The 144,179-nt window shown below is 40.4% G+C and overlaps 1 protein-coding gene across 1 annotated transcript; it reads right to left on the bottom strand.

Annotated features, from left to right (window-relative positions):
* Positions 1-74,033: 74,033 nt before the first annotated feature.
* BCAS1 (brain enriched myelin associated protein 1) lies at positions 74,034-123,826 on the bottom strand. Its single transcript, XM_059827341.1, has 12 exons — positions 123,749-123,826; positions 123,562-123,643; positions 113,213-113,796; positions 107,565-107,720; positions 106,968-107,012; positions 102,088-102,228; positions 98,925-98,960; positions 98,395-98,598; positions 90,267-90,434; positions 83,673-83,738; positions 79,640-79,906; positions 74,034-74,108 (listed from the first exon to the last, which is right to left on the bottom strand). Exons 1-12 carry the CDS (start codon positions 123,815-123,817, stop codon positions 74,034-74,036), a joined length of 1,893 nt encoding a protein of 630 aa, XP_059683324.1. The 5' UTR covers positions 123,818-123,826.
* Between the last annotated feature and the right edge of the window lie 20,353 nt (positions 123,827-144,179).

Raw genomic sequence — 144,179 nt, 5'->3', positions numbered from 1 at the left:
TTGTAGCAATACAGTTTCTTCTCATGAGCTAGAGTTACAGTTTTGGCCTCTTGGAACATACCTAAAACCTGAGTCTAGTTTATAACAAGCAGATAATTTAATCAGGAACTTTAAGACCTTCTGAATGCAATGTAAGATGCATCTACTTGACTGGAAGGATTTTTTAATTGGTTCTCCTGAATCAGCAAGGATACGCTCAAGGCTATTCAAAGTTTCCAGCTATCTCCACTGCATCTGCACTTAAACAGACCCAAAGATGCTCCAGTTTCTCGTGTGGATGAGCTGCACTTAACCCTATCACACACGCCATCCGTCCTTTCCACAGTCATTCCCTAAAACAGAAGCAGATGAAAACTACAGGCAGCCTGAACTTGGGTGGCTGTAGGTGACGTGGACAACCTTGAAGCTCAAGGCACATAAAGGAAATTATACAGGCTGTGGGTGAAGTGGGTGCTCTGTGCCTCCTTGAGCTCTAGGTTGGGCTTCTAGAAAAAGCACTGTCACATCCTTCAGATCAGGAGTTCTGAGGATAAAAATAGACACAAAATCCCAAATCATGGCTGCATGTCAGATAAAGTTGTATAAAGAGAGATGATATTGCTCTGATGGCCATACAGTCTATACAAAGCCAAATTTTAGCCTTTATTATAACTACTAGTGCCCTAGTCTGAAAGCAAACCTGCAACAATGAGAGTCTGTTATGGGCTGGCACATATAAGAATGGATCCTAGAGCGGAGACTGCAGTGGATATATATTTTAGCTAGCCCAAGTAAATAGCAAAGCTAAGGTGGCATGGAGTTCAGAGAATTTACCAGTCTGCATGTAGGAGCACTATGGACACTTACTTAGGAGCTCTTACATCACACCTCCCAGCTGCAGAGTAGAGAATATCCTTAAGTATAAGCATAAATTAATATTGAACTCTTTGTTTCTTGGCAAAACATCCATTTGAAGTCAAGTCTTCCTACAATGTTTTGATTTGCTAGTTGAACGTGATTTACTAAAGTGTTTTGGAAAACTCACATCAAAAAAAAAAAGATTTTTGCCAAATGATCATAATCTGCAGCATTTGCTATTTGAAATACAGTTAGCAGTTATTTTGCTAAATCACCAACATTTTATTAAAAATGATGTGGCAGTTAGTGACTTTGGTAAGCCCCAGGCTTCAGTAGCCATGTAATCCCCTGAGACTTTCAGTTTCCCTGTATAATATAAAGCAAGTCTCTAGCCCTCATAGCAGGGCATCTGGAAAATATGAACCACATAGGTTCAAGATACAAAAAGTCAATAAAAAGATCCTGAATTTATAGTTTTAAATATAATTTTCCACAATTCTGCAGGGTCTGACTTAAGAATTTTGAATCCTTGAGTTTGCAGTACTAGAACAAAGTCACATAAAACCTTTTCTGTTTGCTTTCTGGGAGCCTCATCCAAAGTCCATTAAAATCCAAAGGGACTGATTTCATTGACTTTTCTAGACTTTGGGGGAGGATTAAAACCCCAAATACGCACAAAAGTTTCAGGGCTGTGGGAGAAGTCCTGTCCCCATCCAAATACCTTTCGGCTTTGGTGCAGACAGGATTTTACCTGGAGTGTTAGTGCTATCCTGAACAGGAATGTTTTTTCTGAGTTGGGGTTAAAGTGCACAAATCTCTCTGACACAAATACTAATGTGTGCCAGTTTTAGAAACTTTGAACTTTTTCTCCAAACATTTGTTCCCTAACTCAATCACACATATGTTCTCAGAAAGCAAAAGAGCGACGGGATACAAGTAGAGCCAAAAGGAATGTGTTCAAAAATTTCAGCAAATATTAACAGAACGTATTTATTTATTTGCAGTTCCTGTCTGTCTCGAGCATTAGCAGCAATAATCAAGAGAAATTTCAAGCACAGCCAGCTCCTGATATCATATCTACTTATCGTAGTGTTTATTTTTTCCCATCCTTTCCAGCTTAGATTAATCACTCTAGTATATAGATTTAAAATGGTCTTTAAATTATGCTTTGCCAACAAAGTAACTATTTAAGGCAGTTCTATTACCTGTGCTCCATTTTGTTGTGGTTTGAGTGAAAAGAAACTATGAAAATAAGCAAACCTTTTAAAAATCACCTTGCATAATAACAAGAATGAGACATTATCTCAGCAGTTCTAGTGTGCTGTTTTCATAATTGGATGTTTTGCATACTCCCAGCATTTCAAATATGTTTCTAAGTATGAAGAGTTTTGCTTTTTTTAATCTTCCTCCCATGTTTGGTGCATAATCGCCTGCTAAACACAGCTTTATATTGATTGGTCATATTGCTGCTTGCAAACTTATTGTTTAGCCACATCTGTTATTTTTCATATAGGTCGTTAATCCCCCATAATTAACTCAGGGGAGGCCTGATTTTCTTGGACTTTGGGATTTAAGGGACTGTTCCCTGTCTCACCAGAGGTGCTCAGCACCATGCAAGTCTGCATCCTAAGAGGGGTACGTTGAGTTCAAAGAGGTCTTATTAGTTATGAAATACTGTAATTGGGTTTATTGGAACTGATCCTAAAATTGTACATAATCAGATGTGATTAATCTTCTTTTGATACACCCATGTGTGCAGTATCTGAAGACTAATGATAACCTAGCCAATGTTATTACAGATAACAAAGTATTGATCACTTGGAAGAGGCTTCCTTCTCCCCAGCCTGTGAAAATTAACCTTTTTCATATAAAATAGATCAGACTTTTATGGAGTTGAAGATTGACAGTCTCACCCAACAGCTGCATCTACCCATAAAAATAGGTGTTTTGTCTAAGGAGTGCTTGCTGTGGCTTTGTGAGTAGAATTTTCCACTGAATGATGCCCTAAAGAATTCCTTCTGGGTTGATCTTCTTAAGAATCATTCTTTCCTCACATTAAAACTCACAAGAGTCTTTGGATCTCACAAACCACAGAACTCGAGAGATGCAGGGGTGCTCAGGAGCCCTGAACTGCTTCCCAAGCCCTCTGTGATCACCTTGCAAGGTGCTAAAATTTTGAAGACAGACCAAATTGCTGATTTCCTTATGGCTAGACCTGATCAGCTACCATGGCTTGCCACTATAATGTGAGTCTGTGCTATGCACAATAAACATCGTTCTGATTGTACGCCAGAATGATACAATTATAACTAAAACTTCACACATCGTGCAGTAGTAGTCTTCATATCAACGCAGCACTTCACTTTGACAGACACCGAGTCTATGCTTTTGCAAAAGGAATTGGTCAGACTTGCTATATAGTGTCAAGTACTAACATTTAATTAGTATTACGAATGAGTTAGATTAAAAATAATGGAGAAGATACTCTACAGGCATAAATATTCATGGCTTCACTGAGAACCAACAAGTTATACTTGTTTACACCAGCCCAGGGAATTAAACAGTTCAATGTAATAAAATATTTCCTACAAAACAGCTTGATGCGAGTACTGTACAGCACAGCAGAAACCAGGGAGAAAGCATGTACAGCAAAACCTCCAACAGATTCTAGTGTGACCTCCATCAGGAATAAAGCCAGCCCTTTCCTCCACTGCCAAGAAAGTCTGCTTTTTGGTAAGACTGGTGTTTCAACAAGCTAGAACAGACATTTTACGCAGAAAGAAATTTCTTCTCTTTCGGGAATCCTCTTCTCAGCATTGAGTGAGCAAGCAAACTCCCAAAGGGACATGGACCTGGACAATTACAAGTCAAATGTTTTTACCCTGAGAGTAAGAAGCTGACAAAGACAGTAAAGGGAAGAATAGGAGCCAGGAGGGTCACCTGGGCGTACAGAGTGAACCAACAAGAAATGGCACATTCATCTTGTACCCCCCCCACCTCCTCTGTCTCCAGTGCATCTCTGCCCCCATGCTTCAGCACAGGCCAGATCACAAAGACCTATCGTATCTCTTATTTTAACCCACAAACAATTGTCCAAGCAAAGGCATATGTGCAAACGAGCTTTCATTTTGACGCAATACCTGCTTTCATTTTGGGAAGTTAGGAAATGATGCAGTATGTCGCAACAGCTGGAGCAGGAAGAGAGGACGGTGAATCCTGTTTCCCAGCGTACTAAGCAAGTAATGCATCCCAGTGACGTACGCTATTTGCAGATGTAAGACTGCCAGGTATTCGAATGTGGCTTTCTACAGTACTGACTGGTAGATACCAGCCGATTTATTCATGAAAATCTAGATTTTTGCTAAAGACTCTGTTCTGTCTAATGATAGCATGGGTTTACTGTAATGATTAAGGCTCAAGTTTTCTCACATCTGTGAGGAATGCTTAGACATTCAAGTTTAAAAATAAAAATATCACTCTGGGCAGGATTCTAACATTTTTTGAGGGAGTGTGGGATGATGGGTGGGTGGATTAGATAGTAATCAGTTGAATAAACTCAGCTGAGCTTTGAAAGTTAAACTTCAAGCTATACAGGAAGATTTGCATGGTGGGACATAAAAAAAGAGTTTAATTGTGCCTGGCACGATCTGTTTTTATTAAGGTGTACTAATATAAATGCACTTTTATGCAATCATTTTTATGAGATATCCAAGCACTTTAAAAACGTATAAATGACTTAATAATATGCTTGAGAATTCAACAAGTGTAATTGATAGACAGGAAACTAAGGCACAGAAGGGCTCAGTTAAGCAGGACTATACATGAGCAAATGCCACTTTTGGGAATTAAGTTAATGAAATTTGTCCTATTGGTTACTGCCAAAGGAGGAGGAAGCATTTCCTTCCCAATATAAATGCCATTACAAGAACAGAAATACACACTAACAAAACATAATATTTTGATGTGATAAGGCATGTTTCCCTTTGTTACACATTTTGCATATAAGTATGCCCTGCATTTGTGCATTCAGATGCTTATGCTATATTTAGCAGACTCTTTTATCATACACTCTTTTCTGCCTCTTTCCACCCATAAAGATTCAAAGAAACATCTTTCCATAGCATGTAAAGGAGTAACTAATGATATGCTATCGAGGAAGAAGTGTTCTAGAGGAGACAGTTTCCTTTCAGAGACACTAAAACAAAACCTCTATTGAATTCTTGCTCATAGCTTCATATCATTGCTTTTTCTTTTTACCATGCTTAAAATTGCACATGCTGACATGAGATTATACAATGATGTGCTTTAGTATTTTCACATTAAGTCTGACACTTATTCCTGAAAACTGGGAAGATACAATTTCTAACCAAAGTGTTTAGAACACAATTTTGTACGCCACTTCTTACTAAGAATTTCTTTGTTTCAAAGGTTTTTGGTTTTGGAACTCCACATATGCTACAGTTCATTTCACCACATGCATATGAATTTATTATTGAGGATGTGTCCCTGCCACTGACGCATAATCAGGCTGGTTAAATGTTCTAGTGGAAACAAAATATTCCAGGAATCTTAAACATTCAGTAGAAAGATAGGGTAAAAGAGCATTTCTAATACCAGTGAAAGAGTGTGGTACACTGAGCATTTCCAGTAAAATAAAAAATATGTTTATACTAACTGCAAACTATGCATTTCCCTCAATAGCACAGGCTTTCCTAAGCCCTGTGGAAAACGAGGTAATGTTTTAAGTTTGCCAGATGTGGCAGGTCTTTACTAAATGTTGCATTGCGCTGTTACAAGCCCTTGCTTGTGTTAACTTGTTGTGTTTGAAAGCAAATTTGCAAGCAAGTGGAACTTGTATCCCTATCTGTCAATAATTCCTCATCACACTCAACAAAAAGTCACTGCTTTCCTTTTTCCCCGCCCCCGAATGTGAAATTGCAGTAAATCAGTCAACAGCACTGTTTAGCATATAAAGCAGAAAACTTCAAAGCAAAGCAGCCTTTTCTCTCCACCTATGAAATTCCAGACCATGCTCCTAAATTCAGGGAAATCTACTCTCCTTTCTACTTACAATTCAGAAAGCCTTGGTGATGCATATTAAAGGACTGCTGTCAGCTTACATTGTTTAAAAATGGACTGATTAAAAAAACATTTGGGTAAAGCACCCTTTATATACTGTGTGAGAAACACACTCATCTGGTAACGCTGCTCTCTCACAGCCCGCAGAGGACTGAATTATACCAGCTGACAATCCGTTCCGAATCTTAAATGTATTTTTATTGTTTGACTTTGTGAATTCCATTTCAATATTTTTTCCTCTTTTGCTAGAACTTCCCTTAAGATTTACTCAAAGGAAGCATGCCCATGTGTGCTCTCTCCCACTTCTCTTCTTTCTCGCGTACCCGCCTATTACCAAATCTTCAGCTTTGTAGATATTGAATCACCAATAAAATTATTTTTCCTCCAAAGTGCACGGGAAAGGTTGCCCGTGTTCTTACACTATATTGTGTTAATCTTTATCTTATGTAAGATAACATAGCATTACATTAAAATTCTCTTTCTGTCCAAATTAAAAAAAAAAAAAAAAAAACAACTTGCCCAGGTTAAGTGATACTTCCATATCAGTATAATTGATATAGAGGGTTATGCTGTATGTTTTCTTCAGCAGTGGCATTGGCAAGACATTCCTACCCCTTTTCCACCCCCTCCCCTCCACCCTTTCCTGCCATGGCCAGACTTCACCACTGTAATTTATATAGATTAAAATGTCTATAAGATTGTGTTGTAACCCAGATGATCCAAATTACCCTTTAAAGTAAATTTCTTCCCTGAAGCAAACATATCATCAAACTATGCCCTGAGAATTCCCTGCAACGTTGCTAACCATCCATCTATATAAGGAGGACCCAGTCCATACTGAATTAGAAGATGGCTATTTTCTGCAGCTGAAATTAATTTCTTTACATAGAATCAGCATGAGGTCTATGCACTATTCAATAACTGCTGAACCCTGATGATATTAGATTTCTTCACTTTTATTTTAACCAGTTAATTATCATGAACAATTTCCCTCCTGCTTCGTTGTGTGTTTAAGAGGCGCAGGAAGTAAAGGTATCAAGAATTCCTGCAGCTACGCCACAGGCTTCTGCTAGTGAACTGCTTAACTCTGGGCTTTATGTCTACATTACATTAGCAAACCTCTCATTTGGATACATTGCCCTTTCCCAGGATCTCATGTGCAGCTTTCCTGTATGCCTGATCCACATTCACTGAAATCAAAAGAAAAACTCCCATTGGCCTCAGTGATTTTGAGGCTGTGCCCTGTGTAGACTGAGAGATGCTGAAAAAATGGAATAAGCATTACACTAGAGACCTAAAAGGAATACGCTGCAATACGTCTTCTTTTGACAAAAAACATTTTCTTTTATTAAAAATGATAGTCTCAAAAATCAGAAGTTTAACAGGGACTGTGCTCTTTCACTAACATGCCTAATAAACTCAGCATAGTTCAACCTTCACACATACTTATTCATAGCAAAGAGTACAATATTAATCATGGTTATCAATGTAAACAATTCCTACCTGCTACTCAGAGGCTACACACAAATCAGCTTTCTGAACAGGATCTAAATTGGCTGGACCCTGAAAGCCATAAATAGGAGTTTCAGAAGTATTACAGTCAAGCAACGTAGCGATGTTTGCACATTTGTTTGTGACAGTGAGCTTCAGAAAGTGTAAATGAAGCTGGGTTTACAAAACTGGGGACATTTAAACCAAATGGTTAAACGTGCAGTCTGATGTAGCAGTTAGACCAGTCTAACAGACTATTCTTTTTCACGCCAGTTAGCCATTAGGCTGGCTTAAGTGTAATGTTAAATTGCATTTTACTTGCTGCATACTTTAGTCTATGCAACACAATGGGAAATCAAGATAGCAGATAACAAGTAGCTATAGCAGCGCTGCTTCAAGCTCAGACTGTACAAGTGCCTGAAGTCCATGTTTCAGAGCTTTACAGTTATCAGTACCTAAATTAGCTAATTTAAGTGAGGGTTAGATATGTCAACACAGCCTGCAATCATGCCTTCAACTGCAATATAGACATAGGCTGTGGGCTGATGTTCAAGGCAGATACAGCTGTAGCAGCCTAAGAAGTTACTGCCTCCAGCTGTTTGTTACCGCCCGGTGTACCACGTTCCCCCCACCCAGCAAGGCAGGGGAGAAAGGGTGCCGGTACCTCAGCAGCATCAGCTCAAAGTGGGGTGGCTTTCATGGGACATTATTGCCCCACAGCTGGAAGGATGTATGTCCATGCTTAGTGTGTCCAGTTTGAGATAGGGCAAGGCCTTATCTCAGAATACCAGTTGAGGTGGGCTTAAGTTAAGCCACTGAAAAGCTGTGAAAGATGCATATATTTCAGTATACGAATTTCAGCCGCTGGAGCATATTCTTAAACGATTGCAGCAATATTTGTTAGATGTTGCCTAGCCATTGCGTTAGTACCAACAGAGACTGAGAGAATACCTTGTTTATTGAGATTTGCAGGAATTCAGCTATTACACAAAACACATTAAAGGAGTCCATTTTCAAAATGCACCAGACCAAATAATAAGTCTAAGGGTCCAGAAACTTATTTCTGATGAAACCAAGCTGTCTAATGATTCACTTTTTTGTCATTCTACAAAATGTTGCTATTGGTACATTGTCTGTGTGGAGGAAGACACAAACTGCTCTGTGACTCATCGTGTCTGTAAGGAAAAGTGAGTACAGCTCTTGTGTGTCTGTCTGTGTGCCTGTGACTGTATGTGGAATACAGATTTCAACAATACTCACTGACAAAGGCATCTTAACCAAAACACGTATTTTAAATACACTACATCCTGTTGTCTACCAAGTTGTATCATTTCATCATAAACCAAAATCTGTTTGTAATCAAGGAGATGCGCTCTATCCATTGATCTTCTTCCTCAGCTAATCCTGGGTTTGCTTTGAAAGAGCTCTGAATTATTTTTTCTTCCATCATGTTAAACAGGTACATGAAGATTTTATTCTCTATCCTACTATCCTAAGTTGATGGATTTTTTGTAAGTTATAAATGTTTGCATTAGCAGATGGTGATGTTTTATCCTTCCTCATAGGTCCTTAAATAGATTAAGTCAATGTTGTCAAACCCAGGGGAATTAAAGAAAAACTCAGGCACACAGGAAACCTTATGGCCTGTGACAAATCAATACCTTTCTTAATCTCCATAAACATTGGGATTTCTGCTCTAAGAAGCTAATAGTGAGAATTCCTGGTCTCCCTTCTGATTTTGATGCTGAATTACAAAGACAGGGTCTTGATTACCTTTCATTGTGGTGGTTCCTCATTTTTAGGAGGAAATTGGATACGAAATAGCTCCTGTCCACTAAGCTAACTGGATGCTACCATTCTACACATATGTCTAATACTGACTTGACAAGTGGGTCCAGCCCCCTGCCTGCTTCTGAGCAATGTTCCATCCCAGAGAAATCCAAATCAGAGGCTCAAAATTTGCTGCTCCCCCATCCTGAGAAGGAACCTTAGCAACAAAGTTGTCGGCTATTCCACGAGGTACCTTCTCATTAAACAGTGTATGTTCACCAAACATCGTCCAGGTCAGAAATTCTAGCTCTTTGGTTAGTTCACAAAGTTCCCACATGCAGTGCAAGTATTTTGTCACCAGTATCTCACCGTCTTTTTAGCTGAATTGAGACAGATCCACAGCTTGTGCAAGCTTGTGCTTTTTTTCTATGTCAACATCAAATTGAAACATTTACTCTGTATTGTGGTTAATTGCAGTGGCCACTATTAACTATTACCATCTGGATTAAATGCAGAAGCCAAATCTGCATTAATAACTCTTTCCACCTGGGATAAACCATCTGTATTACCCAAGCAGGCAGCTTCAGTAGCATCAGTTCCATTTTTCTCGAGCCACAGGGCCACACACTGCTACTGCTTTTTTAAACATCAAGAAGGCAGCAGTTCACAAAGCTGTTGCCAAATGAAACAAAGCAAACCTTCCCCATGAGTGCAAACGAAAGGTAGAACACGAAAAAAAATAGAAGATATATCCAAAGTTTATTTTAACTTTCACCAGGTTTGGACTTCTTTCCCCCCAAGGTTAGGTGTTCCCAGGATTAAGAAAAGCTGAAAATCGTTGCTCAATACTTTAAAGAGAGAGAAAACTATGCCTAAGGACTCTAAATCAAAGACAGATTCCTGTTCCCCTCACCTAATCATTCTCAGGAGCAGGAGAGAAAAATGTAATGGTGGGTGGGCATTAAGGACCAAAACAGAAACATATTTTCCTACTTTGCCGGATAAATGCCAAAAACGTTTGATTGAGCAGCTCCATGCTTTGCAAGACCTTCAGTCAAACGCTTCCTCACCCACCATCCAATAAAGTTCCAACAATTTCAAACTGTTGCGCCCCATCGGGTTAACCCAGCCTGGCAAACCCAGCCCTCCCGGATGCTAAGTACAGGTGAAAAAACCAAACCTCCCCTCGTCTTAGAAGTAAAGGCTTCTCATCTCAGAAGTCAATGCTTACCAGTCATTCAAAACTGAACAACAATATACACTTTGATTTAATAATCAAGTGAAAATAGCCCAAATAAATCTGATCGTCTCAGAATAGCAACAATGGGGCAGCCAAAATTGAGGTGCAGTTTGGAAATAATTAATGTTGGTAGGGCTGAAAGACAGTACAGACATCTTTTATGACGCCAAGATGTAACGCAAGTTCTCACCTAGAGAAACCTGACCCACGTGGTTAATTTTCCACCCACAATCCGTCAGGCGTTAAGGAAGCGGCAGCAGGGCAGATCCATGCCCACGTAGCTGTCCCTGGTGTGGGGCCACGAGCATCCAAAGGGGAGATGGATGCCCACAGGTAGGTGCGAGTGCCTCGGCTGTCCTGCTTAAACGCATATGCAGCTATGAATTACAGCCCTAAATCTTGGGGAAGCAGGATTCTCAGTTCAATGTATACTTCTGACACTGGCCATCATCAGTGACACACCAAATCAACCAGCTTATTTCTTAGACTTTTTTTTTTTTTCCTTAAGCAAGGGGAATTTGAAATCATTTGCTCACGGGCAGTGTAATCTTTAAAGCTTGCTCTGAACTCAGCTCATTCAAGTCCTGTTCCTATGTGAACACTTTAAATACAGCACATAGGTCTTTCTCTCCCCTCCCCAAAGTGACAAACAGTAATGATGGCTTGTGAAATCCAATTTTGCATTTTACTTCAAAGTATTTCATTTCATAAGCTCCTGAAGCTTTTTGTATTGATCCCGGTTAAGGTCATCTATCTGCCAGTTTCTACTAGTCTTTTCCTCAGTGCTGACAGTGGCACGTCTGCCACCAAGGAAAATATGAAACCTGACAAATGGATACAGCCAGAGAACTTCTGAAGCAGCGTATATGTCTTCCTGCATCTTTGCAGAGAAAGACATAAATCCAGTCTTATATAGTTATATATTTTGTGTACATAGAGACAGTTAAAATGTACCTAGTATAGACAGGACAGAAATGAAGGTACATTTTAATATCCGTTTCTCACAAAACAAGTTCATACACATTTTACAGATGACACAGTTTAGACATATGAAAATATAAATAGGTATCAAACAAAAAAAACCCTATTTGAGTTCAAGCAAGCACAATTTAAAGTCTTCTTAGACATGCACTCCCCCAAAATCTGCCAGGACGTAGAGAAAAAAATCTTTATATAAATTATTACTATGGTCATAAGAGCTAGTGAAGGACCATACGAAATTGTTCTGACTTCCCAACAAACCAGAATAAAATGCCTTTTGAACTAGGCGGCAATCCATTGAATTGGAATTATACATTAGGGCTACAACTACCATGTTTGGCAGAGATTCAAACCCTGTAAAGTCACCTTCAGAAGCTGGGCATGACCTCTGTTTTCAAGAGTAAAGGGTGCAATAATTTGGGCTGCTTCTTTTGCTTTGTTCTCATGTGTCCTGAGAGCTCCAAAGGGAAACTGCAAAGGCAGCAGGACTTCCACCGTGCTGATTTGCTGACGTCCTACTGCTGATAGGAAATTAGCTCGTTGTAAACCAGCCACAGATGGGCCTCCAAGCCAAGCCTCTGCGCGGTGGGCAGGCAACACCGCCGCGGCCCTCAGAGAGGGGCTGAGCGGCAAAGATCAATCCAAATCTGGTTCTTCCCAAAGCTCTAGGCTGCTGGTTCAGATCTTGTTCTGGTGACTGTATGGCCACACCAGCGCCTGTTAGAGCTTTCTCTCTTTTTATCTTTCCATTGGGAAGACAGGAAATGAGAAAGACGAGCAGCAAAATTCATGCACACAAAAGAGCATATTTCAGCCCCCTCCCACACTGGCTCCTCAGCTTTTTATAACACTACTGCCAAGTTAGTTTTACAATGTTTATGCTACCTCAGTTTCCTCATAAATACTGTTGAACTGGCACGAGCAAGACCAAACCACCGCAGTTCAGACCAACGATCCGATTTTCAGTTTGTCTAGACACAATGCATGTTACAACCATTTGCAACTGCTTGGTGCAAATCACATTACTAGGTGTATTCATGAGCTAGGGGCTTTCTCTAATGCTGGCAGTAGCTGAGATTATGCGGGGGTTTCATAGTGGGGGTCCCGAAAGAAGGAAGTTCATCTTAAACCTGAAAGGTAAGTCTTGGTCTAATTGCTATATTGTGGCTGAAAAACCCATAAAGAAGAGATACTGGTAGGATCCTAAGAGAGAAGCCAGGTAATTAGAGAATGAGGTGCAGCAGGTGGAAGAAAGCGTTACAGTCTTTGTAAACTGGTGATGGGAAGCTCACACGCAGGAGGCAATTGGACAAGAAAGAAGTTTTACCTTCTGCATGAAGATAAAGTAATGCCAAAGAATAATGTGAGATTAAGTGCTCACTTTTTAGGGGGGAGCTCTTTGAGTTCTGGCCCTAGTACTGTAACACCTTCTAAATATCTTGTTTTCAACTCAGCCTCTGTGGGATATGGCAAATGTAAATAAAATTACCTCAGAAATGAAAGAGTCTATTTGTGTAGTATTTGTAGCTGTTGAAAATACTTTTTATGTCTGTGTTTATTTGATTCCAACTTGACATGGCAATTACTAAGAGTAGCATTTAAATGACTAAAGCATTTGCAAAAGAGACTGCATGCATCTCCATTTCTTTAGGCAAAACAACAGTACAATCTTCATAAGTGTTGGAACTTCTAAACTTGAATTTCTCTCTTAAAATGTCCAATTACTTCCTGCTAATTTGTAAGAAGGTTTTCTAAGGAAAAGTCCATTGCAAAAGATTCTTAAATAACAAAAAGCCCCATAGCTCTGTCAGATCGTTCTGTTTGCTGCAGCTTGTTACACCAAACACACACTCCCAGACAGGTTATGCAGCTCTAGGGGCTCCCATATTTAAATATTCCCTGCCCGTAGTTGATATTTCTCTGCTTTTAAAGTGTTGTAATGCTGCATTCTTTCAAGATCGCTCAGAGTTGAATCATACACTCTATCACTTTAGCAAAAGAATAGACTAATTAAAAAGTAAAAGGTGTTTTTTGCCATTTCATCCTAGATGAACAACTGAAATAGAAGGATGAGAAGTTCGGAACAGTAAGATAATGTAATGCCAAAAAAAATTTTTAAGAAGTCCAACTTACTCCTCTACATCATGTTTCACAAAGGAAAATAATCTATTGTCTTTCAAAGACAGTGGCCCTGACTGTACATCTCTTGTACAACTGAAAGAATAGCAAACCTGAAATTATTCTAAATGTTTCACATGCCTATCGATTCCTTCAAGTTACAGGAGCTAAACAAAGACAGAGAATCACACTCTGACCCCTTTAAAAACATCAAAGTGCCACACTATCACTCCTGAGTCTTCCTCACAAGCCAACCTTCGGCGATTATGTTACAGTGCAACTGATTATGAATAATCTGTCCTGAAACTACAAATTATTTATTGATTTTTCTCTAATATTATCAAGTTCTAAAGAATAATTACTGGTGTAATAGTTAGCCAAGTTGTTATGAGAATTGTAAGCCCTTTTGGTTAATGCATGGCATATGTCTGAGGCATTCAGCTAATTCACATATCTGTCTGCACTATTAATAGAGAAGGTTACATGCCAATTATCCAGGGTTCAATCAGCCTGTTAGGATACAATAGCTGCAGTGTTCACACACTTGATGTGCCACATTCCTCACAGACATTATAAGCAGCTGGTCCAGATAAGACCACTGGGGCTTTAATATTTAGGAATCACTCCTTCGTCCAACCTGGATTGTGATTTTTTTATTGTTACGTTAACTGTGGTTCTTTTGTTACCTCTAATCTCTTTTTTAAAAATTATTTTTAGATTCAGCAGTATTGAAGTCAACTGACATTTCCCTCCTGTTAGGAGGGAAAATAGACCATTGTAAATGGCTGTAGCAAACCCGTAGACACAATAGATTCAGGAGTTCTCCAAATTCCCCCAAACTAACAGCATTCTTCTGTCGTGGGGAGGCATGTTAATACCTCCCGTATCACCCAAATGTGCAAAAAGGAGCACGTTGAAAAGACTGTTCCATACTAAATGCTTAATCTCATTTAATTATTTTGCCTGCTTTACTTAAAAACAAAATAAAATTAAAAAAAAAAACCTAAACCCATTAATTTAGGTTGTTATTTGTCCTGCATTTTTATTTCGTTATTATATTTTGAGGGATAGTAACTTTGGAAGAAGTATTCTTATTTAGTTTAGCGAAAGGTAAGAAACAGCATGCAAACAACCAATTTAGAGTGCCATGTTAGTGAAGCCACTGTGAGCTCGATTGGGGATTTCACCACATGAAAACCAGACATTCATCTGTTCCCATGGAGATATTCCTTCTCCCAGTCAATCAGGGAGCTGTTCAGGTCAAACAATAGGCAGTGGTTCCTTTTCTCATCTTACAAATAGATACCCCCTCCCTCCTCCTCCTTCTATTTACGGGTATTCTCGATAACATTTAAACACCTACAAAACAAGAAATTATATTTTCAAATGATTAGGAAAAAGTGTTTGCCAAGATTTTTTTCAAGCTTACAGAAAAATTAACAGGGGCCTGAATGAAACAAAAATGAGACCATCCTGGACTCTGGCACCCTAACCTTACATGTATCCTGAACTTTTTTCCGCAATATTTACAATATTTATATAAAGATAAAATTAAGATTATCTTCACAGGACTTGAGCATCATTCGTTGCCAGGCCACCCTGAAAGTGTGTGAAACAGTCTGAGATAATTGCATGTAACTTTTTAATTGTCAGAACAGAGCTAAAAGAAAGGCAACATAAAATAATGCTGGGGAAAACACAAAGTGTGATTACTTACAGAGCCATTAGCTACTTCCTAAAAATAAAGAAGCACTTCGAAAACAGTTGTACAACACAGAACAGAAGACTGAAATGATGTTTTTAACAACGCTGCTCCTGCTCAGGTATTTAGGGCAGGCTAAGGGACACCATGCCAAAGCACGTGGGTGGGATGCTTCGTTACAAACTCAGTCAATTTAGAATTATGTTTTTTCCTCACTGTTGTCCGTTGGGTTCCACAAATCTGTGCATTTAAACATATTGTTATATAATTCTATGTGCATTTGTAAAGTTACATACTTTTATATGTTATTACTTAGGAAACTACAGGTGCACTTAAAAAATTCTTACCTTACATGTGATCAGGTATTAAATTTTCCTTTCTCAAAATGCCTCTGTATTATTAAGCTTTGCAAATGCCCTAACACTTGAGCATGCAGTCACTCCACCCAAGGAAGAGGGCTCATGAAACCAAACTGTTTAGCACCCTCCTTCCCCTTATTGAGAATTTCAGAACCTGCAGACCATTTTTGGCAGAGCTGCTGAACTCTCTTAATTAATTCCTTGATTAATTCATCACAGTGATGATTAATCCCTTGGTTTTTATGCAAATGGATGACTTGGCAGAGGGAAGAGAGCACCCAAACCAATGGAAAGGCAAGTAAAATTCCGTAGTTATTTAACCGTCAGGTAACTAATCAGCACATAACCTGCCGACAGCCTAATCCTGGTGCCCAGCCAGCAGGCAAAAGGATAGATGCAGAAAGAGCTGTATTGCAATTGGATGGGGAGAAGACTGACGTTTATTGCACAGAGTGGGAATCAGAATCGTGTCTGGCGTTATGTTGTCAGGATAGGGGGATATGAGAGTATGTAACACAAATGCATACAAAACAGGAGTTCATGAATTCTCCTCAGAAAAGAAATTCCTCAAAAGAGGGTTTGCACTGAAGCTTGTGCCTGAAGAGCAGTGTCACAGCTTTGCATGTACACGTGTAAAAGTTAAGTGTCAGATACTGACACCCTGATATCTGGCTCAGTGGCCATGCCTGTGTAATGGCAGTATTAGTACTTAATCACTTAATAAATATTAATGTATGAAGGGAACTTCCCGGATTAAAAAGAAACAGCAAAGATACTACACTACTCTCCTCCAAGTTCCTCCTTAAATACCATCTCTACCGGGAGGCACCGGCATCTGTTCGAGCGGGGTGCAGAAACACGCACCCTCATACTCTCTGCGCTTCCCCTTGTTTTATTCACTAATTGTCTCCTACACTTCGAGGCTAAACTCCTTAGGAAGGCTGTGTACACAATGCCTGCTTTGATGAGGGGTTCGTAGTGGGCCTCTTGGTGTTACTGTATTACAAATACTAAACAAAGGTAATCAGCTCCTGCCAAGGGTATGCTGAGACACAATCTAGCCCTTATAAAGTACGGCAGCATCGCCCATGCAAGCGGGTAGAATTTCAAAGCGGCGTTAACCGGACTAGAAATGCACTTAGAGCAAACCGTAAAGCATAATTTTCCAACATGGTCTCTTAAGAAAAGGATAGGAAGGCAAGCTTGCAGCGTAAGGAGAAGATTTTTGTTCAGATGAAATCTCAAGGAGAAGTTTAGAGGAGAATTCTGGTTCAGCTCACTGAGTCAGAATAGAACAGGAAACTGCAAATGACAGCAGCGGTTTGGATTGTACGATTAAGTAACTGCCCTCCTTTTTAATGAAGTCACTCAAGTACAACTAAACAGCAAAGCAAAGCAGTAAAGTCAATAGAGTTAAACTCTCTTAGCTTCAAACAAGCCTGGCCAGTTATACGGCTTCTCAGAAAACTGCAGTTCCATCCCCACACGGGGAGATTTCACTTCTCTGAGCGTTGGGCTCCAACAAAGAAATGCGAGAGCCCCGGCCTGTTCCTGACCCCACCCCGTAAACAACCGGGGCCGGGGGGGATCAATTATAAAGGCAAAGATAGGTAATAAACAAACAAAATCAAATTTCACACTGCAAACGTACCTTGGTATTAACTACCCTTTGTGCCATTTAGCAAGAGCCCGGTGACTACCTATTCTTGTCAGTGATTTCTCACCTATTGAAAGGGAACATTTGCAAGTGACTTGCCCTTTGAAACGCTCAGCACCGCTGAAAAGGGGCTGATGGGCTGGCACCTGCCCTTGAAACGCTTTTATCTCTTGAGTAAGGCTTGGCTGAATTAACCGTTTTAAAGAAGAGCGCTCTGCGCTCGCATACTGTAGTTAACCCCTTCAAGGAACAATATTATCACTCATGACTCTACCTTTGGTTTTTTTTTTCTCTTTCCTCCTCGTTTGGAAGAAACGGTCCTGTGCAAAACCGACCTGCTTCCCATAAAAGCTGAGGGCTCTGTGTGACATCCTACATCGGCTTATTCAAACCGAATACTTCGTACTGAGTAATTCTTGGTCACATATTCCTCTTGTGCCTTGATGCAAAGCTAAGAAATTAGATCATGACCTTTCATATCAGCAGCGTGGTAAAGAGATACTGCGCCTGGGCTCACTGTCTGCAACTCTAGGGATGTAAATGAAAACTCAGATGAATATGTGTGTGTAAATATATTCAATGATACTTTATTAAATGATATTTTATGATAAGGCTAACAGTTAAATAACATTATCAAGATGGAAAATACGGTCGTGGATTTTATTTCCTTTTACTTCTTCCACAGAGTATTTCAAATACTGTATAGTGTTACAGACAGCAGAAACTGTTTAACTTGCTATGGCAAAGCAGGAGGAGCTGACAAATGTAAAAAGGAAGTTGCATGTCCTATTAAAAATGAGCTAGAACTGTCTGTAGTATTAATAGACAAACAGAAAAAGGGAAAGTAGCAAACAAAACATTACCCGGAAAAAAACAAACGTTCTCAAACCAAAAGCAGAACTTTTGAAGAGGTGTATCCTCAATTTGTGGACATACCTAAGAAAAGGCAAGGCAAATCAGTAGACTAATTGATCCTAGAAGCAACCTGAATCCTCGTTAGGGGTTTTATGCTTGTTGCAAAAGAGGGTGGAGGGAAATCAGGCAAGAATAATTAGTAGCAAGAAACCCTTCCCCTCCCAGAAAAACCCGCATCAGGTCTGAGATAGAAAACGCAAGAGAAACCTGCTTCCACTTAAGTAAATAGGAACATGACGATTTCTTTCACTAAGATTAAGATCTAAGCCTAGGTGGTAGACTCATTTCTGTAGGTACTGAAGATTTACTGCCCCTAACATAGGAAAAAACCCTAGAATGACTAGTTTGCTTCAAGTTGAACTGGTGGAATTCTTAACAATCAACAGAAAATCATCTATTTGATGGAAGGAAACAGGCACTGCCATCAGAGGGACCAAGCTGGGGTTTTGCCAGGTACAGTATCTTAAAACTATCGACGATGTCCTGATCTAAAGTTACAACTGCACAGGAAATTCAGGCTCCCAGCCTGTCTTGTGCTCAGGGCATCCAGACCCCAAGAGAAATGAGCAACAATGAAGTCAGCAGCCGGCAGAACACATCTATCATTTTGAAATAATATTTGCATTTTTATTTGGCCCCAGTGCAGCAGAATAGTAGAGGGAGTGTGGGATGTACGCGTTTAGACTGGTGAAGTGGGGGGCTAAAGTGCAGAGGCCCCAAACCACACACCACCAGTGACTCATATGAATTAATTCTTATAGACAAATGTTCTGATTTTTACTGTTCCATTATCTGGGAAATTCTGGGGAAATCCTGAATCCTTGGGCATCAGTAGCAAAACTCATTAATTTCAAGAGGACAGAGCAAATATTTATACCAAAGACAGATCCCCACAGTTACCAGGTTCCATATTCAAGACTGTATTTCCAGGATGATGAAAATTAGGCTGAATTTAGATATCTTTATTCCTGTGTGATATTTATTCAAACCAGATGCCTCAAATTCCTTACGAATGCTTACAATAACTATTAATCAAGTATTCATATTGTACAGATTGTAATCGAGTGTTCAGATCTGCAGTCTGCTTCAGATATCAAGAAACAGTGATTTTTTTTAAACTTCCTTCGCCAAAAAGGGATCAAAGAAAAATATGGTAAACAACACGTAGCTTCCATGAGCTATGACACAGAATCAGCCTGGAAAATTCCTACAGAAAATAAAATATTAGTAGTAATATCTTATATGACTTGTGCTGGGTAGTACTCAGGAATCCCAGTGGTGAATCAGGACCTCATTAGAATCCTAATGCAGAATGAAGAGGTCCTGTCCCAGAGACCCCACAGTTCAGAGATTACAGGGCTCTAAATATTAAGCTGCTTACTGGGGTCCGTTTTTCTTCAGGAGCCAGTTAAGAAAATAGTACCTACAAGACAAATCATATGGTATGTGTTCTTTCCAGTGATATAGCACCCTACAGACCACAGCTTCTGCAGCGTGGGTGACCAAGCTGCTATGATGCTAAGGAGTCTTAAACTGAGTAACGTAAATATACCCTGAAATTAATAAAAGGGGCTGACACATACCTTATTCACACCCTGATGCATTGCTTGTGCAATCTTTAACTTTAGAAACAATTTGAACAATAATAGTAAGTGTAGAGGCATAGGGAAGAAGTATCCATGGACTGGAGACCATGGGCAAACAGCAGACCTGATGACTGTTCTTGGTTTAGAAGAATATGTAAACAAAATGGCCATAAAGACCTGAGTTTATGCGTGCTACATATTTACCTAAGTGTAACTGCTCTGTGGAACAACCAAATCCCAGTGTATGCAGGAAATAAAGCTGTCTAACAGGATGTTATCAGAAGGAAATAAAATAACTCAGTTTCTTAGCTATACTTACTGCTAGTTGCTATTAATTTTCCTGAATACATACAGCTGAGGCCTTCAACGTCTGACCTAAACAGAGTGCTCGGAGACACTCACAGATTTACTTTCAGGGAAAAAGGTAGTAAGTCTATTAGATGGCTAAATAGTAAGTTTAATTGTAAAGCAAGCTGTTTACAGTAAGAACACATTCACCCAAAATATAATGAATAATAATAAATGATATCCACCAATTCTTTAAACTCAGATAATAGCCTAAAGAAACTGAGGATATTACACAGTAACAAAAACCCAACAGTGAAAAAGCTCCTCATTTCCTCTCAGGCCTTGGCCCTCTCTTTGGAAATGTGGAAAAACATATTTCTAAGATGAATGTCTTTTGTTACTGCAGCATGATTACATGATTCTACTGGTACCACAAGCACAAGAAAAGATGCAGTGCTAACGTGCACTGACTTCCATCACATGCATGAAAGTAATTCTTGTAATATACTTTTGCGTGAAGAAATTAAGATACTTCAGATATGTCATTGATTGGAGTGTCATAGCTGAAGACCAACTGTTACACCGAGGGACTTTTTATTCTAATTCTTTTGTTGCCTCATAGTCATTGTTTTTGTATTAAAAACAAAATAAAAAAGATTAGTCTTCTGCTGAATTTTCTCATGCTGACTCTTCACCTTATGAGTGATAATTTGGAACGTTAACTTCTATTCAGCTGTTTTGGTTTTTTGTTTTCTTATTTGCACAACTGAAACTCAGTCAGTCAACAAGCTGGTACACCAGCCCTGACTCAGCTCGCAAGTATGTCAATGTATCTTGGGTGTGACTCCACTGAAGTCAATCCAGTATAAAATTAAACAGAAGTGAGTGTGAAGGGTACTCTGAGTGCCCAACACACAGCAGCCAGCGTAATGTAGCAGCGATCAAGCCCATTCCGGAGGGTGCCCTCCCTGATTGTCCGGTGGGTGCAGTGCCCCTCAGCCTGGCAGAAGTGCTTCCCACCTCCCGAAGACATAGAGCACGGTGAAGAAGAGCAAAGCTCTCAAACTCAGAGTACGTCACCAGTAAAACATCATGTGCATGCACATAAGAGAAACTAGCAGATAGCAACAAAGCCTACTGAGTTAAAAAAATAATAATCTGCAAAAGGTCAGGGACAGAGAAATCTGCCAAGTCCTGCCTGCCTGATGGCAGACACCCTCGTTTTTTGGTTTCATCTTTAGGCAGCTGTAAAAAACTAGCCCCCTCCCTCCCCCTTCCTGGCCATGCAGGCGTTTGCTGTGCGTTCTGCTGGGACATTAAAAATCTTCCTCATTCACAGTGCCGCAGCGGGACGCCCCGGAGAAGCGGGATCCAATTAAGGTGGGGCCCAGCCTTACCCAGAACATTGGATTCATGGGAGAGGCAATGACACTATCGAGCTCTTGCAAAATAATTAAGGAAACTGTTCTTCATATGAGAGGCCACTCCTGGCTATCAGAAAAGAAAAAAAAAGTTCATTTAACAGCACAAGAAAGTGAATGTTATTTTAGTTTAGGCATGCCAGTGTAAAACTGTTAGCATTTTAACTTAGACCTGCTTTGAAAGGCATAAAAACTAAATAGGATCACAACTTTTCATTAAATTTTTGCTTAAATTGTTCCTGTTTTCTGGTCTGCAGTTCCTCAGGCCCCTGAAAATCTGGCACCAGAAACTACTCTCAAGAATATAGCTTTCCACTTGTAGAAAGGCTATATATGTTCCCCACAGAGAGCCGAACCTAAAGCTGAGAGCATGCTCTATATTGTCATTAGATTGTCATCAGTGCTTGCACTGGGAACTGAAATGGGAAGAGTATGCCAGTTATTTTTTTTACTTTTTTATTTAATAAAACCCAGTGAACCATGTGCTTAAAGTTAAGCACATGTTTAAAGTGCTTAAGGAAATAGGAATGGCTTAACGTATGTCTTTGGAGGGACAGAGTTGATAAAACAGATTACAATTTTACCACAGAACTGACACAAAAATGGATTCAAAACCTCTTTTGAACTAAAAACAGCTATAAAACAATCTTTGTCTACACCAAAGACTTCTGGCTTCATAACCAGCAAACTGGATTTTTATTACATAAATTTCCCCCCAAAATGTTCACCGTGCTCTCATACCATTTTTGTTAGCTCTTCTGAAAACAAATCATGAAGTCTTATTCATATGGTTCTGACATCCTTGGTACAGATGAAGGGGTGACTTTAAACCACTCTAGTTATATTAATATAACTTCATTGAGGACTCTTCATCTTGGAAAACAGGCAGTCAGCTAAGTACAGTTGTGTAAGAGTAATTCAGTAAGCTAGAAAAATTGCCCATGTAGGCAAACCCACATGACTTTTAGTCCTGGCATATAATCCCATAGTGTTGGCAAACAGGGTTTCTGGGGGAAAGGACTTGTCTTTCTCTTTTAGCATTTTACAGTGTCTAGCTCAAAAGCTCCTGATCCATGACTGCATGGATTAATTAATATTAATTAATTATTTCATTATTAATAGCAGTATTAATTGGGAAGCTACAGCTAGTCCCAGCACATTCTCTGCACTGCAACCTACCAGTAGCTCTGCAGAGCTTCGTGCTGGCGAGCTCCTGAGGGACGGCGCAGTATGTGTGAATGGGAAAACACACACAAAGCGAGGGGACAACAGGGTACCCTAAAAGAGCAATATAAGGAGGACCCACCTATTCAGGCCAAACCTCCTGTCTCCCCTACTTGTCCTGCCAAAGCAATAGCGGAGTGAGAACTTAAAGCACGTGGTGGGGTCGCCTGGTGCGATGCCCAAGCTCATCAGGGCATTTTAGGGGTCTTCAAAAGACAGCAGGCACAAGCCCAGCTGCACATACAACTGTTCCCTAGCCCCAATATGCCAAAATGACCCCACATAAGTAAAGATTAAAGCAGCTCGGGAGTGACCACATGTGGGCAAGTAACAGCCTCAGGCAAGAAGTAAGGAGCCTCGTCCACCAGCTCAGCCACAGCCGGAGCAGCACGTTTGTCCACAACCTGAGTTCCTTTCCTTTTCTGCCACCCCTCTCTCCCCCCTACCAACACACACACAAAAAAGTTACTATTAAAATTAGAGGTTGTTAGGCAACTTAGCTAAATTTATATCCACACTCAGCACTCTACTGCTTCCTTAAGGGAACAGCTTTCCTATCGGAGGGCTGTTGGTTTACATCTATCATTCTCTTTTCCAGCCTGTACAATGGTAAACACCTGTTCATTTAGCAGCTGATGGAAGACATAATAGCTGTGTAACTGTAAATAGTCAGCAGCTGTAAACGTTGATGCAAATCATACCTAAATGATTGAAAGAGCTGACAGAGCCTATTATGCATCCTGCGAGCAACGCCGCTCTGCTCTCGTGGCATTTCATTTTTCCCTAGCAGTGACAAGCCTGGTTTTGCTCAAGTTAGGGGATGGAAATATATTCTTCATTAGATCTAAGAATCTGTAACACCTTACTCCTGTGGTTAAAGTTTTAAAGTGATCTTTTGATAAGAATTACTGCACTCTGGCTCCTGTCCCAGCTTTACTGAGGGCAGAGGCTGAAAGATATTTGAAGCTGCAATGCTAGAAAATTAGTTGCGGGTGGAGGAGAATGGCGAAACTGCCTGTTCTAACTGAAAATGACACTAGTTTGAAAATATCTATGGTAACACCGTTTAGCAAAACCATTTTTAAAAGCAGATCAATGCACGCAAACTACCTCTCCCAGGAGATTTTTTGGCTCAATACTTACTATGCCAAAGCAGGGAACAGCTTTAACTGAAACACACACACATGCACACACATCCCCCCCCCTTGCATATTGCTTTTCACAGCTAGTAGGAAGCAGTATGGTTTAACAGATAAATCACTGAAGCGGAGTTCAGGAAGCTTTATCTGTATCAGTGCTATTAACTCGAGTTGTGTCCGGCTCCTCAGGAAAGGGCCCTCGGGGTGCTTGTGGTGTGGGGGACACAGGCAGCACTCCCTGGGCACGCTCTGCTCTCCTGGCTGCCTGACATTTATCCTATCTATCTGCCTTGCCTCCTGAAGGCCATACTGGCAAGTTTTTTCTACAGAACAATGTTTTGCTGCTGAGGAGCAAACATGTTTTTCAAGCAGTTCTCCAGCTGTGGCCGGGGCATTTGTCCTTCCACGCCGGAGCCACTGGAGCTCACCTCTACCAAATTCTTCTGCAACAAGGGGAAAAGGTGATGCGGCATCGCCAAAACACACTGGGGAGTTCAGATGCAGGGAGCAGTGGAGGTGATGTGTGGCGTACTGCTGCAGTTGCTGCTCCCAGTGAAGCCAGCCAGGGTCTGGTCTGCCACTGGGAACGGTGGAACCACTTCTCCCTGTCCTTCCTTGCTCGTGCTTGCACAGAGGCCCGACCAGGGAACCGATGTGGCTGAGGATGAACACAGACACAGGGAGGATTTATGCCAGATTAAAGCTACTGTAAAGCCATAGCCTGAAGGTTTAAGGTTACATTAAAAATGCCACCCAAAAATGTCATAACCTGATTCAGCATGACTATATTGACAAATGTTTCTTCTGAAGACCTGCCCAATATCCTGTAAACACCTTATAGAAATTAACTAAATTCATCTAAATTCAGAGATACAGGTTGAATATGTTTCTGCATCATTCATTGCCTAGATAAAATATTTATGAGCAGGGATTTTATTATTGCATTATCTGTTTTTATAAAGTCTAATTTAAAGAAAGAAATCCATAAAATAGGAAATTACATTTTTAAGCACACTTCTTTAGCAATGACTGTTAAAATCTTGAGAATTTTACCTTTTAATCAATGATACATTATCTGTGACAACACAAAAACCTGTGAAACATAATTACTTGCAAAACATTGCTTGTAAATATTTTTACACTAAATATTGTTTATTTAAATACTGATTAATTAATTTAATGTCATAAAATAATGCCTCATGTTATAAATAACTGCATTGTCTAACATCTTTAAGCTGCATGTCTTCTTTCTTTCTGGCTCCCTCTTCCTCCTACTCCAGTAGTGTCAAATTGCATTGAAGTCAATTAAGAACTGCTCATTTATTATACACACCTTGTTAAAGCAAGAAGGATAATTGAATGCCAAGACTCCCTTTCCTTCATGTCCATGATTTAAAGTAACACGATAGGTAATAAGGATTTTTGAGATTAGATGGCTTATAAATAGATGTATAGGATTTTTTTTTAAAAGGCCCCATTGTAAGAAGGCCCATTTCTTTGATTTTAACTATTGAAGTGTGCATTAACCTGTGGGGCTGATGTTGCAGGGACAGGGGGATTAAGCCCTTTTTTGAATTTCTGTAAGTGAAAGGTTTTATTGGAGGACGAGAACGAGGAGGGTGGCAAAGGCAAAAAAGACAGCTGGGGAATGAATGATGAGCAGAGTCCTTTGTGCCACCATTTGGTTTTAACACTAGGATTGCTGTGAAATGGTGGCTGTTGCTAATGCAGTGGCAGCACAAAAATATCCCAGCTGTGATCCCTTCTGGTTAAGCAAGGTGATGTAAAAAGGAGAGAGAAAAAGAATCCCTAAAACATCTTTCTGATAATTCTGGCTTTTGACAATTATGAATACAGAATGAAAAATCAACTTCTGTCTCTTATGCATGCATGGTTCGGTCCACCTGTACTGTGTCAACGTTACCAAAAGGACTAAGGATGAACTATTAAAAAGTGCACTCTGTTGCCACGCCTCAACCTGGATTCCATCTAACAGCTTTGAGTTATTAAATACCAATATTTAAGAGATTCTGGAGAGGTACCATAGACCCAGACAGATAGCCGGACTCACGGAAACAAGTTTAGTTTTACTGGCCTGAAAGCAAATGGAGGACCCCAGTAGCCTTATCCACTGCGATGGAGAGAGCTGCATCTGGGCAGTGATGGTTTCTCTATGGGTATGCATGAGGAAGTCTCCCTTTTATGAAAATCTCCTATTTCATAAGTGTCTTTTGCCAGAAAAGGAGAAGGATTTTAAACATAAAATATAGGCACTTCCTCCCCCGCAGTGTCTCTTTTCATACTGCTTTCTTTTAGACCATTTTCCTGTACATGCAAAAATCTGAATAGTCACATTCCCCCCCCCCCCCCCCCCCGAGGAATGTACATACAGATCAGATAAAGCAAGGTTCAGACTACTGAAATTTGCACCCATAAATTACAGTTCAGACAAGAAAGCCTTGCCCAAGCCACGTTGAAAAACATCTCCTTAAATGTTCCTTCCTTCTAAGCAAGAGCAGTCTAGTTCATTCAAGGTGACTCATTTAAATACATATTTAAGGCCAAATGTCATTCCACTATTATTTATTAGCTGAACGCAAAGTCCCCAAACAGAATTGGAAAGCCACAATCCCAAACTAGAGGAGTTTGCAATGCACTCGCTGCAGATGTATTTTGCTGTTTCTGAGAGAGAAATTTACTCCAGAGGCTTTGAACTATTAATTCTCAGGTGTAAGAAAAAACCCCAAAACACAGCCCTCTTGAAGAACAGTTACCGGTTCCACATACCAGCTGTCTGGTAAAGTTAAATATGTTGGATGTTTTCTCAACCAATACCAAGCAATTAGGCTCGATTGTGGTTTAATGATTCTCCAAATGCCTTTTTTTGTTCTGTTCCTTTGTCCTGAGGGTTCTTCCTATCGCATCGGACCCAACCGAGGGCGGATGATAAAGTGCACGGGTTTGATTGGGAGGTTTGAATAAGAATTCATTCCTAACAGCTTTTTCCCCTCAAGGAAATAATGGTATGAAGTAAATAAATAAACAAGCGAACAATTAAGGAATTGCCTCTGTCCTATTTCCTTGAAGAAAGCAGAGCTGCTTTTTTTTTTTTTTTTTTCCTTCTTATTGAATTTTTATTTTCCTTCTTTTCCCGTGGGCCTCTTCCCCCAGACAGCCCCTCCTGGGCAGCGGGGCAGTTTAGTGTATTAAAGGTTTTGAACGCCGAGGTTTAAATGTTTTCAACGAATATGTTAATTACAATGGACAAGCCTTTAGTGCTCTGCTGAAACAGCAGCCTGAACACTGTGTATTTAGCAGATCCTATAAGGTGATGACAGCTCACAAGGAGTTGATAAACGCCATTCCTCAGGAAGATAAATGTAAACCAAACCTCAAACCTCTGACAATTTATTCACAAATCAAATTATTTTACAATAACGTTCTAAATTTAAGGGGTTGTGAATTTTAAAAAGCAACAATAGAACTTGGGCTTGGCTTTTACTTATAAGCCTTGAGAAAAACGTGAGATAAAATGCAAAAGTCAAAGAAAAGACGGTTAGGAGGAAGACATTAATATTCTTTACTTGTATGGGTCCTGCTCCCTGCTGCGATGACTTCACATGCTCGTCGTAATAACTGACACCAAGCAAGCCCAGAACCGCAGAGCAAGTCCCTATCTTTTTCAAAGTAGTAATAGCTTTAAAAGATTTGAAGGAGCAGATGGATTTCAGAGCTTATCTAGCTAGAAGGCTACAGCATAACTACCATGAGCACACTCACATGAATGCGGACTCCTAGCTTCGTTGGGACCCCCAACCCAGATGCCCCACAGCTGGCTGGAGGATTTGGGCAGCCATGTAGCTTACAGGTGTCAGACCTTGTTCATCAGCCTCTGACAAACACAGGAACCACGAGAGGAGCAACCGAGTGTTTTTTAAAGTACAAAAACTTCACTCAACGATCCCATGCTCCTGCAGAAGCAGCAGTTGCCCAAGGGTGTAAATATTCTCTCGCTTTCCAGGTGTATGGTCACTAGGGAGCTGGTGACAATACAGCATGGATCTGCGCATCACAGTGTCCCCACGCAAATATCTCTGGTCCTCAGAAACATTCCGTGGAGTTGGGGCAATACCTGAAGAGTTTAGTTCTACAAACCATTTTGGCATATTCGTACAGGACCATAATTCTGCTTAAAGATGTTTCAGGGGCATTATGCCCTTCTTACAGATAGATTCTCATAAAATATTATGGTTTATTTAGTTAAAAAATGAGACAACTTATATTTTACTAGCAGACTAAACCAAGCCTTTGTGATTTTAACTTTCTGTGGAAACCTCAGACTTTGGTCATGAGAACACTAGGTGCAGTTAGTTCTCTGTTAACTTTAGAAAATGACGTATGTGGGATCCATGAAATGGAAGTTGCTGACATGCACACCACAAAAAAACCCAAACAAACAAAAAAAAGAGGACCATAACCCCTGTTGCTTTCTTTTTGAACATAACTGCATGCAAACGCAGCAAGACAAAAGCCCAGCGAAGGCATTGGAAGATGTTGGGTCAGTTGTGCTGTGTAATACTATTGGCACATACAGATCTGCCTTTTTTTTTTCTTTTTTTTCTTTCTTCTCCAGTGTTCATGCACTAAAGTGATGATAGTTTTCTGCATACCTGAATCACATAAGCTAAATATTTGCTGTGCACATACAATGTGGGTCAGTGCAGGATCAAGAAGTTAAGGGCCTCAATTCAGAGCTCTGCTTTGTGAATCCTGAAGTTCAGTTAAGTGATATTTTTTGGCACTAGTTCTAAAAGAGTAATCCTTTGGATTTTGTATTTTCAGCAATAGCTCCCCTAGCAAAAAAGCCCGCTCCATAAACAAAATGGGCTGCTTCTTGAGAATGCTGTTCTCAATTGTAAGAAGGATAATTGTGTTTTGGGATAGGCAAAGAAACACTTCTGTGCTGGGTTATCAGAAACTGAAACCATGAATAAATAAGACATGTAATAGAGACCCAAGATATACATAAGTGTGCCTCAAGTCATAACAACACATTACTCTGTTATAGCTTTGATGAAATCAAAGAAATTGCACCGCTGATAAATCTGGCCCGCTGGAAGGACACATGCTCCACCTGCTTTGTAAACCCTTCAACTGGTACTGAAACACTGGCATGTTCCGCTTCTATATACAATACACAATCACATAGTTGCATGAAATATTCTCAAATTCATCCTGGGCTATTTTTTTACTATGAAAAAATCCATGGAGCTACAGCTTTCTGTCAGAGCCTGCTGGGAGGGGACGTGAAGGTGTATGAAGGTGTATGGCAGTCTGTGCTTTGAACAGGTTGTGCTTGCTGCTATCATCCCAGACAGGCAGCTCAGAGAGCACATAAAAGAAAACCTGCTCTAATCCAAGGATGAGGTCCGTGAATACTCTTGCTTCTGCAGTGCTATCCCAACCACCAGCTATACCTCGGTTAAAATACATTTTTTTATTGATTTCCCAAATTGGCCATTATCTATAACTGCATTTGTATCCTTACATAAGTATAGAAGGCTCATGCAACCGCCACGTGAGGCTCCTACAGTGAAAATTCTATCTTAATTGATAAATTTAATTTTTATATCCATTGACCAAGCAGAACCACATCTAAGGCAGAACTTTCTCATTCTGATTTCAAGAAGGAGCATGTGATGGGAAAATCACTCGCTCTACATAGTTCAAAATTAATTCATATCTATTGCTCCACTTGTTCAGCTATAGTGGAGGTTTTAAATAGGTGCCATGCTCATGGATTTGATTCATACAGATTTTGGACATACATTGTGTGAAACCATTTAGAGAGATTCAACACTTTTTTTTTTTTTAAATCAGCATCTCAGTGACTCATTTGGAGTGCTTGCACACAAACTCACACAAAAACCCCTCAAGCAATGACTTACAGTAAAAATGTTTAGGGTATGTGTCAATGACTGTAGAATGGGCAGCATTATAATTTGTTAAAAGCTATTTGGTGGCTGGGCAAGATTTCTGACTAAGAAATACTTCCTATTATCTAAAATATTTTGGGGTATTTTCATTGGGAAAATTTGAAACATATTGTCATCTACTGCATCTGCCTACAGAAGGGAAATTTCGTCATTCCCACTGCTGTTACAATTTGTTCAGCTGCATGCATGAAAGGTGGGAGTCTTTGTTTAGCCAAAGCTCTACTGAATTTCAGCATTTTTATTCTACGTCAGCTGCTTTGCCCACAGGCAGCAGAGGCCAGTTCCTCAAAAGGTGCTATGCAGTGTTTGTTAATAAAGCAGTTTTATCAAGGAAGTTACCAATGTCCACATGACTGAGGTAGAAACACTGAAGCACAGATTACATGATTTTCTCAAGATCACAAGTTAATTCAGTATCACAGAATAGAATAGAGACTTCCTAGCTCCAATTACAAACCCTATGGAGTAGTCTATTTCTAATGAATTTTTAGTTGGTATATTCCAAATGCAGTTTCTATATTCTGAACAGTGCAAGGTCTCCCAAATTCCGGCTAAATATTTTGTCCCACTCAGGGAACATAACTGCTTTCTAATTATCCACCCTATTTCTTGCTGTAATATAACACCCCAATTCTCTTCAGTTGTAAGCATCCTATTTTCTGATTGTTGATATTTTTCCATATATTAACACTTCAAATTTATGAGACTTACAGTAAAAGTTAACATTTATGCCCTGATTTATATTACATCTACTTTAATTGTAATGTTAGTAGGAATGACAATAGTCAAATAGCAACATGAGCATCACAGCTGTAAATAGTATATTACTTTGCATAAAAATGTGTTATTTATTTTTGTCCAAAACCTCACACACATTGAATTATTTCTTAGCCCAACTGTCCCTACAGAAAACATTTATAGAAAAAGCTTAGTTTTTAACTAAGAATGATATGTTACTTTTGTTTCATGCAAGTACTGTATCTAATACTATGGCTGTTTGTTTAGATCTTAGGTCATGGAAAGAAGAGAAAAGAAGATATTAACATATCAATGAAACACTCTCCTCAGGAGCCATGGAGTGGGAACAATATTTGCATCTACAGTTTGTTAACAGCACAGGCAAAACTGCTAGTGAAAATTCTTAAATTAGGGTTTAATGTGATGGTCTCTGTTTTCAAAAGAGAAACAAAAAGCCACCACAAAACCCATGTGCTCAGAAGCAACTTGTTCTGTGTAAATATCACCGTAAATCACCAGTGAAGACCTGAACCCCTTTTGGTTAGGTAGACAACAATCTCCTATAACAACAAATGAATCCAGAACTGCCTTGCTGCAGTCTTCTTGGGCTCCCAACTAGGAAAATTATGCAGCTAATCAAAAGTAGAATTGCTCAAGATGCAGTGAATTCATTATATTATTTATCTGAAGAAATTACTACTTCATGTAGGTACAGAAATCACCACACTGAATAAGACCTCACTAGATAAGCAACTTCTCCCTAATGTTGGCCAATCTAATGTCTGGGATATTCAAGGATCTTGCAGAAGATCCCATCAATAGCAGATTTGTTTTCTAACCCACATCTATTAATAGTCTCTTATGCCTTGGAGCCTGAGAAGCTATAATTTCTTTTCTTGCCCTATCTAATGTACCTATGGCTATTTCTGATACACATCTAACTTTTTTTGGCTTCAATAACATCTTATGATAATGAGTTCCATGGAATATTTGTGTTGGACTCAAAAAAATATTTCCTTTAGCCATTTTAAATATGTCACTCATCTCTTAGCCACCTTTATTTATGAACTACTTCTTGCTGAAATAAGATTGAACACAGTATTCCAGATGACATCACACCATTAACATTTTATATTTTATTTTCTATCACACTCCTTATACAGTCTAATATTTTAAAAAAGAAATTGAAATCCTGACTGAATGCTGAATAAAGATCCTATTAAACTCTCCTCAATAATGCTCAGGTCTTTTTTCACACTTGTAGAGCTCAGTGGAAAAAACAGGCCTTTTCTTTGGAACCATATGTCAATGGAATTGTTAGTGTATTCACTAATCTTAGTTGTATTTAAGGATGTTGTTAGAATGAAAACAAATATCAAGACATCAAGAGTTTTTCACAAAAGGGAACTGTTTTCTGGAGCACCCCATCGGCTTGCCTCCATCTTCCCAAACATTATCCTCTCCTTAGGACGAAAAAGGAGCAAAAGCTGAAGGGAATTCAGTATTTCTGAAGTTACGGCCCCATATTTAGGAAAATAAATACAGAATTAGGGGACTGTGCATTGCCAATCATTTCTGAAACCCCCTAAGTTGGTGATTTTATGTAGTGCCAAGAACTTAACTAAAATTTTAACTTTCAAACTATGAGTTCAGGGCCCAGTTTTCAAAGCGATGAGCACCCTTAGGTTCTACAAAAGCCACTGTGGACTATAGCACTTCATAAAAATCAGGCCCCATGTTGTTTATTTAATTTATTTTTAAAAGATTTTCTTTGCTTTAGTCCACTAACAACTAATTAAGCTGCCTCCAGATAAAGGGGCTGAGCCAAGAATTACAGGATATACCACATGCTTTCTCAAGGCAAATATTTACAGTTGTTTGTTGGGATTATGTCTTTGACATCTATCTTCTACACATAGGCCATTAAAAAATGCAACATCACAAAAATCACCACATGACATTATGTGAAAGATTTGCTTTTTGAAAAGCAAGATGTATTCAACGCCAGCTTGCAAATTGTTTTGCAGATGCTATTTCTACAATGCTGGCATGGCTCCTTTTAGCAAGGGGGGTTGGTGGTGGTGGGGAGAGAGAAACATAAAAGACTTAGATCAAAGATTCTTTTTTGGTAGGCAAAGGCTTCTGGCTTCTTTTTCCTAATAGAAAAAGTTTGTGATATCAGAGGAGACCGCACATCAAGCAGGGTTATGCAGCCCAGCTTTAGCATTCTCTTTATTCGTGCTTTGTGCTTGCTGCCGCTCCCTTGTCACTGTGTTGGTGTTTCATGGGGGCCTCTGTGGGATTTAGAGAACACAGGCAGAAAATGCTGTAGAAATAAAGACTTCTAGTAATTTGTTTATCATTCCTGTTAAACCAACCTTATGACTGACTGTCCTCTGCAAGACTAATCCAGTGAAAGGCTCCAATGTCTTCTTGATGCTTTCAGTTATCACAGAATGCCTGTGTGCCTAACGGTGGCATGGCAAATGCACCCCTGTGCAGGAGAAAGCAAGCTCCTCGGAGCACTGCCTGCCCTTTCTAAAATCACATGCATCTCTGATTTTGACAGAAGACAATAACGGCTTGCTCTTTTGGAAGAATCAGACAGTTGTGCAAACAGGAATTTGAGGTAAACAGACATGTATAGCATGAGACTGTCCAGCGCACTCCTCATTGCATCAGTTCTGCAGCCATTCAAGTTTAGGATAAAGCTCCCGTTTTCTCAGCGGGCAATGTCTAGTGCCCACGTGTCTGACTGAGGCGGTGACCAAATGCTTTCCCGGCAGGTTGCAGACATGCAGCGTGACCAGATTGGGCAGTTCCCAGTGTCTCTGCACTGACTCCCGCCGTGGGACTGCAGACTCGCTGAAGGCAGGCAGCTCCACTCACGCCGAGCATGGATAACACAGCAGTATGTGCCTCTTCCAGCCAGCTCAGCGAACGGAGTTTGTCAAGTTACTAAATATACTAGAGTATAGACTTCAAAAGCCCCTGTTCGGAAGATGGTGAGAATGAAGGACACCATGCAAACAAATAATCTAACACTGTAGACCTGTTTAAGAGCTGGAAGAAGTGTAGAGAAGATTTTTCTCTCCCTCACCCCCATGGTTTTCAGGAAAAGGTCTTTGAACTTCTTTATCTGAGCACTTATATTTTTTATTACAGGAAATTAAGAGGCTGAATGATGTGTGATTCAACTGTAGGTCCCTGGACATGAAATGAAGCTGTAATAAAACATTTTAATATGAAATCAAAACCATAAGCTTGACTCTCTCCTACTTCTGACCTCAGCTCTATGCAGGGGCAAGTACATAGTAGGAGTCAACACTTGCTCCTTCGTTGTATTTCACCAATAAGTCTTTAGACAGGTTATATGCTGCTTTAAATTATAATACTGGCCATGGAGTTTCTAAGAGCAGATCTCTGTTGCATAACAGACGGCAGCCCAGGGACGCCTGGCCAGTGTATGCCCATGACAAGGTAGGATACTAGTGTGGTTCTCCATTAGCACATACTGCATGTGCACTTGTATGCCTGACTGGTCTTGAAACTCAAGTTTGTGAGTCCCAGTCCATTAATTTACTTTGCCTCCTCCTACCACAGTAAGATGAGACACTAAGGAGGTCTGAAATACAGATTTTGGTCTTAGCTTCAGAAGGATAAAGTCAAGAAACAAGATTAGGCAAGAGAAGGTTGCTTCAAAGTTTTTTGTTTTGTTTTTTTTTTTTTTCTTTGAATGCTGCTACTTAGGAAGAACAAATACAGACACTCGGTGTCATGCTGCTGCTAGCTGAGCTGGCAGAGAAAAACATGTGAGAACTGTAAGCATTAGTCAAAGAAATCAAGCTAAATCTTAAACTAATGTAATCAAGTACAGCTAAAATCTGTAACGTCCAATAAAATACAATCAGCATAATTGGAAGAGTGCCAAACAACCGAACAATACAAATTTAGCTTTCCAGGGAGGGCCTCTCACATTAAACTAAAAAAATCAACAAAGACTTCAGTCTGACGTTACAGCTAAACCATTCCAATGGCTCATCCCACTGCAAGCTCCCTTGCCCTCCCCTGTGCCAGCTTCTCTGACCGCAGAGATCTGGTTCAGGGAGCTAAAGCAGCCAAATAAATACTAATAATTCTTTTTCTGATACTCAGGCTCCGTAACATGACAAATTGTCAGTGCCAACACAAGGGAAGTGGCAGGAATATATCTGTGCACAGATGAGGAAAACCTTATCATTAGATGGGGTACACTTTGATATTACCGGCAAGGCGAAGAGGAGAACTGAAGCATCCTGCCTGTACTCCGTCCGGGAAACCGAACTAGGATTTGCAACAGAACAGGCCACAGCATGTGTGCAACAGCACAACAAATTTACACTAACTGCTTTGAATTTATAATTGCACTGCAGTTGTAAATCTGAGTAACTGATGGTAGAAGTGAAACCTTACGTCTAGACTTCCAGAACAGTCCTCCAGTCATTTAGTTCTGGCTTACTGGGCTGCCTGACCTCCAAGGGTCACACTAATGTTTAAATAGCAATCTGCTTCCAGCAGCCAAATACAGTGTTTCTCTTGGTCTTTGGAAATCTGAACAAGCCACTCCAAGAGTTGTCTGGCAAATAAATCAGGTGTATGTCTGTAAACTGTGTCCCATTTATTCATTAAGACTGTAACAGAAACACAGGGGAACTCATGTGATGGCGGGAGGTTAGACTAGATGGCCTCCTCAGGTCCCTTCCAATCTGAATTATCCTACAGCCCTATGATCCTGTGAGAGTGATTTTTTTTCCTCCTTTTGTTCATAACAGCCACTTTGGATAGAAACTACTCACCTGCGATCCTGGAGAAAACAGCTCTTCCACTGTCCTCATGCAAGTCCATGAGGCATACAGTGGTCAGTCTGGGGGGGAAAAAAACCTGAAGATTTTCTTCAGATACTTTTTACCAGGCATGGCTAGCTAAATGGGACACCTTGCTCCTGCTCCTCACTCTTCATAGGGCATTCCTCATTCTGCCTTTCATACCAAATTTCTGCTCAGAGATCTGTTTCATTTTCCTGTACCAAACCTTTCAGGCAGTCCCTTCCTTATTTCTTTATTAAAATGGAAACAACAAGGGTAAACAGGGATACCAGTGTTATGCCAATTTTATGCCACCTATATTGAAGAGTCAGAAAGTAATAGTTCAAAACACCCTGGACAAAAGACACTGTCTGGCACTCTAAAATGAAATAGTCACCTGAGCACATTATACCAGAAATGTAAATACAGGTGACGCAATGACACGGGGTGGGACAACTATCCCTTACGCAAAAGTCCATACTTCAGCTCACGTGGTATCTAGAGAAAGCGTACATTACCAACACTACGAGCCTTGGTTACTCAGAGAAGCAACACCACCAGACTTGTCAAACATGGGTGACAAAGGCAGGCTGTACACTCAGCCTGTGCAGGAGGGACAGCAGGGTGTGAGAAAGCAACATGAGAGATTGATTAGCACTGAAAAATGATACCCAAAGAGGGCAGAAACAAGACATGGAGAAGTGAAGTGATACAGAAACAGAGACAAGGAAATAAAGGAAAATTAAAAAAAACCCCAAAGGTTGTTTTTCTGTTACTCAAACCTGAAGTGAAGGATTTGTTCCGATTCCATGTGGTCTTTGCCTTCTTTTACACTCCTGCCATCACATATGCTGTCCAGAGCGCTCAAATTTATGCTCAGAAGCTGAGAGGATGCAAAGGACAGGACAGGGACTGTTGTTTTTTGATGCAGCACCTGCAACAGTGTGTTCCTGGTTTGTGACCAACAATTAAAAAAGCAAAAAGAAAAAAGAAAAAAGACACATCTGTTGAAAGAGCTGATACTACAGCATCTTTGTCACTGCTTCAGAATCAGTTTATCCACCTGTAGTGTTTGGCTTTCCATGTACATTTAAAAGGATGTGAAATATACAGTAACAAAACAGTATTAGAACAAATAAGCCCAAGGAGACAACTAAAAGAGGAAGTGAGAGGCTTAAAAAAAAAAATAAGAATGAAACATTGTATTTGTCTCTGACAATATTTGCTGATATGTCCAAATTGAAATGTCATATCGAAATGGTGCAATTTTTGCCTTAGATATGAGTGAACTCATCTGTCAGATGCTTTCCTCTTATCCTCAGGAGTCCACACATGAATGAAACTGAGGATTTCTCTAAGGTGGGTAACCTGTTGTCAGCCTTCCAGGCATAATGCCATGAAGCCAAGGCTCTTCTACACTATTGGAATTCTTGGAGTAGTTTTTATTTCCATTCCAAATTAGAGGTAAAGGAAATTTCAGAACATCAGAATTTTGCCATGAATCGTAATAAATTCTCTATCAGCCAGCCGTGCTAGAAATGCTTTTCCCAACCACCTAACCAAGAAGTTCCCAAGTGTAGCTCGCTCGGTTATTTTCTCCAAAGGCCATAACTGTGTTGGACCACAAGAGCAGAAGCATGTGGTGCTGTGCTGCTTTGCATCACTGAAACATGCCTCCTTCCCAAACTTCTTCTCTCACATGGCAGAGGCATGTGAGTGGCAGCTACTGAGCCATGAGTACTGTGTAGCCAACTCCCACCTGCACTGGGGAGAAGATAGCAGGATACATTATTTCCTTGGTGTACCACTTCAAAATGGCTTGTGTATCACTAGCGGATTTGCGCTTGTGTTTAGAAATTCACAGTTTAGTTTACAACTTATGCTATGATAGCCCGTAGAAGCCCTGAACTTATCAGAGTCGTCAGGTATCCCAAATCTTTCACAATCCAGGTAAATGACTTGTAGAGAAAATACAGACACCAAATGCGGACACCAAACAGAAGGGGAAAGTCAGATAACAACCAGGAATAGGAACCAGTCTTCCCCAAATCCTGGACATCCCATGTTCACTAGATCATATTGCCTGTGCATCCACCTTGCATGGACCAATCACTACAGGACTCTTACTTCATAGTGGAGCATCTACAAGCTGTCATCAAGTATTTATAGCTTTACCCAGACTTTTGTGCAATGTGAGCAGATTGTCAGGTATTAGAGTGAGTTAATTTATTCAGGAGCTGAACTCTTCAAAGTCTGGGGAATGCTTCTCAATTCATCATCAAAACATCTCCTCAATTCACACAGCATATTTGAAGCCTCAGCCTGAGTTACTGGGGTTATCAGAAGCCCATTGACCTTTTCTAAGCACCTCTAAATCTATCAGCAAAACTCAAGAACAGAATGATGAAGATTATGACAGTTCTAATATAGAAGTTGTCTTTCCTTAATTTTCATGGATACATCCAAGATACATGACCTTTTTGTTAAAAAATATATTCTAAGAAGAGAGCTGAAAGAGGTCTTCTCCCACTCGCTAATTTTATTTAGAAATGCAACTCCTAAACCTGAACGCTTTCTGATAGATACAGGCTTAATGATGTAACAGTATCACAATTGCCAAGAAGACCAAAGTGTAACAGTCAAGGAGGGAAGGGATTTTTACCTAAATAGCATTCAACAAATGGTGTTAATTTTGTTAAACACTTTGAAAAAGTTATCAACTTACATGTTAATGAAGGGGCATTCTGGCAATGTCCAAACTGTCCTGCCACTTCAGGAAATTAGAAGAAATTACAATAAACTTTTTCATGCTTCTTCAGAGAGGACTAAAGCTTTGTTGCTCTTTAAAAAAAAAAAAAAAAAAAGCCAAACAAAAAACAACCCACAAAAGAGGAGAAATTAAAGGCAAAATAATTTTTAGAAGTGCCTAGTTCTTCTCAAAATAAACACAAACTAAAGCTCATTAACCGCCCTTTTGCCAACTGCCACTATGTAGGCCTTTATAATTAGAAAGAATAATTTTAAAAGCCATAAAAAATCCTTTGCTGATCTTTTCAGAGTCCTTTCAATTATACTGTATAAATCTCCTGAACAAATCTCCTACATTACCCACCATCTTTATTTAGGAAGCCTTTCTGAGGTTATTTCTAGGAAAAAGAAACTAGGAAATTACAATATTTGCTGTTGTTTCAGTACTGGGTTTTTTTTTCTTCTTCTAATGTGGTCATCCGTAGACAACTAGAATGTACAGGAGCAACCCAATACTCAGAAGAATAAAGTTCACAAATAATTTTATCACAGACGCCCAAAAAATGCAAGGCTGGTAATTTTTCCTAATTCCTTCTGCCAAGAAATAGAAATGCTTTCTGGTTCATTGAGCAAATTGGTGGGTCTGAATTCCAGAAATTCAGATATCCTCACAAAGGCAGCATTATGACTAAACAGGTTACGTGTTCAGAATTCTGGCTGGGTGCCACTTTGTTAATAAATACAAGTGTTGAATTCAGCTGGATTTAAAGATTGTGTTCTTTGCTTGAGCAAGTCTGAAAGTGCCAGAGTTGTAAAATTATCGTTGTAGCTTGTGCTTTGAAACTTGGAGACACCACCGCAGATAAAACTGTCTCTGATCCTGCAAAGAGAATCAGATGGGCAGGTCTCACACTGAGCCCAGCTGACTTCAGTGACCTAAACCAGTGGTTTGCTGCATGGAACTATAAAAACATTGCACAACCTGTAACAAATTAAACACTCAGATACACTACAAAACATATTTTATTTGGGTTTTAATTTTTTTAATTCTAATTTTAGAAATAGAAGACAAAGCAAAAAACACGATTACAGATCAGACCTAAAACTTTTTTTTGGGGGGGTTCTCTGTGCTCTGCTTCATTACCAAGAATTTATTTTTCTTTAATAAAATGGATTATATTCCATTATCAACAACAGCAATCAACTAGAACTTCAATAAAACCCTCCCAACAGTTGGTTTTCTGTTTTTTGGGGGGTTTTTTTTGTTGGTTTTTTTTTTTTTAGTTAAAATACAGTTAATTGACTGCTTTAAAAAATTCTTCTGTGTCTTAGTTACACAGGATAACATTTATATCTTATACTATACCATGGCAGTTATCAGAGCTGAACAATTCCAGACAAATGATTTATTTTCCTATCTGCTCCAGTTCATCAAAAAAATCTGAATTACTCAAAATATATTTGTTATTCAAAATTAGTCAGTAAGTACTATTTGCAATTAGTGGTTGATAACTAGACAGAATTTTTCTTCTGTGTGCAGAATTACCAGATCCATTTCACAGATTAAAACCTGAGGCACAGAAAGGCATCTAACCCTGCACAAAACCAGCAGCAAACACCATCTTCCTGTTGAAGCACTGGACCACAGCGGTAGAGAATGGCCAGATTCTTTGCAGGTACCTGCCTGTGCACATTTACTTAAGGATAGTCATCCTTGGATTTTATGCATGCAGGTACACATACATACATATGTATCTATGCCAACACTCAAATTTTATCAATACCAGTTTCTACATATGCAAGACTGTTAACAACTCAAGCTTTGTTTTTAATTTTTTGTTCTTAAACCAGTGAGTGCCAAGGAACTACCATCACTTAAGTAGCCTACAGGCAATTCCTCCTTCAGCGTACATCTTGGTTCTTCTAACTGCTTTATACTCCCTTTCATTCTTCCTAAAAATTTGAAACTGCACTGGTATTAGCAAGAAAGAGACATTTTTGCCCCTCCTCCCCCCAGTTCTGGTAGGGCTGTACTCAGGCTCGAGTGAAAGCCTTGTTTCATGAGAAGAACAATTATTTGATTTGAAATGACTCAAATAAGAATTCTGTTCTGAATGGCTTCAGGGAAAAGTGTTCATAAAATCGTCTTGTTATTAGCAAAGATAGTTTATTATTGGCATACTGTAACAAAAAAATACATCTGGACTGCCACTGTCTGCAAGAGAGACGCGGCTCTTCCGTCAGGTGCTGAATGCTCTGGCCTCTGCATTAAAGCACGTTCAACACAGCATAGCTCTCTGTAGAAAGCTGCACCGCATCTTTACAATCTGTAGTAGCAAGATGCAGACAGGCAGCTAGTGGGAAATTTAGAAAATTCCTACTCTTCCTTACCCTTGAGATGCTAAAGTATTACAAGGAAGAGATGCTGAGCATCTCCTAGAAGAGTATGGTGAAAACGCCTGTGCTGACTGGGCCCCAGTAGTAAGGAGGCAAGCTTAGCCTTATTTCTTTGCTTGAAAAGTGGCTGTAAATGTAGCAGTGCCCCATTCCTCGGACGCCGGAGCGGCTGTGCACCCGCACCCAGAAGCAGGCAGAGTTTGTCAGAGAATCGGAAGAAAGGTTTCCTCCTGTGCTGGAGCTGACTTTAGAGCAGGAGCGAAAGCACAGGTTGAATTCCGTGTTACAGGGACGGCTCAAGCCATTATGAACATCTGAGAGGTTCCCCACAGCCACTGAAGGGTTTAATTGCAGCAGCCTGATGAAACTCTGCCATGCCCCCTTGCTTCTTCCCGGGTCGGGACACATGGGGCTGGGGGAGGGGACGAGAGGAAGGGAAAAGGAGGAAAACAAAAAGATCAGAAGTACATTGCTTATCTGAACACTTTGCTAGGTGCTTTTCATTACGTTGTGGGAGCTAATCTGGTCAAAATAATCCAAAACATCTAGTGAAAGAGATCACTGTTTGCACAATGAAACCTTGCAAGACATTTGCTCTTCTTTCAGACACCACCCACGTACACGTTTGAAGATTTCCACACTTTTTCCCCAATTAAGCACATTTAAAGTCACAGATCCTCCAGCTGTACCTCATCATTTAGATTGCTACATAATAACACTTTCTTTGTAAATGGAAGTGCATGTAAATATACACATACACATACTTAAACACACAAAATGAAATACAACATTTGCAGAAGTGCATGCATGTATTTACTCAGCTGTATATGTTACTTCTGTATTTGCATAGCTCGGAAAAAGGAACAGTGCAGCTTTAACATGGTTATGCTTATGATTTTAATTCAAATACTTGGGAGATGTGTATATTACAACATCTCATGGCAGGCATTTTGTACTGTACTGTCTAAGAAGAGTGGGGAAGCATTTTTATCCATAAAAATGTCACTCACGAGAGCTGTCTCACCGAAATGTTTTGTGCTCCTCAGATGAGCATCAGTCACAAATAATAACTGGTTTGATATTTAATCAATGTCAAGATGCTGCTGGAAGTTAGTGTCTGTCCACATCAGGGTTCTAATGGTTCTATTTCAACATCAAAAATACATGGAGAAACTTCTCTTAATCTAAGCTAGAACAAAAAGCTTTCAATTGCTTTACAGATGACTTGACAGTGTATACCACATCAGTGGGCAGAAAAAAACCCCTGTAATGACAGCTCAGTGTCTAGTTTTCTTCCAAGATACACTTAAATCTACAGGGCAAAGTTCTCAGATACTGTTTTTTCCTTCCAAATTCACCTTGTACTGCTCTGTCTTTGCAGAAGGCAGTGGGAACTGAAAGGGGAATCTGATGTTCCACACAGCCTGGATGGAAGGATTTTGCCTTTAGATAGAGCTTTTATGGTTAACCTTCAAAAATCTCTCACTTTCTCCCCGCTTCTTATTCTTAATAACATTTTCAGTATAAGCACCCCTATATTTAGTTGCTATAGTCAAACCAGAACCCCAAGGATCTTAATACAAAGTTAAAAGAACGGTTGCTCCTCCTCTTACCTCATCATCTAAGTAATAAAAGGTCCTTAAACTAGTCAAAGATCATTTTCAGGTATGAAAAAATATTCTAAGGGAAAAGTAACTTTTGCCTTCTCTTGACTTTAGAAAGATCAAATCAATTTGATTCAATTCATTGTGAGAAAAAAAGATTTTGCAATGATTACACACATTGCAGACCTACGTGTCTTTCTCCAAAGTACTTCCTTAACATCAGACCAGTCTTCTAGCTGTCGCCTGCTTGCCTGACAATTTGTTATATTTACTTTTTGCTCTTTTCCTCCACTTTTCGCTGAAGTGCAGTCCAATAAACCCACATAAAAGGAATTAAGTTATTTAACTTTGAGAGTTTTACCAAATATAATGAGAGATTAACCGACCAAATATTCAGGCCCTTAGCTAGCTGAGCACCGAGCTTTTGGTTTCAGCTGTTCTGCTACTTTTTCTTCAGGAAGTGCAGATTTTTAAAGTTTGGCAGATACTAATACACAGACTCAGGTGCTTTTTTTACCCAATGATACAAAGGAAGTGGTTTTGTTGCTAGCAGGTACCTTGTTTGGGATATTAAGATAATGAAAGTTCATCACCACAGACAAATTGTGACTGCACCCCATCCAATCTGACCTCAAGCTTGAGTTACTGAATGAAGAGACATGCATTTATAACAAACCTCCCTAATCCTCCAATAAATCAAATTCACCTCCCTTAAGTTGTTGGAAGAAATTGAACTTTTACATACATAGATTTAAAGGAGGAAAGAATAAAATCTGTGAGAAAGAGCAGTTTCAATGGTGCTATATGCATGCAAATAAAAGGCCAGTTCAAACTTTAATCATATTTAGTTTTTCTTTCTTCCAGCAATTGCTCGGTTACTTATAACAATCATGTTTCCAAAAAGTATGCACAGGGAGGGATATCAAGAGTCAGGAGACATTACACATTGACCCCCAATTCTGCAAGGCCAGTCTCTCACTAAAAGATTAGCTGCTTCTGCAGAAATAGAAGGTTTTAAAGTAGTATAGGGAAACACAAAAACATCGGCACGTGTGTTAATCACAGCAACTGAATAACTGGGCTGAATAAATACCAATCAAAGCCACTCCTAGGTTTTGCAGGCACGCCTAGAAAAGGTCTTCTATACAGTCAGAACTTTTCTAGTTATTTAACAGTGTGTTTAGTGCCTTGCTGGAGTGGGTGTGGTAAACACATCGTTATCTCGCAGGATAACCTGGTAACCTTGCTAAAGACACTTTCTCTCTAACCTGAAATGTTCACTTTTTCTGATTAAAATGGGTAAAAAACAATTTGTGTTGGTGGTTACAGATTAAATAGCCTGGTATACTTCAAAAGCCTGTTTACCTGTGATTTAAAACCAGTACCTTTTGATCAAAGAGATAAGCTGTCTCCATGCTGTCTGGTGATCACTACTTTCCTAAGGCCTTTTCCCTGTTTAGTTAACAACTTCTAGTTTTACTGAAGTATGAAAGGATGCAAGTTTCAAATTTGTCCATGTAAGTTTACATACAATTTTGCTAGGCTCTGTCATACTGCATCGGAGATAACGTTTCAGCAGTTTAAGATTTAACAGCTGCTGCCAAGAGTTGCAGTTGGATAATCTCACGGCTGCTGTTACTTTGAAGTTGCCAAGTCACAATAAAACCCACAGCTTCTTGCGACTGCTGCGTTTGGGATTATTACCAGTTAATTGGAAGATCTTTTGAAAATACTGAAAAGAAAACACTAAAATGCAGTTGTATTTTTCTGCTAAATTCAGCTTGAAACCTGCAGTGAAACAAATCAAAACTTTATTCTTCTTACTGACAGCGTGGAGTAGAAAGGAAGAGATGAGAGTTTGACCTGACTTCCTTTGGTGCTTGTTTATACCATTGGAGCAGAAAGAATCTCAGTGCTTGGCAGCCCACTTCCTGAAGGCAGAAAAAAATAACCTGCATTTACTGCAAATTGTATTGAGATCGCGAAGCTCTGATATCACAAGTCATTGATCCGCTCAAGTGTTAAAAGGTAGATGTGAGACTCCCCCTTTTCAGTTACAAATTCCAGCATAGGAGACAAGAAAACAACTCTCTTCCTTGCCACCAGCACGCGTTAACTACTGAGGGAGGGAACCCTGGGATGACATTTTTCCTCCTTGCAAGAAATACCAGTGTGATTTTTCTTCTGATAGCAACAAACAATTTGTTAAATATAAAATGCTGTAACTGAGCTACTCAGAGGGCATCAGCACTGATAAATATTTACTTGAAAATATCGTCAGAGTTGAAACTTAATTGAAATGCTAAAGCTTTGTTTGCTTCCCCTGCTTCAGCACAGCTGAAACAACAAAACCAGTCAGGCAACTTTTTTTTTGTTCAGGTATGTGCTGAATTACTGACAAAAAGCTTTGGGGTTCTTAGAAGAGCTGCAACACCCGAGGGATTTCTCCCAGCTCCAGACAGAACGACTTAATTTAACTATCTTGGGTGCTCTTTTTGTGATTGCCTTTCCCTGCCTTGGACTGAATGTGTATCTATTTTGTGGGCAGACCTAGAATTTAGTGTGAAAACACTACTGGAACACCCTTTTCCAAAACATTAAAAGGTTTACAAATGAGAGTTTAAGGTTTCTGCATAAGCAATTTGTGAGTGTAAAGGGACGGAGTTCTGTTTTTGCTGTAAACCTCCCCCTTCACATAAATGAGGACTGTGGAGATAAAAACTGTGTTCTTTATACTCCACTCCCTATTTTGTTTGTTTTCTGGATAAAATGAAATTTCTGAAATTCCATGGTGGATTGTAACATTTTGTAGAATCCTTATGATCAGTAGCTTCATTTTTTTAAGCCTTTAAAACTTTTTTTTTTTTAAAAAAGCTTTTTAAAGAGATGGCTAGAGTAGCTGTAATTACACAAGTGCAGACCTCCATAAAGTACTTTTACACCTCATCTGCATTAGTGTGTTAATGTCAAATAAGTGTTACCGTCTCCATTTTACAGATGGAAAACTTCGACACAGATCCTCAAAAGCCACCTCGGCATTTATCTTTTGATCTACTTGCCAGGCTGTGACTGGTTAGGCAAGCCTCCACTGAGCCCATCCGGGCAGATCCCATGGTTGAGCACTTAACATCCTCCAGACCTTGCCTGACTCTTTCCTTGGGTCTGGGGGTTCCAGCTGGAAACAGAGCTTGATGGACACGGATGGAGGAAGAGGTTTCAGTGTGTAAAGGAGAAGGAGCAATGCCTTAGAGTATCCAGAACACAATTAGAGTACTTGTTCTTCCTGCTGATTCTTCACATTGCTATTGCTTACCTGTGGTAGCTGAATTAAAACCAGCAACAACTAGTATATACTATACTATTCTTTCACTCTGGCGTAAATGCAGACTTAGTTTCTACTGCTCCAATGCTTAAAAGACTTAGCTATCTTAGCCTAAAGTAATCCAAACTGGAGAAAGTGTATAGGTCAAGATTCAGGAAAATGAAGAACTCTAAATAAATGAAATATTCCCAGTATTCCTAGACAAACTGATCTTCCAACTGAGATGAGGGGGAGTAGACATCTAACCTGCTGAGATGCTTGAAAAAACCCAGAGCTGACCAAGTTCCACAGTGTGGGAAAAATATATCATGCTCTGAGTGTATTGTATATACTGGCTTCATGTTTTCAGGTTTTACTCTTACATTTGCAATACTAGAAACATACATAAACAACACACAGACACAAAAAAACCAAACCAAGACACAAAAAAGATGTCTCAGCCCCAGCTGGCTTGCTTTAAACTAAATACAAAGAGCTTCATGAAATGGTACAAAAGTCATGAAAACCATGACAACTTGAAAGATAGCAATCGTTTGCAACACTGATGTGGGGCATGGGGTGGGGAGGAATACAGCACAACAGAGGTTGTTTTGGCTTCTATAGCAGTCATAGTAGGTGAGAAAATAAAGACATTGGAGAAATACGACTTTTTTTTTAAAGAACAGTTGTATCTGAACAGCACACAAACTAAATGGACTGAAGAGCATGCCATGTTCCATAGACCATACTTTTTCAGAAAAGTTTTTGCGTAAGACTTTTCCAGTACAGGTATCTCACCCCCCCTTTTCAGAAGGAAAGAGGAGAAAAATACAAATTGTTACTCTGTGTGTGTCTCATAATACGTACAGATTCTCTTCTGTTTCACACAGAAAATGTGGTGATGCATACCAGGATGTGGGTGACTCAAAGGTTAATATTATGCAAAAAATACATGTAAGAGGTGGGGAAATAAAATCTACAGAAAAGTTGTATAAAAAAATTTCTGGAACCCTCATTAGAAATTCTCACCCACACAAAACCAGACAAATAGTCATGTTTTTGCCTATTTTTCAATAAGCTTTTTTTCTGTAAAGAGCTTTTTAAATGTCTGACAGTGTAATAACCACCATCATCAGAGTGTGTCTCTTTGATTGCTGTTCCATGAGCTCTCAGGTAAGGGTTTTCAAATAAAGCACAATGTAGGCATTCAGAGCTTCACAAGGCCATACTCAGTACAGTACAAGACAGACCAGTAGACTCTGACCCTACGATATGAAATCATAAATTGAGATCATTTAGGGACAAATGTAGCATCTTATTCCACACTTATTGCCACCAACTGCAATAAAGTAACTTAGCAAAATGATTAATGGCAGGGATAAAGGGCTTCTGTTGTGAAGCGCTGATCATATCAATGCCTAAGTGTCAAGCAGTGTCTAGAGAAAATGACAGCCACGAGACCTTGATAGCCAAAGGGCAGCAGAGGTGTGCGGAGGCAGGTAATGTGTCATCTGCCTTTTAGACAAAACTTTTGGTATATTAAGAACGCTTAGTATCCAAAAAAATTATCTTCAATTCTCCTTATGAGGCTTCCTCTTAGGGTTTTCACACCTCATTCTGCAGATTTACAATCTTCTGTATTTAAAAATGAAACTACAAGATTAATGCTACTTTTGCGGCAGTTTTTCAAGAACTAACAGGTTGTGCTGGGGCACATCAGAAACTCAATTTACAAATTTACAGACCTCTGAGTTTCTAAAGTTATGTTCATAGGAGACTGTGATACATTTAGAAAGTGGAATAAGTGCCTTGCCATTTTGGAGAATGGCTGTAGAAACCTGCTGGCATTTTGATATGCATAAATGTATTTGTTCTCTGTCTTGAAGCACTTAGGAGTTCTGAAATGGTAGTGTAATGGTGGAAACTGTAGCTTTATGTTGTATTTTTGGCCAAAGCAAAACTAAAACCCAAACTATTTTTTGGTGGGGGTTTTCCCCATCCACCCAATATACTGGGGAGATTATGGTGATATTGTATAACATGCTGGAAGATTCTCCACCTGCAAGTAAAAAACTAAAGGTAATGAGTGGGTGAAAAGAATCACCAATGTAAACACTAGACTGCAGAGGAAGATAGTCCATCTTGATAAGAAAAAGCAAATAAAAAAGGACAATTTCAGAGGGCTAAACTGTGCAATCTCAAGAAAAACCAGCATGTTGTGACACTCTCTGAACACTGGCCCCAGAACAGGTATTGCTGTACTGTCTACCTACATCCTTTTCCTACCTTCTTTTTTAAAGCTTTTCATTTGCCATTCTTAAGAGAGTGAAAGTCAACCTGTGAAGAGAGCCTGCAGATCAGTCCCCAAGCTAAATACCACTGACAGCCTCACGCACCCTGTAGCACAGGGGTGAATTTTACTCCCATTGCTGGGCTAATCAAGCAGTGCGGCGCGACTGGAGGCTGAAGACAAGTGTTAGCGCTCCTTTGAGTTATATATTTTGTCACCAGGGTCTCATGTGCTTTTGATGCCATGAAGACATAGCTAATAGAGGATGAGGGGGCAGCTAGGCCTTAATGATTTATTTTTCAGAATTTGAGAATGTCAGTTGTACCTTCTTTTCCCATGGTGGGAATCCATTATTAATATTTACAAGCAATTCTCTAGTAAGCAGGTAAAGGCTCATAATCAGAATCAAATTACTGTACTCCTGATGATACTTCATGAGATGAGCGCTTTATTAGGAAACAAAAGCTTCCAGAGAGACTATTTAATGATAAGTACATCAGTTTCTTTAATACTCTAATGGTAATTGCTAGTGAGACAATTATTTTTCTTGCCCAATGATTTTTCCCCCCCTAGTGAGAATTGTTGTACTCAATGCTTAGAGCATAATATAATTATTCATAGTTCGTTAATAGACAATATTGCTTGTCCTTTCATTAAACCAGATTTGTGCATCTGTTTGAATAAGAATGTATAAGTCATCAACCATGCAGTACATAGTTTTTAATTTTTTTTAACTGTTAAGGAAGGAACAATGTGAACCTGGCGTGTACTATTCAATGAACTGAGGAAACCTGACTCCTAGTTACAGCGTGCTGTTCATGGTAGCGTGAGCAAGTCTCTATCTCTCAGCACATCTGCTCCACTTCAGCTTCCCACATGTCAGACAAGGACAATTCTTCCCCAGCTTTGTAGGAAGCTTTGGGAATTTAGAGATGAATGATAGCAAATGACTTACACTCTTTTTAAACTTCTGTCAGGCAGTATTGAGGACAACAAGCAGTGACAAGGCATGATAATATGGCCAGAATGATGGGACCAGCCTGGTGGCTCTGTAGTCCCATTGGCCTTTTGGTACCAGGAGGAGAAGAGCTACGGCAGTGACCATCAATTTGGAGTGCCTTTTGCCAGTGGCATTCCTTTCCACCACAGGATTTCCTTATGAAATCTTCTTCAGCTGGATAAGCCCCTGTTACTGTCACAGTGGTTAGGCTCCTACATTGGATTTAGGTGAATGGTAGTAATAGTCAAACTTTTCTCCCTTGGCACACCAACTCCACTGTCAGCCATACTCACATGGGGTGATACTAAGAAGATGTAAGGGCTAAGTAAAGTGGTGTTCAAAAAGGCAATAGGCATATCAAGAAAACGGTCTCATGGATAATATCAGCACAGTGTGCCTCTCGCTGGGGCAGGAACAGAAAGAAACATCAGCTATATAGGTAATTTAAGGGACCTGCTGCCTGGAAATATCAAAACAGCATTCTCCCCTTGTTTGAGCTCTCCTTATGGCACTGCACATTAGCATTAACTCCACTGTATGATTAAAGAGAGCATGTACCAATTTTTCTAAAACCTTATAATTCTTCTTAAAATAAATGTATTAATTCTGAAGTCCTTTGCTCAGTTTGGCCTGTTTGCCCCATAAAGCCCTAGCCTTATTTCAAATCAGGTTAAGCAATCAGAGTAGTGGGAAAAGCAGTTCTGATGCCGAGCAAGCAGACCGAGGAGGCAAGTACTTTTACTGAATGTTCAATGTGGTGCCAGTAATTACTGCCAGTAACGAGGGAAAACAAGCTAACGCATCCATCTACAGTTGTATCATAGTACCGCAGCACATAAAATACTGTTTGAGTTTCCCTTCTGTATGTTTTTGCATGCTAGGTGCTGATAAAGATCTTTTCCTCTAGTTTCATGTTTGCATGGTATTCTTGTGTAATGGCTAAACTTGTTTGGTTACAGATTCCTCTGTCTGTCCTGATTAATGTCCTCCTCTTTGGACCCCATGAGGGAATCTGGGAAGCTTTTGGTGCTTTTTAGGCCATTTGTTGCATTATCCGGGCTGTCATTCTCTATTTCAGCTGTGGATTGCTCAAAACCCAGCGGTCTACTCCATGCATTGCTTGAGGTTTTACTTAGCTTCTCCATTCTCTAGAGCAACTTTTCTTTGAATTGGTACTGAAACCAACTTTAGGAGTAATCACTGTTACGAGAGTATAATGTAGATATCCTTATGTCTCTTCAATCAAGGATTTCAAGTCCTGTGTCCGCAGGGAACCAAGAAAAGCACAGCTATTAGACACCACGTATGATTCTGGGCTTCTGAATTCCCTATCAGCCAGTAGTAGTGAACAAGAAATCCTGGATGCTTGTCAGTTTTTCAAATGAAGAGACAACATCTAGTACGTGGTACCACAGCAATGAAAAGAGCATAATGTGCAGGCATTCCAGTCCCAGTGTGAGGCAAGGCAGTGGTAGCAAAGTCCTCTCCTGGGGGACAAACTAACTACCAGAGTGGTTAGATATTCATTAATTCCTATCAACCTTAAAAAATAAGCTCAGTACAAAATGAGTTACACCTGTCCTGTGGAGTACTATTACTTTAGCCTGAAAAACCTGGCTGTATGGGTACACTAGGCACGAAAAGGTGAATTAAATAAAGTTACTTTGATGTGACATCCCCATAGAGACTGTTGCTACAGCAACAAGACCTTTAGTTCCTCAAGTCATTTAAAAATAAATAACTCTAGTAAAAAGAGACTTTGCTTCCCAAGCCATTATGAAGTTTTCAAAAGAGAAAATTTCACCCGAGAAGAACTCAGGATGAGTGTTGTTATACTTGCTCATAACACATCCAGCAGGTGTACAGCGTGGCAGTACTGTAATCACAACTTTTTTCCTCATCCTTATTCTGGGGCAGTTCATCATCCTTTTAATTGACAGCATATATTACACACACACACACAAATACAAGAGGAAAAGAACACAATGCATTTGGCTACAATGTACTATTTTGAATGGCTAATAGAGAAATGGGGGAGGGTGTGTGTGTGAAAAATGAAAAGTATATTTATTACCGATGCTCGCTATTAAATTTGACAGATAGCATTTGCCTCCAACCTTTCAAGCCAGAAGTGGAACAGATGTTCATGAAAAGCCAGTTAATTTCCTGCCATTTGTGAACTGATTAGAAACCGAAACATTAGCACACTGACACTTCTTTATTTTTAATCTTGCTAATGTTTTGAAAGGAAAAGAAAAGAAAAGAACCACCGGGAGCTAAGGTCTGGTTTTCAGATAGGAATGGCTGCACATTTTTGTTTCCTCTTTTAACCCAAACCCTCCCTGTTGAGGAAATAGAAAAGAGCAAAACTGACGCCACACAGCTAGTAGCAACTTGGTGTTGCAAACCAACCGTCTTCTTCTGCATAGCTGATGCAGTGCTGCCAGCACAGCCAGTGGATGAGGAAGAGAGCGTAGTTGCTGCTTTCTCGCACACCTATCTATGGTTACAGCTGCTAAGTAAATGAACAAAGGGTCTAAAGCTGTTTTCCGACACTGCTATAAACAGGCAGTTACGCTTGTACAGGTCATTGTCAAAAACTAAGTGTTCTGCCCTGTAATGAGGAACAAGGAATGAGGAACTTTTCCAGTTTTAGTTTTCAGAAGTGTTGTTACTGAGCTGCATTCATGAGAGGCCAAACAGCCTCTGCTTTAATAGTTCCCAGAACACAAATTCAGGCCCAAATACAAATCTGGTATAAGCAGGCTCGATTCCATTCAAAACTGAATGGTGTCTCCAGATCTAATTCAAGGACAACTCACTTTTGTTATAAATATTTATGTACTATTATTAATCCCAGTGGGAGAACTTTGGACATGCATTATCAGTTATTTATACACTCCGTGCCCCAAGAAAGCTGAGGCTTTTACTCTCTTGGGTCAGATGTAGCAAGTTACCCAAAAGTAAAGCCGGTCGGAGACTTTCTGGCAAAGCGAGGCTTTGTTGGGTATTCACAATTTGCTAAGCCTGAAACATGTTACTCAAAGCATCCCGGGGCTTGATGAGCAGCCACCGAGGCTGGGGCCGGGCCGAGCCGGGCCGGGGCAGCTGCGGGGCCGGGCCGGGCCCGTGTCAGTTTCACCGCTGTCCTTGTCAATTTCCCCGGAGCCGGGGGGGCGGACGGCAGCGGGTGCGGAAAGCTCCATCGCCCCACTGCTCGGAGCAAGTTCAAAACGAGCAAGCAAACAAGAAAGGGAGAGAAATCCCTGCAAACTGGAAACCCCGCTTTTCAAGCCAGCTGTACTCAAGAGTAATGAAAACAAAACACGATCTCTGTATTTGAAACCAAGATTTAAAAGACGAGAATCGGTCAGGAAAGATTCTCCCCCCCGGGCAGCACGCTGGTCAATATTATATATCCTTTGCCTATGTCGTGCATACATCTACAACTGGAAAAGCACATGCTTTCGAGCATATAACGTATACTTTGCTTATCTTTGCTTATCTACACTCCGAACAGTGCAACTGCCATCAAACAGACGATTCATCAAGCAGTAGATTTTGTCCGAGTGTGTGCAAGCATGTGTGTGTGCGCACATGTGTGTGCATGAAGTCAGAGTACAAAAATCACAGAAATGCAAAGCTGGCATACAGTGAGAGCTGCTGGAAATGTTTCGTGTTGAAAGACAAAAGCTGATGTGTTCCCTATAAAAATTTCCTTGGCTCTGAAATTATTTCACCCAAGGTGCGCCTTTCTGTATGCATCTGGAAAGGTATGTAATTGCTTTTCTGACTGAGTTTCATGTTTTAGTAACAGGTGGTTGAACTAATCCTCAGAAAATAGCATGCAACACACAAAGCTTAACTCATTTTGAATACTGCTTTTACCACACTGAATCAGCACACACCCAGCTTAAAGGTTATGAAACCTCTTGAGTGAAACTATCCAAGTTACTTACCTCTCCCCTAATACATGAACAGTGAGGATGTTACACAAATAGTCTCATCTATGCTTTATCCTAAACCTTTAGGCCACACCTTCAGTTGGAATAAATCAGGGTAACTAAACTGATATCAGCAGGACAATATGTATGCTTAAAATTAAAGCAAATGGCTTGTGAAATCCAGAGTGTTCATTACCCCACAGAATTTAACCCTATTTCCAAAGATTTGCTAAAAAGTGTACAGTTCCCCTTTAAATTCCTTTCCTTACTCCACTTTCAAGTTTTCTTTACTTTTTAATTCCTTTCTTCTTCCTACTTCTACTACCACTCCTCTGCTTCCTCCCTCTACTGGGGGAGGGGAAAGGGAAGAATAAGTGCTTTGTTGTTACTCCCCTCCCCCAGCTTGTAAAGTTTTCTTCTCATATCCCACTGGAAAATAGCATTTCCCCAACCATTTGAAAAAATACTGCAATTTCTAATTGACAACTAGATGCTTGAAAAAGAGAAGAAAAAAATAAAAAGAAAGGCTTTGTGGGGAGAAAGAATGCATCACTTTTTTTGTTGTTGTTGTTGGACACGTGATGTGTAACTCTGCAGAGTGGGACTCTGCATCACGGTGTCTACATTCATGATCGTATCACTCCCACCAGTGAGAGTCGAGCAAACTGAACTAATTGAAAAGGGAGAGAAGCCACTCCCCTCCAGCTACTGCAGCTCCATCTTCCTCAATTGCTCGCTTTTGAGGCCTTTTAGGGTTTTACTTCTCTATTCTCTATTCTGCAGGAATTTCCTATTCCCAGCTATCTCAGTCACTTCCCCTGCCCTTCCACTTTATAAAGTGGTCAGCTGTTAAACAAGTCCCACTGACAGCAAGCACCATTACTACACTTGAATACTTAATGTTCCAGACACGGAGGAAATGCAGGGCTGCCTGCACCAGCCTCCCTGCCTACTCAAAGACCATCCTAATATCAGTTTAAAATTCCAAGCAGTCTCTTCGGTATCATCTGCTTACTCCTCTTTCAGCCTTAACTACACTCCAAAAGCCCGTCAATTGTTTGAAAGGGGCAATTTATTGTCTCACGTAAGGTCAAATGCATAATGAATAAGTTCAAATAAATCATAAATGTGCTAAATTAAAACACCATTGAAGATCCTGGAAAAAAAAAACATAAGTCACCAACTAATTTTAGAATCATACAAATCTAACCACTGAAAGGAGCTCTGAACTGTCAGGGAGGGGATTATTAAAAAAACCCAAACAACAACAAAAAACCAGAACTGTAATCTTTACAGAGAGCCTTCTATCTAAAAACCCCCTTAATCCTTTCAATTAAAAAAAAGTTTATTACATTGCTGAGTATATTTTAATATTTCTGTGTGAACTCACTTTGATTTTAAAGAATTCCTCCTTCTCCCCCCCCGCAATGTCCATCTGTTTATAGGGTTCTATTGCTAACTCAGGGAATAGAAAAATAACTAGGCCTCTGGGTAAATTAATTTATTATTAAAAAAAAAAAAGAAAAAAGACAACAGAAAGGTTGAATGCATGTAATTTGGTAAAATTATGACTAAGGGAGGATATGATAACAGCCTAAAATATTTGACGTGTGTAAACATTAAAGACTGGCATGAAATAGTGTGGGCTGAAATGAAATTAGGCTGACTAGCTACACAGTCTCCTAGACTATGGAATATTTTGCTAACAGGAGTGGTGTTTGAATCACTTAAAACTAGACTGGACAAGGAACTGGAGAACATACTACATGGTTAGAGACACAGCTACATCAAAGGGTGATTTTCAGTCTATGAGTCACCGTGACAGCTGTGCCCCGCTGGGAAAATGTAGATCACAAAGCTCAGGATGAAGTGTATGAGAGCCAGAGACAAAGCTTTCTCTGTCAAGGGGAGCTGGGTACCCAGCGGTCTTCAACGAAGAGCTCAGGCAAATCCAGAGGCTGAGCATCTTTAGGACACGCTGCAAAACTGTCTCCCTTAAAGTCTCTCCACTAGAAGACAAGCACAATATTCATAATCCCTTCTACTCTGAAAGTGCAACCAACGGACTAAAATGAAGTAAAGAAAAAAGAAAACAAACACCAAACATACCACCAACCCATCTTCTCTATAAACAAAGATCTTATCCCAGAAGAAACTTCATCCTGAAATGCAGAAATGACCAACACACTATGAAGTCCACTAAGACTCTCCTGTGCGCTGCAACCCCCATACTGACCTCTGAGTAAACCTCCTGAATTCAAAATAAGAGTTATTGCAGCAAAATTGTTAAATGCATGTTTTCTAACAGTTGACTTTCTCATATAAATAACCTCACAGGTCCAGAGCACAGAAGAATCCTGAAATGACAGGGAAGTGAGTGGACCATTTGCCCAAACTTCTTTAATTTTTTATTTTAAAATAGCAATTTAAAAAAATTGCACATACAGTCTGCCCAGTAGAAACTGCTGTTTAAAAATCAGTGTATTGAATGAAGATAAACTGAGGCATATACTGATTTACACTCAGAGTCTGCATATATGCCACAAAATCAAAGTTTGCTAGCATTGTTTTATTATATTTATGTTGTATAAATCCAACCTAGTCATCAAAGCCTCATATAATCAGTAAAGTTTGCTGTGATTTGTGATGTTTATACACCTCAGGTAACTCTCTCTGTTTAAATGACAAAAATAAAGCAACTGTTCCAAGCAAGCTCCATAAAACTAAATGCTCTAACAACAGAAATCCCCTTTCTTCATCCAAAATAACTGCAGCTGGAAATTACCCATAACCAATTTCATAATTATGAAATTCACTTTCATCTGAAAGCAAATGGGAATTTGGAAACAGACAGTGGTCGTTCTTATTGTCTTACTGAGACAGAGCCACTCCTGGTGCACTTCCAGGAAAGCCCACCCTGCTATAACAGTGATGTACATGGACACTTAACAGGCATGATTTTGTGCTAACAATAGTTCTCCTGTACTAGCAAATTCACCTAAAAATTAGAAATATTTATTTCATACACTGTAGTTTTAAGTGGTAGTATTCTGTTCTAACCTAATTATAATAAAATTCATTTAGCCCTTCCCCCCTTCCCAGATACACCTAAAACCAGAAAATAAAACTACAGTTCGGCAGAAATTTTCACTTGACTTTGGGTTGAGAGATACCGAATTACTGGATTTATTCTGAATGTTAAAAAAGTCTCACATTTTTAGACTTGAAAACTCTGTATTTTTCTTTTTAGAACAGATAGCACTGTAGTCTAAACTACAAAATAAATAGACAAAACCAAATATCATGCTTTTCTGCTAAAATTAGTTTACATGTAACCTTGTCAAACCTTTCCAGTTTTGACCTGAACAGAATTCTGGTTACATTGATGGGATTTCATAAACCACTTTAACTCCAAAAGTCCTGCATGTAATCAGGTCTTGATTTCCTATGGGTGAATTACCCAATTTGCAGATTAAACCAGACTGCCATTTCCAGGAACGCCCCTGGCTGCTGAGTAAGTGACACAGGGCACATGCGGTACTGCCTGGCCTTATTTACTCTTTGATAATTTATAGGTTTTTAAAACAGGAATTTAATGTATTTTATTGTTATAACCTGGCATCTATTCTATATGATGGGTTTTGCTTTATGTACGTGTCTCGTCCCTACCCGTTCATACGCCTTAATTTCTAAAGGTAACTGAAAGTGAACTACAATCAGCAATTACGATTTTGTCAAATGACTGAGTTTGCTGACAGTCACTGCTTGAACATTTGCTTTTTTTCTCTTACTAAACATACCTTTATAAAAAATGTCTTCTATTAGCAGACACAGAATTAGTTTAGCGACCTTTGGTTTTTGTATGATCTTATCTTGTGGTCTTTCATTTTCATTTAAACCAATGTTAAACGATGCAGCTGAGATTATTAAAAGAAGTGTTATGTAGGCTACAGGAAACAAATGTGGGATTGTTTTCAATCTCTTCCTCAACCATCATTAATTTGTACTACTTCTTTCTTTTTTGGTTCAATTACTAATAGACAATAACGCCAGGGTCATAACAGCATGCCCACTGCAACTGAAAGGTACTATTTTTGTATGGTCTGACAGCCCTGCAATGTTCCTGTGGCCTGTACACAAGCAGTTTCATGTCTAATTTAAATTATTTTAGTGTGTGCAATTAGTGCCAATGTGGCAATACATAGCCACTTGTGCATGTAACTGCACAGTCTTTATATGAAATCCTCAAACTGCCTTTCTACAGGGAGTTGAAGAAACTGGCCCGTGTCAATACATCAGATGAACAACTGTCCAGCTTCAAAGTTTTGATGTAGCTTTTAAACCAAATGTGCATAAAGCATTACCAAAGAAATAAAGCAAGGTGTATGAATGCAGAGAACAAAGACTTGTGCATCCTTGTTCCCCAGAATACTGAGGAAAAGCAGCTCCATCATTAAGTACTGATGCAAAACATACTGAGTTGAACAGTCAGAAGGAAAAGTGTTCTTGGGACAATTCTCAAAAGCTGGGGTTTTATTTGCATAATAGAGCAGATAATTTGCAAGACCTGCCATCTCTTATTTCTGTCATCAAACAGGAAACAGAAATAACAGAATGTGACTTGTGGCTGACCATGTGACAAAAAACTGAACAACATGAACCTCCTCCTGGACTGTCTACGGAAAAAATCACAGGACACAGTTTGTTTGCACAAGCTATTTGATGAATCATTGTGAACAAATAGCCTTGAATCAGGTGATTTAAAACCAAAAAAGGGTTAAATTAGATTATTCATGATGACTGTGATCAAATCTGTAAGTGGCTTATTTTATTTCATTGCACAAAATATTACTTTTTATCTAAACAGATAACCCAATGTCCAAGTGTAAGGCAATTAAGTATTGCATGATAAAGCGAGCCACACTGAGTAATATTTTGAGTGAAGAAGAAGAAAGTTTTGAGCCTCTTGCAGTTCAGATTTGGGTTCCTTATTTTATTCAGCCTAGTCTGCTAATTCCAAACCCAGACTTGACTCTCACTGACATTATAAATGCCTCTTGCCCTACTCCAGATACTGTGAGCCTTTTTTTCTTTTTAAGCATAATAATATTCAAACATCTTCTGTGTGGAAACAAAATCAGCAGTTTCTCTTTCTATAACTATCTCAGACATAGATACCACTAACGGCTTCTGGCACAAACAGGCAGGAACTTTCAGATAGGTTATCAGTCACTGCACACAGGCTCGGTATAGATCCCCAAATCTTCCTGGACATATCAGATTCCAGAATTAGGGTTTCTGGCTCAATTCCATTGTCACTTGGTAGGCTTTGAAGAAGGAACGGCTGTTCCTGCTTCACAGAATAAATCATTCTGCAAAATATTGATCGCTCGGTTCCAATAAACCACTCTGTACCTTGCAAACTATATTCTTAGCTGTACTTGGTAGATCATTATTCTTTCAGTAGTCTCTTTCTCCTGCTTTCTCTCTCCAGAGTTTTATAGACAAGGCTGAAATAAGTGATTTCTCAGAGCACAGACATGCTCTTTCTAAGAACACAAGTATCGCTTAAGAAAATCTGCACCAAGATGTTCAAAAAGCATTGCTGCACGTGGGAAGTTGCATTTCACAAGCCTCTCACGACACTGCCTCTGTTATGCATGCCAATAAAACCTGGGCATAGGCCCTTGGAGGTAAGCGCTGCATTTATTTGGTCTTTAAGCTTTGATAGGGTATTAGCTGCTGTGTGATCTTTATTAGAAGCAAGGAAACACTATGTAGTTTGTCAGGCAGTGGCAGATGTGAAATAATGTGTGTGGGGTTTTTGTTTTGTTTTTTTTACTCCTAGCAAGTTCTGACAGCCCTGCAAACAAACATTTGACCATATACTGTGTATCAGTGTGCAATGTGCATTTGATTGTGCTTTTTATTTCAAGCTTTCATTCACTATAGTAGGTTATGGTCAGAAAAGAACTATCTGAAAATATGCCCTTCCTCACTATACTTCTTACTGTCTTATTAACCACAACTTTTATTGTATCTGCTTGTACTTACTATGCAGGTACATGAACACTGAGAGGGAAGCATATAAACTGGATTTATGCTGGTTGCCCAGATTCACCCTGGTGACACTCCCCATTTTATGTAATAAATCAATACCTCCCTGTGGAGGAAGAGCTGGAAGTAGCTTATCACTGAATCTTAAACCACAGGCAGGTCTCCATCCTCAGTCAGCTGCTCATTGCTGCTATCTCAGAATTTGCTGGCAAGCTGCTTTTTATGGCTGCTTCTGGCTCATTTGACCTGAAATCAGTGAACTCGAACACAAAAGCAAGAAGATTTCTGCCAGCCTGCCTCCTTTTGCCCGTGGTGAGCTTAGGACCAACCCCATAAGCAACTTGGCCCCTAGACCGGGCAAGGGGCAGCGACTCTTCAGCCTCAGCTACCTGAACATGTGCATCCGTGGCCCTTATACATGGGTACACCTCATCCTGCAGTGGAAGCAGAAGCCTGCGTCCATCCTGGGCACTGCTGCAGACCCCCCAAGGACATCGAAAGCTCAGAGCTCCAGCCTGTGCCACCTTTTCCCTTCCAAGAGGATGACTGACTTACAGGAATGGCACTACTGATAATGTCTGCTTGACAAAAATGCAATAGGAACACCTATGCAAGTTATCCCACCCTTCCTTACACCAGGCAAAGCTACAGGGAAATGTAATACTCTTTACCAGGCCAACTGACAAATTATTTTTCTCTTTCTCCTTCCAGACTGTGCTAAAAAAATAAATAAAAATCTTTCTGGCTCTAGTGACTAGGTCTTTGTCCATCATAGGATTCAAATGCATGGAGAGTCAGAAATATATACCAAACTTTCCAGGGATGAAAACACAGCAGTTGTAAGCACAAGGACCTCAAATTAAATTTAGTTTTTTTTCCTGTTATCTAAGTATCTGCCCCCTTCCAATAATTTCTTTTTTAATCTGCGAGTTGTGATTAAAGGGTAAATTGCTAATTGCTTTAGCCAACAGGCTTAAATACTTATCACCAAAGAAATCTCAGTGCAGTGATATGCCTGTCAGAACCGACTAAAGAACCTGAACATTTGCCTCATTTACACAAAAATTTGATCTGGATCCGTGACTCATATCTGCCTGAACCAGAATGCTGACACCAAATACCAGGAACTTCAGACACCACGTTGAGTAGGAACCATCCTTTATCTTTAAAGACAGAGTTCAGAATACACTTTTTCCGTTATTAAACTGAAATATGTATTAGTCAGTTTTAGAAAAGTTTCACCATTTTCAGTCTCAAGAAATACCATAGTTCCTAAGAGCTGCAGCCACAAACTAGAACCCCATTGTGTGAACTATTGTACAAAAAGACCAAGATGCTTTACAAAGACAATGCCTTCTCTGATTTATAATGAAAGTAGGAAATTAAAAATTTTCCTTTATGCCGAAAGGACATAACTGATAATGCAAACTCTATACAGGTCGTGCTGACTGTGCTTTTTAACCCAGATGAATTTGCACTAGAAACAATACCGGAAATGCTGGCAACTTATTTCTCAGCTTCAGCTCAGGGCAGGGACCGTGAATACTTTGGACCTGTGCAGACTGCAGGATAAGAATACTTCCTTTTAAAAGTGACTGATTCTGCGACAGCTATTCTGCTGAGGTTACATAGATGACAAGTTAAGTATCCTAGTTGTCCCAGCATACACAAGGCTTTCTCATTAATAACCCAGCTGTCTGTCCAAGCGGAGCCTATTGTGACAGGTATGACTGCACTCCTACTTTACTCATGCAGTTACGATTGCATATGGTATTTAAATTAATTATGTACATAACTAGGCAATTATGTATCTCACAAAGCAGTTATACAGTTATCTGACTTACACGTGAACTGAGAGCACAGAGTTGACTGTACAACCGTATATACACTTATGACAGTTGTAAATCACAAATCAGTTGTCTTTGCTTATCTGCGTGCAATTGTCAGCCATCAACCCTATTTATATTTTGTACCAGACACGCTTCAGTTACTTCTGTTAGGTAACAGCTTTCCCAATTGGATGGCAGTGTTAGGCGGGAAAGGTTTACAGTAAGAGATTTCATAGGTCTCAAGCAGCAAATGCAAAGTTGCTTTCTGAGAAGGATATGGTGAGCGTAAACAGCGTAGTCTTTCTTCAAAGCAATGTGGTAAAGTACACAGGTAAGCATGCTTCCTCTCCAACAGCCATCTGGCCCAGCACAGGCTTTGTCCCTCTCTTGTCGTTAGCATTGTTTTTATTTAATTCTTAACATGAACAAGGCAGTAAGAGAAGAACAATAACACATCCACAATAGCACAAAAAGTGACTTCCATGTTACAGTGTCGACCAAAATCTCTCTTGACCTTTTTGTTTCTTCTGCATTTGAAAGACAAAGAGAGAATGGAGTGGGGAATATGTCTTTTCATATACATAAGGCACTTATTCTCATTTATCCTCTCTCTTTTTAATTTAAAAGCACTTCTGTGATGCTTGCTTAACATTCATGTCACACTGTGCATAGATACATTTTTAGGCACATTATTATTTTTTGCTGTCCTAAGTACATTAGTTTTTGCAAGGCAGCACATGAAGAAGCCAGAGCGCTCTCATTTCCCCTTTATCAACACTTCTCTCCCTTTCAGTGACACTCCTTCACTTTTGTCTGCCCCACTCCCATAGTCACACACCCCACATCACCTTTTAGTCAGTGGGATCCCAGAACAGGTACCAAATGAAACCCCATCTCCAGTGATACCCTGAACAGCGCTGAGCAGGAGCTCTCCTGTGCCAAATATTAAGAATTAAACCATACAGTGGCATTGCTTTATTCTTTGTGAAGGAGGGTAGGATTAACAGGAAACCTGAACAGAGATTACTGGACATAACATCCAGCTTGAGCTGTAAATCCTGGAAAAAAGATATCAAAGAGTAAACAGAGGAAGAAGCAGGGAGGTTTGGAGGTGTGCGCTGTTGTCCTGTGCTCAGTGCTAAGCTGTAGTTAGGATAAGCCACCATTTCGCTGAGGCTGCAGAAGTGTTATTTACCCAGAGCACCGCTGTGAAGAAATTGCTCTGAAAACATTTTGGAGGACCCTTTCATTAGCCTCCCTCCATGATCAGAAAGATCCTCCTAAAGAAACCAGATGACTTGGAGTTTACCGAAATGGTGTCCCCCAGTGTCTTCCCCATCCCTGGCACTTCTGCACCTACAGGGACCACTCTCCGCTCCCTGATTTCTGTGTAAATGTTGATCATGTAGGTTTGGGATTTTGGTTTGTTTGTTTTGTTGTGGTGTTTTTTTTTTTAATTTGTTTTGGGTTGTTTTTATTTTTTTGGTCTCCAGGTTTCTATGAATGGGACGACAGGAAAGAAAACCTGCAAGTGCAACTACTTGAATAGTTTCAGCGACTGAAACGTCCAAGATACTAAATCCAAGTGCCCTCTACTGGCATTGGAGAGAAAGATGTGGCTGGGTAACGGGGGGGGGGGGGGGGGGCGGGGGGCGCAGAAAGAGGAGGGAAGTGGTATTAAGCAATAGTAAAAGGAAACTGTGTCAATAAAGTGGGTATGGCCTGAAAACTATAATCACATAGCAGAGCTATTAAGTTGTTGGCAGGCTGGCTTGTTAGTGTAACGCACCGTACATGCCAAAAAGCATATTGCTGGTATGAAAGCAGTAACAAGGCAGGATGTTGAAACAACTTCTGTTTTGGGGGTGGGGAAGAAGGAGATAATGAAACTCTTTTTAATGTAAAGTAGTGTCTGTACTTCTGATACAGAAGATCACCCCCCCCCTTTTTTTTTTTTTTTGTTATTTTTGGCTTTTAGATTTCACATTGGAAAATTTTAGTAAGGGAGGTAAGGAGGAAAACTTTTCATTATTTAGTACTTAATGTCTTTATTTTAAAGCTGAGAAAGCAGTTGTGCAACAATGACATTACCACATGAATCTGGTCCTGGAAGAAATTATATCATGTGTGCTTATGGGAACTTAATCCATGAGGTCCCAGGAATGCCAGGATTGTATGTGTGTACATGCACGCACACACACTGACAAAACAGTTCATGGAAAATCTGTTTCAGACAGTCATTTTTGGACAGAACAACTCATTCTTGCCCTGTTAGAAAAGCAGTGTGTACGATTTTATTGGCACCACTGTACTGACATTTAGCGAATTTGCAAGATCAAGAAGTACTGTGTAATATACAATTGTAGGGCATACAGATTTTACTGAGTTCAGTAATCCACAGGATCTTATCAACTGCCTCAATAAAAGTTAAAACAAACCTAACATTATTATAGACAAACAGATTAAGTGCAGTAGAACAGCAGGGCTATGTAAGGAAAGATAATTTAACAGAAAATCAAGCAGCAAACTTTGATAAACTGGTGGTTAAAAATATATGTAATTCTGGGAAAGTACTTTTCAATTCCTGTAATAACAGCAGTGACTTTTTTCAGATTTACTGACGAGACCATGTCAAGAATGGAGAGTCACACAGCATTCACAAGACACAAAGGCGCTGGGGAAGTGAAGCTCAGAACAGGAGAGCTGGGCGGAGATGGGATTCAGCTGCCGCATGAGGAAGCAACTTGGGGAAGTGACAATTTTGTCTGTTTTTCTGCCAGGAAGGCAGGGGAGGAGACTGCTCTGTATAGTCTGAATAGAACTGGATGGGATTGCGATTACTCACTGGAAGACTGATGTGACGATTGCAAATCTGTGTACGGTGTGCTTTTTCCCCTGCTATGTCCAGATTCAGTTTCAGAAATGTCATATGCTAAGTAATTCACTAAATAGCTGCAATATTTATCATACTGGGAGAGGACGAGCGCCACTCAAGATTTGCAGCATTGCATCTGTTCTGCACTCTGATTCTACTAAATTCAGTTTAGGTAATCCTGATGTATATCCATTTAATTACAGTAAAACCAAGTCAATTTTTGACATCTAAATTATCCTAGCGCATGTTGAAACCTACCAGAAATGGTGAAAAGTCCTTGTGTGAAATCGGGTTCATGCATTACACTTTTTCTTAAAAGACATGCATTATGCATTTATTAGAGTGGAACTTGAGGTGAGGATCACATTGAGTTCCCAGTAACCACCACCGGATCAGCCACACAATGTGAGCCTAAAAAAAGCTTAAAATCTTAGTCGCCTTTCTAATATAAAAATAAATAAATACAAAAATTCTCCTGCTAGCCAGTTAGCTTAGGGTCTCTTTCTGTATGAAACACATGTTGATATTTGATTACTCCCTTTAATAGTGTCCATCTGTGGAAAGGGCTGCAGTACTAATACACATGCATGAAATCAGTAATCTTCTTTTCAATACCAAGGATTGTTTTATCTGCTTCATCTTTAATATTTCACTGCTGAGAACAGGTTGTGCATATGGTTCTGCAGCAGCTTATTTACAGTCCATTTCATTGTGAACACCTCCCTTTTCGCACCTTCCCTTTTCCACCTGAGCTGATTTTTTATACAGTGCAGCAACATTAGCTTTTATATAGTGTTCATCATCTGGCCCAAGCCTAAACCTCCTTCATGGCCGGATATTAAATCATAAACAGCTCAGGACTAGTTCTAAATATCCCACCAAACGCAACAGGAAAAAAAAAAAGAAAAAGAAAAAGCCTATCTTGCATAAGTGTGGACGTATCTCACTTGAACAACAACCACATGTGAATCAGGGCTATGGTGAGGCTAGAAATATTGTCCCCTGGAGACAGTTACCAAACCTGTCTTGTGGAGAAATGTCTCAGGTCTAATATACACTGGGAAAAGTGAAATTAAACACATATATGTAGCCATCTTTTTACATGTTCTTTGCATACTATTCTGGGAAGAGCCTGGCTTGTCCCTGCATGGTTCAGGGTCTTCCACTTGGCATGGAAGTCCCAGGTTCCACAAGTTCCTACAAGAAGCAGAGGATGAGCAAGCCCCACAGCCCCATTTTGGCCCCTTTGCAAGAGATGGTGTACAAGGCCTCCATCTGTCTCACATCGCACTTCGAAGAGGCTGTGAGGAAAACAGCCATCAACAGGGAAAGTCCCTAAGGATGACCTGTGCTGCTCTCACTGCACTGCAAACTCCCCCCTCGTCTGCTGGGCCATATTTCAGGGCTTTAATGTAAGGAAGCCCTATTACATGTGTAGTGTAGGAACAATAATGCATTACCTTACTGAAAGTGTCTATTTTGAAGGTAGACATTGCATTAACGTGCAAAACCTGATCTTTCCAGCCAGAGAATTTTTTTCCCCCTATAGACAGCTAACAGCAAGATCCAAATTCAGCCTAACTGGAATAAAGATCTCCCTTTAAATATCTGAGATGTTTGTTGGTGATAACAACTGGATTACTCACATTAGTTTTAATTCTTATCTCAGATTGCAAATTGAGATCTTTCAGAAGTATTTCAATACTCCATGTTCTCTTGTTGGTAGGGCAGAGATCAACTAAATGTATTAAGAGGAAGTCAGATATAAAAAAAGTACTTAGATAAATGCGATCAATGCATGGAGTCTGACAATAAATTTTTGATCCTGAAAACTTAACAGATAGTAAATTGTCCCCAAACTTACAAATCCAGTTCCAAACTAACATCATATTTTTCAACTTTTATAGGAACTAACACTACAGTCTCATGAAGAGTCGTCTTGGGGGAATAAATTTTTAAAATAAACGAGAAGGTTGAAAGCATGCTCATAATGTCAATTTGGGGTGACCTCTACAATCTCTCACTGTCAAAGAATCAGCATTCATAAAAGGTTAAGTTCTTTGAGAAGTTACAAGCCGAATACCCCAAAATTGAAGCACGCATAATCATTAGTTGCTTAGGAAATTCTTGGCAAATGCATGTACCTAGGAACAAAGATACATCTGTGAACAAAAAGCTTAAGGCATACTTTCTGCAAAACCCTAAATACTATTTCCATCCCAGAATATAGACATTTACAAGTAATTCTGCCAGTAACCAGTAGTAATTTTAGTACAATATTTGTTTCCAAGTACTTGAAAGCACCTACTCGTGTGTAACCGACTGAGAATAGTAACTACCATCTTTACCCTGTCTACAGCAATTTTTTTTCCTTGAAGCTAGAAAAATGAGGCACAGACTTGATGGAAAGAGAGTAAGTTTTTCTAAATTCTTCCCCTTTCAGCATATGGTTTAGTTTCAGTTTTCTCCAAGCTAGAACAATATGCTTTACAGGAGACAAGATGATGAATGCTTGATTTTGGGTTCAGTTAAAACAAACAACTTTCTCTAAAAGCACATGCTTTGTTTCAAAGCGACATTTGTTAAAAGCCTCAGTGTCCATATTATATTACATCACTGCAGGTCAGCTATCATGACTGACACGGTGACATGGGACAATGAAAGAAGGCAGATTTGCCTTAACCCTCGCCACGCCACATCTCCTGTACGCTCTGAACACACCATAGACTTCAGGTTCCTTTTGCACTGTTTCTAAACCTCTTTGCAACAATGGAGATAGACCACAAACTTAAGATACGTAGAGATTTTTGCTTGTTGAGAAAGAAAAAACAAACAGAACCACCCCAAGATGAACCCAATAAACATACACTAAATAAGTGTTTACTATAGAGCACACACCAAGAAACAATATTTCATGCTGTCTGGCACAGGCAGACTTTCTGATGCTGACGTGCTGAAATCCACCATCATTCTCTCACATCATGAGACTCAATACGAGCCCTGTTTGGGTCTCTCAGTGTGGCTTTAAAGTGACATATCCCCTACGTACAAAACACCAGCACATTTTACAGGGAAAGGCAACTTTAAAAAGTAAGCTTGTTATTTCTGTGATGAATGTTCTTATGTACTTCTGGGCTTCAGTAAATTTACATTTTGGCATTGCCAGTCACCTTTAAATAAATATTGATGGAGGTCAAAGTTGTTTATGTTTTCAGGGTTGAAGTTAGGCGGCTAAGTCCACATTTAGGCTTCTAACAAAAATGCGGGAAAGCGTGTTGCTTCCCTGGGTTACAGGTGTGCAACACTTCTGAAAGGTCAGTTTTTAATGAGGCCTTGAGCTAAGGCAGTGCCGCAGCACTTACAGACAAATCACACCACAAACTCCAGAGAAGGATAAACCCAGAAAAGTTCATTAAGGACTGGTGTCTCCTTGGGAGGCCATAAATGGACTGCATGTGAAAGGCTGAGCACATACTCCAGATTGAAAAGACAACAAAATAATCCCACACTGGCCTGTCTGCCTGAGGGATGGTTCGATAACATACAGCTCCTACCTGGTCCTGTTCGACCTGGCCTTTCTTCTAGCAGCTAATGTGCCAGCTCTGTCTTCCTTCCCAATCCCTTTCAAAGGAGCTTAAACCTTCTCAGCAACTCATATATGAAAACCAACTGGGCTGACTCACCCCACTGCAGTAATTAACCCTTGCTAGGTCTCTGTGGGACCTGCAGACCCCACCGCAACAGCGGATTGACGGAAACAAAACCCTAGTTTTTACTTTGTAATTTTACTGGCAGGATTGCGTGGAGGTGAGAGGGTGGGAGAAGAGAGCCAAAAATTATTTTCAAGTATAGTCACAATATCGATAAAAGGTTTAGTGTGGATTGAGTCACACTGGAATTAAATTTGTGTAGCTCATGCCTCTGGCAGGGGTGCTCTGCTTGACAGTTGCACAGTTGCAAGTACTTAGCCGCAATTACCAAAGTGCTTCTAGTGTGCCCCGCTAGTGGGTTCTCTGGCTACAGGGAATTGTTTCTATAACATCTAAGACCAGGTTCTGCTCCATGATTGGGGATTTGAATATAGATACAGCCATTTTGTATCAATAAATAGGTGCTAATGAAGTTATCTAGCCTTGATTACTGAGTTTGATGAAGGATGCCTGCTAATTTGTGCTGCAGACATTTAAGAAGTTACTGTCTCCACTTGCTTGCTCTCCTATTATTCTGGCAGCTGAGTGAGAGGACACTTTTCAGTGATCTCAGGTCACACCCAGGGATTTTAGTTTACAGAGAGAAATATCCAAGGCTGTGAAATGCTTTAGCTGAAGAGCTAGCACAGGTTTACTTCTGCAAGTCTATAGCACTTCCAGTGAGAATCACCAGGCTTTAGGAACTCACCAGGTATCTGTTTATCTAGATGTTTTTATGAACCTGATCTCCTCAGCAATGAAGCATGATGTGCATTCATACATGACATGGTATTGCCTCCAGAGTGGTGGCAACAAGCACTTATGTTCATATATTTACTAGAAATAGTGTAAACTATGTAAAGATAGGAATTTATGGTCTCCTATATAGAGGCTGAGTGAGAAGGCTTTGAGAAGGAACAGATACGGGATCAGAAGCAGGCAGCAGGACATCTGCAAATTAAACTCTTGCCGTTCCTATGAGCCTCACATTGTAGCAGTGATTACAGTGCTGCCCACTGCCCTGTTAAACCACACTCCTGTCCAGCCCTCACCGGTGGAGGCTGAAGCCAGCTGCTGGCAAAATCCTACGCTTTCTTCCAAACTCTCTGTTTGTGCCCCTGAAGGGAGATGCTCCCTGAAAGCTGCACTCTATGACAACCTGCCTGCAGAGGAATCGTGACAGCAGTGTTTTGATTTGAGCCTTCTAAAGTGAATGAGTGATAGGAAGATTTTCAGTTCTACCCGACAGACATATGTTCTTATTTCTATCAGTCTTTTGCTTATCAGGGGTTATATAATCTATTTGTGTAGGAACAGGGTATTTGATAATTGCATGCTTTTTCAATACTGTGAATCAGTGGTTAAAAAAAAACAACAAAAAAGAAAAAAAGAAAAAAGATTGCTTCAGAGACAAGCTCAATTTTACAAGAAAATTTTTCACAAGCAATTGTTTTCCTTCACTTATGACAGCCACTGCCAGTGCTCAAAAGATTCAAAGAGAAAGCTTCCTGTGATGACAGTGCCTCAACATACTGGGGAGCTTCAATCTCATTTACTCAAGTAATACAATTTCAGTTTATACCAACTAAGAATCTATTTCTCCAATTGACTAGAAACTGCTGACAGAAAAAAAATAGTGAAAACTCTGCAACTTAATCCTCACTTCCCTTATGTTTTCCAAACAACTCTAATGAAGAAATCACAAACATCCTTAAAAGTTGTGAAGTAGTGCAACAAAGATGAGTCTGCAAAATTCTAATCATGTTTTAAATGTCCTGAAGATTGTGTCCAGGGTCTGTCTTTATCATTCCCCATGCATTGCGATAGTCATAAAGGCCCTTAGTCCTACTCTGTGTAAAGGTAGGTGAAGGGGTAGTGTCAAATGCCGCATCACCTGCTTACAGTGGGATGTGATAAAGAAGGAATTTGGACTTTGTACCTTTCCGGTTTAAAGTCAAATCGCTAATGCTTCCTGTGCAGGAGGCTGTTTTCCCATGCAGTTTAGTAGGTGACAAATTTAATAGGAAATGATTTAGTAAAAGCAGAGAGTGTTGATAAGGGATTTATTCTTCTTCAAGGCTTTTGATAATTTGTTTTCAGAAAATAATACAATCTTTAAGGAATTCATACTCATCTTCAGCCTCCGTCAAGACTGCTGCAGAATTTCCTGTTTTTGTGTTCTCAGAACTGCTAAACTGCTGAAGTTGCCAGTAAAGACCTGGGTGTGTTATCCAGAAGAGGTGGAGTCTATAGCAAATCCAGATTCTTCACTGATATCCTCAAATGAGTATACAGAAATTAGAGCTATTCCATCTCTAACCTCACAAATGGAGTCACTTCCCGCAGCCACAACTCTGTGCATTAACCCTGTCTGTTTATCTCATTTTGTGCTATCTTTTCTGTGTATGGATTTTGTTGCAGAAGTTGCCTCAAAACCAGCTGTAATCATTTACATATAAAAAGGTATTAAGGTAATCTTAAAACACGTTCTATGCCCTGGGTGCAGAGCTAGCAGCTAGCAACGTAAAACACACATACCCTGGAAGCAGCTTTGTACTCCCTCAGATGTTAGATCCTGGTCTCAATGTGAGACCTCGTCTCCTAAAGCAAAGAATCTCGTACTTACAAGGGGCGAGATCCTAATCAAATTCCCAACTGGAAAGCTGCTCCAGCTTAACACCAGGCTGAGGGTAGATATATGTCTGGCACGGTCAACAGGGAGAAAGTCTGTACTTTCTAGATACTCTCAGAGGTGTTTATTGCTTTTCAAACCTCCCTGGGAATGCAAATACAGCGTGATTGATGGATGCACACAATTCAACAGAACAAATGCTTTCAGCAGACAGGTGGCCCAACAGGAACCTCCGAAGATCCTATTATACAGCAACAAGTGTGTAATAATAATACTTTCAGGCATATATTCTGCAGGAGCTGGGACTCGCAGAAGCTCCTTGGCAGTCCCCCCGCTTTGGCTGGGGCAGGAGCAGCAGGCGGAGGAGGCCGAGGGGACCTGAAAGCGTGTGGAGCGGGTCGTGGGTCGCCAAGGTGTGGTGCCTGCCCACACAAACAGCCAGCACTGCTCTGGCATCAGCCTTTAAAGCAACGCTTCAGCCCCCACAGGTTGCATGCAGTGAGGTCTCTTTCTTTCTGTGACCCACCAAGTGTTTCCTTACACTTCGTGGCCATTTTGCAGCCACCACCAGGCCCCGTCCCAGCACTCCTGCCAGAGAAAAGCCGGGTGGGGTCATGGCAGCCATCACAAACCTACTGTCCCTGAGCACAGCCACAGGCCAGGCCCGCCCCTCAGCACTGCCCCAGTTTCCCTCCGTCCCCTAAAATGTGGGAGGAAGTGTAACAACTCTGCCAGTCCCCCTCCCCACCCTGGGGACAGGTGACCTCAGGCTGGGTAGTCGTGGAGGCCTGGCCATGGAGATGGGCCTGGCCACAGAGATAGGCCTGGCCATGGAGACGGTCCTGGCCATGAGAGACAGGCCTGGCCATGGAAACAGGCGTGGCCATGGAGACAGGCCTGGCCATGGAGAGAGGCCTGGCCATGGAGATGGGCCTGGCCACAGAGATAGGCCTGGCCATGGAGACGGTCCTGGCCATGAGAGACAGGCCTGGCCATGGAAACAGGCCTGGCCATGGAGACAGGCCTGGCCATGGAGAGAGGCCTGGCCAGGCCTTGCTGCAGCCGCCCTGGCCGTGGCCTCCAACGGGGCCCCCTCAGAGACACCCGCTCCGAGACACGCACAAGCCAACCAGTGGGCAGGGCAGGCTGAAAAACCACAAAGGCTTTTGGGTTTTTTTTTAGGCAAGGGTCTGTAGACAATGCTTACACCAAATAAATACTAACTGCTAAAGTGCAATTACCTGTTTTGTGCGTGCTGGTAATTAGCTGCTGGTTACACGCAGAATTGATGGGCGGACTGTTTAATTCCGGAAATCACATTGTTCTACTCGGGCTGCACATTGTAAGAATCAGTGCAGGGCAGTTTTGCCAGGAGTTATCTATAAAAACCTTCTTGAAATGCAGCAGAGTTACACATCTGGACAGCTTCCAGAGAAGAAAAATTGAGCTCAGATATACTTCCATGGGAGATAATTTACTTTCAGGTTACAAAAACCTGCAGCACCCAACCTGCTGCGAAGCTGCTCGCTTCTCCCTGCGTCCATGGCTCGCTTGGCTCGCTGAGGGCTCATCCTGGAGACAGTGGGACACTGCGGCAGAGCCCTGAACCTCACCCAGGAACGCGCTCTTTTACAAAACGGGGGGAATAAACGTCTGTCCATTGGAGGGAAGCATTTCTTACACAAAAAGTAGCAATCTTAATCCATTCCCTGGGATTTTGATTTTTATGAGATGGCATTAGCATCTTAAAATTCTTCCAAAATGCCTGCATGAAACACACCTTAAGATCTGTTGAAGTTGCCTGATCTGCTTCAGTTCCCCTCAGAAGATCCTATGCATAAAACCAGAGTTTATTTGTTGACAACAGAGTCTAAATGCAATGTATTGCTTTGGCTGCTCTTTTCTTTTGTCTTGGATTGCAGCCTCTTCCAAAGCTTTGATTTCCAAATGACTTGTTAAGCTTTACCGGGCCTGAACATAAAAGCTGTACTTTTATGTTTCTTATATGGCATGTGGAATGCGGAAGCTCAACTTAACTGTGGATGCATCTCCTAAGACCTTTCTTCCTCTTGGGGCTCCATGTGTTGCTGCTTTATGAGAAGGCTGACTTGCTTCTTCAAAGCTTGTGTTGTTCCTGTTATCAGAGAGGAATCAAACAAAACGGGGAGTTTCTACATGGGAGGCAGTGCCAACACTAACCGTTATTTCATCTGCAATAATAGCTCAGTGGCATAAGGGGCATCCACAGCCAAACTTAGTGTTTTTCTTGTTTTTCTGCCAAGAGGATTTCCTGATTCCTGAAATTAGTCCCATTGCCAAGTGATACGGTCAAATCACGTGGTCAGCAGTCCTAATTGCCTCGGGAATACAGAATTCAATCAACACAGACCTGGTCCTAAAGCACGGACTAAGGACGAGTTGTTCTCTTCCACAGAAGGCCTGATCTATCCATAATATTATATGAATACACTGTCTATAATATAATAATTTATAGATGCAGTCTAGAATATAATTAATTAGCCAGAGCATATTTTTATTTGAAAATCACTTAAATACTATTCTAATACCGAGGCAATTACAGCAGTACGAAGTCAGCAAATAGCATGATAGCTTATTCCTCTTTTCTGATAGCACCCACTATGCTGACATCTGGCACTTTCATACCAGCATGTAACCATGGTGGTTGAATCACTGTATGTAGCTTTATATGCATTGACTTAATTAAAGCTGTATACTCTTGTAGTGTAGACAAAGCCTAAGACTTTTTTTGTGGAGCAAAGCTGGATATAACAAGCCCAATTCTTCTCTCATGCTACCATAAATGGGGATGCACAGAAGTTACTGGTCCTACACAGATGTAGAAGCAGGTCGTTACGAATCAGGTTTGAAATCTGTAAGCAGTCTTGATTGATATCACTTTATCTGGCATCAAAGGCCGATTGTGCTAGAGAGAACAGAAAGTACTATTACAACTAAAGAACCTTTTGTCTGTGCTAGAGAGCACAGATCGCATAGAACCAGTGGCAAGTTTTGGTCGTCCGCCGCAAGTCCACAGGTTTGCAGAGACCAGTGCAAATTTTTTTTTTCTGTAGATTTTACAAAATTCTCACTTGATTTCCAGTTATAATCTTTACACAAATAAAGAAAGAATGACAGCTATTCACTCTGCAGGCAGGGTTTTTATGTGTTGATTTATGCCTTAATGTCACATCACTCATCAGAAAACAGGGATGTAAATAACAAACATTGTTTTAAGATTAAAGCAGCAAATTATTTTTTTGAAAGTGTAAGTATTCGTTTATTTAATCACAAGGAGGTCAAAATATACAGTACCGTATCATTCAGATGCTAGTGTGAAAATATGTCAGGCCCACAGTTCCCTATCCAGGTTAGCCAAGGGTTGAATAAACCACAGAAATCTCGATTTTCTGTAAAATTTATTAACTACAGTTGTTACAGGAGTCTTGTGAAGCAGGGAGGTGCCTGGATAGCCTTGATTTTGGTTTTTATTAGGATTAATTACAAGTATGGATATAAACAAATATCTGGTGAAACAACTAAGTTTCCTATCATCTGCAAAACATTAATAACAGGATTGTAGGTACAGCCTGGGCGTTAGGACTGCGGTGGGGACGCGGGTGCCCCCTTGTGTCCCTATTAGAACCTTGAAGAGTTTTTAATTTGTTATCCCACCTCACCAGGACAAGAGTTGTCTCAATCAAGTAAAGCCTTTGCATTTTAGCGTTTTAATTTACATTAATAACCAATACGAAGCATAACTTTATAACCACTGATTCTATTATACTTGCTAATTTCAGCTCTATTGAAAACCACAAAAGGTACTTGGTTGTTTTTACATTTAGGTATAACATTTATCAAAGGAGATTTTTTTTTTTTCCTGGCTGCTTTAAAGCTCTCTAAAGCTGAGGATTTGTTGCTCATGCCTTGCTGCACAAACTGCATTCCTTTGTCACATGCATTTTTTTCTGCCATTTATTTAATTCACTGCCACTTTCTTACCTTACATACTCTACCCTCTATAGACTTAAAATCATCCACATGACCTTTCTTTAAATATACTACACATTGCTTGGTGATCTTTCGAGTTGCTTTCTAACATCTAATGAACAAACCCTGTAAATGATATACCTTAAATGATACACCAATGTTTGCTTTAGCCTCAGGCATTTGATGACAGCCTTGTAAAGGAAAATAATGAGTCATCTCTACTGCATGGGAGCTTACAGAGAGCTGCTGATCCTTCAGCAGCCAAGTGTATTCATTACTTGGATTTCCCAGCAGGTAGGATAGACACTGGATCTGTTTGCACTTCTGCATCAGACATCCTTTTGGAGCCCTGTGGAATAAGATACAGAAATTTATAAAAATTTTCAAATATTTCAGAACAGTTAAGTCTGGGGTTATGTGTCAGTTTTGCTAGCAGATATTTTCCATTCATTTCACCTCTCTGCTTTTCTTAATTTGCCTTTTATTTAATACACATAGGTATATGAGCACCATCTGTATCGTGACAACCCCAGAAAGCTGCTGCTTGCGACTTTGCCTAAATGTGTTGGTTTTTTTAAGGTAATTTTCCCAGTCAGCATGGAAAGAAATTGTCTTTAGAAACTGGACTAACATACCAGAGACATGTTGCTGTGTACTCTCAGTATTGTAGTTTTGGCATAACTTTCTTTAAAATTTCCCTGGCCTAAACGGTTCACTGAAACCGTGTTAAGAGTCCTTCAAGCATGATTAATAGTGTATTATAGCCAGCCTTGGTCTGCTCTAAGTTAAAGGAACATTAAATACTTTTATGCATGACAGGTATTTGACAACGTTAGAGTGATGAAGCTTTTTCACACTACAAATATAATTCTGGTTTTGGACCCAGTTCAAGACACTAGTCTGGCTTAGACGAAGGAAATGCATAGATCTAGCTATACCAACTAAATTTTTGACCAGTAGCTGATAAAAACTTGGCTTTAGTTTAAAATGCCTTGACCTAATTTTCTTGGCCTTGAAGCCATCGAAACTTCAGAACATAACAGCAATTGATCCACAAACACTGTTCCAGAGGTCACTGTTAACATTGTGTAAGATGCCAATCCTGTTTGTAGCCAGATGCCTAAATCATTACATGCTAAACAGAAAAAACAGCATGACAAAGCTAAAGGTGACTGCTATGTGCTTTCCCTACAATAGGAACTGTGCTAAATCATATGCGAATTGTCCTTTCACACAGTACGTTTCACACTGGAAACCTGACTCATCACTTCAGGTCACCATAGGACTATTCTGTGTCAGACCAGGAGAGCGAAAGATCTCAACTTCCCCATCCCTTTCAGGGAAGTAAAAACAGTGGGTTTTGTATACTGATTAGACACCACCTCACTGATATTCTTTTAACTTTTCACCTTTGAAAAATCTAAGTATAAAAAGAGCAGCCAAAAACCACAATGAACTAAAAGAAACCCCTGTCTTAAACTAACTGTAATATTGTGCAGCTTAGCTGGCTGCAATGGGTTTGCTTCTGCTTACTCCACTGTTGAGTTTGGAAGACGCTCTAGAACAGAATAAAATTTTTTGGCCACTTATATGTAGCAGCAAATGGAAGACACATAAAAAAATGTAGTAGGTTCCAATATTCATCAAACAATACCAAACAAGCTAGTCATTCCAAATTTATGCAGCAACCCTGAAAACCTACACATTGATTAAAAGATTTCCCACATTACAAGAGTAATGGAGTCTGTCAGCTGTAGCTGTTCCTCTGTGATGCATGAAGGTATTAAGCCATTTCTAGACTGATCTAGGAAACAAGATGATACTATTTGCCATTCTTCCTATAAATGGATGGAGGGAGGAGTAGGGGAGGGGGAGCTCATTTGACATAATCCCCATTTTGACTCATTTAGTACATTTGCAGAAGTGTCATGTTATTTGCCTATACTACAGTCTCCCGGCTGCACCCATTTTCAAGGTGGTTGCTGATTAAAGCAGGAAGCTTTGAGGGAGACTGGCTGATGATTCTTGTTAAACTGGAATTTCCAAACCTGATGTGAAATAAAGAACTTTGTTCCCGCCCTTTTAACAGACGAATTCCAGGTCTGCCTTCAGATTCGGAAGCACAGGTAGCACCAGCTCACGTCTTGCTCTCAGTTACTTTGCATAACCCCTTTCAGTGCAGTGGAAGTTGACTGCATTTGTGACAGCTAAGCTGGAACATATTATTTTGGGCAGAGCACTTTAAAGTGTACATGTAGGAATGTCATGGTATTGGAGTATACTTTTTTTTCCAGCTTGTGCTCAGGAGAAGTTTGTGTCAGTATACCAGATACTCTGATCAGAATAGGTCAGAATAGTTTCCGCATGCTAAGCACTCCCAGCTTCTGACAACTTCAGTATGAGTTATTCCAGCTCAGAAAACAATGTCATTAATCTTATTTTTTTTTCTTTTTCTTTCTAATCTAATCTTTCTAAGACTCACTAAATACCTTTGCATTTTATATAGCTTATAAATTCATCTCTTTTACCATAGGAACAACCACTGGACCTTATCGTCTGTGCTAAAACTACCCAGCCGAGCCATAACACTGTTTGCTTGCATAAGTGGCTCCATTTCTATCAAAAGTTTCAGTATTTGTAAGCCCAACTGGGAGCAGATGTTTGAACTGAAGTGTTCTCATCAGCTGCATTCCTGCACTCTGACATCCTCTTACTCTGTGCCCTCTCCCAGAGGAATCGATGGATTCAGGAGAGAGTGGTGTTAAAGTAGCTGCTATTGAAATAGCTCACCAGAATTTAGGAGGAGCTTGGTGGGCACAGATTATGGGAACAAGTAAGGCCTGCTGGATCCCATCTTAAATATCTCCTGCTTCCATTTTATCAGCATAAAGCTTATTATTTCTGCTGAGTTGTTACCAGATATTTGAGCTGGTATCTTGAAAGAAAAAATCTGGCATTGGTTTGTGTGTGATCTAATACTTTTAGATTAATGATTACACCTTCCTGGGGCTTAGTATGGTCACCTAGGAGATGTGTAGATTATTTTTTAGAAGCATTGCAGAACTAGGTTTCTTAGGTGTGGGTAATCTTCTTGAGGATATTCAAAAAGAGGTAGTCATTTTCTGTGAGATATTTTCCATGCACAGACCTCATTGTTGTGGGTTTGGTTGTTTGGGTTTTTTTTCCCCCAGTTCAAAAGCACAATAAACTGACCAAATCAGCTATACTGTTATAAAAAAACGTCACTTTTTTTTTTTTTTTAAGTGCCATCTTTTGTTAACAGGAGAGGGATGCTGTAGGAATACTATTGACCTCTATAATTGCAACAGAAGATAAGGAACTATACAGCCAAACTGTTTGGCATACTACTCGAGCAAGTAAAAATATCTCCTAGAACATCCCTACTTCCTCCACCTTTCTTATGCATTTTTTCCCCAAATGGTCTTTTTACCTCTTCACAATCTTCTCTCTTGATCAAAAAGCTTTTTCTTGCCCTTTGAATCAGAGACACCTTTCCTGCCTCTCTCTGTATCTTTCATGAACTTGCAGTTGAAAGTGTTTCCTCACTAGGTTGCACTTCCTCATATCTCCCTTTCTGGAATAATTCTAAATTTGTATCTATTGTTAAATGCTATGAAACATTTTTGGATACAGCTTGGATGAATGACACCATACAAAATAAAGTGCAATTACCAACAGGCAAACCCTTTCTCACACAGTGGCTACAGTGAGAATTTTGACAAATGAGGGCTGTCAGTGCTTAATTTCAACAAATCTCCAGACCAGAAAACCAAATCTCAATTATCTCCAGGAATAGTAGAGGTAGTTAACATTTGCCCCATTTCTAGATAGCCTCCAGGAATAGTAGAGGTAGTTAACATTTGCCCCATTTCTAGATAGCCTATGCCAGAAAAATGTGGCTGTCTTCCTCCCCTCCAGTTGACGTAAGAGATCTGTTACCATCATCTAAGTGGTTTAAGTAACAGAACTCCTGATTTCACTGCTAGGGAGAGGTTGCCAATACCCGGAGCAGGATATGACACCGACACACTGTGCTTGTGAGCGGGGATCAGATGTTACACACATGCACCGATGTTGTGCACAATGGAAATTTCATACAGAATTTGGAGGCAAAGGGGTTGAGGAAAGTAAAGTGCACATGAGCATGCATGTGTTTGGTAACTTCAGTCAGCTAATATAGTTCACAGATACACGTAAAACAATACCCTGGCTTTTTCACACTGTGCTAAGCAAAAAGATTTCTCCTCTTGATTTCACTGGGAGCAAAGATGAGTGGAAGCCAATGCAAGTTGGTAGTTACTCCAGGTGAACTCTGTGACTTCCTCACTCCGCTGAAACTACAGGAAAACCCCACTGATTCATGGTGGATCAGGATTTTACCCCAGAACAACAGGGTGAAACAGAAAGCAGAAGTGGCTGAACTGTTGCTAATCAATATTGCAAAAAGTTATTTTTCTTTTGTTCTTAATTCCCCTTCTAATATGTAATTATTTTGATAATGCAAATTGCCCTCTGTAGGATACATAGTAATTCTGTGAAACGTGTGCAAATTAAACACTTCTTATGATGTGGAAAAACATCTGCCTCTGAATGAGTCATACTGGTCTGCATGGCAGCCTAACTTTGTCACCCGGTGTCCTAACAGGGCTAATTTTCAAATCTGTGTTACCATTTCAATCTATATTGCTTGACTTTTCTTCTTGCAGACCTAGAGATTGCCTAGCTCTTTGTCTTTCCTGATAGCCTTACAAGTAAGGTAGGGAGGAAGGAAAAAAAGCTGTATGTCTCTTAGGGGAGCCAGATTCACTAGGAATCATTGCAGGTAACAGTAAAATCTGTTTAGGTTTTTTGCATCACTTGAAATCTGTGATGAAGCTCAGTGTACATACAAGGTTTCCAAAAGATGCTAAAAATGACCCCCCAGCTCTGTGGATTCATTGCTGTTGTGGCAATCTGAGGAAAGGGGAGCAAACTACATCCCTCCAATTTATTTATAAAAAGCAATGGAAATCTCCCTTCTTGCTGAGGCTTGAGAGGCAGTCCCAGATCTAACCTGTGCTTTTGTTTCTATGTTGGCCCCTGAATATGGACAAGGGGAAAAAAAGTTTCCATCGATTTAATGCTCTGAGGAAACACTAGTTACATCAGCAACACTAAGCCTTATAGAAACTCAGATTTTTAGTATGCTAAATTCTTTCATTTCTACATTTCAGGTTTCAGTGAAGGGGGTATAGCAAATTCAGGGTAAGATTTAACAAAATCTAACAAATTTAACAAAAAAAGCAGGAAGAAAAAATACCACGTGCATTTTTTTTGTCTGTTTTAACTAGTCTATAACTGAGCTAACACAAGGTGCTTATCTTGTGACCACTATGCTGGTTCCTACCCACTCAGCATCTACCTTGATTTTTTTTCCTTGCAGGGATTTCCTGCCTTGCAGGGATGTCCCAGCTGCTCTGAAGCAGCAGCTGAACCACCATCATAGCAGGCAGGTTACTCTGGTAAACCTGCACCACCTCCACTTTTCCTTAATAAACACACTGTAATTTGTAGGTGGTTCAGTACCTGCTGCAGAAACGGTTGAGTCAACCCAGTAGCCGAGGCATGAACCTCTAAAACAGGGGTGTGGGAACAATTATAGCTCTCCCATAGTAAACCATACCTGCCTGTGAATCAGTACCCTGAGGCCCAAGATTTCTTGCCTTTGCCCAAAAACTTACTGTTGTTTGGCCTTAGTCCTGCAAGCTGCTCGTGAATTTGCACTCCATCCAAGCACAAATCTCATATGGTTAACAGCTTGCAGGCTGGTGCTTAAATCAGCTGAAAAATGACTGAAAAGATAAGATCAAGTTGACTTACAAGGCCCTTAAAAAACCCTCCAAGTGACTGCCTCTTCTCTGTCTTCTTGAAGGGGGGTTCCTTTGAAGCGTCTCCTCCGTTCTGGATGGAGTCGGTCTCGGCTGCTTGCTGCTCCCTGGAGTCTGGCTGCTCCCTGGTTTCCTGTTTGCTGCCTTTCTGCTTGCTCAGCTCCACTGTAGACTTCTTGTCTTTTGAACTCTCTTTGCTCTTTTGGCTCACAGGTTCACTTTCAGCTGGGGCAACTGGCCTCTCTGTGGAGTTTAATGTCTAAAGCAGTTTCAAACAATGGTTATTTTTAGTGTGAAATGTAAACATTTTGGAAGGCGATCCATAAATATATTAAAAAATGAAAGGCCACCTGGCAGGGAGAAATCCTGCTGTCCAACAGGTTTTCATTTACTGTGTTTGCAACAGACTCCTACAGCCTTGACTTGGGGAAGGTCTCCCAGCGAGCTGATAGAATTACTTACATGAGCAAAGACTGCAAGATCAAACTATCCTTGCATAGACTTGATATATTTACATACACGTCTATGCTGAAGCTGTCTTAGGAAGCAGAGAACATGCATGGAAAGATGCACAGAGTCACAAGCATGCACTGCCAACGGAGACTCCCCCAGCTTTTGCATCCCAGGCTGTGAAAGCACCCAAAAGGTGCAAGGGAAAGATTTGGGGGAGAAAAGAAGTAAAAGACACCATAAAGCAAAGGATAGAAACAACTCCACTATAAAACTGCCACACTCCACCAAAAAATTAACAACATAGGGTTTGGCTATGGAAGGCCACAACATCATAGAAAATTTCACATACAAGTGCAAAAGAAGAGATAGCAAATATTTCAAAGACAAACACAATGACAGAGCACCTATTTACAGTAAAGGAAAAGATTCTGAAACTCAGAAGTACGGGATATGTTTGAAGTTCACAGGAGAAAAATCAGATCTGGCAAACAAAGGATAAGACAATGAAACTGTCAATGTTTGCAGAGTAGCAGATGACTAGATATGTTTTTGCTAGGAGATCTGTTTGAAAATGGGTTTTTTTCTGATGCAAAAAAATCATACTGCCTTCTTTATTAACATAATAATTAAAATAGCACACAAATTTGCCATGTTGGAAGGCTGGAAAGCTTACATCTGCCCTCAGGGAACAGCCCAGAGCTTAATGCTGTGCAATTTTTCCAACTTTAGGAATTTTACCATTAGTCTTGAAGTACTTGGTGTTCTTCTAAAGGCCTGGGATTATACACTTACATGAGAAGGTTGGCTTTCATTAAAAACAAATACATTTTTAGACATCATGATTTCAGAGAAAAACCTGAAAGCAGAAACTCTAAAGAAACAGAATGCAAATACACCTCCTCTCATATCTATTTAAAAAAACCCTCAAGGAACTCTAATTTTGGGGAAACAAGAATGAGAAGGGGTAGCAACATTACCACTGGCCTTTTTCACTTGATTCACCTTTCTTCCCCACCTAATCTTAAAAAAGCCCCACATTTAAATTATAGAACCTGCAACCATTTAATGCATTTAGTCCTGACCAGTTAGCTTAAGTCCTCAGCAAAATATGTGCTTGTATTTAACTATTTCCTTTTCCAAAGGACAGATGTATGCGGGTATATGTTTGCTTACATCTGGATTTGTTTGCTTTTAGACTTAAAAACCACAGTCATGTAGATAGTCTTTGCTCTAGTTGCAGGAGATACGTGAAGACAGCACATGAAACCTGGAGATGCAGGTGATCGGTAGCCCCATACACCACAGGCAGGCACCATCTGGGTGTCGATAATTTATTAAAGCAAATTCAATAACGTCAGCGAACAGGAGAGCTGTCGCCTGGGGCTGCATAGACACCACACACTACCTGCATCTTGTTCACCTCGCTTGAGGAGAGACACCTGCTTGGATGCACTTCTGAGTGCCCAAGTGATGCAGGAGCTCTCGAGCACAAGGACGAACAGAACTTCATAAACCCAGATTTAATTCTGTCTTTTTCTTTCTGACTCATTTTAACTATCAGACGGGAAGCTCTCAGTTGCTGAACCCATCGGTTAGTTTGACAAGATCCTTCTTACTCTCTTTGCTTTTGGTCGCTTTTGAAATGTTTCTCTTTGGTACAACTGCAAATGTGCACATTCAATTCAAAAATAACCACAGCACCCAAAATACAGCTATGAGACTGGATATGTCTGAGTTCAAAGGTGCCAGAACAACTTCTAACCTTTATTAACACTCTGTGAAATCTGTGGGTTTATTCTGAGGGTGCAAAATTAGAGTCGAGTCTTCCTCACCACACGTGTTTGATTGTGTAGGTGCCTCATAGTTACAGTATAGCAGCCAAATCTGAACTGGATGCAACAGGAGTATTTCTGTGAGCAGGTTTGGGCCTTTGATGTTAGTCAAACAAAACACTTTAAAAAAATATTCATAATACATTTTCCAGGCAAAATAAGAAAAAAAAAATCCAATCAGATAATCTCTTTGAGGTGTTTCATATTAACCTTGAAAGGCAGGAAATTGGCATATTTTATATTGATGGGAACAGCTCAGGAAATACCAAGTGAAGCCTATGAATAATGAAACATGTTAATGTTTCTTATTCTAAAGGGTGATCTGCACCTGACAGATTGCTTTTACTCTCTCAACATTAACAGTGCCACTGAAAAAGAAAAAAAAAAAATGATTAACAGGATAGTATTTTTCCCCATCACGTTACAGGAGACCTTAATCCAAGGCTGCTTTTTAAGTGCAAAAGACAGACCCCTAAATTTCTGCAGATTTTAGATCAGTGTTGTAATGCATTTCTGTAGCTTACAGAATGGCAGTGATGAAAAGCAAAGAAGAATCACAGCATTCCAGAGATGTGATAGCATGATTTAAGGAGATCATTTCACAGAAATTCCAAAAAAGTAAAAAGTAATCAGCAGATACAATCTTCCTTGAGCTCTTCCACGTAGTAAAACTGTGCTAATTTACACCCGTGCAAGTGAGAGAAAAAGGAAGACTAATAAGTTGATTTAAAAAAAATGGAAGGAAACTGGCTGCTAATTAAAATAATAAAAAAAGTAGATCCAGGACTGTGACTTTTACTCACTTACCCAGATCATTTCACAAAGCTGCTGTAAGAAATAAGGAATAAATGCCACAAAACAAGACCTTCCATATTTGGGATGCTTTTAGAGAAATAATTCATAAAGATTAACCTTAGTATCACAGGACATCATGAAGATAGGAAGAGTAAGAAAATAATTTTACTATTAATTAAAAAAAGGAAATAAAAAAGGAAATTCTGAAAGGTCAGTTTTCAATACAGCTTCAGATTTGTTCTCAGGTTAAAGGAAACCCTGTCTATACACAGAACCTGTGTTTTATCTCTCATTACTGAATGTAATTATTCTGGATATCTTGACTTGCAACAGATGAGGGTTTGACTCTCAGAAAAGGTAACAGTATTTGTATTTCTAATGAAATTGTAAAGGTCACATACAAAGTTTTGGTTTAGCTTTTATGAACATAGAAAGAAAGAAACAAAAACAGAATAAGAAAAAATATTTTCATGGCCTTTGTTAAATTGCACTGAATGGTTTTCATTCTCACTTTCATTTCTTTTCTACAGAGTTTCCACCTAAATGATCCTTTCCTTAGCAGACAAGTAAATCAACAAAGTAAAAATTATTCTAGCTGTGTGTATTTAGTTTCACTGCCTAAGCCAAGGTACATGCAGAAAGTAAAATAATAGCAAGAGAGATAGGAATAAAATTGAACATAAAACCACTAATTATTTTAAGAAAAGGAACACACCTGGAAAAAAGCATTTTCTTAATAAAATCTGATAGTGACCCTTTAAAATCTTCTTCAACAATATGAATAGGAAAAATAAATAGATAAGTACAGGAATATGTAAATATATGAATCTCAGGGAGCATGTACCACTTTTCTTCCAGTGATTTTTCACATTTCAAAAGCTAGAGTTGTATGGAAGTAGGTGACAGCAACCCATCACCAAAAGATGAAAAAATCCAGGCACTTACTTGGTGACTGGGGCTTGGGCCATTTACCTCTTCTGAACTGGTTGTCCCTTCATCACCCTTGACTGACTAAAATAACAAAGGATTATAGGACTTCTAACTGGGTTCCTGTTCGAGGCATTAATTCAATATGAAAACACACATGAATCAAAAAACGCAAGGTTTGATTTAAGGATACTCTTTACAACACTAAACCCAAACCAGACATTTCAGAAACGCTACCAACATTTTTGAAATACCCACATCTCCAAGGCAGGTTTTTGCTAGTTCTTTTCCACATGAAGTGATTGTCTCTTGCAAGTCAATTTTCCCATTAAGGCCTGAGAAATATGAATGAGGTCTCAGTGGACCAGAGAACACATCAGCCAGTAAACAAGACAGTGCTATCAGCCCTGCCACCGTAGTTTTCTAGGAAAGAGCTTTAGCTTGCCTTTCAGAGGCAAATCTGTCTCATAATATCTAGTGGGACTTCCTTTCTATTTAACGATCATACTAAGTGCATATCCTGTGAATAATTAAAACCCACTCAGCTTTATGGATATATTTTTATATTTTACCATCCGCATCCATTTTTCACAATTTTTGCTTTCCACTTTATGCCTTCTCTCTCTATACATCTAAGTACTGGCCCTTCTTGGTGCCCACTCTTCCCAGCCAGGACAATCAGAGCAGACCCTGAGGCTGCAGCACTGGCAGGTCATTCAGAGCAAACCTCAACTCTGAAATATCTTTTTAAGGTATGACCCCCTGTTTCTATCTAGATTTAAAAATGAGAAAAACCTAGTTGACAAAACTAGCTCAATGAGAAAAAAATGACAAGATTTGTGACAATTAAATTAAGGTTTAGTTACAATTAGTAATATAAAAGAAACAAAAGGAATAGTATGTACATGTTTAATTAAAAAGCGTGTTAGAGGGTTCAACATGGTATTCTCCTGAGTACCATATAAGCTACAGAGCTTAGCAGTAAAGCATAAAATAAACTCCAGAATTTCAAAGTGCCCAAATTTAAATGTCATTTTTCATTGCATAAGTTCAATGAAAACAATGAGAGGATGTGACTTTTGTTCTAAAGATAGATCAGGCGGATTTGTGGTTTTCTGCAGCTTGTAGATTTGTTACTTGAAGCACAGCAGTATCAGCTTGATCCTATGTATGGTGTTATTGCAAGGACCTATTTCAGTCTCTGATTTTCCTACAAAACCCCAGAAAATCAATTTATAGCAGCAGCATAATAGAAAACTAAACCACTCCATGACAACTCATTATTTGTCACAAATTGTGGGAAAAATTCTCTTTCTGGAACACGCTGCTGCTCAGTCTCTTGCATGTTTATGCTCGTGACTCTTTATCTGTGTAAGAGGTCGCAGAAACGGAGGGGAGGAAGCAGTGTGGTCTGTCTTAACATTACAGGATAGAAACTTAGTCCAGAGTGTATGAAGATGTACTGTGAGATAAGATCTATCTGCATTTCTATTTCAGTAAGTCTTTAAATGCCATCAGAAAAAAAATAAAATTATTCTATAACAGCAACCACTTTGTTACCTTTTTTCCTAAAAATAAATAAATAAATAACACCCCCCCAGCTTTAGCCAATCTTTAGTAATCCCTTTTTTTTTTTTTACCAGAACATAAATATCAGAGTAAAGACCTTGAGGTCTTTGCCTATTCAAAGCTTCCTCTTGCCCTCAGTAAAACATATACGTGATGATCACAAGGATTTCTCTCTAGAGCACTGCTGACCTTTTATCCTTGCCTTTGGTCATGTAGGATTGCTGCTGCTGCAGGCTTCCTGAAAGGGTTTTCTGCTTTCTGCGGCAATAAGGGTGGATCAGTGTATCTTTAAATGGAGGAGGGTGCGGACAGGTAATAGATTTGCTACATTTTTATGAATAATGAAGGAAAATTAAGGTGGGACAACATAAAATAGTTGTTCTTGATTACAAACACTATTACGTAAAAGTTTATTTTCGTGAGGAAGTGGGCCAACATAGACACTACAAACAATTTGGAAATAACCTTTTTTGTTATTCCAGAAAGATATGTTTTCCTTGGGAGCATCTTCATTAATCCAGAAATAGGACATTTTATTTGCAGAGACCCTACTCAATGCTATCTCAGACCAACCATGCTGCCAGGCAACTTCCCAGCTGAGGACAAAGGCTACAGCCTCAGTTTACAGTTGATAATTCTGCTTATTGTGATTAAAAATGCCATTTTACAGCCTTCTTATCCCCACAAAATATCTCAAAACAGACATTCTGAAAGAATTTATCTTACCTAGCTTTGCCTCTGTTTATATTCCATGGAGAAAAGCATGAACTTTCAAGGCTCTTGTCCTAGATCCTAAGGAGCTCTAAGACCTGCTCGCCTCTACTCAGTGCCTTTAAAGGGAACCTGGGATGACTAGCTCAGGTGTAGCCATTTCTATCAAGACATCTGCATTGGGTTTGATGCATCCCACCTTGTAAATAAGAAAGCTATTTGATTTTGATTAACGAGGCATGAGTGACTTTCAAATGGAAGCACAGGATTTCACATTCATGTGGGTGTAGCCTAGTTAGATAAAAGAGCAGTGGTATTTCTTCATCTCTTACTGAATTACAGGGCTTTAAACTGTTACTTTACATCTTTGTATAATTTCCCAATAGCTTTTCTAGCATTAGTTAACCCTCTCCCATTTTAACCACAGCAATTACTTTGGTGACCTTTGCAATTGCAAACGATTCATCACAAATAAGAAGGAACATTTGTACTGAGCAAGTCAGCAGGCAGTCTTTGAGATACACACTGCCTTTTCCTGAGTCAATTACTCCTAGTTCTCGCAATGGCTATCCTTGTGTCAATAGTGTTAACTACAGTGCTATGGATCTAAAGGTCTGCTTGCTATCAGCCTGTGCTTGTGCTCTCTGAGCAGAATATGTCAAAACTGAAGCACATGGACAATAACTGACCTGCCTGTCTGAGGCTCATGATAGACTGAAGTAGAATTAAAATTAATTTTGGAGTCCCAGTCTTGACTCCTAAGAAGATAAGCTATCTTTTCTTAGGCACTTGGGTCGTTAACCTGTGTAACATAACTGTGGATGTTATCAGAAGCAGAATACCTTGGGGATCATCTTCTACAGGCAGAAGAGAAACCCAGTAGACAATCCTATTAATAAAATTAAAAGTCACTCTCTTTCAGCAGCCAGAGCAATAATCCATCTGTTGCCAGAACGGAGACTAAACAATAAAGTCTATCAGTAAACAGGAGCCTAGGTTTTATCGAGGAAGTCCTGCCACGTTCCTTCTCACCAACAAGCACAGTTGGTTTGTTTCAGAGACCATAAGTACCTGTGCTTGTTAAGATCCCAATCTTAGAATTCATGGCTCGCTTCACCTGCAGCGAGGCAGGAGGAGTGCTCCAAGAGGACCTGCTGGATGAGTCAGTGACCTGCATCACGTGGATGGCACGGTTTGTACAGGCTCTGATGCCACTTCAAGGCATTTCTCACACCTCCAGGAGCCTCCTGCCCCAGTGTCACCTGTGGGAGGTCGAACACCACAAGGTATTTAGGCATTGGCTGAGGTTTGTCCAGGTTTGGGAGTGAAAGAGGTTGAACAGATGCAACCACGTGAAGCCATCATTTTATCCCTGGTGCTTCAGGTAAGAGGTACTAAGGATTGAGTTCCTCACACAGGTAGAAAGCACAAGGGGATGGTCTGATATCAGGCCTTTTACTGTGCTCCTTAAATGTGCATTCATGTTGTGGCCAGAGCTGCAGTGTAAACTCACGTATGTCTGAGTTAGTTTTAAATTAACTAACATTAGTATGAACAGCAGAGTAGTGACACTAGCATGAGGACTGGGGAGGCTGCAAATGGCAGCCCCCCAAAATGTGCAAATTACTCTGCTCTGAGCAACACGGTGCCAGAATTACACCTCTACCAGGACATGAGCTAGCTATTGCAAAGCTGGCTTGGGAATTCCTCCGCTTTATGGCTGTTACTGTAGGGTAGGGCTGGTACTGTAGGGTTCAAGAGAAAACTACAGTGGAAATGGACATTTTCTGAGTGGAAATTATACCTTCCAGTACCCAGGTTGCAAGCATAGCTATTCTGAGCAAAAGGGCCCTATTAGGCATCCCTACAGTACTCATCTCAGCTCTCAGCCCCACAGTGCTGGAGCTTCCCCTACTTTTCCTTGTGAGAGAATCAAGCCTATGTTGGAGTCTTAAACATTTCATGTATTTTCAGCACTCACCACTAGTTCAAAAGCTTTACAGAAGTTAGTTGTTTAGCAGTGGCTTAGGCAGATTCTTGTCTGCCTCAGGAATCAGAAATACTGATTGACCGGTTGGCACGAAGCTGTAGGGCTATAGCTCCAATCGTATGCAACAGCATGGCAGTGATCCAGTAATCCAAAAGTTATTCAGAGAAAACAGCCTGGGACATACTTCAAGGAAAATAAATGTATTAAAATAGTCCACAATCTGTTTGGAAATTGATAGCCAAAAGTAGAGCATATGAATACTAAAGGTTTCAAAAAGCTGCCAGACCACTTACACAGTTAATACAATTCTGCTTCCCACGTGGGGAGATGTTTGCCTATGTACTAGTTCTGTCTTTCTACACCAAAATCTGGATTAAACCCCTGCTCTGATTAGAGCTGCGTTACATCTACTGCTTTTAACACAGCTGTTTCTTCCATGGTGACTACGATGGGTGTGGAACAGCTTTATTTTTTTAATTAGTGCTATTTTTTTGGTAGGGTGACATGATTTGAAGTCATGGTTGCCACAGACGTCAGTGTTTTATATGCATTGCTCCTGAGTCACCTTCTGCATGCCCAGCATGTGCCACGGTGACCAGCCTCTATGCAGGATGACCACAAGTCTCCTTGGATTTAGGAATAAGGTTGAGTTTTTCCAAACTGACTAATTTTGTAAAGTGTTATTTGGAATTAAAGGCACGTTGGGTGCATGGTTCTTGGCTGATACTAAGAATTTTAGCTTAGATCCTCAAATGCACCAGAGTAGCTACATAGTAAAGTAACTCTGAAGAAAAAGTAAATGCACCCATCGTGGTTTGGGCTGAGGCTAATAAACAACTGAAAATAAAAGAAACACTGTAAACTTTTGGAAATAAAAAATAAATCAGGAAGGCTTGTACCTTCTAGGGTCTGACTCACGAATTCTACCCATTGACAATGTGACTGTTCACAGCTGTATGTACCAGCATGTACCTGAGAGCAGACAGATTGGACAACCTAGGCTATTTATTATATTGTGTTGTAAGAAACTATGTTTATCGCATTTTAATGTATAAGCTACTGACACCCACACCATGTAGCTGCCTGAAAATAAACCAGCATTGATTAAAATAAGAAATCTTTCATACACTTTTGCAGACCTTGCCAAAATAGATCAGTTGCTATATAAATCCTGCTACAATTTTAATCAGGGAAGTGTTAGTTCTAGACTTGGATTATTTTCCTGGCCACTTTTCTAGACTTTTTTAAGGAATAGCATCTGGCTGTTGTTTGTACATAAATCCAACAGGATAGCTCTTCCTACCTATAACCACAAGATGATACCAGCCACATCATCACCTCAGTGGTTTCCTTCTTTCCTCCAGTCTTCTTCCGGGAAGGAGGATTAGATTCTGCTTTGTGCCCTTATTTTTTCCATCTAACACATAACATCACAGAATCACTACGGTTGGAAAAGACCTGTAAGATCATCAAGTCCAACCATCAACCAACAAACACCACGATGCCCATTAAACCATGTCCCACAATGCCTTGTCCACACGCTCCTTGAACACCTCCAGGGATGGTGAGTCCACCACGTCCCTGGGCAGCTTATTCCAGTATCTCACCACTCTCTCAACTAAAGAATTTTTTCCTAATATCCAATCTAAACCTCCCCTGGCGCAACTTGAGGCCATTTCCTCTTGTCCTGTTGCTAGTCACTTGGGAGAAGAGACCCACACCCACCTCTCCGCAACCCCCTTTCAGGTAACTGCAGAGAGCGATCTCTGAAGCAATTGTATCCTTTTACGTGCCGGTCTGGCTAACCTGGCGTAAGCTGCCAAAAGAAGTTTTGCTACCAAAAACTTGACTCCCTGAAGCACGCACAGGACTTAACCGTGGTGCGGGGCAGGGAGGTTTGATACTGCCGTGACTGATAGTCGATGGTTTCCTCCAGGAGCATCTGCCCGGCTCTCGCATCACCCCGTGGTAGCGGTCTGTGAAGCTGAAGGCTTCCCCGGCGGCAACCACCCGTGCTGGATGAAGGCCCTTGAACCGCCCTGTGCCACCTCGGCAGGGGAAAAGGGCCGGGGCGGAGCCCCCGGAGCCGGGAGCGCGGGGAGCTGTGGCAGCCCCGGGGCTGTTCCCGGAGGAGCCACGAGAGGGAGATGCAGAACGCGAAATGCGCGGGGGCCGGGGCGGGGGGCAAGGTCCCAGATGTGCACACACCTCTGGAAACGGGCACAGCTGCACTCCCGCACTCTTCCAGACGTTTATTCTCAAAAGAGCTTTCAAGAATTACCACCCCCAGCCTTGCACTGAACACATCACTCTCAACTCTTGAAATTCAGTATTTTGCTTACCAGCTTAAAAAACTTCCTCAGGTTGGCTTTGGGGGTTTTACTTTCTTCTCTTCTAGGTTTCACCTCTGCGGTTTCTGGGCTCTTACTCTCGTCTTTGTCAGGAGCCACAGCTTCTAAAGATGTGTCTGCTTTTTCACTGCTTACGATCTCTGTTTCTTCTGATGCGTTCTGGGGTTATTTTGAACAAATATTGAGAAAGTGGAAAAAACATTGAGACTTAATCAGTGGGGTTTTGTGATTTGTTTAAAAGAGGTTACAATCAAAGTGTTTCAGCAGTACAGTAAATTAGTACATCATGAACAAACACGGCATGAAAGTGTTCTCAGCATCACTGTATCTGTACAGGTTTCTTCAGGAATTTGATTCATCCCAATTCAAAAGAGTATAAGCTGGAAGAATTTTAAGAGCTTGTTTACACTGAAGAAATAGCCTTTCTCGGATTGCAGTACCAGTTCCCAAAGACAATAATTTATCTTTGATTATGATTTAAGAAGAAAACTTAAACAAAATTACTTACACTTACAGCAGTATGTGCCATGAGTAGATGACACACAGGTAAAAATCAGTAAAAAAGAGAAAGATCATACCCAGAAGCTTGCACACAAAAGAAAGAATAGGATTAAACAAGTAAAACACACCATGGACTTTATTAATTGTTAAAACTCTGTTTAGCACCCTTCACAGTGAAACGGAAGTGCAACGTCCCAGCCACAGCATTCTCAGGCTGGTCACATTCGCAGCACTAGCTCCTCTTCCCAGTTGCAAAGATATAAATGACTTTTTGAGGTACAAGGTAGTTCAGTAGCTCATCTATTACTTTACCTAATCCCATGGGTCGCAGTCACCCTCTTTGATAGTGTTGACCCTCATTTGAGTTAAAGAAAAGCTGCTGGGTGCTCAGCAACGTTGCCTTTATAGAAGGATTTTGGGTCCCACTGAGCTTTTGTGAATTGCTGGGAAGTTCCTTCTATTGTAATAGCACTTCAACCAGAGGCATGCGGTTTGTAAATTCCTCCGAAATATGGATCCCCATAAGATTTATTGATTAATCTCCTGCATGTCTCATTCCACAGCCTTCTCAAGGCTATCCTGGGAAGGCTCAATGCGTTTAGCTGAACAACAAGACCTGTGCAGTGCAGAATACGTGAAGAGGAGGCACAGCTGGGCAGGAGGCTGAACATGCATTTCCTTAGCTGACTCTTCTGCCCTGGTAAATAACATTCTTCTGTGCCCTCAAGAACTACCAATTAATTCCCATCCCACTGTAATCGTATAAAGTAGTGTCTTCCTTTCTGCCATAAAAAGAAGCTATTATGCTAATAACCAGGTAATTTGACCTGACGCAAGCCCTTTATCATTCTGCAGCTTATTGCAGAAAGGTACAGAACCTTATAAAAGCGGGATAAGTTGCACCCTCAGCCTCCAATACTGAATCAAATGGAAGCAGTTACCCTGGGTGTTGGCATTTCAACACATGCTGCTGCTTAAAAAACCAGCATGGCTACAGCTGAAATGTATACTACAGTTACTATAGGAAAGAACCACTGTAAATAAGTCTCAATTATCTATATTTCACAATTGTTACATGTGCTTACAGGAACTCACATGTAATGCACACTCATATTTCAACCAAATTAATTTTAGCCACATGAAGATGAGAACAATTTAAAAGATAACACCAAAGTTTCTCTGCAACCCCAGATCCTGACTCAGAGCAGCAAAAAAGGATGCCTCCTCCAGCTGCAGCTTACAACACTACTGCCCCATATACTTTTCCAGTTGTCTTCAACTCAGTGATTTCCATGTAGCATCCTTAGTTTGATAGCCCTTGATGGATTTTTCCTACAGAAATTTAGCTAAACAATTTCTGAATTGATATAAATTCCTGACATCCAGCAGCATCCTGTGGCAAAGAATTCTACAGCTAAAGTATGCTTTTTCAAAAAGTACTTTCTTTTTGTTTGTCACTAAGTTTCATTTGATACTCTCTACTGCTTTTATTTTGAGCAACAACTGATCTTTCCTGTTCACCTTTTATGTTACAGTAGTCATTCTGTATGCTACTGTCATCTTCCTTCCTGCCAACTCCTTTCTAAGCAAAAAAAAATCCTAATTTATGTAGTTCTTGATACAGAAGCCATTCAATAAATATATGCATTTTCCTCTCAGTATTTTACCTTTTAATTCTATCATTCTTTTTGAGTTGGGGGGACCCCACATGCAAGATGGGGACTCACCATGGACTTCTACAGCAGCAGGAGAGATTTTACTTTATTCTTTACTCCTCTTTTTCTGGAAGAAACGAGCATTTTGGGGGTGGGGTAGGGGGAAAAGAATGATGAGGGAATAAATATTCCTTGTCCCCTGCTGCCAGAGATGACTGCAACACAACCTGTTTCCCTGTGGAATTGTAGATTTAATTTATAAACATTTTTGAGATAATCAATCTATAATAGTTTTAATCTATTATTTCTGCCTATTCACATATACATATAATCAATTCACCATCTATTTTTCTTGAAGGACGATTCACTGCATGAGTTGAAACAGTGGCTCAATAAAGCAGCAACCTAGCTTCTGGGAGCTCATCATTCAAAGATTACAGTTTGGGATCACGTTACTGCTCAGCTCCTCTTACAGCTGCAACCTGAAGGAGCTTTGTCTCTCAAGCTATGTCTATGCAATGGCGTTAGTGTCACTACCGATAACAAACGCATCCTGGGGAGAGATGCCAAATTCTGAAAAGCACTGTCTATTTAAACAAAGAAAAGAGCTAAGTGATAGTCACCTATTCAGAGAGATTGATTTCTTTTAAAGTAATCAGTGACTTTTTGTACATTTCTTGATGGATTCCATAGAAGGCTTTTAGAAAGTTTAAATCCTGTTTTAGAATTCCTTATTTTTTACTTTTTTTTTTTTTTAACTTAGATATCTAATGTCCTTATGCAGTTCCTTTGTTTGGTACTATTAGGCATATCAAAGTTGTTGCAGAAGTTACAGGTTCTCTTGTTTGAGATCTTAGGCTTGCTATTAAAAATTTTATGATAAATTTCCTGTAATTATCTCCAGGAATCATTCTTGTATACCCATTTCCCTCTGTAAGACTGAATTAACTGATGAAGATTTTCTTTTACAATTTTGTGATCTCAAAGATCTCTTTGGAGGCCTAGTCCAACCTCCTGTTCAAAGTTACTGAGGAACTTGTCAAGTTGAGCTTTTAGTATCTCTCAGGCTGGAGGTTCCACGACTTCCGTGCAATCAGACCAGGGTATTCAGATACGCTGGGACGAAAGGAAACTCTAGAGACATCACAAAATCCTCTCAAATAAGACTGGTCAAGGTGACAGAATCCTGGAGGCTGAAGACACATGACCACGGTGTATTGTGCACTTCAGAGATGCAGAGATTGCCTAAGCATGGTCTTTCAGAAGAAGGGAAAACCCCTTTCAGCTAAGAAGGTTTTCTGACATACTTTTAAGAACAGCGTTTTTAATTTTTGTTCCTGTTTCCCCTAAGAAACTGGAAGGAAAATGTCAAGTTGTGCATTGAAGAGAATTGCCAAGATGTTTCTGGCAGGAATGGAAAGTGTAATATGAAGAGCTTGAGAAAGATAAAAAGTCAATAAACTTTGAATGATGTTACATTAAACTAAACGGTTCTCTAGAGCAATAGGCTTAGTTACTTCTTTGTTTCACCTGGAAGAAAGACAAAAATTATACCAAGTTTTGTGACTAGTTTTAGGACAAAACTGCAGTTTGTATGTAATAATTTACAAACAGCCCAGCTTTATCAGCTTCATGAGTCTTTAATGCATAAGTGTTCTCATAAATGTAAGTTATCACCTTTTACCTATAAATTGCATCAACTGAGGTTGCTGGATTCATGGGTCCAAATTCTGCCTCCAGTTTCCTTAGACACACATTGTAATAAATTCAACTTAACTCAGCAGCTATTGTTATGCACCATGGAGACCATTTTACTTTTTACTAGGCTCTTTGTTTCACTACGTTTGGGAAGCGTTCTTCCATCTCTTAAATGTCAGTGTCCCTAGTTTTCTTCTAGTAATAAGCTTACTTAAAACAGTTATGGTGGAAAGTTTGTGTCTACTCTGAGTCATCTTCTGGTTCTTGCTTTGGGGAACTATTACTATACTATTTTCTTATCTAGGTTCCTAACCATACGAACTGTTGCCTTATGAGGGTGTAACTTATTTTGTGACCTGGATAACTTTGATAAGAGTTTTCCTTTTGCTTGCTGCCTCTTTCCTCAAAATTGAGATAAACACTATACCCTGCTTTGGTCTTGTGCTAGAGTCTGAACTGGCACACTCCACTGCATTTCATTAGACTCAAGGAACAGTTCTTCTGTTTCTTCTGGGTCATACCTTCTTTATGAAGCAGCTTTTCTTTTATCTTAAGAATATATATGAGAGGTGACCTTTTGCTCAAGAAATTTCCGCTTAAAAGAGCAGTCATGCTTGAGATCTGTTCCTGCCGCTCACAGACTCACAGGCAGGAAGCAGAGAGGGTTAGAGAGACTTTAATCCACCTTTCTGCCTTCCTTTGCCAACGCAAAGACAACAGGTTGCTGCAGTTAAGGTAGCTCAGCTTCGGCCACCAGCGTGCTCTCGGTCCTCCACGCTGAAGCCCCCTGTGACTTACAGCTGCTGCCTGAAGGCACCACTCAGCAGATCTTGAGCTGTAACAGGTCAGACTATTAACCGATTAGTATTAACCCCTGTCAGCTTACAGTTAAACCACACTGATCTGTAAACAGCCCAGGAGCATGGTTCTGGCTTACAAATCCTACTGGTTTTATTCACTGGGTTGAGGAGGTTAAGGACCCTCCCTGCTGTAAGGATGGCTCTTATGCCAGCAGTCAAGTTGTGAAATAGCCCCCAAACGCCCATTGCTTATAGTCCTCCTTACTCCCTCTACCAGGGGGAATTCTCATTAAAGTTTCTTCATCCATTTACCCAGCAAAAGATGGCCAGAATCTCCTTCCCTCCTGCCCCATATGCAGTATATTCCAGGATGGGAACAGGTAAACTGCTGCCATCAAGTTCCTGTATATTCCAGGATAAATGTTAAAATTACCGAGGACTTATCTCCCACAGTCCACCCAAATATTTATCTTTTATTTCCTGTGGCAGAGTATGGTTGCAGGCTCAGCAATAAAAGGTGTTATTCTGCTTTACTTAATAGCTAACCAGTTTGCTGTTCCTATTATCAGTGCATAAATACCCCTCAGCAGAAAGGGCATGATTTTTCTCTGTTTGTACGGCAACAGAATTGCAACAGCTTAAAATTCTGGTTTTTAAAAAAATATATCCGCTTTTAAAGATAATTCACAGAGCAGTCTAAATAATACTCCCTCAATCACTTTCCTCCACCCTTTACTGGCATGCTTTGATCAGATATAAACAAAGCGTCATGTTTTCTACCCTGATCAGTTATCTACAAGGTCTTGAACACTACGTTTCCAAAACAAATATGTGAAATTACTAACTGCAATTTTCTATTAATATTCCTTACTGTTTGCAAAAAAAATACGCTAGTATGACAAGCATTTGAGTAACAGTTATGAAAACTCTTGTGCAGACTGATCAGGAAATGGGGCAAATACAGTTGAAGTGGTTTCCATCTGAGGAGTTGAATAAGGATTTTTTTTTTTCTTTTACATATTTATTCATCTGTAGTCAGAGCAGCAGCAATAACTGCAACGTGTTGACAGGCACTTCATTAGCTTTACTTTGAAGTGAAAGCTCATCAGAAGATAGATATTTGAGAGACTGCCTGGAAAGAGAGAAGCTGGATCGGAATCCGGGATCTATTGAGTGTTGTGGTTGCTATTTGTTAGTTCAAAAGAAAAACTACATGACTAAATTATACACCTATTCGGAACAGTTGCTAGCTTCGATTCTCTATCCTAGGAAAAGGGCAGTACATTAAGGGTGCCAGAAAGAAAGATAAAATCACTGCAGAAAAAAAATACAGAATCCTCGAGCCAAGTTGAGTTTGAGGCTAACCTGTAGTCTAAGGACTTTTTTTTTTTACATCTATCCTCAGTTTTTTTTAGCTTCAAGCTGACTGGGTCACTGAGGTCTTTCATCAAAGGAAATATAATATTATTCTGTCAAGAAAATCCAGTAAAGCAACATCAGCTTTTTATAGGTAAGGATTCAATGCTCAAGCAGGCAGATTTTTTCCTTTTTTTAAATCCTTAGGACCAAATTCAGTTCTCTGCTGCAGAAATTTGCTCCAGAAAACTTGCAAAAACATTTGTCCACAGGATGATTCCAGACCCAAGAAGTTCTAACTAAGCAGAAATGGCCTCATTTTACAAAGTTAAAAGTCAGATTTCATGTACTATTGTAGTTCAGTGTCTTTGGGTAAATGATTTAACTAGTCCTTAGTATTTTTGGTAGCAACCAAAACCTGCTCGGATTTGTAGAGAGTTCTCTACACTTTCAATTTACTGATGTAAGCAGCTTAGTTTTAATGATGATGTAGGATAAATTAAACCCAACATTATAAACAGAAATGAAAGACAGAATTTTGGTGCAAGGTTTACACCCCTGAGTTGTTTGAGATCCTAGGACTTCAGTGAAGACTGTTGTAAGGTTAGAAAGACACAGAGTAGGTACCTAGACCTGGTTTAGCTTAGCTATGAGATACGGGGAGCTGGTGTTCACTGGGGGCAGAACCTGCATTATACAAAGCAGTAAAATACCTATAACTACATAAAGTTTTGGCAAGATTTCAAAATGTTATTTTGAAAGATTAACCCAAACTAATCAGATTTTTTTTAAACCAACCATCACCAATCACTCCTCCACAGGAGTGATTTTCACTATTTTTCTGCAAGAAAATGTTCCCTTCTTACATGCGTTTTCTTTTTCAAACACAAAAGGTCTTATTACTTCATTACTAAAATACTGAGCTTCAGACCAGATTTATTACTCAGTTTTACACTGAAACTGCATACAACCATTTGCCAGAAGGCCTCTTTATTCTTATTTTGTTGTGATGTTCAGCGTACATCCTGCTTCCCATCTCTATTTTCATATAAGCCAGACTACCCACATAGAAGAGGAGGCTTCCATAGCAATAAAGGTATTAAAAACCTCCCTTTCTCTCTTCTTCACAACTTTGCTCTCATTCTAAGTACCTGATTAGCCCAGTTCCACAGAAAATTAAGTCTCAGGTAACAAATGTTTCAAGCTTAGATTGTTTTCAAGCATGTTTACTCTGTAAATATCGAAACTTTTTTTCTTAATGTAAAATACCCAAATTTCATCTCCAGTATCACTGCCCAGTGGGGAAAATACAGCTAAAGCAGCTGCAGGGCTAGCCGCTCAGTCAGCATCTGTGTGTTTGGAAGCATTTAATTTCTGGGATTTGAACCTGAACAGAAGCCCAGGAAAGCAGTTAGTCAACATACAGTGATTCAGTAAAGTTTAATACAGCTCTTCTAAATGAAATGAGGAAAGAATAAGCCTTCAGCTTATAAACCACTGAGGATCATGGAAACAGGAACCATGTTTCCAAAGTTAACTATTTTAACTAAAATTAGGACTATCTAACCTGAGGAAAAATGTCTTCCCAAGCAATCAACCTCAATCCCCAAACTTAAAGACTAATTGACTCTGGTATGAAACTTTTTCTATTAAGTTAGAATAAACCCACCAGATTCCAGGTTTTCAGACATTTAGAACCAAATCAAACCGTTCTCAAAAATGAAATGTGTTTTTCTAGCTATATCTCTATTAATGATGGAATTTGGTAAAGAATACTACAATCTCTGTAGGATTATTAACAAGTGCGTTGAATTGACAGAATAATATTCCTTCTTCTATAAGATAATTCAAAAATAGTACAAACAGTGAAACGCCTACAGTTTTATAAGATTCTTCCACAGGAGTCTAACTGCCATTATTAGCCATGTGTATACGTGACCACCCAAAGCTCACGTATGCATTTGTAACTGCATATATCATTTATGCCCCTTGTACATTTAGCGTATAAGATACGCTGAAGTTTGCAGATTTGATTGCTTTACAGTAAACCTCTTGATGCTGTGCGAAGACGGAGCGGTGGGACAGACCAGCTCCCAGATCTATACATACCTTTTTCCAAAAGAGCTTGCTCAGTGGCATAGGAGTGGATGATGCTTTCTCCTTTGTCACCTCTTTGGGGGCTTCGGTGGCTGCTGCCTGCTGTTGGGCTGCAGGCTCGGGGGCTTTTGTATTCTGCTTAGTTGCCTGCGGCTCTTGAGAGGAAGGGACATTTTTGTCTGATTTTACAGAGGTAACAGGCTGCTGTTCAGTGCTCTGGAAAAAAGAACAAGCACACAGGCTATTGGAAATGTTCAAAGGACAAGATACACATACAGGCATCTCCCGGTACAAGAGATAAGCATGCAGTGGACCACCGCTGCACAGGACACACCAAGCAACAAGGTGCAGCTCATGAGCTGCATCCCCCTGTCCTTTCAAATAATGTCTTGAACAGAGGAAGCAAATTACATAGCAACCCACCCTTCATAACAGAGATGATTAAGAAATTAAAACAGTGTCTTTCAGACTGAAAATGACAGTGAGAATAATTACCCTTTGACTGCATTATTCATACAGATAACTTGAATCATCCTACTCACTTTGGTATTAGTTGTCTGTTGGGTCTCTTTTGCAGCCTGAAGGGAAACAAAACACAAAGACAAGTCTGTCTCTGGCAATGTCAGCACTCACAGTTACACAGTTCAGGAATTGTCTGTGTCACAAATTATTTTATTTTTAGTGAATGTTTGTGAAAGTCCTGGCTCCTGCAACCATGGAAACTGCTCTCTAGCAGAGGCAAAGCTGCCTGAAGGGACTGCCAGCTCACATCCTTCTACCTGCAGCAGCACACAGCCTTGTGTCAAATTGTTTTGTGCTCATGCTACTGTGCTTGCAGTCCTCAACTTGTTCTTTAAAAATATGTGTATTTATATACACATTCCAAGTTTCTTGAGGTAAGACATTACACAGGATTTTGAGATATTAGCAGAGATTTTTTTCTGAGCTGGGTCTGCATGTGCAACTTCCAGCGCACACATGCAAGCCAGAGTGGGTCTTCTCCACTGGAGGAATTGCGTACCAGTCAGGGATATGCTAACATCACCTTCAAAGTGGGCAGCTTTGCTTTCTGGGACACAAAACATAGGCAGATGACTGCCTGGAAATGAAGGGCACAGAACAGCTGTGGCTTTATAACTTGGAAGCAGGAGTTGCAGCCCTACAAAGAGAAGCTCTGCACAATTCTGTGCATTAGGTGGGATTTACTCTTTTGTAAAAAATCATTCACTGTTATGGGTCTCCTGCTTTCATCCAAATACATGAAGCCAGGACAGATCCAGTTTGTTAAACTCCTTTCTGGCCAGTGATACATATCAGTATTATGACTCTAACATCCAGCACAGCTTACACTGAAGATGTGTATTTAAGCTGTACAAAAAGAGGAGCAGCAAGCCACAAATTCAAGTAAATGTGAGCCCAGCACCCCTGGGTTTAGGCAGCCTGCCACACGCTTTGCAGATTTCTTGAGAGAATAGGTGAGAGTTATTTTGCAGTAGCCAAGAACTTCTTTTTGTAGTTAGCTCTGATGAACAAGATCCAGAGCAAGTGGTAAAAAGTAGTGTAATCCACAAGCTGGCTTCAGTACTAATGCTGAAAATAAGTGATTAACTCTTCCAAGTCAAAATTCCATAAATAAGTACAGTTGCACTGCAAAACTGGCATGCAACGCAAGGCAAATATACATGGATGGGAATAAAAGAAATGACAGGGACCCAACTGTCAAATGCCTTCCAAGCTCAGTCTGTGAGGTCAAATGGCCAAATCCCATTCCATCAGCTTATGTTATGGATTTATATTAGGATGCGCATTGCTGTTTGAAAACAACATTCACAAGTTGCTTTGAAGTTAGTATTTATGTAAACACAGGACACTGAAAAACAATGTTCCTTAACCTAATAGTAAGTCTTTTCTTAACTAAGGTACTGGGAAGTGCATTTTAGAAGACTTGCAGAGACAGAACTTTCAGAGGAGAAAGTGAAGTGCTTAAAATTAAATATGACTACATATATCAAAATTATCATTTCAAATAAAGGAATTCATTACCTATTCATCTAGTTGACACATCATGCTAAGCTGTTTCAAATGAAAAGAGATAAACAGAACTACTTTTTTTCCTACGAGAGGTGATAACTTCAGGGCTTGCCTGTCACATCACTGCTGTGATTTGAATTTCCACTTTCAATCAGCCTTACAAGCAAACTGTTGGCACCATTTTCATCCATCTCTTTTATACTTAATATGTCATAAATGATACCCCACTTATTGCTTCTGCATTTTGTATGTGGAAAGAAAGCTGTGAAAATAAACTTAGAAACAAGAAAAAAATATTTAAAAAGTGATGGCATTTTATAAGACAGATTTTATTACTGTAAAAATCTAGTACTGTTGCATTTCTTCAAGATAACTGCTTTCATTCCAGACCAAAAACCTTTAAAATTCTATCAACTAACTTAATGAAAACCAATCATCTCTCCTAACAACTCACTGTGAGATTTTGAACTATTGTAGAAGAGACTTAGCACCTTAAAAATGCTAGCCAGGTATATTTTTTTTTACCAGGAAGCCCTAATTCATTATGAACAATTGTATTAAATATCAAAACTATTAGCTATCAATGTAGTATATACAAGACGAGATCTTAACTTTAAACTGTTGGCAAGAACTGTAGACTTAAAACCATTGGGAAGATCATTATTCCTTCAGTAATATGCAGATAATGTTTTTATCTCAAAAATGAGACAGTTGAAAGACCATTTTTGTTTTGAAAATATCTTCAAGAACTCCCTTTGCCTTGTGCCCTTGATTATAAAGCCCCCTACTCACCAAAAATTCCATGTGGGTGTTTTGAGTGAGCATTACATATTAATTACTTTCCTCCCCCAGTGGAAGGGTCTCTGCTGCATTCTTTCGGCTAAAGAACTACAATTCTCTGCTTCCCTGCCACAGAACATCATGGCAGAGTCTCTTCTTCAGAGAATGCAGAAATGCCCAAATATGGACCTTGAGACCAAAGCTGATGAAAAGCCTTCAGTGAGTTTTTTTAAAGATAAAGCTAATGTCCTCTAAAGCAACCATTTGCATGAAAAGTGTGCATTTTGAACAACTTTAAAGTATCCTTAAAAACCAAACTTCTTCCATCCAAACTAAACTTAGAATTCAGTCAATTACTTTTCTTGTTTTGAATTAAAAGAAACTATTTCTGAAGGAAATTGTGTTCCAACCTTCTCTGTGCCATATCAGATGCCCCAGTTCACCAAATCACCAGTTTTGACCACATAGCAGTGCATGTTAAGGCGATGTGGACCATAAAGCCTTAATTGTAGTTGGACTGAGCTCTTCAACCTGTCCTGCAATTGCAGGCGCTGTTCATAATAAAATCATTGTTTGTCAGTACCCTTTATTTTATTTTTAAGTGGCCAGGGAAGTTTAGTCAGCATTAGTAAGTGTAACTGGGAAGTACATAGCAGGGAAGGTTAGAAGAATTGTTTCAGAATCCTGAATTCACAGATGGTATAGCAAGAGAAATGTTGCACATGAAGATTGTTTTCATAATGCTTGGCACAGAAGTGCTCACACCAGTAGTTTTCAGAGCACTGCACAGCTGGCCAGATGCTGATTTCAGTTACCAATTAAATAATTTAGCTCTGTGACAGGAGCCATCTGTTACTGCTCAGGGTTCTGCTCTTGCTAGAGCTTCATACAGACCTTATGCCTAAAGAGTTTACTAAATGTACTGTGTCCTAGCTTGGGACTCTCTGCCTTCTTTTTCTTGGCTCCTTTAGTTTGGGATTCTGCTGCTGTCTTCAGAGCGGGTTGCGCACCATGGCCTTTTTCCGCTTTCGATCCCTTTTGTACAACAGCATTTGAAGTTGAGTACTTATTGCAAAGTTCTCATTCGGTTCATGAAAAACATTTGAACACTCATACATATAGTATTAAACCCAAACATTTCCTTTTTGCCCTGGACAACAAATTATGTTTTATTCTAATTACTCAGTTCTCCTTAGGATTTCTTTCACATGAGTAGTGAAATAAATATTAAAGCTAGGGCAATCCAGTTGACTCAAACCACAACTTCCCCCCAAATTATTCATTAAATTGAGACCCAAATCCCACAAAGACTGAGACTTCTGTATTTAAATTCATGAGTAACCAACTGAATTTGGGATTTGTAAGTTTAAAATAGGCAGATATATAAAACTCTGAAAATACCTTAATTCTTTTTACTGCAGTATTATAGAGACTTAAAATGTCTTGCATAATGCATTATTTATGGAAAGGGCAGTATGAATATTCATGATATATGCTACATAAAATATTTCAAGTTTGCACTAATGTTCATTAAATTAGTTAGAAATGAAAGTATCAGAAAAACAGTAATGATAGACTGACACTAAAAGTGTTGAATGAGCACTGCTGCCTTTTCATTCCATTCTAAACATCTGCAGGAGGCACTTGTTTTGGGAATCATCGCCCACTGATGTTAGAGACCAGACCTCTAAAAAACATTAGCAGCACATTAAAAAATCCACTACAAAGGGCTATAAAATAAAGAAACATTGATAGATGGTCTATACGGGGAAAAAAGCAGTATCAGGCTATTTTTGAAGAGTGGTAGCAGACTACCTGCAGCTAAGCGCAGACTAAATTACCCTGCATAGGGTAAAGGTGGGCCTGTTCAAATACAAGACTTCTCTACAAGTCCTGGAAAAACTTGAGTAACACTTGCTAAAATGTTCCATTTAACTTTTCACAGCATTGGAAAAAATACATTTTTTTAATCATAATTCAAGTACTTCCTCAAAACTTTACTCTTCAAGTAGCTGTTTTTGTCCCCCACCAATCTTCAACACAGCCCCACAACCCTCTGGATATATCAGTGGAGGAAAAAAGCTTAGTTTTCATGTTATGAACAATAAAATTTTTCCCCTTCCTTCCTCACCATTTTCACCTTTCACTAATAAAAAAAAGACCAAGTTTCCAATGTTGCTTAACTAAGCTTCAAGATACAAACAAGTTAACACAAGAGTCTGTTCTATGGTAACTGCACCATACATATGCCCATAACATATGACTAATCACAAATAATATGGGGTAGGATTCTTTACTCTTCAGTGTCAGGTTTTAAAGCAGTAAGATGTCTTTGATTACCTAGTACAAAGGCAGATACAGTATTTTTTACTTGCTAGTATCCTGGACTTCATTCTGATCTCCCTTAGGGAATTTATTTCCCCATTTAATTAAGAATCAGACCAATATATAGTGAAGAAATACAAATTTTAAAAGTTATGTTTCAATGACCAGCGACTCAAGTGTTCACCCTCTGGGTAATTAGCTTGTCCCTTTGCAAGCTTCGCTCTGTTTTCTTTTACACTTGAACAAGGCAAAAATAAAAGCTTCCAACCAGTAAAAAGCTTTAAAATGAGTTGACAAAAATTTCCAGGAACTATAGAAACATGAAGAGACCCAAACTCCAAAGAAACAATCAGCCTACAGCATTTACAATGTGAAGTATCAAGTACTGTGGTTGAACCACAACTAACAGGGTCGGAGGAGAGGTCCAGAGTACAGAATGTTAACATGTACGAGCACATGAAGTTGAGATCTTGGTTTCAAGATTGATCCATTCAGTGCAATTACATGCTTCCGACAAAGTGCTTTGTACTATGAAGAGGCTGTGGCCTGTCACATCAAAATTGGCCATTTTTCCCTGCAATACTCTGTACCATTCTCAGTATTCCCAAACATACAGTGACACAGGAACAAGTCAGGATTTGCTACAGAAGGGTCACATAGGTGGTCTGGGGCAGCTCTGATCTGAATTCCATGTTGGTTGGCATAAACTTGCAAAGGATCAATTAATCCAAGGAAGTATGACTCAACTCATATTAAACTTCTGTGTTTACACGGATGAAATGACAATCATTAAGGGCACGCCCAGGCTGCTGAAAGCATACATGTCTCCCGCCAGCTGATTAAAGCCAGAGGCATCGCTGATGACAGCACGTTCTTCAAAAAACACCAAGTTCAGCTTCATTGATGCCGCACACCTCTGCATTTCAGCAGGAGGGAGTATGCTGCCATGCTTTGCAAAACTGGAGTGGGCTGTGGCTGTTTCTCAGACTTGTGAGAAAGCTTGTCTGTCCTCCTAAGCCATGGGAGAGCACTGCTGAGCAACACTGGGAACGTACCGGCCCTTGTGTGATAAAACCCAGCTCCTCCCGGCAAAGGGGGTGCATGCATGAGCAGCCAAAATGAAAGCACAACCAGGACTCAAAGGCACAGCTGTCCCTGTGCCAGCCAAACCACATAAAAGCCCTACGGCACTTGGGAGAGGCTCAGGCTGCATAAGGGGAAAGCCTCACTTAAGAGCACATCTTTACCATTAAGACAGAAGTTATTTCTCAGGGGAAAAATGACCATTATTTCATTATATGTATCAGCTGAAAAATCTGCAGCTTTTCTATATGAGAGTTGATAAATGAACCACCTTTTTAACATTTTTCCTTTAATATAGTGAAAATGTCATTCTTTGTATCAGGCAGACAGTGAAGATAAAGGAATACTTCATAAAAACCAACTCCCATTTAACCTCTATATAATGAGTTTGCATATCCTGCTAGTCATCTGGATTTGTTTACCCTCACAGGTGTGATAGCAAACCAAACCCAAACAGCATATTTGTTTCCAAATTACAGTACGCCTGCACCAACAGTCACCTGTTATCAAGCGCACCCATGTGCTTCTATAAAGTCAGGTATGCAAACGGAACTGAACAACTGGATTTTTCAGAGGTTGTTGAAAGAGCTACAAGTCTCACTGAAACAGTGCAATTTGATAACTACCTTTTCCGGATATCTTGGAAGATCTTAGCCCTGGTTGACAGTTTCCAGAATTATTGAGCTGTAATTGGGGAGTGATGTGTATCCCCCACATACTTGCCAAGCTTTCTGGAAAGACTGACTTCACCATTTTAGTACCAGGCTATATAAAAACCAGAATGGGACAAAAAGGATAAAAAATAGAATAGAAAACAAGAATGTTGATGCCTATAGTGATTTTTGGCTACTTAACTGTTGCATGGAAAGACTATTTCCTTTTTTATGGTTTTATTCTTTTGTGTTAAATAAATTTTATCACAGGCACTGCAAGAAAAACTTTAGTTATTATAGTCATAACTGTGTAAGGACATTTAGTCTGGAAGTTACCAGTTATGCAGTCAGTGATATGCCTATAAGCCTAGAAGATAGAAGGCAGCTTACTACAAATTGTCTCACTTCTGCTTCTGTTGAAACTATTGTAAGTTTTGGCACTAACAGAACAGGGGAAAAAAGGGGAAAGAAGAATTCTTTAAACACCTACATTTTTCCATTTTAGAAGAGTGTTTTCAACTTAATTTTTACAGTTTAGGTTTTTCCACTTTTTTTTTTTACAAGTTTGTTAAATACATTGGATCAATCTGATACTTTCAGTATCTCTAATAGCAAATGAAAGCTATAATAATGAAGCTTTTCTGATTTTACATATAGAGGACATCACTGTTCATGGACACTAAAAAGTTTCCTCTTGCCAGTGGAATCCAAGAACAAATGGTTTGTAAAGAGGAAAGCAAGAGGCCACACCTGCCTGTTACATGGAAGGGCATTTCTCAGACTGGTTCTGTAATGTCCAGCCAATACGGATTTCAGTTCCCAGGGGGAACATCGCATACACTTGTAGTCAGCCTCATGCATTGTATTAGAACAGCTTGAGTGTTCAATTCACCCCACTTAAAAACCTGATCCTCATCTCTGCATGTAAAGGGAAGAGTGGTCAGGGAAGGACAGCTCTCCCTGCAAGTCCCAGTCTTGCTCAGAGCAGCTCCATCGTCTTCCTGAGGTGTTGGCTGCTGCGTAGGGACAGCCCATCAGCCCTGACTGTAGCACCATCCATACAGGGGTGCTTCAGCCAGAAAAGTCCCAGAGAGGAAATGTTGGGATCTCCTGCTTTTTATTGATTTCGGTGGGAGGCTGATCCTTGTCCATCCTCCTGCACCCCAAGGGGGGACCCAGCAGTAGCTGTGGATGCACTGCGGGGCAGGCGGGTGGGAGCAGGCTCCTGCCCACACCCCCTGCCCAACTGGCCACAGAGCTGCCACAGGCAGTGGGACCTCATGTGTCCTCCCCACCAGGATGTGGCAGCTCCAGCAGGTGTGAAGAGAGACAAAGGAGACACACGTATACACAACTGGAAATTAAAAACCAGAAGTTTTGCGCAGCTCTATGAGCAAATGGAGTTTTCTGTGGACGTGGGAGGGTTTCACTGCAGGGACCTGTAGTTTTAGATCAAGGACAAGTCAGAATAGCAGCCAAAATCATTACCAGGTCATCAACCTTACAGAAAACGCTACAGTTCAGATCGATTGTAACATACACTATGAAGAACTGCAACGGCCATGCTCATCTTCCTTTCAAATTCATTCAGAGGAAAAATATTTTAAATTACTTCAAATGATAACATCAATTGGGAAAAAGCAACACAATGAAGAGGAAATACCTGTGTCAAAAACATCTAGTGGTCAGTGACAGAATGAGGAAATTGCCTACCTTGTCTTCAGAATCACTCTTGGCTTCAGCTTTGCTTGGGGAAACCTTAAATGTATTTGAGAAAAAAAAAAATCAGTCACACCCAACTCAGTCTTTCAAAAGATCTGAAAGATCATGTGTTTGAAACTAGCAGGTTCTTTTAGCACAAAGGCAAAAGAAGTACAAATATTGCTTTCCCCCATGTGGGAAAATTTGTAATACAAATGTTTCTCAAGAACAACTTGAAGTCAACAGCTAAAATGAAAAATATCTGGACCAAAGATATATTATTCAGGTTTATACATCCAATTAATCAATAAAAATGAACTTTCAGAGATAACACAAAATAAAGTTTCATAGTACAGAAAATCCTTAAGACAGTATCTATGCAGAAGAGAAAGTTTCCAGAGTAGGTCATCATCATTTGAAAATAATGGCACTGTACCTACACATCTCTCTATCACTCTCAAGCCATTCTCTAAGGCATCTCTTTGGCTTCATTACTTCTCAGTGCCCATGACAGCAAACATGTTGCGTTTAGTTCAACATGTCCACATAGGAATTTCATAAGTAATTTAAAGCATAGCCTAGAGATGAAAAGGAAAGGCAAAAGCTTACCAGTGTTTTAAGGAAACTCATGACGGAGTTATCTACCGCAGCAGCTGGTTGGGGGTTGTCTTGTTTTACCTCTGCCTTTTCAGGTTGCTCAGCAGTGAGACCGTTGACACCTGCCGAGTCCTGCTGTAGGTCTTTTTGGTTGCAGTCATCTATCTCCTAAAAAAAGGGGGCAGAGTTTCCTCAGTCAGCTTGCTTAATTTCCCGTGGAATGCAAAAGTAACATTTGTGACTTGCATTATGTTGCTCTGAGAGTCACAACCCTAATTCCAACCATATTTCTCCAGCCTACGCATTCAGAACAATCGAGCATTTATACATCTCTTCCCCCTCTTTTCTAATATATTCAGCATTTGCCGTTGGTTGGAGGAACATTGTTCTCAGCTACCAAGTATAACAAACACAAGTAAAGTTGCACACGGCATCGCAAACAACACTGCTTTTCTCTTTTCAAGGCTGAACTTGTGAATAGGAACAAGTGCTGAGATTTTGGCCTTTGACGGCTCAGTGTCTGATTGTACCATACAAAGATTGCTTCCGATACTCTGTATTCTATGATTCCAGAAATAATTTTTATCTAGCAAACACAAACATGGTACAGAGTAAAAGAAGGAAAAAAGCAACCACCCAAAGTAATTCTTCTGAGCCAGATGGAGCTGCCTCCTCTCTTCCTGGAATTACAGTTTCCAGAGCCCAAAAATAGTTTTCCAGTGCTCAAGCACTCACAAGTACATAATATTAAGTTTCTCAATTTCTGTTTAGACACCTAAAAAAGGGTATGGTTTTAAAAAAAACTCTTCTTGGACCAGTTTTGAAGAGCTTGGCACCCTTTTATGCTGAATTTGCCTGCCGTTCTGGTCACTTTTGCCTTGAGCCTGCACAGGTAAAGCCAACACAAATGTTGTGCAGGAGAGAGCAGCTTGAGACAAGTCCTTATGTCCCATTCAGCATTTCCTTTTTTTAATATCAAGAGTACTACATCTGGGTAGTAATGTCCAAGTGTTACCAATAATCCTCCTCTCTTTTGTTTGTCTGTCTGCATTGTAAGTGCAGGGCTGGATCTATCTATTATTAAATTAAATTGTGCCTAGCACAATGGTGGCCTCAACTTTGGTAGGGGATTTGAGACATTATTGAACAGACAATCATAGCAGTGCCATAATTCTTCAGCAGAAGTTATCATCCTCAACCATTTAGACAGCAGTGACATCTGGTCACTTGGGAAACAGTGACTAGAGAAGCAGTTGTTAGGATACTAGATGCCCAGATGACTCCAGAGGAAAAATCAGGACAAGAAATAGAACTGATGAGCCTGTCCAGGTGTCTCCAGCAAAGAGCATCTTTGAATCACTGCTCTCAAAGACTGCCTGGAGGTCTAAGTGTCACCAAGGGTTTTTCCTAACCTGCCAATTAGACATAGTTGTTCAGTGCCACTTCTACTGGGAAAAGTTAAATGGTACTCTTGAGAACCTTTCCCTGTACTGTGCAATTAAAAAACCCGCAGTATTTGTATAGGATTTGCAGAGGAAATACATTTCTGTAGGTCACTAAAGGAAGGAGTAGACTAAAGATGCATAAATGTTTTAAAACTTCAGAGGGCTAATTTGGCTTCAGGAAAGATGAGTATGGAGTGGCCAGTCTCCATGCAGCATTTAAGGAGTTAAATACACACCATTTTACTTGCAAGAACAGACTTCTGTCTAATTCTCCACCCACTGTTTTCCAAGTTTACCCAGGAAGAAACACAGCACAGTAGTTCAGAGTGCTTCAAAAGGCTATTTAGAAGTTTCTTAAGGGTCTAACACATCACTTTGTCCAGCTGCCAGCTACAGGCCAGAGTGGCTCCAAGAACAATATGTCCCATGCAGAACATGTGTGGCCACGCCAGCTTCGGCAGCCCTGCTTCCAAGGATGCCATCTATAGGGCTCTGGTCATATGAAAAATGCTGGCTCTATTTCAGATATTAACGGGGCAACAAAGGTGTGAGGCAAGAGACCAAAGGAGCAGGAGGCAGAAGATATGAAGCTAGTTTGGCTTAGCAACATAACTGAGGTACTTGATGTTATCAAACTCTTTACTACTTGATGTTATCAAACAAAAATAAGCAAACTTTTTTTAACACACACAAGCTCAAGCTCTGGTGTCAGGCTGCAATCTGTTTAGGAGGAAGAGATCTTTTTGCCAAGCACTGGAGTGAACCGCTGTTAGCAGCAGCAGCAACAATGCCCTGGGAGAAGTGCAGAGGTGACGGGTGCCACCCCACAGCAGTGACCATTCCAGGGTATCTCCCTGCTAAAGCCACACTTTGCCCTGCAGAAGTGAAAGCTGTTGCAGACTGTGCAGAGCTGGAGGCACAGCACCATCCAAAAATGCCTCAACTCCGACTTGCAGAGCACAAATGGGCCCCGTTAATGACCCACTACTGCACGAGGAACCCTACTCCAAGATTCCCAAGCCAAGGCTGCCATTAGCTACTGAGATACACAACTCTGAACTTCGATAGATGCTGTGATCCATCTTGTGCTTTCATGGGAATACTGCTGCAGGAAGGAGCGCAGACTCAGGCCGTCAGCATATAAATCAGGGAGAGATAATGTGGAGTCCTGCAACACCACATTTTCAGAGCCATACTCAAATAACCAGAAAAACCTCTGTAGCAGCTCACTGCATAATATGCTGCGCAAAGCCCCAGAGGCAAATAATGAAAGAAAACTCTAGAAATACCAGGAGAAAGTGAGTAGTAGAAGTTAACAGATACTATGTAAACCTTCAATTCATTTCTGAGGAGCCAAATTTGGGGGTAATAAACACCTTAAACACTTATACTGTAGTTCCCGTTCAGTCATCAGAAAAACATATCAAAAGAATGTATTCCTGCCAGCACTTTTGTTTGCATGAATCATGGCTCAGTGAAACATTTCAGGCATATAATTTATCTTTTCTTTGGCTTACATAGTAAATGCTTCATGAATTCATGAATTCTGTCCTTGTTTTAATTATGCTGTGTTCTGAATGTAGTTTTGTAGACCACAAAAATAAAAGAGTGGTTCACCAAACACAGAATGTTTGTGCAGCTCTTAAGCTACAACTGTGGAGCCTCTCTCTTACTTACCAGCAATGCTGTTTGTTTTGTGTTGGCACTCAATTCAGGGAAATTTTGCTTTGCTTTTAGCTTTTACAGATACTAAAAGTCATAATCCAAAAAAAGAAAAGAAACTGTTGGCAGCAATATCTGGATTTTTAGTACAACTATTTGGTAACAGTTTGTAGTTACTACAGTAACAGCAATTAAATTAGACTTGGTCATTCTCCCATCCTACATGAGAACCAGCAACTTTAGAGGGAACAGAAGGCAACTGTGCTGCAAGGCAGAGCCATAGCCTTTGTTTTAGAAATGGAGTTAAAGTTTGGCAACATATCAGAAGTGTTTAGTTGATCTATTTTTCCCAGAAAAGGTCCTTAACTCCTCTCTGCCCCCAACATATACTCTTTTTCATGTTTGAAGAAAGGAAAACTATAGCCCAGGAATTCAAGGATAAGGTTAAAATTTCACTCTCCCCTGTGATACAGTTCTGCCACACATTTACACTGAGCAACTTGAACCCCTATTTTGTGGGTCCTCAAAGATTTTCAGTGGTACAGCTTTAAGCACATGTGTAAAAAATGTCGAAGCACTTTTGTTAAACAGGAGACCTGTCCTCAAGCAGGTCCCCAGGGACCAAAAAGCTGTTGTGTGGGCTAGGATCCTGCAAACACACACATACCAAACATAACCTCCAGCTGATAGGTGCCTGGGATTTCCAGATTATTCCCATTAGCAAGGTTCAGGACGTGGATAGGTATAAGCTGAAGACTGAAACAGAATTAAAAATTACTAGGAAAGCTAGGCATTATTGATATAAAAAGTTTGATCGGAAGGAACAGTGGTTTTAGTATCTGTTTGAACTGGCAGAATAAGATTTAGATTATCTACAAACACTTGCTTACTTGAGCTTTCCGAACATGAATATTTGCTCCCAGCAAGTCTTTACCTCTGACTTCTGGTTAAAGCTACTTCATATTGTTATTTCATTACAGAGAGTTTCACACTGTACTACTTCAACAGCATGAACTGTGACCTTTCTTACTCTGTAGTTTACAATCACAGCAAAATAGGGAATTAGGACTTTTGCATTTGATTGTAAAAGTAACTATTCTGCGAGCCACAGGCAAAACTTATTCTTTGTGTGTATTAGTAAAAAATATCTGCAGGAATTTACAGTGTTGAAAAGTTTCAGTCTTTATAAGACTACGAGCAGAAGTGCCAGTATGCACTGAATAGATTATTCATTCTGAATTATTCACCCTGTTCTGTTTATGTAGTGAATAACTTGATATTCTGCTAGGTTGAGACTACGAATTCTTTATATATGCATATATAGCTGTCTGAAATACTAGAGCTAGGTGCTGCTTTTGAAGGGCAATGGTCAAAACCACAACTGTTTAGTCTTACAAATTAATCTTCAGAAAAATATTACATTTTATAAGTTTATACAAGAAATGTGATCTTCAAATCTGAGGAGACATAAGACAGAGAAGACAAGGTAGAAAAATAGAAATTGAAGAGACTTTTGGGGACAACCTGCAATGTCGTCAGTGCAAGCAGTGAGCATCTTGTGAACTATGTTCAACACTATTCAGAGCATTAGCAATCATACAAGCAGTCTTTTTTGTAAGCCTGAACTAGGCCAATAAAAGCAGTTACTATTAAAATGCCATTTACACAGATTCTGCTGAGGGGGCCATGGAGCTAGTTCCTCCCTCCTGTTCCTGATGTTGGACAGGATTTGACCTAGATCACCAATTAGTGTATACTGGCACCCCTCCAGCGGAACTAATAAGAGTTATGCCACTTATCCCCATATCCAGGGGATGGACTTTTTCAGTAGTTAATTACCTGAAAACTAATCCTATAGTATATTTGCTGATATCAAATGTTGCAGGAAGTGTAAAATCTAAACTCATGTCTGTTTTCAGCTCCTTTGATTAGTGTGCTCTCTCAGATAAGTTACTTAATTTCTTATATCACATTCTCATCCTGTAAAACCAATTCTAAGGGACCACGTTTCTTTGACTAAAAAAAGTCACAAAAATTGCTACTGCATAATATTCCTTATTCTGGTATGTAGGGTATGCAACAAGCAGCTATTGCTCAAGAAGAGTGACTATTTCAAGAATGGCACAAAACATGCTAAAGAACTTCTTTAAAACCATCCACTGTCAAACTCCAAGCTCCTAAAGCATAAGAAGCAATTTTACTTTCAGGTATTTCTGCTTTCATTTGTAGCTGGCTGCTGTTTATCATCCTGGCAATAGGAGCATGAACACAGCTATCTTGCCCAAACCTTTCAGAGAAATACAAACGAATTTAAACTCGAGGGCAGACGCCAGCATTTAGTCATGAGGCAGACATCAGAGCTATTACCACTCCGCCATAAGTTCTCCTCCCATACTTCTATGCAGCCACCCCTGTGAGGGGTTACCTGCAATAATTTTAAGAGCAACACCGCTTCATTCACACAGCCATCACGACATCAAGTTGTCATGCGCTATTAATATTCCTGAGAGGTTTCATTAAGAGTGAAATGGATATTCCTACTCAAGCACTTGCCTTCCCCTGTGGGACACTGTTTGATGTGCTCTGTAATCCAGCAGCCTCTTTCGCTGTGATGTGCCCGTCAGGAAGGTCTGAAGTCTGCCTTTCCTCCTGGGTATCAATTTGCGTTTTACTCCTTTCCTTTCCCTTCTCCAGTTTGAAGATCCTGTCAAAGAAGGTTACTTGTTTTGGCTTTGAGGCGGCCGCATCCTCTCCCTCAGGTGTCACTGAAGCTGTGAGATCGATGTCACGAAGCGATGCTGCCGGTGGGGCCCGGGTCAGGTTTTTATGTGTGCCTTCCTCCCGCGCAGCTGCTGCGGGAACCTCCACGCTGTCACTTGGTGCTTTGTTCACTCCGGGCGCCTCTGAGCTGACATCAAGTTTCGCCGATCCAACTGATGAATCCGTAGCTGGATCTTCAGTACGCCCTGGTACAGACCATGAAAACGCGAAGACAGAGCGGGATTTAGCAGATGGCAGGGCTCTCCTGGCAGCGCTCCCGAGACTCTGCCCGCCTGCATCGGGAACGGGGCTCTGCTCCATTGTCTTCGGGGAAGAAACGGCCACATTATCCCGTGCAACACTTGCCTTTGCATCCACTACAAACAGAGGCATAAAACAGTAATTATCCAGCACAGCAAAGAAGTTATACTGGTTGTACAATTAATCATGGTGACCTCGCTCTTTAATAAACTAATTCTGAAATGTGGAGCCTCAGGGAGGACCACACAGAGTGCAACTTGTTTAGAGACGCTGTTGTCCTGTGCTAAGTAAGAGCCGCCACTCATCTATCAGACCTGCCCTTCTGATTTTCTTCCCTGTTATTTCTCATTGAAGTCAGTGCAAATTTTATGTTCTCCACAACCCCCTCTCAGCTGCAGAACTCAGATAACAGCCCAGGTTTTTGAGTACTTAGCCCAGTGGACATGCTGAGGATATTTTACTTTCCAATTAAAATCAAAGAAATGGTATGCAAAAAAATAATCAATAAAACTCGAGACAAAGTTATATATTAATATACCACACTTCCCCCTGTCAAAGCTAAATAGGAAAAAAAAATGGAAACTGCAAGGACTGGTGGTGTTTCCTGGCTTGCCAAACTCCCCACAGGGCTTTGCAGTCATAACTTATTTAATTCGTTTTTCCAACGCTGTTCCTTGCCTTGCTGCCTACTCTCCACAGTGCAGTTTCTACTTGCACTTCTGTTGTCTGCAGGTTAGTTTCAGCCTGATTTGAATACTTATAAATCACATCTGAGCCAGGCTTCTTATCCTTATGTTTCCGACTCTTTTTATCCACAAAAAATATGTCTCTTAACCACATTTCCTTCCCCCCCAAATTCTCACAAATAATTCCCCTTGTGTACACACATGGCCATCACACTTTAGATGTGAAGAAATCTTTAATCTTAAAAGTGTATTTTATGTTTTTATATTACAATGGCACTTTGATAATACAGCTGAGGTGAAAATCCCCAATACTGTGTATGTGGACAGGAGGAATAGGCTCCTGCTTTACAGGAGACAAAAGAAGAAAATCTTTCTTGCATCTGTTTTGTGGATGAGAGACGAATCACAGATTGTGGTGTGAAACCCCAGTAAACAAGAGGAGACTTGTCAAGAGGTAAACCTTACAGATGACCCTCAGCTTGAGCTTCTCTTCTCTACTTTGACTGGAATATATATCTGATTTCCCTGTCAATCATTGCCAGAGATTTCAAGGATGAATTTAGATCTACTTAATTATAACTGTGCAAAACTGACAGTCTCAAACTGACTTGCTAAATTAGAATTTTAAAATTGTCAGTTTCAATGTAAAATTGAAATTATTTCAAATGATAATTGTAATAGTCAAGTCAATATTATGCCCATCACGTTTTACTTTAACAGAAATAAAACCCCAGATACCAACAAAACCCAACTAAAACGCCTGTCTTCCACAGTACAGATCTTCAGTGTTCAGTTTCATTGTTTAAATTCCTTTTTCAGAGAAGGAAAGCAGGACATTCTTAGATCATAGCTTTCAAAACTACCCCTTAGCTTTTCACAGCAAAATTACCCCAGCTTTCCACACACCCCCAATGATTTTGCATAGAAACACACAAGCATCAGCAGGCACTGGATAATGTGCCTGTATCCATTCGATACTGTCCTCCTGCGGCAGTGCCCAGTGACCCTGGGCAAATGCAGGAGAACAGAGCCCCAGCATCCCACTGCGACATCCCCTTCCCCACGGCCTTGACTCGGTGACTGAGAGTCCCCCCGGACCCTTGTTTCACAGTTCAGGGTTGGTCCTGAGCTCCCATAAACCTGAGAGATGAGAAGTGCCAGAGCATGCCGGCGTGCCAGCGTGAATCTCATCAACTTTACTGAAATCCTTCCCAGCAGTGGAGGCAACAGCCGACAAAGTAAGGGGCTGTGGTGGCAGGATTCACAACTGCAGCCAGCATTTTACCAGCTGCCAGGGAGCTGGCTCCTAACTTCTCTACTTTTCACATTTTTAATCTGACATTTGCTTTCTTATTGTGTTTTGGGCATATGCAAGCATGCAGAGGGACCAGAGCACCTCAGTACAACCTGTTCTGTCCAGGTAAATAGATTTTAACTTCTTTGTGTGCAGTCTATTAGAGAAAATTTCTTTCCCTGGATTCTCTCTGTTACTATTCATGTAAGAATAACTCATGCTGGCAAGAATCCTTTACCAGTAATATTCTTCTGCAATATTTCATGAGCACCTATTTCAGTATACTGACATGCAAAGAAAAGGTACAAATAACTAGCTACTCAAGCACCTATTCAGCTGTTCAGTCAGGGCCACTAAGTATCACTTACAGTTTCCTAAGCCTCCTGCAGTACTTTATGAAAAAGAACAGAAGCACTGACTTCTAATTATAGTTGGAAACTTGGGAAGGAAGCAAAAAGCAAACCCTTCCCCAGTTAAAGAAAGCAGAAACAATATCCATTGGAAAATAATTGTAATACATGCTGAACTTCTGCTTTATGTAACAGATAAAAAATGAAACACAGGAAAACTGTCTTTAATATAAAAATAGGAATATAAGCTCATCATTAAGAAAACCAACCAAACAAAAAAGTAGCTCATGAACCTATCAGGCTCCTTTTATCTCTAATTATCATGGAAGGAATGAAAGACCTGGAAAATATCACTGGCATGAGCTCTGCAGCATGTCTCTATGTCAAAACAGTTCAAACTGTTTCAGGGAAAGTCTGCTCAGACACCAGGCAAAGCAGATCCCACCAGCAGAAAGGAGACACTACTGTGGTGGGCTGAACAGAAGAGCTTGACTCATGCCACATTCACAGCAAACTGTGAAGGAGAAAGGCTTTGAAATTGCAGTATTCTGATGAAAAGTGCATGATATTTTTGTTTTTAGAGAGACACAGAAGTGCCATTCTTTCCAAAATTATTCCACAATCCAGAGGCAGAATTAAGAATAGAAGCAAAACCTCCCAAATTATAGGCCAGGTCTGCAAGTAGATCAAAGCTGCTCGCTCTGAATGAGATTAATAACTGCTCTGAAACTAAAATCAATATAAAATTTACAGCAGTGCTGCGAGATTGCATTTCATACTACTACACAGGCATTTTCCTTTCAAGTATTTAACAAAAGACAGTCACACTACAGAAGATTTGTCTTTCTTTTCCCTTCATTTCATCAGGCTATATTAAAAAGGCAATACTATAGCTGTACAAAGTCCCTCTTCTGTAAGAGCACACTCAAAATAAGGATATTTTTCCTGAATTTCACCAGATTAGACTGACTTTTTTTCCTTGACTTATAAGAAAAACTGTACAGAGAAGAGTAATAGTGCAATGCTGTATCGATACCATTTCCCTGCTCAGAAGTAATTGCTGACAGACTTTCTCCACCTTTCTTTTGTATCCTTGACTTTAGCATTTTAAGCACTTCCACAGGCTGAGGATGAAGAACAGCACTATGTTTGCTGACACAGAATGGGACCAAATCTTCAGAATTAGCACGGAATTTCAAAACCCAAATGCTTATGTATTAATAGACAGAGCCAGCAAATAAAATATTATAATGGACAAAGCCTGAAGGCGAGCACAGGCTTTAAGCTGACCATGTGAGCTGCAAAACTGACCATACAGGCGTGGAATTATTTCTGTTCAGCAGGGGACCTAATGTACCCAGAACGCCATGGGCAGGCAGCAGAGCTCAGAAAGCATCTGTGTGGGGTGCCCGTAGCCAAGCACCTATTCCACATGTGTTTGGGACTAAGGTGCAGCACCCGACCAGAGGGAACGGCAGATGTGGGCAGGAATCCTGAGGATGCGAGTGACATGAAGGAAGTTCAGAGTCACCACTCCAACATAACCGAAAAGGCTGCCTGAGCTTTTGTCAGCTGATTTGCTTTTGCTAATCAGTGGGAATATAACTAGGCTTCAGCCTGGTGCACATGACAGATGGCAGCCAAACTCCCTCAAGTGGGACCAAAAGCAATTCTGTCCAGCACTTCCAGATTGCCTTCCCCCCTCCTCCACTATAACCTGATTTTCTCTGAAGCTTAGTTTGCTCTTTTTATTCCTGGCAGCAGCCTAAGCTACATACTAGGTAGGCATCTGTTTTTGATGCTCAATTTGCCCAAGTTAAATCCTTCAGATGCTTTCTTAAAACATACTCCTTTTCCTTAGCCTTGTTTTGCTAGTCTGGTTTTAGCAGTTATATGCACCATCATGGCTAATACTTACATGTAGGGATCATATAAAATAAGGTCCTGTGATGTCTTACATTGGCAGCTCTCACCTCCTGCCATTTATCCTACTCACTCTTTCGTAATGCAAGTAATTCTTAGGTGTTGAATGAAGAACAACCTGAATTGGCAAGGTCTTCAGCACAGACATCTTCTCCTGTAGGCCACTAGCATGTGAACATGCCGTAAAAAAATGCTTGGAGAAAATGTTTTCTGATGTTGTTGCTTTCGACAATAGAAAAAATTTTCTTTTTTAAACTGAACTGAGCAAACCATTAGCTACAAATACCATTTTAGTATCTTTGACTATTTTGAATACAAGCCAGTTACAAACAGATATTTTGCTTAGCAATGTGATTACAGTACCACAGCATTATCTTGTTCCCTGGAGTTCAGATAATCATGGAGACAACAGATTTTAATGGCCATGAAGGAACCGTTAAGGGCTACAAGGCAACGTTTGGCACTAACAAGTCCATCAGTGTAGGCCAGCACAATGGAGTATAATAGCCCTGAATTAATTACTGCAGCAAATACTAGGCTTAAAAATCTAAATACCTAGCAACATAGAGTGAATTTTCTAGTTTACATTTCTGATATATTTTTATAGATATTGTATAGGTTAATTTTTCATAATAACTCATACATATCATAATGCTACAGTAGATGTAGAATTTTCAGATCTCCAAGTATACCTCATGTTTGTGTGGGAGACCCCCAAAAACTGTTGTGACAAGACTAAATGACTGAGTTTTCAGAAGCATTAGAGAATTTCTTAAAAAAGAAAAAACATACTAATATTCTTTTGCAATCTTGCTCAACTATTCCATGCAAATAAAGTGACTGTATATTTATGCTCTAAGAATAATTTTGTTTCACTAAGTTAACTAGCATTCTTATTTACCTAACAGATTTACTGAAATTAATGGAAATAGGGGAATACAAGCTAGCAGCAAGAATAGTAATGACCATTCTTTAAAAAAAAAAAACTAAAATGCATTGTGTTTCACACCTTACAGGCACACAGAGTTACTGCAATACATCCATTTCTGATAGATACTGGCTAGTAGCAGAATTTGCTGAATCAGTTTTATCATCTGGAACAAAGGGGTTGCATCTTAACTAAACTTTTCTTCCTTGCATTATCTTTCTTTTTATGAGTGGGTCATTGTTTTAATCTGCATGTAATTGCCACCCAAATACAAACAAAATTTTTCCCATTTTGTCCTCCTGATACATTTCTGCCCTATCTAGTGCAAATCTTGGAGATATAGAGCTTTTAGTTCTGGCCTTCTTCCCTTTACCTGTTGTCCACCAAGTACTTCTGTTACTTAAAGTTCAAAAAGCCAACAGAAAACATTAGAAAAAGTCAGGATCAAATTTGCTATCCTTTTGCTTGCAAAGCACCATGTCATGAAGTAGCAGTAAGGGCACCACTACTATTTAAATGGCGTTACAGGAGGAGAAGGTGGGTGCTAGCACTCTGTCCAGTGTCTGCAGCCCTGATAATCAATAGGAGCAGGAAAGGCAAGTCATGGAAAGAATCCTTAAGTCCACACATCTGTCAGCCTGTTTGAGCAGAAGCAGCAAATGTAGGGAACCAGTCACCAATCTGCTCACCCAGATGTGAAACAGATGGTGACAGGGCTCTTCCAAATAACATTACTTCCTCTGGTCATATTAAGTTAACTCTCTGGATTCTTTTTTCATTATATTAGCAGATATAGATTTCATAGACTCATTTATCAGCTATACCATTTAATGCACAGCACATGGAGAGATCACTGGCAATCACAGAAATGCAAACTAACAAGACAAAGACCACAGACATACATCTAACACTATTAATAAAATCCTCTTGCTTCACTTGCCTTTTTTGCAGCTTTTCTCTTCTACAGAATTGCCCAGTTTGTGACCATAAAATAGATTACAGTACTATTTCTTGCATTATTTAATTTTAGAAATACTGTCAACTACATTGTCTATAGGAATAACTTCTATCTCCAAACAGCACTTGCACTTTTATTTCACCAAGACCTTGATTACATTACACAAACCAGTGAGATTTCAGTGGTATTAAAGAGTTAATGATTTTAACTGCTTTTTTAAACATTAATAAAGTTAAAATACAAGTAATATCAACACAGGACAGTCCAATTTTTCAACTTGCTACTTAAACTGATTTAGTAATTACATTAATTAGGTAATCCTTTTAAATAAAACAATGCCATATGCTTCATTTTATATATTGAGTAAAATGTACACTTATTTTCTAGGTCTTCAGACAGTGTAAATCATCTGGCTTTTATTTACTTCCCAGAACTCTGCTGGTGTAAACCAGCAGAAACACACAGCTACAGGCTTTTATCTTTTAGTAGGCAACCATTTAAACTGACTTCTTACAGAGAGATGGCATTAGGAAATTAGCCATGGAACAGAGATTCTGAAGTGTAATCAGTACCATCTGCATATGCCACACCAGTCTTTGATTATTTTTGTCTAAGCTTAGATTTTTCAACTGGATGCAACAGGCCAAGAGGGTTCTCTTAACAGTGAATAATAAAATAATATTTTCTTTCCTTACAGAGATTGGAGAGAATCGTTGGGTTTTATTGTATTCTGAAAACAAGAAGAAATCCAATGCAAGGAAAACACTGGTAAAATTAACGTGGCTGAATCTGCGGAGAAGTGAACTGAAGCAACATTGCTCCAGATGAGTGCTGCCTGAATACTGCTCAAAAAGGCTCCAAAGCCAGCAAGAGGTGGAAGAAGAAATTAATGAGGTGCTGAAAGGCGAGGAGAGACGCATGTCTTTGGATGAAAGCAATTGCCCATGATTATGTGGAGATAACTTTTCAAAACTACTTGGAGCCAAATTTTTAATGCTCAGGCCATGTAGTTCACACCAGATTTTCACGACATCAACACTGGGAGTGGGGCTCAGCTGCTGACAGGCACCTTTCCATGGGGAGCCCAGGGTCCAGCCTGCCACGGGCATGACCACTCAAAAACCCGTTTGCTGTCCTGCTATGAACACCACCCAAACAAGTCTGAAATGGGATGCACTTACTGTGAGCAGTGATTTACCCATTCCCCCACCAACTATTCAACTTCTATACTAACAAACATCCACAGTTTATACATAATAGGGGCGTATCAATTTTATTTCACAGTGTACAGAGAAACAAATCATTGTCCACCCCCCACCATGCTCTTGTTGCCCTGGCAGTAGTTGAGTAATATCTAATACATCCTGTAACAGCAACAGGAGAGAAGTGGTCAGGGGTACAACATCAGTCTTGTTACACAGTTTGAATAAATTCTGGTAAATAGGACTGACCTCTTGGTAATAATGTTGTAAGCCATGCTGCATTCCCAGCTGTCACTTATCTAGCTCTATAAATTATGTGCTATACCCTAAATTCTCTAGAATTCAAACACAAGCAATTGACACAGTTAAATTTTATTTATAAAGATCTCACTGCAGATTAGACATCTCTCTTCAAGAAGGTCTACTACTTGTAAAATGAGAGCAAGGAAGGTTTCTATATATGAAAAGTACCACTAATGCCCAGCTCAGGATCCAAAATAGCATTTCACTGCAAAACCTCATCATGTCCAGAAGTAATTATGTTATAACAAATCACTGCAGGTATAATGCCAACCACCTTACGGGACTTTTCCCAGCCAATGACTTTTTCTAAATGATGAACAGGACAGAAAAAATATCCCCATCCATATTTCATTGTTAACAAATAATTGTTTGGTATCTCTGAAGTCAAAACAATGCACCTACTCAAAAACACAGGACCAAAAATCAGACAACAAGAGGGAAACATTTAGATGAACAAAAAAGCATTCACATTTCTATCATATCATTTGTTGAAACTGCTATTGAAAGGATCAGAAATATGGTTTCACAAAAAAATACAGAGGTTGTTTTTAAGACTTTACAATCTTGTGGATGAGAACATGTAGCTAGGACCTGGATTTTATTTTACTTCATTTTTTGTAACCAGTTTGCAAAGAATTTTGCAAAATTTTCTTTTATTAATGTTAAACAGCTCAAAACACCCTCAGAAGGCTAAGTGCACGCAGAATGTTTCAAAATAACATCTTTTATTGCAGTCACTAAAAGAAGTCCCCCCAAAACAGTTTTCTATTCCCTTCATCACCTTAATACAATATTACTCTGGGCTTTAAATAATTTGCCCTAACGCATTTCTTTTAGGCTTGCACAATGCCATCACCCTTTCCTGCACTCGATATTGTAACAGCCTGGGGCACTTGGTAAGCACCCCTCAGAGTCACATAGCTAAAATGCCAGGTCAGCAGGGTGACCTGTTTTGCCAACCTCAGGTATCCCTTGAAACCCCTTCCTCTAGCTCCTTACAAAACTTAAACCAAGTGACATGCATTGAGCAAATTGGCAAGCAGATCAGCATTACCTGGAGCAAAACAGTAGTCATTTTTCTGGCCCATTACTGTCTTACCTCCTCTATCCATCCCAAGATACTCTGCTTCTGCAAAGCTTTCTACTGTTCTAGCTTATCTTTAGGCATCATTATCAGGCAATTTGGGGATAGACCTTTAAGTCCAGGGCACATTGTTGATTTCTTTTATAAACAGAAAATTATAGTGGCTCTCCATACAACAGCCCAATTTCTGTATAGTCCCAGACTTGTGCCCACTGTGACCAGAGAATGGGTTTGGCAAAGCAAAGCAGCCTGACCAACAGCACAAACATTTGTCTTGCAAAGGTTACTCCTCCACAGTACTTGGGGAATATTTTAAGGCTCAACGAATTTAGTTTCTAACCTGCATAAGTTTACATTTTTCAATGCATTCAGTTCCTCCCCCCCCCCCCTTTTTTTTTTTTAATAGTTTCTTACATCCTCTCCAGACTATCAATTTCCACACCAGTGGTTATTTCAATCTGGCATCCGAGCACAACGACATCACCTGGTAAGTCCCCACCAGCAACAGGGATGCCATGACATTATTTAAACACAACTTGCTCTCCCTTCCAACACATGAACTGCTCTCTTATCCCAGTCTGCAAAACAACACTTTATTGTGTCCCCCACAAACACAAAACCTCACTAACAGGCCACCGATCCTTGTATTGGTGCTGTTGCTGCATTATGCCCCCTTCAAGAGCCCCAATTTGTGCTCCTTGCAGCAATGATTCCTCCAAGGCTTGTTAGAGGCACGGTGCCACCAGAGCCCAAGCAGAGGTAGTTTATCACGGGACACCCTGAGGTTTGTGCAGCAACCTGAAAAGGACCAGGGCCAAACCACTCCTGCCCTATCATACTTCACACTAACCAAAATCTTTAGTCTATAAAACCACTTTTCGTGGACCAGATGCAGAACCAAATTCTTAGAACAATTAAACAAACAGCTTCCAGAGGACTTTGGAAATATTTTCCTGTTTTACCCTTTGTTATCTTTAAACTTTCAAGCTTCTGAAAAACCACATGTACTGATTCACAAGTAAGAGCTGAAACATGGGCTCATCTTTTAATTTGAGACCATGCACCAGTATTTATTGCTGCTCCAGTATAAACCTCTCTCTGCCTGTCTGGTGGCAAAAGAAGTACAGATATCACACCCTTTCCCAGTACATACCTTCACCATTCATTGCAGGAGAATGAGCCTGAACAAATGCAACAGATCCATTTTCAATATTGTCAGGAGATTCAGATAGAGCCTGAAATAGCAAATAATACAGTTCTTAGGACTGGGTACAGCCCAGGATTTGAAAATTGCAATATACAATAGCCAGGGAAGATGAAAGTGGGCAGCTCTTGCTTACCTGATAGCTCTTTACTGTGCATGTATTGTCTTCTTCAGCTTCCTCTGGGACACTCATTGTATTCCCCATAGTTCCTGTAAGGTGGGGGGGAAAAAAAAAAACCCAAATAACCCTTTCTTTCTCGTTAATATGAATTTGCTGCCTAATTCAAATTAAGAGACAGCCAATGGTGACAGGCTTTGACAGGCTGCTTAAATTCCTACTATGCCCCACCTGCTTTCCCAAAGGCAGGTGCCCTAGTCATCAGTCTGCACCAACCAGTCTTACTCAAACCTAGTTATGCAGAGGGGCTCACAGCTGCTCACTAAAAATGGTACAAACTACAAACTTTTCTTGTTTGTTGAGGAAAACTGGTTGCAATCACACCTGCATCATTCATTAGGACTCTGTAAATAGTAACACAGAGTCAGCAGCAGAATAAAGTGAAAAAGACCAAAATATATGAATAAATTACAGCAGCTTGGTGGGGTTTTATATTTTTGTTTGGTTTTCATTAAAAAAAAGAGGAGAGAAAAGAGGCAGCATGTGAAGACATCATGCATGTAAACTCTGAAAAGGCCCTGTATGTCCTGCAGTTATGTATAACAAATCTCTGGGGAAAATTCTCGCCTGTGTCTGTGCAAGTATTTGGCCTGCTCCAGACAGCTTCACTGGTCGACTGCAGCTCACAGAAGTAACTGAGCTACACTTCCTTGGCTAGTTCAAGCCCTGCCAAGTAGCTGTAGCAAGTGGGAGACAACACAAACCAGCCACCGCAGCATTCGTCTGTGATCCCTGGTGTGTTTTCCGAGCATCTTGTGCTGCTGCAGGTGCAGCACTACTGATACCCAAGCTAGTCAATTCAAAATGGCTTTCTTACGTTCATACCTACTGGAGTCACAGCTCTGACTACAATCCAGGCAAAATCTTAGCTGGTTAATTACTATTAGTCCATTAGATAATTCAACACTCAGTGAAACTGTTCTGATTTCTTTCAACTTTGTTTCAGGAGCAATGTGTTTAATTCAATTTTAGCCTCTTTCCTATGTACAAGTACACATACAACTGTTGGGTTCCCCCCCCCCCTTAATTTAAAATACATTTATGTACCCTCTGACCTCTCTATACTTTAGGACTGTAAATTCTTTGGCACCAAACACACTCTCTGCAACGTGGTTGAAGGGCAAACCAGACTGAAGTCAAGAGGAAGGATCCTATTGACTTTGGCTCAGGATATATATATGTACATATACTGTTAAAGCTACACAAATAAACAATAAGGAGAGACTGTTCTGAGCCACACCTTGAAAGAGGAAGGTCTCCAAAGAGAGGAAGGTGGAGAGCTGTAGCCAGCTCCAGCCTCAGTGCTCATCCCGTTGGATGTTCCGCACAGCCGCCATGGGTACCAAGTGCCCTTCTGTTTTATTATTGCTCTGGTTTATGCCTGTATGAATCAGTGAAGTTGCAGAGGTATGGATGAGAGCAGCTTCTTTAGTGTTTTAATTAAACAACCCTTGGCTATTGGAGAAAAGAAGGAAAAGAGTAGTTTTGCTAAATCATGTTCAGTAGAATTTGAATGCAAGAACTGCGGGCAGCTCTCCTTTCAGCCCACAGCCCCAGGTGTCTGCTTCCAGTTACTGTTTACAGAGCTCAAGCTGGTTGTGGTTTTTCGCTAACCCCAATCTACAAACCTTTGCTTTACAAGGATGGTCCAGATCTGTTTTCTATTTTGTGCTGCATCCTAGCTGAAATCCAAGCTGGGCCTCTCTCCAGAGACGGTTATTGTTCTCTGCTAAGTGCCTAGTGCTGTGCTGAACGCTGAACGGCCCCCACTGATGCTGAAACATGAACTGCAGTCGTGCGCCGCTGAGAATCGCTGCATAAATAGTGGCTGTAGGACTGAGCCTTGATTTCAGAGTGCAGAGTTATTTTACAGGGATTTTATCTTCTCAGCTGATATTTCCACTATAAATCAGAACTTCTGATTTATGGTGGAAAACAGCCAATGTTTCCCCATGGATGTACAATGGCCTCTTGTCCTTGCTATGTAATTCTGTTTCCTAGCAACTTTAAGTATTATCCTATCGGAAGAGAAGAAAACAAGATTCAAATCCTACTGCTTAGTCTCGATGGTAAATTTAGTATCTGGTTGAATCTGGAGGATTTACTTTTGTTTTCCATTCACAAGGCCGCCTGGTTTATGCCACGAGACAACTTAAGCAGAGGATGGAATATTTGCAGGTTATGTGCTTCCTTTTTCACATGTGCTGTAAAATCAGTACATATCTGAGAGGAGCGAGAGAAGCAAATTCCTTTTTTTTTTAATTTTGACAATGATTTGTAGCTTGATTCTCAGTTACTCCAGTTTCCTGTTGATGCAGCTCTACTCACGTCAAGTAAGTTATCTTTAACTGATACAGAGCAGAGATCACTGGCTCTGATCTCTGGCATATTTTACGCTAGGAGAGATTACCCATTTTCTGCAATCAAGTTTATAATTCTCACTGAAATAAAACACACACAGTGGTCATGTGGAATTTTAAAAGATTTTCACTCACCAGAACCTTCTCTCTCATAGAAAGCTGGACAAGACTTGGAGGCTATTTTTTGCTAAAAATGGGACAAACTTGGTACACAACCCTCTTAGAAATATGATCCCAAAACACCATATGTCTTTGGACTTTTTCCCTCCTTGCAACAGTAATTAATTATTGCATTGCACTGATTTTTGTATTGTATGGGCAGTATTACAACTACACCTTTGGCATGCCCTGGGGCAAAGTGGCTATCGAAGAAAGGTGACAAATCTGTGGCCGTTCCTCTGGGTACAGAGCTCAGTCAGCAGCACAGCCTCACAGTCCTGGCCCAGATCCTTTAGTAAAATTAGGAAGATACGTATGTATGTAAGCGTCTTCCCTATTTAAAGAAAAAATGAAAGGTCACTGCCACCTATAGACAAAACTGAGTATCAGCAGAAGTAGTAATATACACATACAAAATGGTATCAAATTGGCAGAGTTTCAAGTTGCCAAGCAAGTAATGTCACAGCTATTCGCTTCTGCCATCGCATCTAGAATTGCTGCTGCAGAGACTATTGCATGTTATTGCACCCTTACGTGGCTCTAGATTTACATAAACGAGCTCTGCTCCAGCTCCATCATTAACATGAAACGGTTACCTTTTCCCCAAGTGCTCAGGACTCTAGTTTATACTAACATATCCATTCTTCTCTCATTTGAAACAACTTCTCTTGAAGCTGAAGTTATTAAATGTGGAACCAAGAAAGTTTTAGGAAAAGTAAGGGGGTCCCACAAGGCTCTCATGTGGTATCTTTTTTCACCAGTGTATTTATGAAGACCACTGTTTTGAACATAGGCTGCCAAAAGCTAAGCACCAAGCCCCGCTTTGGCACCCAGCTGAAGTCCTCACACTGGAAAATGGAGTTTCAAAAGATGCTGAGGACTCCCAGTGCGCAGTGACTTGTCTGAGAACTGTGAGCCTTCGGGAGCTCTCAGGATCTGGCCACACGCTTGTTCCTAGTGGGCAGAATCAGACGTTGTCAACCACTGAGGACCTCTGCCCAGCTGTGAACCCTACGTTAGCTCTTGGGATGTTGACTTGGTCACTCCATTGAGTGTTTTTGCTGTCTCAGTTATTAATCATGGTTATTTATAAGTGGTAAAACCAGTAGGCAGGACCTATTTGTGCCCTTTATTCTACATCTGAAAAGCACAAAGCTGGTCTCTGTAGTAAGCTGTGAGTATGGAGCAAAACTCCACAAGACCTGGGAGGTGTTGTCGGCAAGATGTCTATTTTATGATTTTATGAGGGAAGGTTTGATAACATTCACAGGAACAAGACAATTTTCAAGGATTGAAAAGGGAAAAGAGATGATACTGATGCAAGAACACTTTTTTCAAAATGAGAAGAGAAGCCTTAGCAGTCGAGAGGAACTGGAGTAAGCTCATTCTCATTCCTTTCTAGGTACAGATTTTTTGATTAAGTTTCAAGGATATTATTCTTGTGGGAGGCGGGGGACGGGACTCATTCAGACCAGCTGGAATGCAACCCGACTGGTTTAAAAAGGAACACGTACTACCAGCCTCCAGATCAGACACAGCTCTGAAACAGTTCCTTTCCCAAGGATTGGTAAAATTCTCCTTTTTCTCCTTTTTCTCTCACTGTCAGAAATCATTGTTTTGGTCCTGGCAGAGCGGTGAAAGCTTTGAAAACTACGAGAGAAAATTACAACAAAATCCGTGATCTACTGTGTACTCTGGCTAAAGCCAGATAAGCCTGACCTTTCTAATGTATTGACCAACCTAGAAAATTACAATCACCTGTGTCACAGCCTCTGTTAATATAAAAAGTAAGCCATTAATTCCTCACCTAAACTTGCCATATGTTGTATTTAAATGTCAGAAAAAAATAATCAACTTTATTTAGTTCTCTTTGCATCTAATTTCATTACAGGTATGTACACTCTGCAAGTGTCGGCGAAAGACTTAAATAAACTCGCGTATATTCCAAAGGCAGAGGAAGGACCTAGCACACATTAATTCCTGCAGAAAGCAGCCTGCCTTGTGGCCGCAGGGCAAGGACTGGATCCTAAGCCCTTTAGTACATCCCTGCACTTTTTCCTGCCTCTTGGAAAACAGGTGAACATTGGAACATATCAGTGTCCAGCTAGAAAGGCAGAAGCTTCTGCTCTGATTCATGTGGAGCCAAGGAAGGACTCATAATAGGACAGGGTTTTAGAAAGTCTCCTTACCTTCCTTCAGTGCAGCTCTCAATTGCTCTCCTGCAGAAAAAGATAACTCAAGCACGTGTTGGGTATGATGAAACCAGGGGACGAATGCATCTGAGCATTGTCAGTGGCTAAAGAGGAGAAATGGACACACAATAGACAGTAGTGAAGGGACAGGAGAAGGAAGGATTGAGGTGACGTACCCAGGGCAAACAAGAAACACCCAAGAACAATTTGAATAGCAACCTGGCAGCTGGCCGTGCATCCAGGACATGTGGAATTACAGTCCTTAAGGCTCTAGGGGCAGTTTTTAATACAATTCTGTCAGCCACTCTGCATTGTAGCCAAATGGGCAAAGCGAAATAGTTCAAACATTCACACCCTGGGCTTTCAGGGAGAGAACAGTTCAACAATGCCACAAAGGTGAACAATCCCAACCCGTCTGGTGGAAACACTCCGTCAGAAAGCTGATTTTTTTATTCTTCTGCCCTTTCGCAGAAAAAGCCAGTGCACCGAAAGGGAAAACTTATACCAGTACTTTAAAACCCAAACAAAATAAGCCAAGCACTTACAGGACCTCCCAAGATCATTTAGCACGAGAGCACATGCAGGACTCAACTCAAGCGTGGGACAGACATGGCAGCGGAGGAAGAGCAAAAGCAAAACCCAAGAACAGCCAAACCAACAGCAGCAGCACGAGTTACCTGGGGGAGAGTGGCCGGGGCACCCAGTGCCGGAGCTGGAGCTGGTCAGGGCGAGGTGCTGCTCGCTCAGCCCCGCCAGCTCTGCCCCTGCCCCTGCCCCTGCCCCTGCCCCTGCCCCTGCCCCTGCCTCCCGTAATCAGCCCAGGGAGTGCTCGCAAACACTGGGTGCAAACACACAGAGGGGTGGAGTAGTCCACCTTCCCAGCCCTTCTCGAAATACTTTCTGTTCTGGAGCGTTCTGGCCACCCAAACCTGTTCAAATGCATACTTGACTTTATGGCTTCAGGGCAGCCCAGCACGGACGTTCTGTTATTGGAAATTGCAACGTTGTGCTGAACACCTAAAAACCCCTTCCAAAGACACATTTTTCCCACAATGGTAGAAAAAACCAAAGTACACTTAATGACCTGACTGTTTGCTGTAGTCAAAGAGGATCTTAATATCCTTCCATAATGTGTAAGCTGACCAAGGGTTTATATTTTAAACCTATTGTCACAATTTACTGCTCCCTTATGTGAGTCACTAAGCCCATGCTCAGACTGGGGGTGTCTGGAGCAGGGAAAGGCTTTTTGTTCTGAGTTTTCCCACCACCTCAGCCAATAAAACTTGGTTTCGGGAACTGGGGTTCCCACAGGCTGTCGTAATACCAACAAAAAATTCCTTATATATAGTTTGAGAAAGTGATAGCAAAGAGTTGTGAAAGGCTGACACAGGGCAATACCACAAACCAGTTTGGGGACTGGCTAGAGCTCCTGCTGCAAGGCTCCTGCCCAGCACGGCGGGTGACAGCAGCAATGCTGTTAAGACTGTCATGATGTGAAGATATGAAAAGCACAATGTCAACTTCTCCTCAATTATTAATGAAATATCCTGAGGCCAGGGGTTCCCAGAAGTTCTCTTTAGGCTTCCTGTCATCCAAGCCTGGTGTACATAGATCACTTGACTGCCAGCTTCCAGTGTTCAAATATATTAATCATCTTTTTTCAAGTAGTGTGTTGTCTGCACGGTATGTGTCTCAAGATTCAAATAAACTGGAATACCATTGCAGTCCCCATGATCTTTTTCCCTATATACTTGCTCGTATCATCCAGATGGCACATTTATTTCTGTGTTGCTTTATGGTTTTGAATATAATTCTGTTATTAGCCACGATAAAGAAACAGATCTTGGCTGTGAATGGTGTCAGATGCTTCAGAGGATGGTGAAGAAACTATAAGCATGAAAACAGAGCTTCTGATTACATCCACCAGCTCAGCATTGCATGGGAGGATGAGTGAATATTCTGATTCCCTCAGGTCTTCAAGCAAGAGGTCAAGCAGCTTTATTGTTTTTTCCTTATTTTATCACCTTAGATATTGCAAATCTTTGCCTACAAGCTCAGATGATACCCCACAAGTTCAGTCTCATAATCCTGTCTAAAGAAAGAATGTGATTTTGGGAATGGTCTCTGGATGGCACATGTGGTTGTGGCAACAAAACTTACCTGCGGTCTAAGGCACAAAATACCAACCTGGCTGCAAAACCAGTCACCCATTCAGTGACTCTGGACTAGTTTTCATTCACTGTTTTCTGTATTTTTTGGTCTTTCTCCTTGGGTTTAGTTATTATAATGAAATAATTTTTAAATGCAAGATGTAAATATTTCATTGAGAAATACTTCATTTCTTTAAGAAAATGTCATTAAGATTCAGTATATGTTTGCACTGTATTTTGCTTTCCAGGGAGCTATTTGCTCCTAAGAAGTCGTGAAATTCAATCTTAAAAACTTAATGTGCATAATGAAAAAAATAATTTGGATTATCATATACTTCACCTCATGGCACATACTGTGAATATAAGAATAAAAATACTTCTCTTCTCCAAAAAAGGCTATTCTTAGATTTGAGCCCAAACATATGGTGGTATTGCTGAAGGATGTTTGTACGCTTTCCTTTATTTTCCACAGAATTGTGCTTGCCATTATTCATCCAGGCATTTTTTGCCCTTCATGACTTGAATTGGGAAGGAATAATTTAGATACTTTTAAAAGAAAAAGGTCACTGCCTAGCTTTGGGCATTTAACGTAAGTGCTTAAGAGAGGGGACAAATCTCCTTTGGATGCTACACAGGCTGTGCTGTGAATCTGCATTAACCTGGACAAATCAGGAGGTTGTTGTGACACCCGTCTGAGGTGCCTCTCTCTCTCAAGTCCGATCCCTGAATTTTGGCAGCTGAGTTGGATGCCTGCAGCCGGGCAATATGAATACTCTCAGTGTCCCCATGTGTCTTTCCACAGTATCAAGGCTATTCGTGTTGAGATCAAAGCTGTTTCTCCCTCCCCTCCTCCTTATAGCTCATCCTTCTCTGACCTGGTTTGGCAGCGCTTACAACAACAGAAATAACTACAGCAAATATCAGAGGAAACGTCTTTCTGCTGTGACTCCTCCAACATCAGTGCAATTATACTGAGAGCTAATCTGATGTGCAGTCACTGAGATGCTCTTCTTGATTACACTGGTGTAACCTTATTAAATTAAAGAGATCAGAGTGAGGTTTATACCGATTTAATTTTTCCCAGTTATGTGATCCCAATGGACAATTATCCATCCATCCTTAGAGGCATATTTCAGCTCTGGTTTTATTATTCTTTTGCAGCCATTTCAAAGACATCCCATGTATTCATGAAGGACAGACCAGAGGTACACAGGGTGAGTTTTGTTTTGCCTCATGCTCAGGAATTGTTTAGCTGGGTGGCAGTGGAGGGAGGACGATGGCCACAGAGGAGAATCCTCTCCAAAGCAGAGGAAACTGGGTGTTTCTTTCATGTTTTTTCAGTTATCAAAATGCAATTTTTTCTATCCAAAATCTATAATGAATCTGTCACCAAATAAATCTTTCTCCCCTGCAGGAAATGCTCAGCTTGTGCATCTGACAGCTGCATAAAACTTCCTGTTAATTAATGGCACAGAGCTCCCAACAATTATATATGATTAGCCAGCTTCTTTTATTACTGTCCAGATTGAGAGCCAACACCACTCAAATATTGAAAATTGAAGAGAGGATTAATATTGGTCTATATTTGCATCTTCTTTTGCTATATGCAGGCTTGAAAGGGGCTGACATGTTAATTTAACGTGAGAACTTCCACCTGGCTGTTACGGTCAAGGTTTATTTAGCAGAGCAGAAGGGATGAGCAGCAATACACCCTTAGCAACACTAGAGAGAGCTGAGAGAAGGAAACTGCAGGAGAACAGCTGAGGAAAAAAAAATTAGGCATAACTCCAGTCAAATTCTGACAGTTTCAGACAAAATGCAAATGAAGCTTTGATTCAGCCTTTCCCGTTTCAGTCCCAAGAGGATGGATGAAGTGAGTCATGGACTTCCTTCTCCTTTCAGAAGAGGGAGGACCAGCCCAACGTTTGCATTTCTTAATTTACCCAAAAATCCCAAGCAGGCAGAGCCGTGTGAGCCACCTAAGTGGCAGCGCCAGGCCAGCCCCGGGCAGGACCCACCTGCCCTTGGCACCCCGGCAGGTTTGGACCGACTGCCTGGGGGGTGGCACACCAGCCTCCGAGGTCTGCAGCGTTTGCTGAGTAACAGTCGTAAACAGGGATGAGTTGTGAAATAAAAGATGCTTTGTTTACAGTGAAAAATTCCCAGTTCATTGAGTTCAATTTCATTCCTCTCCAAGACTGTGGAAAGGGTAAGCTGGGTATGTTTCTGCCTGCTTTGGTCAGAGAAGCAGGCTGAGGTACACGGAATCGAGCAGGGTTGCAAGTCTGAGGGAGGTGATTTGATTCCAGCAAGTGCTGGAAGGAAGCAGATGCCCAAGTAGTTGGTGACGTAGAGTCGTTTCCCATGGAACCTCAATAAATCCATCAGGAGCTACATAACCATCTCCCTTTCCACCATTCTGTGGTTTCAGCTTAATCTGAATGTCCAAACCACATTTAATACCATCTGAATATCCCAGTGGGAACATCCCCCATTAAATATGTTGGCCAAACGTGTCATTTAATACCATGTCTCAGGGAAGGCTGTCCTGGCAGTGAGAGCTTTTGCACACTGGCATGGTAATTTCAGAAGAAAGGGAGAGACTGTCCCATCCGACACTTCAGCGCAGATGGCAGAGGGCAAACAACACAGCAACCCTTAGTCTTCAGATGTAACCTGGCATTTCTAAGAAACTTTGAGTGAGGCTCTGAGGTTCAGGTTTGTCAGATCAATGTAAGTTACGTCAGTAACCCACTGTAGAGTAGGTTTCCAGAAACTCAGAGGCAGTGCAATGACTGATGTTGTTACAGACCTGAGGCTTCAACAACTGACGTACCCCAAAATAAGAAGCTGGCGCTCCTAAACACCTGATTCCTGGAGTGAAATCCATAATCCTTGGGACAGACATGAGCTCGAAAGACGGTGCAGAGGTAGAGTCAGACACATGACACCAGCAACGCAAACATCCCCATCTTTCAGAGAGCAGGTGCTGTTTTGAACTAGACAAAGAAAAGCACATCTGAACTCATGTGCTTCCCATACTGAAATGCCTGACTCAGAGTTACAGGGAAAACTGTTTCTGCTTAAGTTCTGCTTAAGTTTTAAGCTTTATTGGATCTGGCTCCTTTACAGTTAGTGATTCCTAGTGATTACAGAAGAATTATGTTTTCAGCAAGTAGGTTTTCCCCACTGTCTCTTATGGAGTCCATATTAATTGTTGAATCTGTCTTGTATTTAGCCAATGTGGTCTGGATGAGTAATGAAAAAGAGAGAATAATTGCTTCAGTGCGGGGAGCTCCAGGGAAGCAGAATCATCAGTAATTATTACCATGCTCCCCATACCTCTCAGCGGGGACCACGAGTGAGGCTGCAGCCTGAGTTACTGCGGTCTCGCTCTGAAATAACTCCACCAAACCCAGTGGAACCCCTCCAGATTCACGCTAATGTGAAAGCAGAATTTGGCTCGCACGCTTCAGCTGAAACATCATGCTGAATGAGAAACATTCACTCGTGCTGCTTACCAGAAAGAGCCTGAACATGATTTTTCAAACTATGTATTGCAACCTCGAGTTTCTCCAGAGGCTGACTGTGGTTCACAGTGTTGATGTAGGAAGGGAACTGGTAATCTGTTATTGCCCCTCCTTCCCCCATCACAAAAAACAGGTTCCTGCTGTCACTATTTTTTTAAAGAGGGAGAATTACAAAATATATACCAGCTATTTCTTCATGTGGGAGCTTCTAGAACAGATAAAAGGTTACTGTGTCAGGATTGAAACAGAGAGTTACTGTATACATAGGGCCTTAGTGGGTGGGACAGGCATTTGAACCACAATTATTCTCCTGTGTGAGCATTTTATGTTTCCATCAAATATGCACTGATGATAACAATACTATGTTAAATATTTCACTTCATTAATACAGCTGCTGCAAAGGCTGGGTCACGACTTTCACCAGCTGCCACAGCTTTGAAGCCTGCTGGCTCTGCTTGCCCCCTGCCAGTCTATCACCCTGCCCCTTCTCGAGCCTGAGATACAAAATGTGAGGAGCCTGGCTTACTAAAAAGAAAAAGCAGGGGAAAAAAGGCTTATTGTAGACCGTGTATTTCATTCTTCACTTTAGTGAGAAACTAGCCCAGTCACGATCAGCATGAACCTGCAGCAGCATTAGCAGTAAGAGAAGCAATTATCTTTAAGAGGGTGCTCGATCCACGCGGATCACGTCTATGATGCTTTTCTGTCCTGAGGAGGAGCCAGGCGTGAGGCTAAGACTGTACCAGCAGACGATGGGATGGGCTGAGCTGGGGACAAGTGCGTGTTTTCAGGCAGAGGGCAAGTCCCCACAGTCAGGTTTTGGCTTGGCAAATGCCTGGTGCCAATTGCCATGAAGGTGAAGTGGTGTCGGCAGTCCTGCCTTTCTTCCACGGTGTGGGTTTTAAACCTTTATTTCACCACCAGCTGCCCTTGTGGCTTTGGGTTGAGGAAAATGTCCAAATTTTCTTTTTTCTTTTCTTCTCTTTTGTCTTTCCTTTTCTTTCCTTTTCTTTCCTTTTTTCTTTCCCCTTCCCTTCCCTTCCCTTCCCTTCCCTTCCCTTCCCTTCCCTTCCCTTCCCTTCCCTTCCCTTCCCTTCCCTTCCCTTCCCTTCCCTTCCCTTCCCTTCCCTTCCCTTCCCTTCCCTTCCCTTCTCCCAGGAAAACAATACTGACTGGCCTCTTAGGCATCTTGCCTTGGTGCTTCATGCTCACAGGGCATGATCTGGGAAAACTCTATGTACAGCTCCAGTTGTGAATTCCCGCAGCTGCCGTGGTGTGCAGAGTTAATACTCCTCCTCAGCGCAGGAGAGGTCCCTTAGGTCACTGCAGGATTAGAACAGCTGGAGCCAGTTTTTCTTCCTGGAAAAATATGATTTGCTAAACTTCTGTCAAGTGAAAACATAAGCATGGATAGCCCTAACTTTAGTACACCAAAGGGATAAAAGCTTTAAACTATGCAAGGAAACATTAATTACAGTGAATTGTTGTGAAGTCTAAGAATATTATCTAATATTATTGCTACCACTGGAGATGAGCTTCCACTGAAATATCAGATATGACCTCTGCCAGCTCCTGCACTGCCCCTTTCCCTTTCTGAAATCATCATCTCAGCCCTTTGGTTAAACTCTATGACCCCATCATATTACTCAGCAAGTTCTTGACTGTTACGAGCTAAAGCTTTATTTCAGGATAACTCCCAGCTTTAACAGAACGGGCCTGTCCTTCAGCACAGCTCCACGGAAATCAACGACATTACACCAGCAGATCAGCTCAGCAGATAGTGAACGTGACACAAGTCAGCTGGGAGAAACAAAGCAGGAATTTCAGGCAGCACAGGAGGACTTCTTGTAAATCCTCCTGGTTCATGAAACCAGTTGTTTCATGTACAAAAAAATATGACGCGCATCTTGGGATTTCATAGTTTTATTGATTCAATGGTGCTTGTGTTTGAATGCATTTAGAAACATTTTGATAGTTTTTTTAAACTTCATTATCAACATGAAAAAAATTGTCAATGTGTGAAAAAGAAGCAAAGAGGAGTTATCAGATATTCAGAATTCATACTGCAATTCAAGAGCTCTACAGTCTAACTGTAACTCATGATCAGTAATATGAATAATACTCAAATCCAGTAATATTTTACATTTTTTGTAGGGGATAATATTACCAGATAGTAACTTCATAACTAAATTTAATGTTTAAACCCATAAATTCTCAATAGCAAAAGTGAGAGCTACGCGTAAGAAAGATAGCAGCTAAACAAATTTCTCTCATCCACAGTTCTGACACTGCAGTTCAGCTCTAACCTCCCAGTGTGGTTCCTTCCACAAGTGATCAGTGCTGCATGAAAGCTCTCTGATATCAATTTTGTAGTGAGAGGCAATATCTATGGGGCAGAAATGAAAGTGAGTTGATTTTAATTTGTCACATCTGAATTCAAAATTAGTAAAAAAAAAATTAGAAGATTTCTAGGTCTGATGCAGCCTGGAGTAATTACTTCTGGATTCAAAATCATACATCAGTTTTTCTGCTTTAAATGAAGAAGAATCATGTAATTTAAATGGAGCTTTCCAGGAGTGACAGGTTACTATCTGACACACTGTGCCATTCAATCATCAGGGAATGACCTGACCTATTTTCTGTGACCAAGGCTTGGGATTTCTACTTTCTGTGTAAACTTCAACTTTGTGCTTCATTTTGCCCACTTGTAAAATGGAATGACAACTTTATGGCCAACCACATGCTCAGGACCGGTTGTAATGACATTATCCTATCTGTTGCCCCACTGCAGTCCTCCTAACACCCAAAATTCAGTTCACAGACAAGCTTTGGATGGCAGAGGTGATGTTCTGACTGCCAGTTAAAAACCCTAGCAGGTATTCCTCCAAGGGCAAACAGAGGGGATTCCTTCCTGCCCTCTCTGCTAGGCATCAGAGGATTTGTTTGACTTCGGATGTTGCATTAATTTGTCAACACATTCCAGAGTATATTAGCAACTGAATTAGAGGTGCTGATATCACTGCGACAGAGATTTTTCTAATGCAGAACAGGTGACTGTGTGGTATTTAGAAAATACAGCTCTTGCAGTCGGGCTCTTTGGAACTAGCTCATTATACAGATGCATGACCAAAATAACGTTCCCTTTGATTTCACGGACTTGTAAAGTCATAAACTTTAAGGTTCTCTCCCATTATACATCTCTAGCCAATATCGTGCAGATTCCTGATGTTTTGGTATAGTATCACTCAGTTGTGCATGTCTATAAAATCAACATTGAGGAAATAAAATAAAACAATCCAGGTGACAGCTGAATGAGTAACGCTCACAAAAGTAAGCAAATTATAGATCAGATAAACAAAGCCCAGAAGCAAATGTGGGTTGGGTGAAAGCACCTATCGGTCTTGTTAGTACAGAGTGATTGCACTTTGCCTTTGGGAACGGTGCCAAAGGGAATGCCTTCTGGGTGGAAAAGCATGTCTCCTGGCTAGCATCAGTGCTGGCTTGGGTTGAGACTGCGCAGTGAATGCTTCCACTAGTTTAATCCTCCAGTGGGGAGGTGAAATGTCAGCAGCACAGGTCTAGGCACAGCTGATTGTAAGAAAAGCGAGTTAGCCCTCCCTTGGCAACAAACACTAACCGATACCTGGAAATGGCCAGAATGTCTCAGCCACCAACACCACTGCACAATGCATCAGCCCGTGTGAGCACAGGAGGACATCCTCCTCCCTCCCCGTGAATCCCCATGTGTATCTGGCTGCACCTAGGTGCTCACATTGGTAATTAGGGCTACGTAAAGATATAACTGCGTGGAAGCAACCCTGCTTAAAGACCCCCACAACACCATAGGGTGGGTTGTTGCCAGAGAACTTCAGCACAGAAGGAATTATACAAAGGTACATGTTGTGAGGCGGTGTGGTCAAAACACAGTGATCCCAAATTTACAAGAGTCTATTCCTCTCTCATTTCTTGCCCACATGGTCGCACAGCTTCTACTGAGGCTACTCTCAGATGAGGCTGTTTGCAGAGCTGGGAGTTGGTGTGCACCAGTGCCCAGCCCTGCCTCTGGTTGTGACTAAACTGGGTGGCACCGTGCTGCGTCCCCGCGCAGACCAGAGGTCCTTCGGTGGCTCCCGGGGAGCCTCAATGTGGGTGTTTCTTTCACACGGAGGGAACGGGGAGCGTGTGCCGGGATGTGGCACTGGGAGGGGTCCTGCACAGCACGCTCGTGCAGAAGACCCAAAACCCTTCCAAAAGATTCCTGGCATTTTCCCCATTTTGCAGTAGAAAATAGGCAGTCCAGCTTTAAAATATTCAATTAAGAGGATTTCATTACATACCTTAAAAATACGAAATATGGAGTGCAAATATTTGACTCATCTACCAATTTTTTTTCTCCCAAACTGCCCTTTGTAGGAGTAGCTTAAGGGCAAGAGATGTGTAAGAGGATGTTTTGTTGACATTTTTCTCTTATTGCTTCTAATAAAGACTTAAGAGTTCTTTCAATACTTCTTTTTCTGCCAAGCTCCAGTTCACTTGAAGTATTCTTGGGCCTTTCTCTTCTTCACCCGTTTGGACATGATGAACATAGACTAAATGCATAAATGTCACCTTAATTCCAAAGAGATCACAAGAAGGTTAACTTGTTTTTATGAATGCAGCTTGATATATACTTAAAAGCCTTTTGTGTACTTACTCTCAAGTCAAATGATGAATTTGTTATTCTTTGCAGCTTGTGCCTTTTCATACGGATTGTATCCTACTTTTCTTCTTCCCCATAAGTCTTTACATTGAAGCATGGTTTTTTGTCAAAGTTAGGTCTATTTTGTTTTTTTCTAGTGTGAACTGTTGTTCGTCCTCTAAACCGCTTCTTCATAGGCTCTTCACAGCAGTGCGATAAACGGTGGCTGCTTTCCACATCATTTTTTCTTGCTAATTCAATAAAATGAAATTTTACCTTGAACAAGGTGAGTCATTGTCAGGTGAGTCAGGGCTAGTGAGAGATCACATGAATTAAACAAAACTCACACTAAACCCAGGCTTTCTATAGCTCTATTGTGACAAACAGGAAAAAAGCTCTTTGTGCACCAAGGCTCTCTGATTTTTGACTTCTGGGTATTTACAAGCTCAGGCAGCCCTCTAAAACAGAGCCAAGCTTTCACCCAGGATTTCTGCTGAGAAATAGAAAAGAAGAAATTAATTCTTCACTAATACCTCTTCCACTACAGAAACTTAAGCATCTTCATGTTAGTAAGCTCCTCCAGTTGTTAGTAAGCATGTTTACTTAAGGAAGTCGATAACCTTCAGCATCTCTTTTCACAGGTATAAGAGTCCTGTTGCCTGCTTTGCACCTTTTATTCCTCTGCTCAATTCTTCTATTGCCTTTAGTCCCGCATTAAGATTGAACGGGGTAGAAAACAACATGGACTGGCGCTTACATGGCACAAAGCACAGGGGAATGCAAGTCCAGAACTGTAATTTGAAGGTACTACAACATTAAGAATTGTAACGTCTCCTTTTTAAAGAGGTACTGCGTTTTGGTTGGTTTTTTTTTTTTTTAAAGAATAAGAGCACGGATCAGGCTGTTGCTGCTACTGACATAATTCATTCACGTACAGAAGGTAATTTACCCTATAGATTTTATTTGGAAACTATCATCAAATTATAGAATTACCCACACTACTTTTGTAGTGGTGTGTTTTGTTGTTTTATTTTTTTTTTTAAATTCTGAATTAGGGAGGAGATGGCAACTCCAACGCATGAGACAAAGCAAAAATATATAAAAAATATATAAACCCCCACAACTTCCGTACTGCAACAATTCTGAAATGTAAAAGCGGGGATGAATTCACCCTGTTGGAAACATTTGCCCCATTCTGACGGCAAAAGCAGGGAGATGGGGCTCAGAGACGCGGGATGTGGCTGCCTGCGCCGGCGGGTCGGGCCCCGGCAGCCTGACGGCAGATGGCACCCTTAAATCGCACTGAACGAGGCGTCTCGCACTCTCTGCACTTTTTTAGACCAAAAGAGGCAGCAATGAAACAGTCCTCGGGATTTGAAAGGTGACATCCCATCCACTTGAGAGGTTTTAGGGTCTGACATCTGCCTTGGAGCTGAACCTCACTGCTGCGTAACCGCCCCGACCTTCCTAAACAGGTCAGACCACACCTGGGGGCTGATGCTTTGGGTCGCAGATGCTCATTTCTGCGTCTGAGTAGTTCAACCTGCTCAGCATTATTGGGAATGGTCAGAGATATTCCCAGTAAGACAAAATGCCTTCAGATAGCAAAGTGTTCCATTTGGGGTGTTAGACCAAAAGATGGGAACCCCTTTTCCTTTTTCTGCGTAGTTCTGTCAGGCATTCACCAGCTGATCTGGGAAACGTCTCGTAACTCTTAACAATGAGCATTGCAGTTCAATGAATGAAAAAATTACTCAGAGATTATTCAAAATGAAAATAGTTTTCAAAAAAGTGAAAAAGATCCTCAAATGAGCTAGGTCATCTGAAAAATTTTATTTTGTCAGAAGCTATGCAGTACGTAACCCACTGTAATTAATTTTAAAAAAACAGATGTCAAGAATTTACAAAATTAAAACAAAACTTCTGAATTTATTGGAATACTTTTCCCTACTTTTTTTTTCTTGCCAAAATAGTTCACAGGATTTAAGTAGTTTCATCCACATCTAAGAAAAATTTCACTTTATTTGCCAATATAAGAATTACCTGTTGAAAATAATTTGCCTTAATCCTTATTAAACATAAGATGATTTTGGCTAGACGCTCACACTCAATACACTTTTGCCTGTGTAACCTTACCTGAATCACTTTGTATTCATCTATTTACAAATTGGCTGAGCCCACATGTTGCAGCACATAAAGATTTGAGGAGGAAGAGCCAGACAAAAGGACATTCTCTATTACCGCTGCTGTGATGACAAATACGTAACTCCTGCATTTGTTCGTACTTACAGAAAGAATGCCCTAAATCAATGGAACCCTGTTGTCTGGCAATGCCGTTACTAAGTGCCGCTACCGCAAATTCTGCAAATGGATTTGGGAAAATATGTGCCTCGCTAGTTACAAGTGAACGATGCAGGCAGCTGGAGGGAGCGCAGTCTCTCTGAATTACAAGTGAGGATTCTCAGAGGCCAAACTCTCACTTGAGTCTCGTGGTGGCATTTCTCGGGTTACTCTGGAAGCTGGTGAGAGCTGCAGGCAGGTGATTGGCAGGAAGGAGCTGTTCAGAGTATGTTCAACAGCGTAAGAAAGAGATTTGTGAAGGGCGATGTTAAGGAAGCAATATCTGGGGAAAGAATGGAAAATTGGCAATCAGCATTTCTCATTGATGTTGTCTGCTGCAACGGTGACTCACTGGGGAGTGCCTGGAATGCTGTGTCTGCTTTGCATTTCACTTTCCCCATCAATCTGATTAGTAAGGTCAGCTACACATGTCATGGGGTGAGCCGTCACAACTAGCATTTCTTATGGACTTGGGGTTTTTTGGATTTAATCATTAGTGCGATACTTCAGATATGCATAGCTGTGTCATCACCTGGCTCCTTTATATCTCGATAAGCTGTAGAGTTTATCAGTTCGGTAAACGCTGTTCCTCCTGCCACGCCTGCCTCCTTCATGTCTTTGCACCTCGCACTGTTAGGCTTGGCATCTCCTTTTTTCGAATGCTGGTGTGTTGGTGAACACACTGACCATTACAAATGGCAAAGGTTGAGTCACAGCACACATGAAGCTTAGATTTCAGACACCTTCAAAGCAGATTGGCTGCCACATGGAAAAAAAATAATCCAGGATAACAATGGTTACTGCTGATGTGCTTTTGAAATAGTGATAAATAAAACATTTTAGGATTTAAGACAATCTCTTACTAGAGATTAAGAGACCCCTAATAAGGAACAGTGTGTTTGGTACCTAGCTAAAACCACCTTTCTCCTGCCTTGCTTTGAAGGTCTTGGATCACTCCTGGAGACAGTGGCATCATAGACTGACGAAAAGTCTTACCTGGAATAGTGATTCCAATGGTTGCATGGTCTGATTGTTCAATAATTTAGATGGCATCTAGGTAACTATAATAAAGAAGAACATTCCTAGCAATAAGCCATTTTCTTTCATATTATTTTCACCAGATGAGAGTATTGTATGCACCAAAAAGTTCCATTGTTCCAGCAAGTTTCAATTTTGTTCATTATTCGGCATTTTCTTCCAATCAAGGTTCAAGTTCCCGGAGGACATTACAGTGATTACAATCTGAGCATGTGGACTTCTGGCCTTCTCAACTCATCCTGGCAGGAATGAGTTGGAAGTTTGCCTTTCCAAACCTGTTTGGTCTGCTTTATAGCTGTCCACTGTGTTTATCTTTGTGTAATTGTTTTGCAGTCAGTTTATGAATTCTGGATTAGAAAGAACTCAATGCCTCAAGTGAAGTCCTGTTAAAACCACCAAATTTTTTCCAAGCCAGTATGATTTGCATAATTTCCCCAACAGAAACCACCTTTCAGCCACATGCTGTCCTTGACACCCAGCTAAAGGCCCTCTGAAATGTCAGACCTAGGATTATTGGAAACACAGATTTGGACTGTGTGGGACTTTGGCAGATGTCACCTTGCCATGGGATCTCGACTCATTTGGCAACTGATATAGGGTAGTCTGAAACTGAGTTTGCCTAATCTGTCCTCAAACCTGAGTGTCAGCAAGGGGCTGAGGTCCAGGACATAGTTTACACAACTATTTCTGACATCTGTGTCCTGCAACTTCCATTGCTAGAAAACAAGCCATCCCCTGCCTTGCCTGTTCCTCACTGATAGCAGGTGTCACAAGGTAATCAACCTCATTTTTAAGTTTCTGAACATTTCTGTGACTCGAAATGGCGTACTCTCATGCAGTCTTGAGCCTTATAACCCTTCACGGGTACTTCCAGCAACTTCCTCCCTCTTGTAAGGGAATTTTCTATCTGTTCTCTTTTGCCTTCAACCAAGGACAAACTTGTCTGATTAATTGCACATGTATATGCATGTTTGTACAACTCAAACTGGAAGTGACATTTCTACTATTTAATAGCCAACCCCTGAAAAAGACTCATCTTTTTAAGGACACTGACTTTTCTTCATGCTGCTGCAATGCACACTGTTTCCCTTGTGTTATTAAAATAGGCAAACTGTGGTGACTGTGGTGACTGAATGGAGAGTTTGGCTGCAGAAGAGCTGTTTGTGTCATGACATGATCACGGCCAGGTCTGTTTTTAGCATCTGTAGTAAAACCATAAGTCACAGCTGCGAAAATAATACGTAGGTATCATTAGGTCAAGGACATACACATACATACTTAAAAAAAGTTAGGTACTCCCCACAACATGTTATAATTTTAATTGCCTTTTAAATAAAGAAATACAACCAAAACCCAGGAGAAGCTAAGATTTTTCTTTGACACTTGGGTAATTAAGAGTAACTTTAACATTTCTTTAAATGACTATCAAATTTCTCTCTTTAGCATAGACTGGACAGGGCAGGAATGCGCCAGCTGTTATGATCAGCTCCTTGGGCAGACAAATTATTTCCTATTCTAGCTTTACTCTTCTGTTCTCATTTTGAACAAAAAGTCCATTTTAGGCCCGAGAAACTTTTTTGAAGATGCATCTACATCCCCATCTTGTTCAGCCACAGCCCCACTGCGTGTAAGCCATGACATGACTCAGGCTGTCTCTCATGCCACAGGACTGGCTGTGTTTGGTCTGAACTAGTCTCATTCTAAAGTTAGTTTTTTCAGATCAAGTTTTTGTGTTGTTAAATTTGTTCCCTGGGGTCATAGAGTGCATACTGACATTTTCAGGTGGGGGTTAATGATTTAATGTGACTCATATGTCAGTGCTAACTCACTCAGGTCTCACAACAAATCCAACTTATGACTCAGGAAGCCTTTTTATCATTGTATTTAGATGCTGTGTGCTTACAGTGCCCACGATTTCTAAAAGAAAGAGAAGTAATGTATA

The sequence above is a fragment of the Gavia stellata genome, chromosome 20 (genome assembly GCF_030936135.1).
Source record: "Gavia stellata isolate bGavSte3 chromosome 20, bGavSte3.hap2, whole genome shotgun sequence".
NCBI lineage: Eukaryota > Metazoa > Chordata > Aves > Gaviiformes > Gaviidae > Gavia > Gavia stellata.
The sequence above is the reverse complement of the archived record's forward strand: the minus strand, read 5'-3'. Positions and strand labels throughout refer to the sequence as shown.

Bases quoted from the DNA above. Each gene is read 5' to 3' on its own strand.
- BCAS1 (XM_059827341.1), bottom strand. From the start codon at position 123,817: ATGGGGAATACAATGAGTGTCCCAGAGGAAGCTGAAGAAGACAATACA. The intron at 113,797-123,561 runs GTATGTACTGGG...CTCTGTTTGTAG, and splicing joins TCCTGCAATGAATGGTGAAG to TGGATGCAAAGGCAAGTGTT. The intron at 74,109-79,639 runs GTAAGTCAACTT...CTTATTCCACAG, and splicing joins GAGGGTTTTTTAAGGGCCTT to GGCTCCAAAAGGATGTCTGA.